This window comes from Archocentrus centrarchus, chromosome 4 (assembly GCF_007364275.1).
Source record: "Archocentrus centrarchus isolate MPI-CPG fArcCen1 chromosome 4, fArcCen1, whole genome shotgun sequence".
NCBI classification, from domain to species: Eukaryota; Metazoa; Chordata; class Actinopteri; order Cichliformes; family Cichlidae; genus Archocentrus; species Archocentrus centrarchus.
This window is the reverse complement of record NC_044349.1, coordinates 19,849,684-19,993,862: the sequence shown is the minus strand read 5'-3', so window position 1 is coordinate 19,993,862 and position 144,179 is coordinate 19,849,684. Positions and strand designations below refer to the sequence as shown.

General features: G+C 42.3%; 3 protein-coding genes across 8 annotated transcripts; 2 read left to right on the top strand and 1 right to left on the bottom strand.

The window, feature by feature from the left end:
• Positions 1-45,018: 45,018 nt before the first annotated feature.
• Positions 45,019-47,574, bottom strand: s1pr4 (sphingosine-1-phosphate receptor 4). The gene is given in 4 exon segments (XM_030727685.1): positions 45,019-45,974; positions 45,976-46,035; positions 46,037-46,815; positions 47,525-47,574. Coding segments are annotated over 3 exon segments (1,248 nt in total). The 5' UTR covers positions 46,663-46,815; positions 47,525-47,574; the 3' UTR covers positions 45,019-45,412.
• A 17,654-nt stretch (positions 47,575-65,228) lies between these two features.
• On the top strand, positions 65,229-125,300 carry myo9b (myosin IXB). Of its 6 annotated transcripts, XM_030726967.1 has the most exons (45): positions 65,229-65,704; positions 84,954-85,174; positions 85,315-85,534; positions 85,913-86,422; positions 101,867-101,961; positions 104,877-104,939; positions 106,250-106,349; positions 107,279-107,379; positions 107,726-107,855; positions 107,960-108,049; positions 108,300-108,416; positions 108,654-108,788; positions 109,179-109,300; positions 109,451-109,592; positions 109,717-109,912; positions 110,228-110,303; positions 110,889-110,981; positions 112,419-112,532; positions 113,343-113,382; positions 113,514-113,636; positions 113,725-113,805; positions 114,064-114,174; positions 114,417-114,542; positions 114,678-114,827; positions 114,906-115,060; positions 115,163-116,266; positions 116,443-116,515; positions 116,648-116,763; positions 117,415-117,527; positions 117,688-117,878; positions 117,969-118,076; positions 118,169-118,336; positions 118,419-118,460; positions 118,549-118,660; positions 118,773-118,846; positions 120,114-120,306; positions 120,415-120,543; positions 120,788-120,893; positions 121,061-121,192; positions 121,738-121,861; positions 122,091-122,141; positions 122,923-123,038; positions 123,135-123,274; positions 123,389-123,442; positions 123,728-123,865. In XM_030726967.1, exons 2-44 carry the CDS (start codon positions 85,017-85,019, stop codon positions 123,400-123,402), a joined length of 6,354 nt encoding a protein of 2,117 aa, XP_030582827.1. In that variant the 5' UTR covers positions 65,229-65,704; positions 84,954-85,016; the 3' UTR covers positions 123,403-123,442; positions 123,728-123,865. The 6 variants fall into 6 exon arrangements, with proteins under 6 accessions (XP_030582827.1, XP_030582828.1, XP_030582822.1 ...); XM_030726968.1 differs by lacking the exon at positions 123,389-123,442 and having other exon boundaries at positions 123,135-123,286; positions 123,728-123,864; XM_030726962.1 differs by lacking the exon at positions 123,389-123,442 and having other exon boundaries at positions 65,231-65,704; positions 123,728-125,300.
• Positions 125,301-129,019: 3,719 nt separating this feature from the next.
• On the top strand, positions 129,020-136,110 carry use1 (unconventional SNARE in the ER 1 homolog (S. cerevisiae)). Its single transcript, XM_030727465.1, has 8 exons — positions 129,020-129,118; positions 130,508-130,557; positions 130,821-130,899; positions 131,050-131,202; positions 131,424-131,439; positions 131,566-131,587; positions 131,708-131,870; positions 135,071-136,110. The coding sequence occupies exons 1-8, from the start codon at positions 129,020-129,022 to the stop codon at positions 135,251-135,253; spliced, it is 765 nt and encodes a 254-aa protein (XP_030583325.1). The 3' UTR covers positions 135,254-136,110.
• The last annotated feature ends 8,069 nt before the right edge of the window (positions 136,111-144,179 follow it).

Sequence of the window (144,179 nt, the reverse complement as noted above, 5' to 3'; positions counted from 1 at the left end):
CTTACTATTGCCTTCCTATCAGCTTGAAGCAGTCTGATCATTTTCCTCAGACCTCTGGCATTTTCACCCAGAGGATATTTTCTCCTTTTGGCCCTTTTTCTGTAAACCCTAGAGATGGTTGTGTGGGAAGCTTCCAGTAGATCAGCAGTTTCTGAAATACTCAAACCAACCTGTCTGGCACCAACAACCATGTCACATTCAGAGTCACTTAAACCACTTTTTTTCCTCGTTCTGATGCTCAGTTTGAACTTCAGCAGGTTGTCTTGACCATGTCTACATGCGTAAATGCAGTGAGTTGCTGCCATGTGATTGGCTGATTAGATATTTGTGTTAATGAGCAGTTGAACAGGTGTGCTTAATAAAGAGGCCAGAGAATGTCTTATATCTATGAGCAGGTATCTGCATCTGAATATACAGAATCTGTAGGCATATTTTTAGTACTCTTGCCTTTCTGGTTTCCCACATAGCCTGCTTGTTCCAGTACTGCTGACCAGTCATGCTTTAGCAAACTTTGATTGCATTTAGGTTAACAGTCCCTGAGAAGAGCAGAATTGGATTGCATTTGCTGAAATTTCATGTGCGGTCATCATTTAGCTTGTTATTAGCTTTGTACTTTTTTTTTTATTGCATGCAGAAAGAATGACCGTCAGATGGAACAAGAAATCTTTGCATAGATGTCAGCTAAATACAGAGACTAAATCATCAGGTTGCCAGGTTAGCGCAAAGAATATCGTACGTAGTATAATTTCGAGGTAGGCAATCTGATGAAGGTTAGGTTGAGGGGATTAAAAAGGTATTATTTCCACAAAGATGGGCATTCTGTTTAGATGTGTGTTTGCCATTTCCGTGGGGTTTAAAATTGCCTCACAAAGTTGATTTTTTTGATTTCCATGAAATCTTTCAATTCAACTGTACATCATCATTAACAGCAATAATCTCACATCAGCGTTTACACTTACTATTCCTGTGCAATCTCAGAATGCAGTGTGTCAATGACCATTTTGTCTCAAGGCGAAGCTGTATTTTAAAGTACAATGCCGGGTGATGGTGGTGGTGGTGCTCTCTCCTTATGGCTGAATCCCAGATGAGGATGTGTTGAGGACCTGACAGGAGCCGATTCATCATCCCTCACAGGCCATCCATCACCAGCGGCAGGCAGAGGAGCAGCGCCAGGCTGGGCGTGGGGGGTGGGGGGTGGGGGACCCAGGAATGTCTGTCTGGGGAACGCTCTGCTCCGAGTACCCCACTGGGTGCTCAGTCCAACATGTGCTTCAGTGAGCCTCCTGTAGTGTAAGTGCAGTGATTAGTTCAACCTGTGCAGAATCCACGTGTTGAAGTGATAGATTGGAAAAAAAAGAAAAGAGGCAGAGGTTACAGAAAATCTATTGAAGTCATCACACCAGCAGAAGGTCCTGGTACAATCTGAATCCAGGAAGGACTCAGTCTTTACTTTTTTTCTAAGCTCCCTAACTTTTGATTTAACAAAACGAAAAGAAGTAGAGGCATTGGAAGAGGCCTCAGGTGACCAGTTTCTGTCCAAGAAAGCATCAGTGGCAGGGAGAAGTCTGTTCTTCTATCAGAGAAGAAGCTTTGTTTCATTTATTTGTGTTTTTCTAATATTATCAAACTTTTTATTGTTCCAACATACAAAAAAAAAATTTCTAGAATTTCACTCAAAAAAACTGGACCACAAGCCTCATGGATTGGCTGTTAGTACAATTAACTTCATACACCTGACTCCCTCAAAACCAGCTGATTTATTTATTTTTTTTGGCAACAGCGGCTTTATTGACAGTAGAGAGTGACAGGAAAGTGGGAGGTGAGATGGAGGGGAAGACACACAGCAAAGAATGACAGGTCGGCACGTAAACTTTTGCTTTTTGCCTCGCAGCATACATGGTCGCCCGCTCTACTACTGAGCCACCCCGGGACCCAGCTGATTATTTTTGTACAGTAAATGAAGCACATTTAGTGAAGCACTGCAAATTTTTACTTTTATACTATGATATATATACTATACTATTTTCGGAGTTAGAGGGCCTCAGAGTACAGTGGGTTGGTTGAAATTGACAGCATTTTTGAGCCCTCACAACTCAAGTCCAGTGACAGCTAAATGAAATTTTAAGGGCTGAAAGACACATTTGAACTCTTTAAAAAAAACTAACAAATCAGAAGCCAGACTTTACAGATCGATGCAGAGTAACAAAAACAAGCATTGTTTCCCTATATGTTTGATCTATGAAAGTGCTTTTTGGGTCAACTTTAAAGATTTGAGTCACCCCATGAGATAGGTGGCTGGTCCAAACAAGTCACACTATATGAAAGCTCTTCTTTTACCAACATTTTAATACCATCTTCCAGTCATTTTTTTACTTGGCTTAATTAGAAATGCTAAAGCTATTGTGCAAAAAAACTGAGCTGATTCTGATCTGGTCAGATAGGAACATTTCTCAGATATGACAAATTTTATATGGAATGATCCTGTCAAGTCACTACATTAAAATGCTACAAAGGTAACAGAGAGGTCTAGTTCGGTGACTCGAATTATCTGAAGTGAGGCAAGCAGAACTCCTAATTCAAAGCAGTCACACTCCTTATAATGCATAACTTTAAGCCTTAATACAATTTATAAAGGCAGATTATATCAACATGTCCCAAAACAGTTTTCACAGGAGGGATGGAGGGAATTAGCTTTAGAGACAAAAAAAATATACATATTTTTTGTACAAGGTTGTAAATACATTTATTTCAGCTGGTCTGCAACCATCTGGCAACCACCAGTCATGAGGGAAAAACCCAAAAGCCTTCTTGTGATTGTTTTGGTCTCTAGTATATTGGCGCAGTCATGGTTTGAATGGAAGTGATGGACTTGAATGCAAACACTGTCCAGCTACTCTCCAAGCTGTAGCAAAACTGTGAAAAGTGTGACACAAACTGGAAATAGAGAGTTTGCTTGCAAAATAAAAGCTGTGCCTCAGCTAAAGCCTGTGTGTTTCAAAAGGCACAACTTTTACTTTGAATGTGAAACATTTCCATTTCCCAAACATGAAGAGCTACAGGGGGCCGTGGCAGTCTGCTAGCAACCAAAGCAATCAGTGGGGACGTTTTTGGTGCAGCACCATCTTTGCAACCAATTTCACCCAGTGACAACCAGCAACCTCCAGAAACCACTGCCAACCTGTCAGAGAATACACGATTTTCCCTAGCAGCTTTTGGTTATATCACATCCAATGTAGCAAACAACTCTTAAGCAACATGTGCCTGATGTCATGTGAGAAACCTCATTCACTTTTGTAGCCAGCCTCAAGTGGCCGTTCTAGGAACTGCATTTTTTTTTTTTTGCATTAATTTTATTTTCCAGTTTCAGAGGTTTCTGCTTGGTCTGAACAGTCCTTCTTATGTATTTATTTAATGGCACCTGAGAATAATATTAACACCAACCTTCTCTTTTTGTGTTTGTTTCGAGCATAAATAGGCGTGGAGGGTCTTCACGTCTTGTGAGAATCAAAACTTGTAGTGTCTGGCATGGAAGCAGCTTTAAGTTTAAAAGCTGGTAGCAATTGTGCATAAATGTTTTTTGTGTGCATGTGTACTGTACATGTGTAGGGTTATTTCTATATGTGTATACAGAATGTTTGGCATACTCTTCCACCACCTGTCTAGCTGTCCACCGTGTCCTCTCCTTTGATGCGGGGCAGTGGTGTGTCATCCAGATGTGGCGGCAGAGGAGCGAAGAGTTCAGTTAGTCCCTGAGGATTTTTTTCACTGAGCCCCTCGTACAGGCAGGGCCGCTGGGAAGAGCCATACAGCTTTTTCTCATCTGTTTCCCTGCTCACTCTTCCCTCCATTCATGACACCTTCCTGTACACCTTTACTTCACACATTAACTACCTGCTACCCCTTTATTTCACCTATTTTCCTGCATCTTTCTAGTCTTTCTCCTTCCCCCTTACTTCTCATCTTTCCGTTGCCCTTTGAGAGGCCTCTTGAGTTCCCAACTGCTACTGATTTCCCACATCTTCAGTTGATATTGTTATCACAAAAAGATCTAGTGTATTGGTTTAAGGGCATAGAAAAGCCTTTGTGATCCACTCCTGTGGTTAATCTGCTTTACTTCACTATCTCTCTGTTCATTTGAAGTTTAATTTTACATGTTTACATCATCATGTTTCTCTTCAATGGGTCTTTTTCATTTTGTAGCAGGCAAAGCACAGGTGTAATTCATAACAACATGCCCAGGGTCCTTCTATCGCTGACTCACTGTCATGGATAAAGTGGGTCACTTGAATTTGACTGAGCCATTGTTATTGTTATTGGTTTCACCTGTGCTTTTCCCCCACCATGACAAATCGTAACGTCTGTTGCTGAAAAGACGACTGAACCAAACAGAAAATGGTCAAAGTAAACAAAGTGTAAGCGATCCATAGCACTGGAGAAGTGAAGGCATTCAAAATGTACACACATATGGCTGCAGAGTCTGTTAAAAACTGAGCTACAGATGACCTTATGCTTGAGAAGTATGGGAAAGAACAGAGTGAGAGGTCTGACAGCGAGCCCTCCGGGCAGCATGCATCACACACAATCCCTCTCTTTAAGGGCTTACAGCAAGAAGTCCCTGAGCTTTAGGGAACACATGTGTCGATTTTGACTCAAAACAGTTATCTAGCATGCCTCTTTCTGTTTGTGCGTGTGTGTTTGTGTTGGCCTCTATTGCAGTTACTTTCACCATATCTGGCTAACAATAGAGTACAGCTGCATAGAGGGTGCTTTAATGGTCAGTGAAGTGATTCTTGCTACAAAGAGGAGTGGCAAACCATCGCCATGCTAGAACCAACCCAAGTACTCTTACCGAGTCTGAAAAATAGCCTTAAGCTTACACACAGAAACATACATCAACTGCAAGGTGTTTAGGAGTAATTTAAATTTGCGAGAGAAGCAAAGATGATCGACACTTTAAAAAAATTTTCATGTGTCGTTTTGTTCACGTGCTGCTGCTGCTGCTCTGTGTGAGGAGGCGAGCTCTGGTTTGGTCTGGAAACAGGATGTGGGCTGGAGAACTGGGCATCTGCCACATGCCATGGAGCCTCTGGAGCTTATTTGCATAGGTTGCATGTGTGTGTGTGTGTGTGTGTGTGTGTGTGTGTGTGTGTGTGTGTGTGTGTGTGTGTGTGTGTGTGTGTGTGTGTGTGTGTGTGTGTTCGGTTTGTAGCTGGGTGTCCACTGAAATCCTCATGTGCATGTTCTCAGTTTTTGCATTTATGCTTGCACATTTTTGGCTCATGCCTCTGTTTAGTGAAACGCTTGTGCATAACAAGTGTGTGCGTATAAATATGTGTCTGTGCATGCAAGCTTTTTTCCCCTCCCACGTTTTTTTGCGTAGGCTTCTTTTCCTGGCACAGCAACCTGCATGGCATCCCGGCTGGCACTGTCTTCAGCCCACCCTGCTGCTGCCTGTCTCCTCTGGTCTTTCATCAGCGTAACCTCTTGATCTTTCCACCCTAACAATGTGTAGTTCAATATCAAAATAGGAAGGCAGGAAAAGGCAGGAGCAACACATAACAAAAGTATTTACCCTAACAAGTGAATAAATCTTGATTTGACTCTTGCATTATTTTCAGAATGTTGCTATAAAAATAATTAAATAGAGCAATATTTGAAGCTCAGTTTAGGTGTCAGTCACAAAACCATCCTTGACCATCCTAAAATTAATATGGAGTTTCTTATTTTTAGATATATCTGCTCTGGCTTGAATCTGCTATTTTATGTAAAGGGCAGTATTAATACTTCTTTGAAAGCAAAATGGTCACATCCAGTATTTAGAGACTTTAAATGTTTGCTTACTGACGTGTACCTTTTGCTCAGTTTTTAGTTAATAAAATAGAAAGCCAGAACTCCAATCAGAGACATTTTGTTTTGTAGCTGTCGGTTTTGCGTAGAATAAATAACTTTTTTCTTTTTTACATCTGTCTGATTTTTGTGACTGGATGGCATGCAAGCTGCCTCCTGGAAAGTACGAGTCAGAAAAGAAGGTCCGAAGGTTACTTGGTGATTCAAAATTGACAATAAGTGTGAATGTAAGCATGAATGGTTGTTTGCCTCTTTGTGTCTTTGTCTTAATCCTGCATGAGCTGTCGAGGGTAATGGATGGATGGATGGATGGATGGAAAAAATGCTCCAAAAGGAACAAACACCACAAATGCACAAGAAGTCCAGTCGAATGACTCAAACTACCTGTGGTTGAAGCTTAACAGACAGCTGTTGGCTACACCAGCCTACAGTATGTGACACCCACCAGTCACTCAGAGTGGTTAGATCCCTAACAATGCATAACTTTAAACCTTTATCTTAATTAATTATTATTAGTATTTTTTTTAAAGCCTGTCATGTCTGGCAGTTTTCACAAATGGAATCATGTTCCAAATGCATTATTGTACCAAACATGTTTGTTTTACAAGATGAGCTCTACAAGTTCTCTATAGGCTACTCTTGTTAACGTTTGTCATTTCTTTTATTTATTCATTCATTTTGATTATTGTCCACAAAATATGACTGTCAGGTCTGACAGGCAGGAAGGAAAGAGTGAGAAGAAGAAGAGAGCGTGAGAGAAAAAAAGGGGGGAAGAAAACAGAATAAATGAGGGGACAGACCTAGTTATACATATATACATATATTCACACACACACACACACACACACACAAGTGTGTTTTGCTATCTTTGTGGGGAATTTCCATTGACTTCCATTCATTTCTACAGCTTAAACCTTACCTTTACCCTTTTCCTAACCCTAACCATCACATACCTAACCCTAACCCTAACCTAAACTCAATTCATACCTTAGCCCTAACTCTGACCCCTGACCCAAAAACAGGGTTTCCCCTTGTGGGGACAAGGTTCCAGTCCCCACAAGGAGCAATTGGTCCCCACAACGTAGTCTATGTCAGGAAAATTGTCCCCACAAGGTATTATAAACATACGCACACACACACACACACACACACACACACACACACACACACACATATATATATATATGTACACACACATACACACACACACACTCGCGCGCACACACACACACATATACACAATCTTGCTGTGTTATGTTTTAGTATATGTGTGTGTGTTTCTCTGTGAAACGTACTCAATAATGAGGGTGATAAGCTGCAAGAACACCCCCCGGGATCTAGAGTTGAACAGGGAAAGACCCACGGGACCTGGGCCATCCACAGCCCACCTGGAGGTCAGGAGACCTGTGGCCACACATCTCAACGATATCCGCACGCACACCCCAGAGGAGGAGCCACACCAAGACATCCGGCCGCACACCCCGGGACCCACAGGCACCCACATTCCAGGGGAGATAGCAACAATCAGTGGGGAGCGGTAGGGAGGGGTAACTCCCGGGTGACATGTCCCACAGGGGCCAAGGCGCAGTAAGCCACAGGTCCAACTGTACACATGCCAAAACACACAGGCCACATACTCATACACACAAACAAACATATATACCAGTCACACACTCATGCACACACACACACACAGACCTTACATGGACATGAAGGAGGGATGGGACATCATGCAGCCCAGTGAGCAGAGCCAAGGGAGTGGCCCTACTCACTGCGGTACTATTCCCCCCCCAGAACCTACATGTGTTGTTTGATTGAGTGGGAGGAGGGGAAGGGTCAGGATACATATCTAATTTATCTAATTTAAATGCATGAACCTATTAAAATTTCACCCATGTGCAGTTGTCACAATATAAGATAAACTTCATTTATCTCAAAGTTGGGAAATTCCTGTCGGGGGAATTAAACTGGTACCAGCCTGGAATCATGTTGAGCATCTAAAGTTGGGCATTTTATAACATAAATGTCTGTGGAGACTGGCTTAATCATGGTGGTTGACCTTTGTTATGAAATATATATAGTGCTGTAGACATTGTGTAAGAGATTAGGGCACTTGCCTCAGAGGTGTGAGTCTCTTCCATAGGTCTAGGTTTGTCACTGTGGAGGCGGAGGCAGGGATCTGTTGGAGACACTTGTTGGTGAAGATCTGTATCCTGTTCTCAAGGTCTGTATCCTCAGATGGTTAAACCACTCAAATTTCCAGCCGAGTCTGTCATCTCTGTACAAGCAAACATCTCTTTAAAGGCATTAAATCCCCACAAAGAAGAATTGAGACCTAACATGGAGTTGGGAGATTGCCACAAATGACATTATAAAAAAAAGCCCTGAGTTTTTCCATGAAAAATGACCTTTGGAAAGCACATATCTTGCTTTAAGTCACATTGGAAAACAAGAAAATTCAATTGCTTGGCACCGTGTCTCTAATGCCCTGATATGCACTAATGTTGGTTCATAGTGCAAAAGGAAAACATTACCATCCAAGTATTTTCTTTCAAAAAAAAAAAAAAGAAAGCAACACCACATCATACAAATAATGTGCAACACTGTGTATATACTGTGACATGGCCATGTGCAACGAAGTGCTGGAAAACCACTCTGCTTGGTATTTTAGTAAATGTTTGGTTTCAGACTACGAAAATGAGAGTCTGATCCCAATCATTCACCCTGCATCTTTGCTTAATCTTGGCTTAGTTTGCTGGAAATTCTGAATGCTTCACAACAGTTTAAACAAACAAATAAGTCCAGTGGGAAATATGAGAAATAGAGACAGACATCAGCACCTTGGCTAGAGTAATGAGCATCCATTTTTGCCTAGAAACGTGGCTTGTTTTATGCAGCGATGTTATCGCCTAATGTAGTCGTGCCATGTCAGCTTTCATCGCATGAAGCTTTTGTCTCAGAAGTCACGATTAATGATAGATAGGAATAAATCGCAGTCAGGCTTTATTTGACTGGTCTTATAAATAATTGCAAATTTTTGCCTTCACCCCAATACATTAGAGATGAATGATATTTTACTTTTTACTTTTTTGAGCCAATGTTTTCTTTCCTCTGAGTATCTGAAGAAAAGCCTGTCAGCAGTTTATCACTGAGACCAGTCCACTGAGCATAGTTGTTGGCTCTTTGAATCTTTGTCCACATGCCCTCTGATTTTTACTGAAGACTGTTTCCAAAGTTGGAAAATCAACCGAGCCAAGACATCTGCAGGCAGGCGTAAGAATGTAGTCATCTTCCTGTACTTGTGGCAGAAATATGTTAACAGAAAAACATCCATCCATCCGTCCACATATTTCTCCAACCATCATCAAAGTTTTCATGTTTCCTAAAAGTAACATCAGAGTGCTGAATTGCTGTTTCACTCGATTAGAGTAAAATAACAACCCAAAAGAAATGAGCCAACATGAACATCCTCTCAGACAGAATGATGAAATTTACAATTACATTTTTAGCTTTCATAGGTTGGTCATTGGTTTTTATTAAAACTGCTAACCGTTTCCAGTACATGAGATGTGCAGCAGTTGATATTTTTAATTACTTGAGAGCTGCAAACAAAGTGATGTATTTTTATGTTGACCTTGTTAGCGACAGCTAATGATTGTCACTCACAGCAGGATTGAGGAACCAAATGCACGTGGAGGCAGACTAAGTAAACCAAAAGTGAGCCTTGAGTTTGGAGGGTAAAAGTCCACAATGCAGAAATGCACAGAAAAGCAAACAGAATCCAGAACTGACTGACTGGAACTTCACAGGGAAGGTCACCAGACTGTCAACAAACAAAGATAGGACTATATATTGAGATATCTGTCTTTGCTCTAGCTGCTAGTATAGTTAATTACTAGCTGATGAAATATCAAAATGGCAATATGCTGTGGCGGTGAAGGACTTACCAGAGTCACTTCCTCATGACACCTCATGGTGGTGCAGGTAAATTAAACCAACTGTGACCAACTTGCAGTACAAGAAAGACTCTCACACTCCCCTGACTAATCACCATAGAGCAATGTATCTGCCTGAATCTGATGTCATTTTAAGTCAACATTCATGTACTGCCAAGTCAATACATTGCTGACATGGAGGTGCATCAAGTGGGGCAGAAAAATATTATAACAGTTCAGCATGTTCCTCCAATTATTGTTCAGGGGTGCCTAAAACAAGTGAGCACTGGTCATTTACAATATCCATGAGGCCCATGGGATAGATTGTGTTTTAATCATGAGTTTGTTTCAATTTCAGACATAAAGAAGAAAAAAAAAGCAACATCTGGGTTAGAAGGTATGTGGTATGAAACAATCACAAAACCTCTGTCAAGAAGACAGGTTCTCTTTGCTTCTCTGGAACACCTTGGTCATGGTTTGGGATCCTGAGACTCAGGTTCTCAGCATCACAGGGTCTCGTCTCTGCTTTTTTGCAGATGATGTGGTTCTGTTGGCTTCACTGAGCGATGACCTCCAGCTTGCACTGGGGTGGTTTGCAGGAGAGTGCAAAGCAACTGAGTTGAGAATTTGCATCGCCAAGTCTGAAGCCATGGTTCTCAGCCAGGAACATGCAACATGCCCACTCCGGGTTGGGAATGAGTTGTTGCCCCAAGTGGAGGAGTTCAAGTATCTCATGGTCTTGTTTACAAGTGAAGGGAGAGTGTAGCGGGAGATTGACAGACAGATTGGAGCAGTGTCAGCAGTTATGCAGGTGCTGTTCCGGTCTGTTGAACGTGAAAGCTTTTGAGTTACCTGTTGATCTACATACCTACCCTCACCTGTGGCCACAGGCTGTGTGTAGTGACAAAGAGAATGAGATGGTGGATAGAAGCAGTTAGAGTGAGTTTCCTCCATAGGCTGGGCTCTCCCTTAGATATAGAGTGAGCAGGGACTCTGAGTTGAGCCACTACGCTTCCGCATCAAAGGGAGCCAGTTTATTTTGGTATCTGACTAAGATGTCTCCTGGATACCTTTGAGTTGATGTGTTTCAGGCAAGTTTCACTAGGAGGAGATCCCAGGGCAGACCCAGGACATGATGGAAGGATTATGTCTCTTGACTGTCTTGGGAATGCCTTGGCATTTCCCCAGAAGAGCCGATGGAGGTGACTGGGGAGAGCAAAGTCTGGTCTGCATAGAACTCCCCTGCAACCTGGATAAGTGGCAGAAAATGGATGGATGGATGGATGGCATTGCTAAAAATACAACCTTTCAGTTGTATCACTTCCTTGATTATTGCAATTGACTGTCCTCCTTGACTGTGCCGTAATAGCTCAGTGGGTTGACATGCCATATGCCATAAGGCTGATGCACAGGCCCAGGTTCATATCTGGCCTGAGGTAGTTCCCTTTGTGTCTTCCTCTTGCTTTTTCTCCCAGTTTTACTGTCTTCTCTCCACTGTCCTTCCCCAGTAAAGGCTAAAAAGCACCAAAAATTACATACAAAAAAACATCAATCTGTGACAGCTTGGGATTGAGAACATTGGTGGGGTGGACTTGAGCAGCTTTATGAACCATAAATCAAACTGTTGGGTGGAGGCAGAAGTCCTAAAACCTGTGCAAAAAAAAACAACAAAAAAAAAAAACCCGGCAATATCTAGAGAGTGAGGTAGAATCTGAGGTAAATAAGAAAATATGTCTTTATGTAAATTGGGGTGACTGTCACAGAACGTTATTTGTTCAGGAGAAACACAATACATCAGTAGCTTCCTCTGCTATTAGCTCAGCACTGAGAAAACTCATCCCCCCAAAAAACTGTGGTGTCTAATTTTGTGCAGTGAAGTGACAGATTGCACTGATAAAGTATGAAATTGTGAGTTAGTGTAGGAAACGAGAGAACATTGCAGAGGCTGTTCTCATCCTCCAAACTGCTGCTGTAAGATATTATCTAACTTCAAAGAGAACACAAGAGTTTAATTAATAAATGTTATGTCTGGACACGTAATACCCTTTGAAATACTGTCTAATCTTTGCTGCTGCCCTCTAATCATTTTAGATTTACACAGGGAGCAGTTGGAGCCACTGGAAGCCGCTTCCAGCTTGGAGGGACATCATTAGTATGTCCTTGCTGCATTTTATACAAAACTTGCTCTTCATAACTTATTCTTAGTGACATTAAATTCTACTTTTTAACAAAGTGGAGCCATTTTATTAAGTCTGACTTTTTGTTCAGCGAGGAGTCTGTGTTTTAAAAACCCTTCAAGCAAGACAGAAGAGTTCTTTTGGACTCACTGTTGTGGGGATAAAAGTCGTGACTTTCTACTTACAAGATCTGCAGGGCCTCCTGTCACTCTGCGGTGTCAGACTGAAAGGCCAAGTCCCAAACTGCTGCATCGTGCCTGCTGATGAAACACTGTCGACCCTCCACTGGCTCAGCTGACAGAGTGATTTACTGGGTTGAACACAAGGATGCCTGGGCTTTAAATTGAGGTAGCTTTTTTTTTTCACATAATTCTAAGTTGCAAAATTGGAGATTAATGGCTTTTAACCTGACTGATTTAGTTACATAAATTTAAGTTTGTTTTAGAGTTGACTATTTGTTAAACCACACCCTCTCAAACAAGGAAGAGTTTTTTCCTGAAGGTTTCCAAAACCAAAAAGAGAAGAGCAGAAATTTATGGATTAGATTTAACAGTATGTGTGTATAGAATATAAGTTGCAATTGTTTATATATAAACTTTCTAGTACAGCTACTTTCAGCTACTTTCTTGTCACAAGGGGTCACCACAGTGGGTGGCTCTGCATGCTTGATTTGGCAGAGGTTCGTGCCAAATGCCTTTCCTGACACAACCTCAAAGGGGATTTGTGTCTTTGGCTGGAATCAAACCAGCAACCTTGCCAAGCAAATGTGTTAATTAAATTTAATTAAATTCAAATTTATATAACACCAAATCACAACAACAGTTGCCTCAAGGCACTTTAAGGTAAGACCAAACAATAATTACAGAGAAAACCCATCAGTCAAAACGACCCCCTAGGAGCAAGCGACAGTGAGAAGGAAAAACTCCCTTTTAACAGGAAGAAACCTCCTGCAGAACCAGGCTCAGGGAGGGGCAGCCATCTGCCGCGACCGGTTGGGCTGAGGGGAGAGAGACAGGACAAAAAAATATACAAATTGACACTGAAAAGAGGTGAGTGAAGAAGAAATGCTCAGTGCATCATGGGAATCCCCCAGCAGCCTAGGCTATTGCACTGTAACTAAAGGAAGGCTTGGGTTACCTGATCCAGTCCTAACTATTATCTTTATTTTTTTTTGTGTGTGTGTAAAAATCCCTAAAGCCAAGTGTGTGTGTGTGTGTGTGTGTGTGTGTGTGTGTGTGTGTGTGTGTGTGTGTGTGTGTGTGTGTGTGTGTGTGTGTGTGTTATTTTTTTATTTAGTCAAGAATTGAAACTCTTTAGATATTAAGAATCTCCTTTGCAAGCGCACCCTGGGCTGAGATAGCTAGCATTAAAAAAAAACATGTTTTTACTTTTCCCATTGCTCGTATACAGCTTCTACTCACAGAGACAGCAAGCAAGAGAGGCTGTTGCCCTGGATAGTGGCCATTGACAATGTAACATCTTTGAACTGCCAGAGTTTAAGCAACTAGCAAGGGCAGCAATGTATAAATGTCTAGTCCACCAGCCACAGACATCCCTAGTTTTATCTTCTTTAGACTTGGACTTGGTTATGTTAAAGCACTTAAATGTACTTGGTTAGGAAATGATTGCGGGTCCTTCACATTAGTAACCTTGGATGTTTAAAAAACCAAAGGAAACCATGTGCATAACTGAGACCTGCCAGCAGCTTTGATAAAACTGCACTATGCACTATAAAACTCCATGAACAAGAACAACATCAGTGATAAAACTGCTGCTTTAAAACACACAATATGAATTCTGACAAACTTAATGTCCAAGACCTACATTATAGCATAAACCAGCTCAAGCTAACATTAGCCTTTGTGAGTTTTAATAACTGATGCCTGTTTTTGAGCTGCTACCAAATGCTCTGTATGACACTGTCTGCTTTCTGGTTTTTGGTCATTTATGACTTGTTTCCTGCCACTTTAAAAAAATTTTTCATGTAACTTTTGGAGGATATTAGCCAGTGAATATCAAGCAGTACACTAAGATGGTGGATGATGAAGCCAGGAGAAAGTGTCAAAAAAAAACCAACAAATTTTCCAGGAATCTCTACTACAGGCTAGCTTTAAATGTAAGGCATTTCCCAATAAACCACCTATAGAATCTTGTACAAAAATAAACATGATTAATAAAGTTTTTATTTATTGATGACAAATAAAAATGCTTGCAGGCTGTTCTTCTATGAAGTCTTAAAGTTATGCATAATTAAGGATATGGTCACTTTATACCCTTAATTATACATATATATATAACAAAAATGCTATACTGTCGCTTCATCTTGCTGAGCATTCAGATTTACTCAAAGACACCTTTGATCAGTTTTTAGTATGTTTTGGTAGCCAGAATTAGCATTTAATTATCAGAGCAACTTATTGAGGTTTTACAGAGATGTGACCACTAACCATGTGATGTGTGACAATCAAGGTGAGAATGTAGGCTCAAGTTAATAAGGCCCGAGTCACATGGGCCTTGCGACTGGGCTGTGACCATCTGACAACCACCGGTCGTGAGAGAAAAATCAGTATTCCCCAACTGGTTGTGAGCGGTTACTGGCACTCTCTGGGAAAATGATTGCTGAAGTCCCAGTCACACAGGCCTACAGACCAGTCAGTGACCCCCTGGCAACCACCTGTCACTAGAGAAAAATGTGTATTCCCCAACCAGCTGGCAACAACTTCCCTGTTATTGCTTTGGTCGTAGTTTGAAAGGAAATGGATACAAACACTGTCCAGCTACTCTCCAAGCTGTAGTGAAACTATGAGCAGTGTGACTCAAAGCAGAAATGGATATGGTTCACCTCACCACTGCAGCCAACAGGTTTCAAAAGGCACAATTTTTATTTTGCAGGAACTTCTCCATTTATGGTTTGCATTACACTTTTTCAAGTTTTCCTACTGCTGGGCTAGTAGTTAGCGAGTATTTTCATATTTTTTAAAAAAGACTACAGGCAACTGTGGCAATCTGCTAGCAACAAAAACAATCACTAGGAGATCTGGTGACTTTGTTTCAGCCAGTGAGAGCCGGCAATGCCCAGGAACCACTGCCAACCAGTTGGGGAATACACATTTTTCCCCAGTTGTTGTATAACATCCAATATGGCAGACAACTCTTGAACAATGTGCGCGTGATGTTACATGGAAAACCTGAATACATGCAATTTCAAACCAACCAACTAACTAAGCAAGCTAGACAACACTAATATTAACTGATAAATCACCAGTTACAGAGGTTACTTGTGTGGCAGCATTTTTGGGAAGGAAAGTATATATTGCTTGAACGCTACTGTCAGCCGCTAGGTGAAATCGGTCCCAAAGAAGTGTTGCACCAAAAATCTCCTGCATGAAAGACAAAATCTTGAAAAAAGTGCAACACAAACAAGAAAAGGAGAATGTTCGAAAAGCTAAAGTTGTGCCTCAGCAGTCAGCACTGCATCCAACACATTTCAAAAAGCACAACTTTCACTTTGAAAGCGAACAGTCTCAGTTTCTGGTTTGAGTTGCACTTTTCACAGCTTCACTACCACTCAGAGAGTAGTTAGTGAGTGTTTGCAGGCAAGTCCGCATCTTCAGCACAAACTACAGGAGACCACAGCAATGTGCTAGCACCAAAGCAATCGCAAGGAGGTTTTTGCCAATGAGTCAGGGAATACGTTGCTCCCTCAGAACCAGCGGTTGCCGGATGGTCACTGACCAGTCTCTAAGCCTAGGAAAAAACCTCAATACCTTATCATTCAAGAATGTTCATGTCCAGCTTCAAAAGAATAAAAATGGGTGGCTTCAAAACAGTAATTCATAAACCAATATTTTGCATTACATCAACAAAAGTGGCATAAAGAACTCACATGTTCACTTTATGGCACATTTAACACTGTAAACCGTATACACGCCATCAAAGCACATCAATTTGCGTAGTTCCATTATTGGCTGGGAAGAACTCATCTTTCCTTTAGAATTTGTGCAAATTTGCTTCTTAATGTTTGTGATCGTAAGTGGTTAAATGTGTTTTCTGCCCGTTGCTGTTTCATTGATTCAACATACTTATCTCTTGCAAAGGAGTATTAGACCATTAGTCCTGTAATAGCAGGGGTAAACATTTGAGACAATCACAAGGCAAACAGAAACACAATCGATGCCTCTCAGCTTCCAGAAATATAATCCTGCACCTGGAGTCCCTCAAAGTACCCAAGCACCTGTGTGGGAAAAAAAAAAGCAACAGAGAGACTGTGTCCCTTTAAGGGATAACTCACAGAGGAAGAAGGAAAAACAGCAAAGAAGGAAGGAGAGGAGGTGTCTGTGCATACGTGTACATGTTAAACTGATAGACACTTGGAAGAGAGACAGAGAGAGAGAGAGAGAGAGAGAGAGAGAGAGAGGAAAGAAAGATAAGCAGAAAGATAAAGAAGGAGAGACACAACATTGCATTAGACACTAAAAGCCATACATCGCTCACTAAAGGCTAATGCAATTGCCACACAATAAGAGCGTCTCAGCGGAGGCTGTAAAAAGAAAAAAAACTAGAGGGGAATGTAAGAGGAGAGGCAAGCAGGGAGTGAGTGAGGGAGGGAGGGAGGGAAGAATGGAGGGAGGGGAGGAAGGAGGAGATCTGGCAGCCCTGCCTCCAGACTCTCATATGGATCTCCTGGGACAATGGTTGAAAGTCTCTCTCTACTGTAACTCCTGACTGTGTGTGTGAGTGGCTGAGTGGCTCGATGCTCTGCTGTGTCTCCAGAGTGATTTATCAGGTTTGCAGGGAGGAGAGACAGAGGGAGAGAGGGGGGAGACAACTCCAATAGCAGGCAGGCAGCAGTTACCAGCCAGCTGGCCGGGTGTTAACTCCACATCTGACCTCTATGGGAACAGAGCGGTCTCCTCTCCTCTCCTGGCAGACTGTGGGAACCAGGGGGGGAAAAGATCTTCATTTCTCACTGCTCCTGGCTTGGCTGTCGAGCTCAGGGAACCGACCCCTGGACAGAGGAGGACATGACAAGACAGGACAGCTTTGGCAGCGACATCTCAGCATGGAGAGCCGGGCTCGGAGGATTTCACCGCCGACCAATTCTTGGACCTGAAATGGCACAGCTGGCACCGTCTGGCTGTCAGTCAGGCAGCAATGCAGTTGTCTAGTCAGTCATTAGCCAGTCAGATGGTTAGTTAGTCAGCCGGTAAATCGGTCAGTGGGGTCCTTCCCAAAGAGTCAACTCTTCCACTTAGTGCATACCCTCATCTGAACTCTGAGGTGACTCAGACTTGCCATGTAGCAAAAGCGGACCTGTGGGCATGGTGAGTGGCAAACACCCCTCTCTGTCTCTCGCATGCTTTTCTCACACACTTCTTTTTCCTTTGAGTCTCTGCCTTCTGTGACTGCAGTGTTCCTTTTCCAAATTATATTAGTTGTGCTCTCTTTTTTGTAATCTTTTTCATCCTTTGGCAGCTGACTTTTCACAAACACAAGACAACACATTTGATCAAAGCAGCTGGTGTGATGTTACAGTGTTTATCCTGGTACAGCTTTGATCTTTCTCATGATAGCTTTTAGTAAGTCTGTATGACAAACAAGTAGTTGGTTTTTCAGCTGGAGATGTCTCACATGGGTGGTTTATTCTGGCTGCTTGTTTGGTTTATATGGAAAAATATCTTCTTTCAGTCGAGGCTGCTTTAAAGCGTAACACTGTGGATTTTGTGATGCTAAATCAATAAAGGTTTTATAAAAGTTGAATAAACCTGAGTTTTATTCTGATCCCTGTGAACAGAAGAACAGATATTTCACACATACCTGCGCACACACACACACACACACACACACACACACACACACACACACACACACACACACACACACACACACGTGCACACACACACACACGTGCACACACCTGCATGACTTCAGGCTGCTGTAACAGCACTTTTTCTCAGCAAACTCATGACTGAGGGGGGGTTTTGTACAATGCCATAATCTCAGCACTATTTGGGAAAGGAGTTTGATTTGATAAACTAACCCTTAAGCCAAGTGCACAGAACATTTTTGGACAAATAGTTCAAATATTTGAACCTGCTCCAAGGCTTTATCTGGGTCTGCTAAATCAGTCAGTTGTTCCCATGTGCAAGAGACACAAGGGCAAGGCTAATGTGCTTAGAGAAGCTGTATAAATGTAGACAGTATTTATATTAAATGCTGCAGCATACATATGTGATATTATCATAACAGGAGTACATGGAGGATTCTTTATGGTTCATCAAAGTAATAAAAAAAGAAATGAATAGAGTTTAATGTGAACAGGTCTCTCACAATGTTAATCAGACCATGAATTAATATCCAACTCTGCAGCTGTAAGCATCTTTTGGCGACTTTTTTTTTTTGTTGTTGTGACTTTGCGCTATCAGTTTTGTTTTTCTCCTGCTCATCTGAGGGTTATAATTGAGTCTCCCAGCTCTCATCAGTCCTCCAGTATAACACCAGCAACTATTTATCCAAAACAACTAAGCAACACAGTGCCATCTGCCCAGCAAGAAATAGGAGAGAATAACCAGTATAAATGAACATCTGGGAGGAAACAAAAACACTTAAAAAATAGAAATCTATGGGAAAATTCTCTCACACCAAATATGGCAGTTGAACGACACATTTCTCACCCCTCCACCCGGTGGGATGATCTGATTTATAAAAACCAAACCTTGGAAATGGATCGAGACAGCTGTGTTGTTGCAAAAGAATTATCTCTTAACGCTCGTATGATTGAAACCCTGTAAGGCACAATCAAGATGCATATGTGTGTGTGTGTGTGTGTGTGTGTGTGTGTGTGTGTGTGTGTGTGGAGGGGGGGGGGGTTCTGTTTGTTTTTTGTTGTTTTTTTCCATGATGATGCCACAGGGTTAAATTAAAAGAACTTAAAGGGGAACCCTGTTGTGCTTATTTACAGTTTGTCATTTCTTAGACACCATTAGAGTCACCTTGCATGATTTCATAATAATTCAAATTTACCTTATTCTGGGCCTCAGTTCCTCCTTCTCAAACACAGCTGGTATAAAAAATAAAATTGCTGCCATGACATCAACCTCTAGTTTCTGAAGCCTTGAGGTTGTTTTCGCCTTTGTCATTTTGGTGTTTTGAAATCAGATGTGATGAGTGAGGGGCGGGTCTGACTGTGAAACCGCACACACATTTGCTAATGATTTGTCAGTCACAAGTTGTAAGGTAATGCACATACCCCAGATAGCCCTCCTTTCTGAAACATAGCAGGCCCAAAATTTACCAAATGGCCTCAGTATGACCCAAAATGAGTGACTGAGCCCTTAAACCCAGCAGGAAAGTTTCAGCAGAGATCAAGCCAGAGAGCTGTTTTCCCATAGACTTTTATAGGCTCTAAAGTATTTTTGCAACCACCCGTATTGCTCCATTCCCAACCTTGGCTTCACTTTTCAGACTCGGAAAATATGCTCATCTTTTATGCAGTCTGTCAACTCAAACAAGGCGTTTTAGCTCCTCTTCCTTTAAGGCCACCCTCATTTTTAAGCCAACTTTCTTCTGATTGACTGCACATCGGAAACCAAAAAATCTGAAAAGCAAAGGGGGTTGGACCTTCTGGCATCACTGCCATAGCTGTGTGACTGAGAAGACCATATTAAAGTTATCCATGTTATAAATATATAAAAGCAGAAATGACTCACAATTATTGGCACTCATTATTTAAAACTTTGGCCATGTTTACTGTGAGCATGAACCATTATACCACCATACATCCTCCTGAGACCTTATGTCCTCTGCAGTGGACATAAGGTAGTGGAATCTGTAGTGAAAGGTGCTTTTTTCCCCCTCAGTTCTCAGATATACTGCTCAAGCTGATCAGATGTGTGATTTAAGCACTCCCTTAATTTTTGACAAGTATGAAAATCAGGAGAAGACACTTGAACTTAAATCAATATTCTGCCAAGTTCTTGCAATCAGGCAAAACAGTAAGAGGCAAAAGTTGTGTGTGTCGTGCTCTCTTTTGAGTCACGTATGACATTGCCAGAGTAAGGACGGAGAAGCTTGAGGGATCAACAGTTTCTGGCAACATTTGAACCATATTTCTATGCTGTATTATTTCAAATATTTTACTAGAAACATTGAGTAAACACGCTCCGATGCACCATCTGGTGGGAGGGAGCAAACACAGACATTGCTCTGAATAACAAATCTTGGCTTAATGCATCCATAACATGAATTAACATTTGTGAAAGTGCTCTGGTGGGATTGACCCAGAGACATTTATTTTATCACGTCAGAGATGATGGTTGAGTCACGGCACTCTGGATTGAGCGATAAAAATGAAGTTATTGTTGTGAATCCTCAAATGGTACAAATATAGCCTCTAGGGCAAAAAATTAAAAATTTATTTTAGGGCAACGCACCCAACTTTTAACCATTTTTTCATGAAAGTTAAACACATACGTGGTTTGTGCATGCCGCTTTCTGTCGCACTGATCATTGTAACTGCTCTTCATTTAGACAGCGGCCTGATCTTGTTAGTTTGTAACTCCCTGCGGATGTTACAAAGGTGGCTGCTTAGTAGCCAGACTTGCCGTTGAGGTCTTAGACAAAAATGCTAACTCAGAAAAGGCCAAACGGTTCATATTCCCTGCTCGAGGCACATGTTGACATGGGCGTTGTCTCCTGAACAATGAACAGATGTTTGTTATTTGGGTTCGGCTGCTAATTTTGTTGTCGTTCGATAAAGTCTGTGTGAGTGGGAACACATGTGTCTGTATGACTGCATGCCTGTGTTGTGTGTGCTTTCCCCTGCAAATGCACTGTGGTGTAATTCCACAGTAGTTTGCTGTGTGTGTGTGTGTGTGTGTGTGTGTGTGTGCGTCCAGTGTGTGCAGCCACACGGCCCTTCTCCTCTCTGATGGTTTTCCTGCACTTTGTGTGTCCGCTGCTTCCCCTTGGATCAACTGCTGAATTTTCAAATGTACAGGACAGCATGGTTTCCCTCAGCTCTTTCAGCCCGGCCACAGAGAATTTCTGTCTGAACCGAGGCAATTACAGCACACATCCAAAGCCATCTTAGCCAGGAACCAAATGAAGGAGCCTTTGATAGGGTCCCGACTGATGCATATTTACATTTTACGACCAACCAAGTAGTAAACAGCTTGCCTTGTTGGCGCTGGAGCGAGACTTTAAATGGAGGCCTGTTCACACACAAACACACATATCGACACACGCACGCATGCTTAAAAGCTTGCGCACAAATTGACAAAGACTTTTCAAAAATATCAATTCAGTCATTTCCTCTTCTGCCAAACGACTTGGTGACGCTGCCAGCTCCATTTGTTTGCCAGTCACTGATTTCATAATCAGGTTTGTTGTGCTACGCCTGGCTGCTGCTTTTTTTTTTTTTTTTTTTTTTTTTTTTTCTTTCAGAGCTGCAGACACAGCAGCAGCAACAGCAGTAGCCTCCGATTGAAGCCATGTGTGGTGGAAAAACAGGCCTCGGTTTGTGGAGAGATCGCATGCTTGGAGTGGGAGGGAGCTTGTCGGTTACAGAGGTCACAATCCGAACACGCCAACTCCTCCTGGCCTTCTCACGCGCCATGCTGACGGATGCATCTCAATAGTCAGTCAGGGCTCGCTCCCAAGCCTCCTTCACAGTCTCATAGGCAGCTAGGTCAGGACTCCTGGCAGGATTTTGTTCTTTTAGCTGTCTAAAACTACAGGGAGACTGTGTCTAGGGTGTGGCGCAAATTTTTTTTTTTAAAAAAGCGAGCGGTTTAGTTGAGAAGACTAAGAGGCTTTATTGGAGTTAGCTTCATTAATTGCAGTGATGATAAATCCCACTGTCCTCAGATGAACCCTGCAGGCTAATGATGCCGTGTCTGCGTTCATCTCCCCTACTGCTGCGTCACCTGGGCACACAAACACAGCCTGCATCATCTCCTCTTCCTCACATCCCACATTATGCCGTATTTTGTGGGTCATTTTTGTCTCAGTTTGCACCAATGCATCCCTCAGGCTTCGGCTCTTCTCAGGTTCTTGCTAAAAGTCTTTCCCTTCTAGTCAAAATGTTATCAGCGCAGCCACAGCTATTAGCTAATAGCTGAAATAGCTACTACTATCAGATTCAGAGAGGCTTTAATGCAGCCGTGCCATTTCCGCTCATGCATTATAATCGATCATGATCCTTTCAGAGCAGAGGTTCAGATCATTTTTTTTTTTTCATTTCTGCTGTGTTCTTATAAGAGGTGGGTGAGCTCCTCTTTAAAGATACATTCATATGCTTTAGTACCAGGTACTTTTTGACATACGATTCCCAAATCTGTTCAGTCGCTGTCCTTTTTTTCTGTTTCTCTTCCAAGAAAAGGTTGATAATGATTGATTTTGCATGAAATTACATCTCTGCCAAATTGCATTAACGCTATGCAAAGTGGATTACTGTGAATGGGACATGTGAAAAAGCTCCTGCTTGATGTCTGCTCCTTTCATCAGTCACATGTGAGGGCTGGTTTATTGAGAATGAGTGATCTAATGAGCTAAATAATGAAGCCCAGACCCAACGAACACTGGTAATGACTTTTTAATGCTCATGGGGGCTTTAGTTACCTACAGACGATAAATTGGTTGAGATGGGGAAGGTGGGGGGCTCATGTTTTATCTGTCAGCTGTGTCCTATATGTAAAAATGGGTTGGAGATTAAGTGTCATGGGCAACGGTCAAAAAGCCAGCTGTTATTGAGAAGGACAGGTTGCTGTACCTGTTGAAAATGGAGCATCTTTCCTTGAAGGCATCCAGGATGTTGCTCTTGTTTGTTCACAAAAAATGACACAGTTTTTCAAAGACTGGGAAAAACCTTTGGCAAAAATTCAAAGCCCGAAGCTTCTTAGCGCAGTGCTGTTGACCAGTTCTTGAATAAAGTATGTGTAAATTTTATCAGATCTGCTATGGGAAGTTACAGAAACTCTCTGAGGCATACTGACACCTTTAAGGCAGATGCATACTTGAAAAGAAGTGTGACATGTCAGATTACAAGAATTTGTTCCAAACAGCGACACTTGAAAGCAGGGTGAAAAGCCCCTTCTTGTTGTGGAAATGCGGAAGCTGCAGTATCATTTAAATATGCAGACAGTGATACGTGTATTTAGGTCAAGTCGCTCCTTGAAGACAATGGCAGTGTTTCACTTGGTTGCTCACATGTGAAGTTGTGTGAAGAAAGAAAAGAACAAAAGGAGTGCTTATGAGAGAAGTTAACGTCCTCAACTCAACTAACCAGTCATTGAGCGAGATTGGTGGGGTTGTCATTTCCTTAAAGTTGCACAAGTTTTAAAAGCAGCTTCACTAATTTAAAAGGGAGTGGTGGTGGTCTTTAGAAGTAATTCAGCCACCCAGTAAGCACTTCAATCAGAGATTATTAGAGACAACATTCAGATCATACTCTGTCCTAAAGAGCATCAATTTTCAGAGGAACCTTGTGCATGAATATATGGCATCAATAAAGGCTTTTTCTAATGCTATTTGTTTATTTGTATAGGGCAGCTATATAACATGAACCATGCCAAACACCGCAGTATTTATAGCTTGAACAGTGGCTGGAATGCCCGTCTGTAGATGGACCTTTAAAGCACATTTCCAACACATATGCAAAGGTTAGTAGGAGACACAATCAGCATATAAGTACATAACTTTGCAGATTGAATAGCACTAGACAAAAACTGTAAGTCCAGAAGCAGCAGATTATTCATGACTGCATCACTGGTCCCACTTAAGTTTAAAATTATCCCATTCAGAACATGTTGCTTAACCGAATAAAGATTTGCACGAAGCTCCCATTGGATGTTCCCCACGTTGTTGAGCTGAGAACTGGGGAAATATGAGGTCACCGAGCACCCGGTAAAGGTGATTATGTAAGCAAGCTTTTAAGAATATGGCAAGAGCAAGTACTTATTGGCTTCCTGTCCAAAATTTTAATTGCTTGGTTGTATACCATTATAAGGTACCTGATTGTTGCAGATGCTGCTTGTGACCATGTAGTTACACAATAAGTGAATCTGACAGCTCGAAGCTATTTGTAGTATGAAATGGCAGACAGTCTAATACAAAGCTGTTCAACTTAATACAAACATCTAGTCAGCCAATCACATAGCAGCAACTCAAGCCAGCTAGGCATATAAACATGGTCAAGATGACCTGCTGAAGTTCAAACTGAGCATGGGGATGAGAGGTGATTTAAGTAACTTTGAATGTAGCATGATTCTTGGTTCCCGACAAGCTGATCTGAGTATTTCAGAAACTGCTGATCTTCTAGGTTTTCCTACATAATCATCTCTAGGGTTTATAGAGAGTGGTCCGAAAAAGAGAAAATATCCCGTGAGCAACAGTTCTCTGGGAGAAAAAAATGCCTTGGACAAGAATAAATGGACTGCTTCTTGCTGATAGGAAGGCAACAGTAACTCAAATAACCTCTCATTACAACCAAGGTATGCAGAAAAACATCTCTGAATGCACAACACAGCCAACCATTAAGCAGATATCCTACAGCAGTAGGAGAACACACTGGGTGCCACTCCTGTCAGCTAAGAACAGTAAACTGAGGCTACAATTCACTTGTTGCTGTTGATTTGAGGCCTTGGTGGCCTCAGAATCTCATCTCTGTTTTTTGCAGATGATGTGGTCCTGTTGGCTTCATCAGGTGGTGGCCTGCAGCTCGCACTGGAGTGGTCCGCAGCTGAGTGTGAAGTGGCAGGTATGAGGAATAGCATCTCTAAGTCTGAGGCCATGGTCCTCAGCAGGAAAAGGGTGGAGTGCCCACTCCGGGTCAGGGATTAGTTACTGCTCCAAGTGGAGGAGTTTAAGTATCTCGGGGCCTTGTTTATGAGTGAGGGGAGCGGGAGATGGACAGACGGATTGGGGCTGTGGCTGCAGTGATGTGGATGCTGCACCGGTCTGTTGTAGTGAAGAGGGAGCTGAGCATAAAAGTGAAGCTGTCAATTTACCCCTCAATCTACGTCCCCACCCTCACCTATGGTCACGAGCTTTGGGTAGTGACCAAAAGAACAAGACTACGGATACAAGCAGTGGAAATGAGCTTCCTCTGAAGGGTGACTGGCCTCTCCATTAGAGATAGGGTGAGGAGTGCAGCCATCTGGGAGGGGCTCAGAGTAGAGCTGCTGCTGCTCCTCCACATTGAGAGGAACCAGCTAAGGTGGTTGAGGCATCTGACTAGGATGCCTCCTGGGCTCATCTTGGGTGAGGTAATCTGGGCATGTCCTACTGGGAGGAGGCCTCGGGGCAGACCTAGGACACACTGGAGAGATTATATCTCTTGGGTGGCCTGGGAACGCGTCAGTGTTCCCCTGGATAAGCTGGAGGAGGTGGCTTGGGAGAGGGAGGTGTGGGTTTCTCTGCTTTGGCTGCTGCCCCTTCAATCCGGCCCTGGATAAGTGGAAGAAGATGGATGGATGGATGGATGGATGGATGGATGGATGCATGGATGGATGGATGCCCACTTACTACCAAACTGAGCATCATTTAAATGCCACAGCCTTCCTGAACCTTTTTGCTGACCATGTCCATCCCTTCATGACCACAGTGTACCCATCTTCTGGTGGATAACGCTTCATGTCACAAAGCACAAATCATGTCAAATTGGTTTCTTGAGCATGAAAATGAGTCTACTGTACTCAAATGGCTTTCACAGTCACCAGATCCCAACCCAATAGTGCACCTTTGAGATGTGGTGGAATCAGAGAGTCACATCAAGGATGTGCAGATGACAAATCTGCAGCAACTGTGTGACACTATCATGTCAATGTGGGCCTAAATCTATAAACAATGTTTCCAGCACCTTGTTGAATCTGTGCCATGAAAAATGAAGGCAGTTCTGAAGGCAAAAGGTCCAACCTAGTACAACCACAGTGTAGTGTAGTAATAAAGTGGCCAATTGTAAGCCAATTGTAATTGTATATGAGTTTGCCTTGCAACCTTAACCCCTCTTACACTGCAAGAAACAGTGACATCCGATGCAGCTTTTTCTCACACATATATTTTCTCACATACTTATTTTTTCTCCTTCTCTTGCTGCTCTCCTTCGCTCTTAACACTGCCTGTGTTTTGTAAGAGAAGGGTGACAGATGACAGTACCACCAATGTGTGAGATGCTGGGTGACGTCAGCTCTGCGTTCAGATGCGAATCTTAGACCTGTGGTCACCACCACCGCATACATCACAACATCTCCTGTGTAAACACTGCCAACCGCATAGAGTAGAGTTACACGACAAAGTGATTTTAGGCAAATGCTTTTAGCCATCTTTGAAAGAAAATGGAAAAGCAGCCAAAGCAAAGAAATTTGGAATTTTATGTCTACATGTTATAGTGACTTTTTTTTTTGCGTGTTATAGAGGCTCTATCTGCTTGATTTCACATTGCTCAACCGCCTCTTGTGCTTATTGTTGCCTCCGCTCTGACTCCTTCAGCCTTTTGCCCAACAAGCAGATCCTCTAAACTGCGTGAACGAGGTCAGTTTGTTCGGCTGAGAGTGCAGACCTTGCGCTTTCTAAATGTGGTGACTTGTTCACACCTTCAGTCTCATGTACAATAAGATGCTCCTTCAGACTGAATTATATTCACACAAACCAGAGACATTACATTAGGCTTACACAATAAATGGCAATGAGAGTCGAATGTAGCGGCTTGAAATGATTATTTGTGAAATTTATTTTTCATCATTATTGCATCAAAGTTCCACGTGCCACCTTCTAATTCACCCCACTTGCCAGAAAAAAATGTCATCCCTTTACACCATTAATTTAAACCTGACTGTAGTCTCACCAGCTATTTTCACAATTCAAGCCTTCACACCCTGCAAACAAACAGTGACTCACATGTGTTAGAGGACATGACCACTCCCTTCATTTACTCACACTCTCACCATTCTCCTCCTTTCTTTCACACACAGTCACATAAATGTGCTCCAACTCATGCATGCAAATGAACACACCAGTGAGGACACACGCGCACGCACACACAGAGAGGCAATCCCTCATTCCACTTTACTGTTCAGTGAAGCACAACTTAATGTTCCACGTCTCACAAGCTCGACAAACATATTTATTCATGATTCCTTAACAGGGAGGGGCAGAGTGTTAACTCTGCTTGACAGGACAGACATATTTCTCTGTCTGGAAGGATTCTACACGCCTTCGTTAGTTGCACAGCTTGTACTCTGGCTCTGCAGGCCCCTTATAAAAATGTGTACAGAGGCCTTTGGGGTCCTGTAATGTCTTTATGCTAGCCATAGGGTCATTTTGAGACTTGTGGCACACATATTTTTAGCCTCTGGTTAGGCTTAGCCACTAAAACAAGTCAGTTAGTGGTAAGAAAAGGTTGAAAAAGAGTGAAGTAATTTAAGAATTTAAGTTCATATTCGCCTCACTTGAACTTTTTTTCCAGTTGAAACTGCTGGAGCCGAAAGAAGGCGCAGTCCCAATGAAGCGAATAAATGTGGTGTGTCCAAATGACCTGTGGGGTCATTATTGCGGGAAAGACTTTCATCATATCTCATATTGAGACTCATATTACATGTACCTACTAGCCCAGTGCATGAATCACAACCGGTAGTATAATCTCAAATCAAACAATGCTGGTTGTCCCCTTATGTAAATAGCGATCGCAGCATTTGGCTGTGGGTGTTTTGCAAAGATTTGCAGCTTGTTGAAGGATTGACTCCACCCCTTCTATAATGAACAGTTTGTCCCCACACATGCAGCAAAACAAACAGTAACCCCATTCTCAGTGCCACACACATTTTAGTTTTTAGTTTTCATTCATAAATGATGGTATGCAAAACACTATGAATTTCTTTTGGGGGTTTTTGGGGGCTTTTTTGGTTTTACCTGTTGCAGGTGGAGTTCAAGTCACTTAGCAGGAATGAGTAAAATATGAGCGTTATAGAAAGCAGCACTTAGTAAGTATAGGCAACTGTAAGTATTTACTTTGCATATAATGCTTATTTTATTTGACTCATAGCTTATTTATTTAGCTATTTCAGAGATGGGTGATGTTAATGTAAGCAACAACTAACTAATGAGTTTGTTTGTGTCTCTTTTGGACTGATCAGCCAGTTTATTTGGTAAGTGTTGGTTAATATGTTACTTTTTTAGCTTTTTTGTCCTCATTACAGTAGTTCTGTTCAGTTGACCCTGATTTAAATAAATAAATAAAGGTTTAAATAAAATCACTTGTCCCTGATTTTATTTAAACCTTTATCTAACCAGGAAAATGAAACACTAGAGATAAAGAATTTCTTTTCATAGGCCACATTAGCCTAGCATGTTATTCTTGTCTTGGGAGACTGTGGTTTGTGTGTTGCTATCATCATTTGACATTTCTCATCTTTGACAAATGACAAAAAAAACGCACCATGTACTCCCGCTCTGTCAGGGATCGGGAAATTTCCAAGAATTTTCTCCCCGAGAAAGTGAATTGGACGGCAACTACTGAGGGTGAGAAGTGTGTACTGTTCCACACTCTGGACCGTTAGGAGTACACCACCCAGGTACTTGCAGTGTGCACTCATAACGGTGCGCAATTTGAGGCACAGCAAGTGTCTTTTATGTACCTGTGTGTGGACTGTGGACTCTTTTTTTAGCTTACCCTTTCAACCACCAGACACTTCAAGAAGTTGCCAAGGCTCTCACCCTTATCCCCACCATCAAACTGAGGTGTGTTTTTTTGTTTTGTTTTTTGTAGAGATTAACGAACAAGACATAACATGTTAATCAGTGAGGCTTAAAAATGGTAAATGCTAAATTTTCCTATCTTTCTGTGAACTCGTTGCTTTCTTTAGCGTGACGTTTAACAATCACGCACGAGGAGTGGCTTCGAGCTTTTCATCCACCTAACAAAGGGAATAAGCACAAGACAGTCGGGTTATATCACTCGTCTGAGCTGGATTAACGTCTTATGATGGAGAAAAGTCTTGATGATTTTGGCTCTAAAATGAAGGGAGAGGAGACGGTGGCAATGTATGAAAAGCTGCTGAGACTCTGCCCCAAGCCCCCCACCACCACCACCACCACCACCGCTGCTCAACAATCCTGTCATTATTTCTTCCCCACCAGGGTGGGCCTGGAATTTTCCCCGAAAAACAGCATAAACAAGAACAACAAAAGATAATAATACACAGTGATGTTATAATTTAGTTAAAAAGACAAAAAAGTTGGAGATTCTTGAGATTGTTTTTTCTGTCTCTCACACAGCAGCACCAACCTAGTTACAGTGGGGGGGGACTCATTTTTCTTTGACCTGAAATCTTTCTGTTTAATTGGAGACAAAACAGAGCCAAGTCACTTTGCTGTAGCTTGTTCTTTTTTTTTTGTTGTTGTTGTTTAAAAAGAGCAGATTTCCTCCTGGTGCCTGTTATCCTGAGCTGACATTTTATAGTGTGTATACTGACTCCAGGAGGACCAAACGGTTTGCATTGCCCTTGCCATTTCAAACAAGCAGTGTTTTATTTTTGCCCTCCAGTTCCTTTAAACAAACTGACCAGGTAGCTGGCTCTGCATGTTCCGACTAGACTCCACATCTGCTCCTTCCTGCTGATCTGTGCAGCAGAAAAGTCTGCAGAGTCATTACTCACGCTCCACAAATGTAATCTTTATTTTTTTCTGTCACAGATAATCTGTAGCATCTGTCATTCCAGGGTTACACAAGTGAAATGAAGTGAATCACAGATTATCAGATCAGTTCAAGCTCTGATATAAAGGTTTCTATTGCCCAAGGTATCTCGAATCTTTCTCCTTTTTTTTTTTTTCTCCTTTCTTTCAGGTCACAGGTGCTTCACAGCTGCTGTGGAAAAAGGCATCTGGAGCCCACGAGGATGTAACCATACAGAGGGCGAGGAAGGGAAGAGAGGTGCAGAGGGGATCAAGCCTCTGCCCCGGCTGTGGTGGGGAGGGTTCCTGGCACCGTGATTTGATGCACAAAGAGAAACAAAAATCACATTGCCAGGGATTTCCACTCCTTCACAGCTCAGCAGGTGACCCACCGCACTGTTGCGTTTTTGTGTAGTCGTCTCGGCTGTTCTGATTGGTTTCAGTTGATTTCTGATGCTGGATGTTGCTATGGAGTCAAAGGAATAAATATTGGTGAGGTTAGATATGGTGATCAAGTCTCAGCAGACTTCTCACAAAGAAGGCTGTGAAGTAGCACGTTTCTGTTTAGAAAGTGTCGAAATGCGTTTAAGGCTGCAGTTAAACGTGCAGCTGTCTGAAATTCAAACTCTTCACAGTTCTCGTCTTTCAGATATGGCAGGAAGTTGATGTAAATGCGCGTGAGAGCCGTACAGCTTTACATGATAGAACAAATTTTTGGAGTTGGCTCACATTTCAGCTCTTGGATTTTAGATTTAAAAACAAGGAAATGATTTCAATGTTTGAACCAAGGGCTCTGATCCTGGCACTGGCAGCACGCTCTGAAACACAAAGGAGAAGCAAACCTCAACATCTGAAGCACTGCAGGCTTTGAAACCAACTTTACCGGTGAGCAGTCACGTAAAGGTCTGCGTGAGTCTCTGGTCCCTCGAAAGCCTGCCACCCACTTGCTAAAGGCACAGAGCTTAGCTAATTGGTGAGCATTGATCCCTGCTATGTGTTGTTCACAGTGGCTAAGTTCAGTGCCTGAGGTGAAATAGTTGATTCGACGTTGGGGATTTGTTCCGGTGAATGGAAAGAACCTGATGATCTTGGATATGAGGAAAGAAGGAGGGAGGAAAGAGGGGGAGATGGTGGGACGCAAGATTAGTTTGGGAAAGAGGGAGGTTGGAAAAAGCAAAGCTAGGTTCTAATGTGGGCTCACCTGTTTCTGTGGACCAAATGCAGTTTGCTTGTGCAATATGGTCCAAAGGTGAGACGAGCTGTTCTGATCTTTGTTTGCCTGCAGCAACAACTGTCTTTTTACTTCTTGCAAGTGGCACGAATCCTTGTGCATGCCAAATATATTTGAAATTGTTTCGGAGAGACTGTGTGACCCAGGTTTAATGCATTCTTTCAAATGCCCCAGATTGCATTCAGGTTAGGAATGTGGTGCTAAATATCAAATGTATCTGGGCACGCCAGTTCACGTCCAACTGAGGTATCTTAGGACGCCAATGCCGGTATTTAATGCTAACTTTCATACACTCCAGTGACCCGTGACTAACCTCCTCCCACAAACAAGTCTCCAAGCTTTTCCTACATTAAACTAGCCAGAATAAAATGAATTGCAGCACATTGCTTGTGTCATCCTTCACTTAATCTTTTTTCAGGCAGATTAATTAGCAAATTAACAACAGTGTGAATTAAGAACCAGAAGCTCTTCTTTCCTGAAATAATGGGGTCTTAAGTGATTACTTTGAGTCACAAATTCTCACACTAGTCGCATGAGTGCAGTGCAAGAGCAGAAATGGCATTGCTGTAGCTTGTGGTTAATTCATCCTAATGTTTGAGATTGTTTCCTTGCTTGGTGTTGCTGTTCTAACACTGCATGCTGAATTCGATATGAGCATTATCTACTGGATGCTTTTTTAAAACAAAAAAACTGCTGTTGTTTCTGGGCTTGGCCTCCCGTGCCTACTGAACTGGTATCAGTGTTGTACCTGAAAACTGGCTCAGTTCAGCAGGAACAGGAGTGGAGCCTACTGACTTGCAACAGCTTAGAGCGACAACTTACTTGTGCAACAAGAGAGCCCAGCCCAGATTCAGAGTTTTGGTTGCCGTGTTAAAGTGATGGCACCCTCCACGGAGCCACGTGATGCTCGCCTCGAGTCAATGGCCCTGACAAAATCCAAACTGGAGGCCTCCAAACTGTCAGACAACAGCACTGAAGCTTGAAGTCTGCATGGGAGTACGTCCTGACTTGGATGACTGTCCTTTTCTCTGCCGAAGTATGAATATTTCATGAGGAGATTTACTTTTTTTTTTTTTTGCCTTATAGGTAGGTTCTCGTGTTCTGAGCTGTTTTCATGAATACTCTTACATCCTAATGAACCCGATCATGTTGTTCTGTTCAGCCTTCATGCTTATTTCTGCATTCTTCCCCTGTCAGGGCCGCAAACACGCCCCTCTATCTTCACCTGTGCCTTCCACTTTCTCTCACCTTTCTCTCACTCAAGGCCAGACTGAGAACAGAGTTCGTTGTGAGGTAATCCCAGTGAAATGTCTGCTATGTCTGTGTAATTGATGTCAACCAGCAGTCCCCATTATTAGCGAATGGGAATGTGTGCAACTTGTAGCCACAAAAGGAAAAAGTGCTTCATCTTGAAAATTTCATATCCAGAGGAAAGTGGAAGCTCATCAGCAAGCATGATGAATTTGCTCTTATCTGGCACCTCCAATGATCCTGGCTGGCACCATAAAATTATATTTCCGTTACTTGAAAATTCTGCAGATAAATGTTCCATTCAGACCTGGAGGAGATTATCCAGTGAAAAGGTTAGAAAGAGGTTTTTTTTTTTTTTTCATGTCAGTGGTGTGATACTGACTTCAGGGCATTGCTTAAGCCAGGTGGTACCACTGACAAGTTGGCTATGATTTGTGCAAGTCTTCAATTGAATGAAATGTTCAATACAAATGGTGCATAAAGTGTATTATTCGAAATGTCAGGGTGTTTCTAATGTTCATTTGATGCATGATTTATTCTGATGTTGCAGGTGTTCCAGTTCAGTACAAACCCATCACTGATTGAATGCAATAAAGTTTAAATGAGCCTGGGAAAGAATTCTAGCATTGTTTTTTTTTTTGTTTTGTTTTTTTTTAATTCAGTGTCAAAAGATAACATCACTTATCCCCAGGAGAAAAGCATGTTGCAGCAGGGAAGAACAAAGATGAAGACAAGACAAAAGCAGCAATCAGAAAAGGAGATAAAGTAAGAAAAGACTGCAATAACAAGGATGAGAATGGATGAAAAGAATAGTTTAAAGGAAGACAATCACAGCTGTTTTGCATCTTTTTAAAACAAGGACAATAAAAATAAATTCACAGTTTTTCAGTCAAAATAGTTTCTGCACTAAGAAAATATATCAGATTGTGAATATGAAAAGATGTCACATAGTCACTGTTATGTAACCCACTGGTTTCAGCTTCTTGTGTCAGCATCCCCTGTCAGTCAAAGCAGGCATTCCACCAATAATGCATGCCTTTAAAACTTTAATAAAGCTTAAAATTGTATGTTGTAAAAAAAAAAAATATATATATATATATATATATATATAGCTGGTCTTGTACTGGGCCCTCTTTTAAAGCCAGTCTCAGCTGGTCATTGGAGGAACTTGCCATTTCAGCATATTATTTTTGTTGTTGCTGGGTCTTAATTTTCCTCCCACTCATTCTTCTTCCTTGTCAAATTGTGGTGCCAGCCTTACCCACAACAAAATTCCACTACCCACAGCTCCCAGAAAGCAACGGGCCAAATGTGACCCACATCTGCTGCTTACTGAAGGGTCGCATTTGGCCCTGATTCGTGGACAGGAGTCAGGCCGAGTCTAGCTGTCTCAAATAAACCACAGCTCCACCTTATGTAGTCCAGATGTCAGGTGTGTGTTGACATTTGAGCCACATCTGTCCCACACAACATTTTCCAGTGCCATAATGGAATAGTGAGTGCCAGAATTCACTCACACGTAGCTGCTAATTCAGGCAGAGGTTCAGATGTGTTATTCTTGTGGTGGATAGTGTAGCTATGAGTCACAAATGATTAAATGCTTGTATAGCTTGTGAATAGTTCCTTAAATAATAAATTCCTTAGGAGTACATTTTAAACCTCACTGTGCTTTAAAAAACTGGAGTTTATTGCCTAAGAAAGGTGGAGATTTGAGACATTTTTGATTTTCTCAGTGGGAAATATAATTCACAGATACGGCAAATGAACATTAAATTTGAGTTTATTCTCTAATCAAGCATTCAAGCTCTTTATTTTCACCATTGTATCACACAAGGTTCAACTTTCTATTTGAGTTAAAGGCTGACCATTTCATGCATCAAAATCCAAAAATATGACAATACGCCATTAAAACACACTCCCACATGAACCCAGCAAGTCTCGGGTACCCAGACCGAAGCCGCCAGCTCTCCTTTTAGTCTCCATAGCAATGTCAATATCCCTTTTATCTTCAGGCCTCAAAGGCTGACCAGATTTCATGATGTGGGTGTCTTATTGAGCCTGATCTACTTTTCTTGCCCCCTTCGCCATTCAATCAGCGTCTGTGTGGTTCTGGCCCACGGCTGTGAGCGTGGCTGGGTAATTTGGTTTAGAGCTGAGCGGGAACATCTGTTCTGCAAAGCTTTAGCTCCTTCCGTTCCTCGGGCCTTATGGAAACAAAAGAGGCCAGCGATCAGTTTGCTGCTGCATAACAGGACCATCAAACCTGCAAGTCGCCACTCTGAGTCCTAGTCCTCACATGAATAATCTCTGAGATGAGAAAGTGAGAGATCTTTGAAATGCAGGGTCCAAATTTGTGAAGTCATGTAGGATTTATTGTTCAGATGACTGTGGCTATGACGATGAATTATGCTTTATTGAGTTCACATGTGCCGTAGACTAAGTGTTTCATTGAGTTAGTCCTCATACTCAGAGCAGGTCTGTTATGTGAACAGGGAACGTGTGCAGTTAAAAACACAAGGGAAACATTTTTCTTTTATTTGGGAAGGATGTCAGTAAAAAAAAAATTGAATACACTTGTGTATGAAAATGGCAACTGCTTTGCAATCAGTGTTTTGGTTGTTACTCAAATAAAACGTAATGTATTACTAATTACTCATTACTTTTCTTAAAAGTAAGTACGTTACTTAATTACTCACCAGAGGAAGAAATTCATTACACTACTTACTTTTGTGTTGCTACATAAAATGACCAGAAACGCACATAACTACCAGTTAATACAAACCTGAGGCTAAAGTTCCACACCAACACAAATGCTTATCCTAACAAGGACATGCGTATGATCTTTCTTTTAATTTTTACATATGAACACAAAGTCGACAACACAAAGACGCGTCAAAGTGATCGCCACAGAAAAACTAGAAAAACTCTGTGGTTGCCTAGTGATTGCATTGAATTTTGCTGTTGGCAACTGATTGCAAGAGGTTATGACAGCCAAGTGATCACCCAGAAGTTGAGCGCACAAAAACCTCAACCTCTGTGTGACCACTTTAGATCACAAGGTGATTGCACAGTCAGCCAGGTGGAAGGCAACCTGTCTTTAAGCAATTGCAGACTGACTTGGACTGACTGCAATCACTCTCAGACAGGTTTACAAATAATCGATGTCTAATTGACAAATTCAGACAGATTGTCAACACGTTTCAATTAATTTCAGTCAGTCCACACTGATGAGTGCAACTCGTCTGCAACGCGTGTCTTTGCAATTTGACTCTGGTTTGCCGACTGTTTGTATTCTGGTTATATTCTTATGCAAAAGCAATGTTGCTGAGCACCTATGTCATTTTTCAGCAACTGCATCACTATTTGTGGAGTATTTGTTCAAATTCATGAGGTTCTAGCAGAACTCCAAATATAAGTATTTAAAATTTTCTGTTTAATGTGAGCCCTGCGACACGCTGTCGACCTGTCCAGGGTGTACCCTACCTCTCGCCCTATGACAGCTGGGATAGGCTCCAGCCCCACCTGCAAACCCCGAAAAGGACAAGCAGAAAAAAATGGATGGATGGATGGAAACTGACTGCAAGTGATCGCAGACCTGGCTCCTGTCTTCAAAGAAACCGTTTCACAGGCAACAAGTTCATTACACATGGTCACAATAATTTTGGTTGTTTGGTTGTGGTTGATTGTTTTCAACCACTGTTTTCCCTAGTGTGACTGCAGCCTGGCAGTCCCATTCTGTAGTCACGGTTCTACAAGCATCTGGGGATGATATACTGGGCTATTTTGCTTTACTGTAAGGAAGCCGAACAAAAAGAAAAATCATGTGCAAGTGGTTTATATTCTGTTCTGTAGGTGACCTCTGACCACGCTGTAGATTTGTTCTACAATGGGGATCCTCTCAAAATCTTCAACTAACTCATCACACACAGACCTTTGTTAAGTTCTCATGGTAAAATGGATTGGGCGCTGTTAAACAATTTTCAGAGTACAGAATTAATGTAAGGTAATATAAGGCTGGGTATTGTCACCCAAACTTAGACTTTACTTGGTTACCTTTAGCAAAAGATTAAGATTAAGATACGTCCTTTCACAGCATTAACCCATGCTTACCTAGTGCTTTAAATGTGATACCACTATTACCACTACATTACTTAACAGAACCTTTGAAACCCTACACTCTTACCAGAGCACTGAGATCTACTAACCAACTGCTATTGAATATTCCTCGATCCAAGCTTAAAAACAGAGGTGATTGAGCCTTTTCAGTGGTGGCTCCTAAGCTCTGGAAAAACTTACCTTTTCACATAAGAGCTGGCCTGTCTCTCAATCATTTTAAAACACTTCTAAAAACCTATTTATTTTCATTTGCTTTGAGGTCTAGTTGAGCTGAGTACCATGGCTTTTATTATGCAAGTTTTATTTACTTTGTTTTATTTTTAGTGTATATTTATTGTTGATTTAGTGTCTGTTCTGTATGGTAACCTGTACAGCACTTTGGTCAACGGAGGCTGTATAAATATGCTATAGAAATAAACTTTGACTTGACTTGATACCAAGGGACCCTTTGCAAGCGTCTATATGACGCGTTGGGAGTGAAACTCGTTTTATTATTGTTATAAACACAGTACCTCACAGCACTGAAGCCAAAGGATGACCTGTTCTGTGTATCTGTGAAGCCACTTTGACATAACAGCAGTATTTGACCCTCTGGGAACGGGAATGACCTGTGCCACCATGTAGCTCAAATCCATGGTTTTGAAATATGTTTGATTGGACATTATTGGATGGAAGACCATGATATGTAGTTCACACGCTCAAATGTAAGCCTTATCATCTAATCAGTATTTGTCTAATTCTGTTGCATTAGAACTAAAATTGTGGCTTTCAGCTTCAGCACAACCTGTTGCATTCACTGGTAATTATCCACTCACAGCATAATAACATGTTAGACTAAAATTGCAAAGATTACCTATTTGACATCAAGTAGGTAGGTTCTGTTTCATGCTTCTAAAAGAGTCTCCTGCAAAGCTCCCCTTAAGGGGGCTCTGTGTCCTCACTTTGGAAACTTTTGGAAACCAAAGCCGAATCATCACCCTTGGAACATCTTGCACAACACAATTAGTTAAGTGGTCACGGTACTCAGCCACAGCACTGCAAGACCAAGAGAGGGGATTAAGAAAAGAGAGTAAACACGCTCACATGTATTCCCAAGGTTGACAACAAAGTCAGTGCAGATGGCCGGCATCCAGCCCTCAAGAAAAAACTGTTGTCTTTGATTCCACTCTTACAATAAATGAAGAAGGAAAAAGGCCTTACATGTGCTTTCATTTTGTTTAAAAATGTTCTTTATTTATTTAAAAAAAAAAAAGTGGTTAATAAGTGACATTGTGTTATCAGTGTGTCTTTCTGCATTCATTTATATCTCATAACCTCTAGCCAGTCTCCTTTGTGTCGAGTCCAGCCATTCAGAGTCTGATAAAGAGGAAACAGCTGGTCTCAGAGCCTCATCCACATGGTCCCATATTGGCATCCGAGTAAATCTCTCAACAATGGCCTTTTCTCTTAGTTGTTTTGTTGTGATACAGCGGAAAATGCAGAATTAAGACAACAAGCAGTGCATTCCCCTTTAATGGGGAAGCAACTGAACACAATTTCTTGGTTAGGGTTTTTTTTTTTTTTTGATCTTCCTTGTTCCTCTTCATCTGCTTTCTTTCTGCTGCGTGTCTTCATTTTATATTTATTGCATGGATGAACTACAGCAGAGCTTTTTTTTGTACGTGTTGATGCAGAACTGCAGAGATATGATTTAAAAAAAAAAAAAAAAAAGCACAATATCACTATAAAATCCAAAGTGTTCCTGGATTTTCAGAAGAGAATTCCTCAGCCAGGCGTAGTCAACTGGAACCAACATGTGAGGATAAAGAGGGTTGTATGCAAATGTTTGATTTTTCCATCCGGACATGCAAAGAATACGCCCGTCTTCTTTGTTCTCCTTGTTGACATGCCCAAAGGAAAATGGCAAGCGCACTGATTGATTGGGTGTAATTTTAACTCCGACACTGGATATTTGCACAGCCATTATTGATGTCTGCTGAATGGGACATTGTAAGTGAAATACTAAATAAATGGGATGTTTATCTCAACAGGGACGAGTTGATCGCTGTTGGAGAGAGCTTGGTGGGTTAAATAAAGTTTCCTGATGCTGCCCGTTTATGAAATCACCCTCTGTGTGAGTGAAGAAGACCAGATACTGACTGCCTCAATGTATGTCTGCCTGTTACTGTTGTCAGCTCCGTCATAAGAACGATACAGCTACGAATGTGCTCACATGTATGAGCGCCTGCATGCACAAAATGATATCACACCCTTGCACATGCAAGCAAAATCCTGCATTAAATAAATGCAGGGATAGGTGCTGTGTGCCAGTTTATTAAAGATTTTTCAAATAGCACTCATGTCTGTTACATTAAGTGATGACCCCAGTTTTATATTTATATATGTCTTTGTGATATTTTTAATTGTAAAAATGTTTTCTGAACTTGTCTACTTCTACAAGTTCCACCTTTCTTTACAGCATTGTTTCATTTCATTGAGGTTTGCAGTCATTTGCATTGCTCTCTTCAGGTCCCACCACAGCATTTCAATCTGGCTGAGGTCTGGACTTTGATTGAGCCTTTGCAACCAGCCATTCGGCTGTAGATTTGCTGCTGTGCTTGGGATCACTGTCCTGTTTCATGACCTGATTTTGGCCAAGCTTTAGAGCTCATGGTGGACTCAATGACTGCAAGGCGGCCAGGTCACCCCTCCACCACCGTGCTTTCCGGGAAACCCTTCCAAACAAGCCATACTTGTTCAGTCTTTTTGCAAGGGTGTGCTTAGTTTTTACAGGACTGCATAAAGTCTTGTGAAAACTTTTTAATTGCCTGCTTTTATAACCACACAACCAGAGCAGACAGGCAGGCCACGGACAGTCTTTGCGGCTTTCAGGAATACTATGTTTGTAGTTCATTTACCTAAATATTATCTCCCTTTGTGCTGATTTGTGTGTGGATGAAAAGTTGGTAGCTTTCAGATGCAGGTAGTATACATTCCTTCTAAACCAGCCAAGTATGGCATAAAGATCCAATGGAACTGCAACACAGAAGCCCTTTGTTATCATAAAAATGACTGAAAACCATAATAAATGATATAAAAACATTTTAGAATATCAATCATAGATAAAGGAAATCGTACAGGTATGATAAACCCAAATAGAGCCATTAAAAAAAAGCTCCTCTATAATGTATAATGGGGTCATAAATGGTCCCACTCTCATTTTAGTGCAGTATGTGCAATACTTCCAGTGCTTTAGCCACTGTCTTTTGTCCCAAAATGGTTCACAGTTTACTAGTCAGCTTTATGGATTAAACTGCTCTGATGTGAGTACAGAAGCGGGAAACAATGCTCAGCTGAACGCAAACGATTTTTGGTGTATAAATCGAATGCCAGGTTGCTGATTATGCAAATGTGTTAAAGTAACAAAGCAATGAGACAGTTAGACTGTCTCCAACCGGATTATCTATAATTTTCTGATGTGCTTTCCCCTCCACTTTCAGCCAGAAGGAAACAGAACAAGATTTCGTGGGTGTGTGCATGACAACATATCAGCACAACAGGAATGATAATCTCTGAAAAGTGACTCAGTGCATTCCTGTAATTTCAGACATTTAATTACATTAGGTGAGGACCCCCCCCCCTCCCCCAACCCTCCCCCTGACCAGTGCATTATTTGTTTTTATTTGTCTTATGTGAGTGCAGTCTTCATACAATGTTGCTGTCTGGACTGAAGAATCAAACCGTGATGGTTTTTCTCTGATCGCTGTCTTTTATTCATATCTGTGAAGTCAAATGATCATTTCCTGTACTTTTGAAAGTGCTGCTACAAGTTTTACCATTTCAGTCTGAAATAGTTTGTGATCAGTCTTTCCAGGGTGATATAACAGCCCCAGACACACTTCTGGAAATATCTGTGTCCTAACAACATTTCATTTAGTTTTTTCTTCAGTCTCAGAGCAGATGATTTCAGTGGTTGAAAGGCACGAAACTGTGCCGAGTCTATATTGAAATGCATCCTGAAGTTTGAACTGTTGATTGGGGTGAAAGGAGGCAGAAAATTGACCTGGTCTTCATCTGATCACTTCCTCAAAGCTTCTGAAAGCACCATCATGTTTTAAATCCCAAACAAATGTAGCAGGTTCTTTCAGCATTTGATGGGAGGGGCATTTACTGTAAGAAGACAGGGAGAAATCGCTCTCAGACACTGTAGAATTTTAAGCTCAACTTTGGCTCAATGTACAGCTTGAGTTACACCTTAACTGGATGAATACTGAGGGCACACTCACCAGCCACTCTATTAGGTGCGCCTTGCTTGTATCTGAGTACAATGAACTCACTGTCATGTTCAAAAAACCAGTCTGAGATGATTTGAGCTTTGTGACATGGTGCGTTATCCTGCTGGAAGCAGCCATCAGAACATAGTAAACTGTGGTCAGCAACAATACTCAGGTCAGCTGTGGTATTTAAATGATGATCAGTTGATACTAATGGGCCCAAAATGTGCCAAGAAAATATCCTACACATCATTACACCACCACTAGCAGCCTGAAGTGTTCATACAAAGAGGGATGCATTCATGCTTTCATGTTATTTACTCCAAATTCTGACCCTATCATCTGAATGTTGCAGCAAAAATTGAGACTCATCAGATGAGGCAACATTTTTCTAATCTTTTATTGTCCAATTCTGGTGAGCCTGTGTTAAGTGTAGTCTCAGTTTCCTGCTCTTAGCTGACAGGAGTGGCACCCAGTGTGGTCTTCTGCTGCTGCTGTAGTCCATCTGCTTCAAGGTTTGTGTATTGAGAGATGCTCTTCTGCATACCTCGAGTGGTTATTTGAGTTATTGTTGCCTTCCTATCAGCTCAAAGCAGTCTCGCTGTGTTCTTTAACCTATTATGTTTAGCATACTGTTTTAGTCATTTTTCACCAGAGAACTGCCTCTCTCTGTATATTTATTCTTTTTTCGGACCATCCTCTGTAAACTCTACAGATGATTGTGTTGGAAATCCTAGTAGATCAGCAGCAACTACTCAGACCAGCCCGTCTGGCACCAACAGTCACGCCATGTTCAAAGTAATTTTCAATCACTCTCTTCCCGTTTTGGATGCTTGGTTTGAACTTCAGCAGCCTGTCTCGATGATGTCTACAGGCCTAAACGCACTGAGCTTGCTGCCATGTGATGCTGACAAACAGTTGAATAGGTGTACTAAATAAAGTGGCCGGTTAGTGCATGTTGCTTTTTCAGGACTGAAGTCCAAACTTTGTGATGCTGGGACCAAATGAATGAGCTGTGCGTTAATCACATTTGGGCAAAAATATATGAGAGCTCAGTGTTAAGTACACTGATAAAAGAGATGTAGATTAGGTTGCAGATGCAGTTTAAAAATTCATAAAAACATTTCGATTGGGACTGGACTGAATTACAGCCTATATGAAAAAAGTGTTGACATAGTGGAGCATGCTGCATACCTGTTTAAAACCACCCTTGAATTCTTTATGGGTTCCACCTCACTGTTGCAAGATAGGTTTTGGGTGGAGTATCCTTTGATATTAATTTCTGTATGTCAGCAGTGCAGCAAGTACTGCTGTGATGCTATCAGCCACGTATCTCTGTAAGGAAACTAGTAACACTAAAAAGAATGTCAAGAATTAAATAAAGACACAGTTTATACTGTATTGACACAATTATATTGTGTTAAACTGTATTGATGCATAGCTTTTTTTTTTTTTGCTTTTACAAACCCATCCCTAGTGATTTCTCTTTTTTTTTTCCTCCCTCTTCTTGGCTGTTGTTACACTGAATCCTTCTGCACCACATGTGCCACAGAGTTGTCGCAGTGCTGATAGCAACCAATCACAAGCTCCCCCATGTAGCTTTTTTCGCGCCTCACCCGCTGCCTTCCCCTCTCCTCAGACAGTACAATCATTAGCTGTCTGCTGAACCACCTGGAGGCAAAGCCAGCAGGTATTATTGAGGGCATAGCCACGTCTGCACGCACCGTCATTAACCCTCGTACTCATTTAGAACAGTGAAAAGGCCTTTTGTTGTAAGTGGAATGAGAGAGGCAGCAGCGTGGATTGGTGATCAGCCCTGAACATGTTAGATATGATATAACAAATGTCTCTCAGGCTGAGCTAATAAAGCCTGGAATTTGCTGTTGCTTTTTCATCAGGCACCCAGACCTGGAGCCATGCCAGGACCAAGGATGAGGGAGGTTTTATCCCCTACACCTAACAGCAGAGATGCAGGATTCATGAACGGGGGGGGGGGGGGGGGGGGGGGGGGGGGGGGGGGGGGGGGGGGGGGGGGGGGGGGGGGGGGGGGGGGGGGGGGGGGGGGGGGGGGGGGGGGGGGGGGGGGGGGGGGGGGGGTGGGGGGGGGGGGGGGGGGGGGGGGGGGGGGGGGGGGGGGGGGGGGGGGGGGGGGGGGGGGGGGGGGGGGGGGGGGGGGGGGGGGGGGGGGGGGGGGGGGATCACACAAACAGACACACACCACACACACCACACAACTAGCTATAACGTTGTTTGGTCCCCCCCCCCCCCCCCCCAAAAAAAAAGCAGAAGCGAGAACGAGTTTAGAGTATCTGTTCATGTTTATCCTTAAGTTTGTGCACGTGCAAACTAATGCTTGTATGTGTCTGACTACATGCTCAATTTCAAGTAATTTACATCAGATGCCAAAAGAATGATAAATACTGCATGAGTGTGGGTGTGTGTGTGTGTGTGGTGTGCGTGCGTGCATGTGGTTTCTGTACATTAGACTGTGTAGCTTCCTACTATTTTGCCACAGGCACAGTCACTCAGGCTCTGCGTGGGCGGCCACTTCAGGTAAAAGAACGAAAGCAGGATCCTTCCTTCCTCACCTCGACGCTTCATTTCCAGTCAATGCTGACGAGCCCGTGCAGCTTACAGACGTCATGAACGGGAATGCCTGCGTGACAGACTGCCAGAAGAGGGGAACATCTCTGAATTGATTATTGATAAGCAAAAGTCAGGAAATCCTGCCCCCCACCCCTTTTTTTGTGCATGAATTGTTTTTGATATTTTGCAACAAAGCAAGAAGATGACAGTAATTACTGACCAACATAATATCATTATTCCTTGTTATAAAGCAGTAATAAGACTGAAGTTTCAACCAGTATGAAATATTATATGAGGATTTTCTGCCATTTATCCTCTAAAGCCTCATGGGACATGCTTCATTCTTTGAAAATGACTCTGTGCTGATGTGTGTATACTGCTCAGGATTGATGTAAATACTTCAGGTCGTTATTAGACAATAGACAGAAAATCTCAGTATCATGTATGAGCTTTTAAAAAACTATGAGAAAACACACTTCCTGGGGAGCCTAATTGAACTCAGGCTAACTCTGAGGGTATAAGGCTTTATATCCCTCTCAGGTCGACGGGGACATTTTGAAGCATTTAATGTCGCAAAATCTAGCTAGGAAATTCTAGGAAAGGGATTAGCTGTTTGCCATCTTGCCTAATCTCTTTATTACCCCGCCGACACGGGTTTGTGACTATGACTCATTTACCACACAATCTCTTATTCAGTACAACACCAATCTACCTGCAGTCATTTGTAATAATCAGTCATTTCACTGCTTTAAACCATTTCACTTTCTGACTGGTCCACAAAAGCTATAATATTTGAATCTTGTTGTTTTTTTAAATGGGCTTTTTAAATGGTTTTAGTTTCACGTTGCAGGCTGACAGGATAAATGCAATGTTTCGTTTTTGCTCATAAAGCTGTTTTCTCTCTGTTTGTTTGACTCATAACGTGAAGACTGTTGGTGGATCGTTTGCGTGGTAAGTCATTCTCAACCGATCAAACACACCACCCTACAAACGTTTAGCAGAGCATTTAAGTGTTAAAAGCTTAATAAAATAATAACTGAGGATGCTGGTCCTGGTCATTAACTTCAGGAGGGCTTATGATGTAAACGGGCCTTTCTTTTAGGATATACTTCAAATACTTGAGAGAATTAACTGTGGGAACTTCCAAAGCTTTTGAACAGCACACCGCTTTGAGTTTTACAACTAGTGAGAAACTCCTTGTGGCTTTGAGTTATTGCAGGGTTTCTTTTGTGAAACAAATAAAGCACTTCTTGCATGCTCTGTCTTTGCAGAATGGTAGACGACTAGTCCTGATTTGTGAAAATAATTTCCCCAATCTGAGCTCGAGCCAAAACGAGTTGCTCCAATGTGCAGCAGTGGCAGAAATACAGTGTAGTACAGTAGCCTGTATAACTTAAGGGTACATGCTATCTGCTGAACCTTATCTTTCTGTCCTGCCAGACAGTCATAATGAATTTATCAATTAGCCCTGGCTGCGTATGCCCTTGGGGCTGCAGTCCCAGCCCTCACCTCCTCTGCACTGAACTTCTATCAGTCATCCTGTCATTGAAGCAGGAAATGGTGAGCAGGCTGAAAAAGGCCTCTTGAAAATCCTTTACGAAAAGCCTTCAAAACTACAGAAAGAAATGTTACATGTACAGTAATATGTTTACAAACTATGTATGAAACTGAATGAACAAAGATCTTCTTTAAGCAGACTAAAACAATCATTGAAATGTGCTGGAATGTGTATATTTGGTATATTTGGTAAACCTAGAAAACAATGAAGAATTTATATTAAGGTTTGTAATGTACACTTTCAGTCTGTGAAGGTTTAAATCATCTGATCATCTGCAGGAGCGAGTCAAGGCTCTGATGATGTGCCTCCCTCCAGAGGTAAGCAGAGGTACTATACTCACTGAAAACAGCAGGCACTCATGTATAAAGTAAAATAAACTTTATTTATATTTCTTTTAGTCAGGCTTAGTACAAAATACAATACAAATGTACACATATTTTTATTCATATAGATAATACTCTAGAATTCACAAAATATATATGTCTTATGTGCCTAGATCAAAGTTTATATGTACAGTGTAATAACAGATCAGTTCAAATAATGTATAAAATACAGTTATCAAAACGAATGCATTGTTATTCAAAAATTCCCTGCCGGCAGCTTGTGACATTATTGCAATCTAGAAGAATAAATTCATATTCATGAGGATAAAGTGATATTATTTCAGCATGTAATGAGCAGTGCATGTGCATTTGACAAAGCAGTGAACATTCAAACCAAAACTAGGAGGAAACGGTTAGATGTGTATCAGTGCACACAGGTTGGTTTGCCTGGGAGGGGAGCATTGTGGTTTAACCACTTGAAACTGACAGGCAGCTGGTGGTGGTGCTCAGCCTGTATTTTCTGGGTGCCCTGCGAGTCTTGCTTGGGGTTGATGGTGGGGAGGCCACACTCAGGTTCCTGACTTTATTAAAACTGTTCCTCAGACTGTCCCTCCTGCTCTCTGAGGTGCTGTTGGTCTCCTTTGATGTGAATGTATCTGGGTGACAGAGGCCAAGCTTCAGGCAGCAGCAGCACAGCAGCTCAGCAATAGCTTTTCTCATCTCGCTGCTGCCCAGGGCGTAGATGATAGGGTTCAGGCCAGAGTTGAGGACAGCCAGGGCGATACAAAACTTATCATTTAACAGCAGTGCACACTGGCGGGAGACACAGAAGAAATCCACCAGTAACAGCAGGAACAGTGGTCCCCAGCAGACCAGGAAGACGCCAACAATGGTGATAACAGTTTTCAGCAGAGCTAAGGAACGCTTGCGACTGCGCTGCGGACCTAGCTGAGTACTCTTGTGCACGTGGCAGTAGATGGCACCATAGAGCACGCCAATAGACAGAAGGATGAGGAAGAAGATAATGAGAAAAAAAGATGTAAGTCTTGGAGTAGAGAGGAAGCAGGGTGGAACATTCATCCAGGCTACACACAGTTCCAACCCAACAAGGGGAGAAAGCCAATCACCAATGCCAAACCCCAGCAAAGTGCTACCAAGCCATAGATTCGATAGTAGGACTTCGTAGTTGACTTCTGGGGAAGAGGCTTCATCATGGTGGTGTAACGCTCCACAGCAATAAGCAGCAAGCTGAATATGGAAGCTGCCAGGGATACAAACAGCATGCCCTCTCTGAAAAGCCACAGAGCAGGGGTTAGGCGAAATGTCTGGCTGCCAGACATGCAGATGTTCACCAGGTAAGCAGCACCGGTGAGGAGATCACTGAGTGTGATGTTGGCAATGCAAACATATACCCAACGACGGCTGTGACGGATGCGGGAGATGACGGCCACCAGCACCAGGAGATTCTCCAGGATGATGAAAATGCTGAAGAAGAGGAAAACAGCCACTGAGACACTGATCTGGTTCTGGGTGGTTGAGATGGTCCTGTTCTGCAGACGGCCAGTGTGGTTGTAATGCCGCAGGATCACATGGTTGACACCACTTGCTGCGTTGATGGCATTTGAAATGGTGGTGTTGCTTGGGTAAGTGGGTAAGTTGTACAAGTGGGGGCAGGAGGAAGGAGACGTGAGGGAGGACAGGTCATTCATGATGTACATGTAAAATGAGCTGGTCTGATGAAGGCTGGAGGTGAGAACAGGCTGGACCGAGCTGGTACGAGCTGCACGGCAATTAGTGTGAAACTCCTGTGAGTGAACAGGCTATCGGCACACTCTAACCACTGGAGCTCGCTGCCTGTGAGCAACAAACACCTGAGAATAAAAAACAAAACAAAACGAAGAAACAATGGTGATTTCTGTCTGAAAAATCAAAGCCAGAAATGAAATTTCTCTCACTCTCAGTACTGCACTCTGTGCCACTTCATTGCAAAGTTTCCGTCAGTTTAAAAGGCATCATTTAAATGCCTAACTCATGGGCCACAATCTCCACCTAGCTGCGGTTAACACAGGATGAGTGAGCAGCGAGGGCATTTAAATCACCACATGAAGGAAAAACATGTTTGTTTTTTTTTTCTTTCTTTTTTTTTTTTGTTACCAAGAATGCAAAGCAATGATTGCTTAAAATTCCCATGCTGCAAAGTTAACTAAATTACTGCACTATAAGTAAGTAATTGCCAAACAGCAAAAACCTAAGTAACTTTTTTTTCTTTTCTTGTCACTGATGAAAACCTATTAAGTGAAATGAGTCAAAAATATATTTTAATAAAATGCAGCTTGTTGCTTCATGCTAAAATTGTATGAAATCAAATCTGAGTGAAAAAATATATTTCACAGTATTTTGCACTAAGTTTTATGCTTCTAACAAAAGATTTGATTAATTAATTGGAATGCAATTGGAAATTCTGTGTAAATGTTATGGATCTGTATTCTTTTTTTTTCCTATTAAATATAAATTTGATTTGATTTGAATTTCACGTAATTACAGAGCTGCAGTGAGGTGAATGTGCAGTGGCGTGCTTACCTCTGGCTGCTGCTGGTGATGCTGAGTGTATGGTAGTTCAGCTGCTGTAGCTGACTAAAGATTTTGTACATTTCACCAGGGGAAGTAAGCCAAAAAGGGTACACACCCAAAACACACACACACACACAGACACACACACACACACACACACACACACACACACACACACACACACACACACACACACACACACACACACAACACACACACATTCACACATGCATAACAGAGAGGTTGCACATCACTCTTTAAAGACACAAAACTAAGCTGACAATCTCAATCTCCTGCAATTAATTTTTTCCTTCTCTATTAAGGTCCTCTTGTTTATCCCAGGACATCACAAAGATTTTAATATTACTGCATATCAAATGATATTGCTCAAGCTGTCTATGATAGCTAATACGGGAATAGACTCTTTCAAAACTCGTGGCCACACCAGATGTAAACCAGTTGTAAATGTTGTTGCAAAACATGAGCCAATATTTTTAAGGATATGTGGTAAGACTCTCACTTGCACTTAGAAGACTTGGCATTTTGCCCTAGCCATTATTTACACATTTAGACCAGATTCTCTCTCTTTTTTTTCAATATTTCTATGAAAATACAAGAGAAAAACAGGAACTCCCAATCAGATGGAAGGTGCCACTCCCTGCGATAGAAAGGTTTCATACTGTGTATCTTCTCTCACAGCTGTGGCTGTTGGCTTGGTAACCGACCACATTCACATGTTCACACTTTGCTACTACACATGACACCTTTGGCTTCAGCAAACCCCCCGCCATGCGCCAGTGGGGCCCCAACCCATGCCATGTGGCAGGCAGAAAAATGTACTGTCATAAACAATACTGATATAAGAGGCATCCAACAAGAACCAGAAAGCAAAGCCAGACCCCAAATTAAGGAAACCAGATTTCAAATATGAGCAAAACCAGAGCTCATGGCTGAACATAGAGTAACGTTTTCAAAGAACTGTTATTATATATTTAAAGCTTTCAGTTAAGTAGCGTAATTGTATTCCTGCACTATAATTATCATTTATCAAATGCTTGAAAAAAATGTCAGATGTAACCACAACACGAAAACAATTACAATCATACCAGTCCCAGTTATTTTTATAAGCAATATCCCTTTTCATTCTTGCAGTCTTTTATGGCCGTATGAATTATTCATTCTGGTTTGCACGCTGTCCTTAACCAACAGCAAGACATGGTTGCCCATGCAAATGCAAAAAGAAGGCACAGAATCACTTGACCTACATTGTGTGTAGCATTACGAAGTATGAGATCTATATACACCTCCCCAGGAAACTAACACAACTTCTCCTTTTTATTCTTGAGATGCAAGAAAGGAAAAGCAGACGTACATCACGGTTGATAGAGGATATGAATTACTCTATAGATCTAAAGGTGGTGGCGAGACTGTTATAGTGAATAAACTGAGGAAAAAGAAAAACACCCGGAAAATACACAACAAGCTACAACATCCTGAAGTGTCAACAACACCCATGACTGTTGAAAACGCCCTTACTCTGAAAATATAACTTGAAAATGTGCTGTAACCACAATGTGCATATTTGACCACAAGTGCATGAGTGTGGCTTTTTTCTTCTCCACCAATAAGCGGGGCTAGCTCCAAAGGTTTAAACTTAAACAAAACTATGCCGTCACACTAGTGATCTTATTGTTTGCCCAGTGACATCCAACAAATTACTGCTAAGCATCTTTTAAATGTGTGTATACTGCTCAGGATTGCAAGGGGCTTGTGCCTATCCCAGTGTGGCAGTGGGGTGACACGGAACACATGCATACTAAGTTGCAGGTCTGCAGGCTGAGAGGAAAAACCCATAACAGCATGCAAACTAAAGTTAAGGTCCACTTGGGTTACGTGGGGTTTGAATATCAGTGAAAATGCATGAACACGGAGGAAAGTACGTAACATTGAGGAAAGTAAGTTCCCACATTGCTACAATACCATACGCATGAAACAATGTTCACCGCCGGCTCTTTGTTTACGGATTCAGACTTCCTCTTCTTTTTTGTGAGAATACATTTGATGCGTGAATACTCATGCCTTAAAAAACACTGTGCAGCATTAGGAAATACACATGTGAGAAGTCCTTACGGCCCTTTTTTATAGTGCGCATCAACGGCCATTGTTTTTTTAAAGTTTGAAGTTGACGCCAATGTGGCAATGTGGGTGTGATCCACTTTTTTTTTTCTTTTTTCTTGTTGTTTTTTCTTGTTGAGGAAGATAAAACACACGAGAAAATTGCTGTTACGCCATTTTTTTCTCAGATTTTCACATCAGATTATTGACTGTTTTCGCCACAGCCAATGTCGCTGACATCAAATAAGCCTTTGATGAGTGACGTGAGCGACTGAAAACACCTGCATTTTCTTCACTGATGGTGTAATCAGATAAGAAACACTCTTAAGAGTAAAGTAACACATCAGCAACGATAAATAAGGTGAAGAAGTGCTCCCAAGGAAGAATTTGGTGTGCAGGTTTAAGCTGTGCAATGCAGTGTTTCAGTTTCATATAATTCAAAGTTCTTTAGTCATTTAAAGCCAGTAGAAAACTCTTTTATACAGTCATCGCGTGAGAGCAGACAAGCTTGTCCACAACACAGATCGTACGAAAGATGTTTCTCTAACCAGTGGCTGATGTCACCCTCTAGTCTGAGAACACCTGTTACGAAACCTCAAGCTGAACGCTTTTGCCGTCAACATCTTGGTATTTCTAAACTGGACCTGATGAGAAATTAGCACATCTGACTATGAGATCAATGATGACACTGCACGCTCACTGGCTAATGACTTGTAATCAAAGTTTACAATATCGGGGGTGGGGTGTCTCATAGATGCCTATACAACCAGAAATCTTTTTCTCTTTGCAACCCTGCTGACCATTAAAAAGAATGCAGGTTTAAAGAGTCATCCACACAGGAAGAGATTTGCAGTACCTGGGCGACAGAGACCAGAGTAAGTTAATGAAATTTGGCGAGTTCGACACCAGGAGAAAATAACCACAGTGATGCCCCGAATGAAGCTGATAGACAGTCTGAAAGGTGGGTGCTGCTAACCCTTTGGTTTCTGAAGCCCCATTCTGAGCTCAAGTTTTAAAAAAAATGGACGAGGAGGAGTGGAACTGACTCATTTACTTTATATTTATGTTTTGCTAGGAAAATTAGAAATAAGTGCTATGATTTATTGAAATACGTACAAACACATATGAAAATACAGTATATTAAGCAAGTCAATATTTGGTATGACCACATTTATTCTTCAATACAGTCCGAAGACTGAAGACAGTCTATTGTGCGTTTTTCTATCCAGGCATGCTTTTACTGTATTGACGATGTATTTGCTCCAAACCATGACAGAGGCGCCACTTGTCATGGCGTGTGTGTGGCAGGCAGAATTGGACCCCAGGATGCAGACTCACAAAACAGGATTTATTGGAAAATAACAGAATACAAAACAAACCTATACTGGGAAGGAGCTAAACCAAAACCTGAGGAGGAGCAGGGAGACACACAGCGAGGGACCACTGAAGACGACGCGACAAGAAACAGATGAACACTGAGGGCTTAAATACACAGCAGGTAATCAGGGCAAGAGGAAACAGCAGGGAGCAACAGGTGAAGCAAATGAAACTAATAACAGGGGATAGCAAAACTAGACACAAAGCACAGGGAACACAAGACCGTCAAAATAATACAGGAAGTGACTAACCAAGGTGCACGCAGACTACATACGGGGAACTGGCACACAGACACGGGGCAGAGACGCAGACTAGTCACAACACTAGGAATAACAACATGAAAACACAGGAGGTCAGGGACAAGACATCAGGACAAAACAGACAAGACCATGGAGCAGGGGAGACAGAGACAAAGGGAACAAGATCATCAAAACACACTGGGAATTAAACAGTCAGGGAAAAAATACTAAAAAAAACAAAACGCTGGGCAGACGGCCCAGGACCATGACACCACTGTGTTTTACAGATGATGGAGACACACACTGTTGTACCGCTCTCCTGGCCTTGCCTGTACATACTGACAACCAAAAATGTCAAATTTGGATTCATCACTCCATTGGACCTGTTGCCACTGATTTTCAGTCTTGTGTCATATGGCTTACCTCAGCCTTTTCCCTCTCTATCCCTTCCTTTAGAATGATTTCTTGACAGCCATCCTTCCACTGAGACATTTCTGATGAGGTTTCAGTGAACAGTAGCTGGATCAACTGAAGAATCAGATTCATTTCTCAGGTCTCAGGTCTTGGCTGGAATTTTTCCTATTTCTTAAGATGACTTTCACATACTGTTCATCTGTTGACACTTCTTCTTTTATCCTCCACTTGTCCAGTTTCCTCAATTTTTTTAAGGACACGCTGCACACCATCTCAAGATATGGAAAATTTTTCAACAAATAGCTCTTTGGGAATCACCTTGTTGGTGCAAAAATACAATTTCATGCCTGTCAAACCATGTTATCGTTGGCATTTTTCATAGATTCAGCTAAAGAAATGGGAACAATTTATGTGTTTTTGTGACAGGCTGCTAATAACAGAGTGTAAAAAAAGCATCCAGTGTCCACAGAAAAACTTTAAAAGACCTTACAGAGTCTGGCGAACTGTTACTCACAAGCACTATAGAAACATTTTAAGAAAGTTTGGCTCCCTGGAAGAGAAATAGACTGCTAAAAATAAATTAAAGCAGGACTTTTTAATCAGAGTATAGCATCAACTCAGTAAAATTTCTGGGATATTGATCTGGTCAGTTAAATAGCAGAGGGGGTTGTTCATCAGTTTCAGCTGTTGTTGTATGGGTGCATTAGAGGGGCATCAATGAGACAACCCCCAAAACAGGAATGGTTTTGCAGTTGGAGGTCACTGATGTTTTTTCCCTCCTCATTTTGTCTGACTGTTTTAAACTACCGGTAGTTTTAGTTTAAAACTAGTTATAGTTTAAAACAGTTAAAGGATGATACCTGGACCCTACAGAGGCTATACAGCTAGTAACTCCTCCAGGATGGCACATCAATATGTGCCATTGCCAGAAGGTTTGCTGTGTCCCCAGCACAGTCTTAAAAGCACGGAGGAGATTCCAGAAGACAGGCAATTACTCCAGGAGAGCTGGACAGGACTGTAGAAGGTCCTTAACCCATCAGCAGGACTGGTATCTACTCCTTTGTGCAAGGAGGAACAGGATGAGCACTGCCAGAGCTACAAAACGACCTCCAGTAGACCACTGATGTGAATATCTCTGCCCAAACAATCAGAAACCGACTTCATGAGGATGGCTGAAGGCCCAATGTTCTCTTGTGGGCCCTGTGCCTACTGGCTGGCACCGTGGAGCCTGATTGGCATTTGCCATATAAAACCATAATTAGCAGGTCCACCATTGGTGCATTGTGCTTTTCACAGATGAGAGCAGGTTCACTCTGAGCACATGTGACAGACGTGAAAGGATCTGGACAAGCTGTGGAGAATGTTATGCTGCCTGTAACATAATTCAGGATGACTGGTTTGGTGGTGGTTCAGTCATGGTCTGGGGAGGCATATCCATGGAGGGACACACAGACCTCTACAGGCCAGGCAACATCATCGTGACTGCCATTAGGTATCGGGATGAAATCCTTGGACCCATTGTCAGACCCTACAGTGGTGCAGCAGGTCTTGGGTTCCTCCTGGTGCGTGACAATGCGCCTCATGTAGCGAGAGTATGCAGTCAGTTCCTGGAGGATGAAGAATTAATACCATTGAGGGGTCTTCACGCTCGCCTGACCTAATCCAATAGAACACCTCTGGAACATTATGTTTCCATTCATCTAGGTTGAATATCCAGGAACTCAGTGATGTCCTGGTACAGATCTGGGAGGAGATCACCCAGGACCATCTGCCATTTTATTAGGAGCTTGCCCCAACATTATCAGGCATGCATACAAGCATGAGGGGCTATACAAACTGTCATGGTCCTGGGCCGGTGGCCCAGTGTTTTGGTTTCTAATTGTGAAGTTCTGTTCTATTTCTAGTTTTGGTTATAGTTTAGTATATGAATCTTAGTTTCTTTGTTTTCTGTTTTGGTTTCTCATGTTCTGTTTTTCCCTATACTCCCGTGTGTGTGTAAGTCATGACCCTCTTGTATTTAGGTTCCCTTTGGTTTAGTTCTGTGTTTCTTAGTGTCTCTCCTTTGTCCCAGGTCTGGTTTAGTTGGTCATGTTCTCACTCCCTTTGTCAGTCTGTTAAGTCAGCATGTTTTTGGTTAGGTCAGTTCCTGTTTTATTTTGACAGTCTTGTGTTCCTTGTGCTTTGTGTTTAGTTTTGCTTCCCCTTTGTCATTAGTTTCATTTGGTTCACCTGTCTTCCCCAGTTGTTTCCACTTGCCCTAATCCCCTTGTGTGTATTTAAGCCCTGAGTCTTCCTTTGTTCATTGTTGCGTCATCGTCATTTTTTCCCCCTAGTGTTCCCCTCCTAGCTGTGTGTTTTGGTTTTTGGTTTCTCCCAGGCTTCTAGTTTGTTTCCTGCCCTGGTGGAGATTTAGAGTTTTGTATTTTTGTATTTTTGAAATAAAGTCTTTTTAGTTTACATCTGCGTCAGTCCTGCACTTGGGTCCTTTCCCTCCGCACACAGCCCTCATCGTGACAGAACGACGCACTACACTATGGACCCAGCGGACTACAGTTTTTTCGAGCCCGACGTGTGTGAGCCGTGGCTCGCTTGTGAAGACGAGTCACGGTTCGTCGGCACGCGCCTAGCCCTGGAGGCCCGGCTGGAGGAGGAAGCCTCGCCGTCGCCGCTCCCCACCTCCGTCGCGAGCTCATGCTTTGTTTCGGCAGCTGCCTGCTGCAACAGCTGCCTATACTCTGCCCGCCATGACGGAGATTAGAGAGGACGGTTATTCTCTCCTCCCACCTCAGTGGAATATGCCGCCTTCGTCATCGGCACCAGCCTGCTCTTCACCCGCTGCGTTCCTGGCACATCAGTGGGAGGAAAAGCCTGCCGCTGCTGCGCTTCCTGTTCATACAGGCAGGAGGAACGCGTGGCTCTCCGCAGCAAAAACCACCATCATCTACCGCCCCTGTTAGTGAAACCACCGGACCAATTTGTGAGTGCCACACATACGGATCTCTCTGATATCGCACCTCATCCGGGATATTTACACACCAGAGGAATTTCAACAGGAATTCACTGACTCTGTATCGGCACTCTGTGCACAATGGTTCGAGCTGCCCGATGAAGGGACTCGGGAAGCAGTGAAGCATATTGTTCACAGACTGGTGTCCGCCCACCCAAGGTTTTTGGATTTCCTACCGGCATTAATAAAGGACTTCGTTGTGGAAATAATCCTCCCTGGTTTCTCACCCTCTTCTGTTTCAGCTCCCTTAGCTCCTGCTCCCTTAGCTTTAGTTTTAGCTCCAGCCCCCTCCGCTCGCCCCTGCCTCCCTTAGCTCCAGCCCCCTCCGCTCGCCCTGCTCCCTTAGCTCCAGCCCCCTCCGCTCGCCCTGCTCCCTTAGCTCCAGCTTCCCCTGCACCCGTACCTGTTCGCGGGTGGGGGCAAGCCACGGACGGGCTGACCTTCTGCACCCGTACCTGTTCCGAGGTGGGGGCAGCCACGGACGGGCTGACCTCTGCACCCGTACCTGTTCCGCGGGTGGGGCAGCCACGGACGGGCTGACCTCTGCCACCCGTACCTGTTCCGCGGGGGGGGCAGCCACGGACGGCTGACCTCTGCACCCGCTACCTGTTCCGCGGGTGGGGCAGCCACGGACGGGGCTGACCTCTGCACCCGTACCTGTTCCGCGGGTGGGGGCAGCCACGGACGGGCTGACCTCTGCACCCGTACCTGTTCCGAGGGTGGGGGCAGCCACGGAGGGCTGACCTCTGCACCCGTACCTGTTCCGCGGGTGGGGGCAGCCACGGACGGGCTGACCTCTGCACCCGTACCTGTTCCGCGGGTGGGGGCAGCCACGGACGGGCTGACCTCTGCACCCGGTCCTGTTCCTCGGGTGGGGGCAGCCACGGACGGGCTGACCTCTGCACCCGTTCCTGTTCCTCGGGTGGGGGCAGCTAGGTCCAAGCCTTTGTATCAGTTTTCAGCGTTAGCTGCAGCAGCAGGGACTCAGTCAGCCTCTGTGGCTCTCCCTCTATCCCAGTCAGCTGTAGCTCCAGCCTCCGCTCTATCCCAGTCAGCTGTAGCTCCAGCCTCCGCTCTCCCCAGCTCTCAGTCAGCCCCTGTGGCTCTGCCTCGCACTCAGTCCCAGCCCCTTTGGTCCCAGCTCCCTCAGCCTCAGTCCCAGCCCCTTTGGTCCCAGCTCCCTCAGCCTCAGTCCCAGTCCCTTTGGTCCCAGCTCCCTCAGCCTCAGTCCCAGTCCCTTTGGTCCCAGCTCCCTCAGCCTCAGTCCCAGTCCCTTTGGTCCCAGCTCCCTCAGCCTCAGTCCCAGTTCCTTTAGCGCCCTCAGCTCCCTCAGCCTCAGTCCCAGTTCCTTTAGCGCCCTCAGCTCCCTCAGCCTCAGTCCCAGTTCCTTTAGCGCCCTCAGCTCCCTCAGCCTCAGTCCCAGTTCCTTTAGCGCCCTCAGCTCCCTCAGCATCAGTCCCAGTTCCTTTAGCGCCCTCAGCTCCCTCAGCATCAGTCCCAGTTCCTTTAGCGCCCTCAGCTCCCTCAGCATCAGTCCAGTTCCTTTAGCGCCCTCAGCTCCCTCAGCATCAGTCCCAGTCCCTTTAGCGCCCTCAGCTCCCTCAGCATCAGTCCCAGTCCCTTTAGCGCCCTCAGCTCCCTCAGCATCAGTCCCAGTCCCTTTAGCGCCCTCAGCTCCCTCAGCATCAGTCCCCAGTCCCTTTAGCGCCCTCAGCTCCCTCAGCATCAGTCCCAGTCCCTTTAGCGCCCTCAGCTCCCTCAGCATCAGTCCCAGTCCCTTTAGCGCCCTCAGCTCCCTCAGCATCAGTCCCAGTCCCTTTTAGCGCCCTCAGCTCCCTAGCATAGTCCGTCCCTTAGCGCCCTCAAGCTCCCTCAGCATAGTCCCGTCCCTTTAGCGCCCTCAGCTCCACTTCCCTAGCTTCGGTCCCTTCAGCGCCCTCAGCTCCACTTCCCTTAGCTTCGGTCCCTTCAGTTTTGGTTCCTTTAGTCCCCTCACTCCCTCCTATCACCTCAGCTCCTTCCCCTTCGGTCCCTTTGGTCACTCCCTTAGCTCCCTCCTCTGTTCCGCCTCAGCCTGCACCTGCACTTCATCTGTCTTCACCACCACCATCAGACTCCACCCGAACAATCCCCAAAGCAGCCCCAGCCGTCGGAGGAGACGACTGCGCACCCTGCGAAGCAAGCCCCAGCCTGCGCCACAGCCCGAGTGTCCGGAGGGTCCCGTTCAGCCAGAGCCTGCGCTGGAGGGTCCCGCTCAGCCCGAGCGTCCGGAGAGTCCTGAGGGTCCTGCGCCAGAGCCCGTGCGTCCCGCTCAGTCCGAGCGTCCGGAGGGTTCCGCTCAGCCCGAGCGCCCTGAGCCAGAGGGTCCTGCGCCAGAGCCTGTGCGTGCTGCTCAGCCAGAACCCGTGCTGGAAAGTCACGCTCTGTCCGAGCCTCCTGTCCTGTCTCGCCGCCGCCGCTGGGAGCGCGGCCGGGCCTCCTGTCCTGTCTCGCCGCCGCCGCTGGGAGCGCGGCCGGCCTCCTGTCCTGTCTCACCGCCGCCGCTGGGAGCGCGGCCGGCCTCCTGTTCGGCAGCATGGCTCTTCGAGTTTCCTGGCTCCTTTAAGTTCCCTGGCTCTTCTAGTGTTTCTGAGTCTTTCAAGTGTCTGGAGCCTTTTGAGTACCTTGAGCCTGCTCGCCTTCGTCTCGTCGCCGCCGCTGGGAGCGCGGTCGGCCTCCAGACTTGTGTTTTCTTTTGTTTGGACTTTTTTCCAGCCGTGTGCTGCCGCCTTCTGTTTCGTTCCTGGTTGTTTTTTGGACATTGTTGCTCCTTGGGATTTTGTTTTTGTTTTTGTCTCGAGCCCTCCATCCTGGTCCCCCGCCGCCCGCCCTGGTCTGGCTTTTTGTTTTTGGGTTTTGGGCCTTGAGGGGGGGGGTACTGTCATGGTCCTGGGCCGGTGGCCAGTGTTTTGGTTTCTAATTGTGAAGTTCTGTTCTATTTCTAGTTTGGTTATAGTTTAGTATATGAATCTTAGTTTCTTTGTTTTCTGTTTTGGTTTCTCATGTTCTGTTTTTCCCTATACTCCCGTGTGTGTGTGTGTAAGTCATGACCCTCTTGTATTTAGGTTCCCTTTGGTTTAGTTCTGTGTTTCTTAGTGTCTCTCCTTTGTCCCAGGGTCTGGTTTAGTTTGGTCATGTTCTCACTCCCTTTGTCAGTCTGTTAAGTCAGCATGTTTTTGGTTAGGTCAGTTCCTGTTTTATTTTGACAGTCTTGTGTTCCTTGTGCTTTGTGTTTTAGTTTTGCTTCCCCTTTGTCATTAGTTTCATTTGGTTCACCTGTCTTCCCCAGTTGTTTCCACTTGCCCTAATCCCTTGTGTGTATTTAAGCCCTGAGTCTTCCTTTGTTCATTGTTGCGTCATCGTCATTTTTTCCCCCTAGTGTTCCCCTCCTAGCTGTGTGTTTTGGTTTTTGGTTTCTCCCAGGCTTCTAGTTTGTTCCTGCCTGGTGGAGATTTAGAGTTTTGTATTTTTTGTATTTTGAAATAAAGTCGTTTTTTAGTTTACATCTGCGTCAGTCCTGCACTTGGGTCCTTTCCCTCCGCACACAGCCCCTCATCGTGACAGAACGACGCAACCACTATGGACCCAGCGGACTACAGTTTTTTCGAGCCCGACGTGTGTGAGCCGTGGCTCGCTTGTGAAGACGAGTCACGGTTCGTCGGCACGCGCCTCGCCCTGGGAGGGCCCGGCTGGAGGAGGAAGCCTCGCCGTCGCCGCTCCCCACCTCCGTCGCGAGCTCATGCTTTGTTTCGGCAGCTGCCTGCTGCAACAGCTGCCTATACTCTGCCCGCATGACGGAGATTAGAGAGGACGGTTATTTCTCCTCCCCACCTCAGTGGAATATGCCGCCTTCGTCATCGGCACCAGCCTGCTCTTCACCCGCTGCGTTCCTGGCACATCAGTGGGAGGAAAAGCCTGCCGCTGCTGCGCTTCCTGTTCATACAGGCAGGAGGAAGCGTGGCTCTCCGCAGCAAAAACCACCATCATCTACCGCCCCTGTTAGTGAAACCACCGGACAATTTGTGAGTGCCACACATACGGATCTCTCTGATAATCGCACCTCATCCGGGATTATTTACACACCAGAGGAATTTCAACAGGAATTCACTGACTCTGTATCGGCACTCTGTGCACAATGGTTCGAGCTGCCCGATGAAGGGACTCGGGAGCAGTGAAGCATATTGTTCACAGACTGGTGTCCGCCCACCCAAGGTTTTTGGATTCCTACCGGCATTAATAAAGGACTTCGTTGTTGGAAATAATCCTCCCTGGTTTCTCACCCTCTTCTGTTCAGCTCCCTTAGCTCCTGCTCCCTTAGCTTTAGTTTTAGCTCCAGCCCCCTCCGCACGCCCTGCTCCCTTAGCTCCAGCCCCCTCCGCTCGCCCTGCTCCCTTAGCTCCAGCCCCCTCCGCTCGCCCTGCCTCCCTTAGCTCCAGCCCCCTCCGCTCGCCCTGCTCCTTAGCTCCAGCTTCCCCTGCACCCGTACCTGTTCCGCGGGTGGGGGCAGCCACGGACGGGCTGACCTCTGCACCCGTACCTGTTCCGCGGGTGGGGCAGCCACGGACGGGCTGACCTCTGCACCCCGTACCTGTTCCGGGGTGGGGGCAGCCACGGACGGGGCTGACCTCTGCACCCGTACCGTTCCGCGGGTGGGGCAGCCACGGAGGGCTGACCTCTGCACCCGTACCTGTTCCGGGGTGGGGCAGCCACGGACGGGTGACCTCTGCACCCGTACCTGTTCCGCGGGTGGGGGCAGCCACGGACGGGCTGACCTCTGCACCCGTACCTGTTCCGCGGGTGGGGGCAGCCACGGACGGGCTGACCTCTGCAACCCGTACCTGTTCCAGCGGGTGGGGGAGCCACGGACGGGCTGACCCTCTGTCACCCGCTACCTGTTCCGCGGTGGGGGGCAGCCACGGACGGGCTGACCTCATGCACCCGATTCCTGTTCCTCGGGTGGGGGCAGCCACGGACGGGCTGACCTCTGCACCCGTTCCTGTTCCTCGGGTGGGGGCAGCTAGGTCCAAGCCTTTGTATCAGTTTTCAGCGTAGCTGCAGCAGCAGGGACTCAGTCAGCCTCTGTGGCTCTCCCTCTATCCCAGTCAGCTGTAGCTCCAGGCTCCGCTCTATCCCAGTCAGCTGTAGCTCCAGCCTCCGCTCTCCCCAGCTCTCAGTCAGCCCCTGTGGCTCTGCCTCGCACTCAGTCCCAGCCCCTTTGGTCCCAGCTCCCTCAGCCTCAGTCCCAGCCCCTTGGTCCCAGCTCCATCAGCCTCAGTCCCAGTCCCTTTGGTCCAGCTCCTCAGCCTCAGTCCCAGTCCTTTGGTCCCAGCTCCCTCAGCCTCAGTCCCAGTCCCTTTGGTCCCAGCTCCCTCAGCCTCAGTCCCAGTTCCTTTTAGCGTAGCGCCCTCAGCTCCCTCAGCCCTCAGTCCCAGTTCCTTTAGCGCCCTCAGCTCCCTCAGCCTCAGTCCCAGTTCCTTTAGCGCCCTCAGCTCCCTCAGCCTCAGTCCCAGTTCCTTTTAGCGCCCTCAGCTCCCTCAGCCTCAGTCCCAGTTCCTTTAGCGCCCTCAGCTCCCTCAGCATCAGTCCCAGTTCCTTTAGCGCCCTCAGCTCCCTCAGCATCAGTCCCAGTTCCTTTAGCGCCCTCAGCTCCCTCAGCATCAGTCCAGTCCCTTTAGCGCCCTCAGCTCCCTCAGCATCAGTCCCAGTCCCTTTAGCGCCCTCAGCTCCCTCAGCATCAGGTCCCAGTCCCTTTAGCGCCCTCAGCTCCCTCAGCATCAGTCCCAGTCCCTTTAGCGCCCTCAGCTCCCTCAGCATCAGTCCCAGTCCCTTTAGCGCCCTCAGCTCCCTCAGCATCAGTCCCAGTCCCTTTAGCGCCCTCAGCTCCCTCAGCATCAGTCCCAGTCCTTTAGCGCCCTCAGCTCCACTCCCTTAGCTTCGGTCCCTTCAGCGCCCTCAGCTCCACTTCCTTAGCTTCGGTCCCTTCAGTTTTTTTGTATTTTTGAAATAAAGTCATTTTTAGTTTACATCTGCGTCAGTCCTGCACTTGGGTCCTTTCCCTCCGCACACAGCCCCTCATCGTGACACAAACTACTGAGTACCATTTTGAGTTGCTGCAGTAAAATTTCAACAAAATGGACTAGTCTACTGATCATTTCTTCACTTTGATTTTCAGGGTGTCTTTAAATTCAGCCCTCTGTAGTTTGATCATTTTTCACTTCCATCAAACGATGTGGCTACTTTTCATTCCTAACACATTACCCAGCCCAGACCAGTATAGATGTCCAGCATATTTTTTTTCCCATTGAGGTCCGATGTGTTTTCAAGTGTTCCTTTATTTTTATTTATTTATTTTTTGAGCAGTGTATTACATACAGTTTCTTGACTCATTGTTAAACTGTAAAAAAATTCATTAGTAGAGCATTTTTAAGCATTTAGGGGAATTACCTGCTTTCTTTTGTTGGTGATTGCCAGATGTTCACTAACACAACTCTAGACCTAATGTGATGTCACCTTCTAAAAATATAAAACTGTTTGGTAAAAGAATAACTGAAACCAATAGAATGGGCTCTAAAGAAAGTGATTGCAATTAGAAACAGTTTGCTTGAAAAACAGCTTGATGGTGGCACTAGACCCCCAGAGCCTGAAGGAGAAAAAAGTGAGTGTAATGACTCATGGCAGAGAGATTATTGGTCACAATATAGAGGCTTTATGAAGGTGACACCAACTTCTGTAGCAACAGATGTTGCACAAGGTAGGTCTAAATCTCTAAGGTGAAAATGACTACCAAGTTGTGTTGAGAGAGCAACATCTGGTGGCTGTAAAACAGTCTTACAGTTATTTTCAGCTAAAAATTAAAAAAAAAAAATCAATGAAATCACGGGACTGTATTGAAGACTGTCTCCACCACTGAGAAAAAGCTTTGTTTTTAAAAAAAAAAAAAAAAAAAAAATTATTTGCCATCTGTGAGTCAAAATTTCAGGTTACTATCTCAAGTTTTTTGACTTACTAACTCAAACTCTGAGAAAATAACTCCAAATTGAGAAAATAACTTGAAATTTTGAGTTACTAATTTGAAATGTTGATAACCCAAAATTTTGACTTTTCAGTGGCAGAAACAAGCTTCCATAGGACTGCCTTCAGGAAACTGTAGTTAGTTTAGCCATGGATGGCAGACCTAACTTAGGTGAATTTTAACTCAGTTTCACATCTGTATATTTTGGAACAGTGGTTTCATATTGAACTAAGCACACTTTCTGTCACACTGTGGGAAGGCCCCTTTTATTCCCCCACAAACCACCATGCTTTGAAAAAAATCAAGTAAATCAAAGAAACAACAAAAACAAAAAAACAATAGAGCTATGCTAAATATATTCCCCATAAAACCAAAGATAGTGGTTTGCATCTGAGATTTTTATCAGAAGCAGTTGTAAAATTGTAAAAGCAATTATGAACACATCAGAATCTAAAGGTGAATACCAAAAAAGGCGCATCGCAACAAGTTTTTTCCAGGTTCAAAATGGGCCTTTGGGACAGTGACATGATTGCTCAAAACAGGGAAGTGCATTTTCCTTTTATTTGTGGTCATTTAATTAAAGAAATATGTATTTTGCTTTTTTGTGGGCATTTTTGTTATAAACCTGGTGATTTTCCTCTGGGAGAAGTCCAAAAACTATTTCGGGGCAATCAGGAAAATCCCTGCACTAATAGTATAAATAAGTATGAAGTATCCAGCAAGTAAGCTACAGTAATTAGAGTTACTGTAAAATGTGTTTTATTGTCCCTCCTGCCAGGAAGAAGGAAGCAGAACAGGGTGTACACAAAAGGTTAATCTAGTACAAATAAAAAACTAGACTATGCATTTTCTGTAGAAACTGCTGCTGTTGGATTTGGTCTGCTGCTTTGTCTGATGTGGGTTGGGGTTTAAAATCTGCCCTTTTCAAAAATATGTCTTCCATTAAAAGACATTTATGTTTCCTCTTAGCTAGTGTCCCGTCCTTGTTGCCATAATCTGCTGTGCGGACTGTTGATTACTTTTAGCAGACCCAAAGGCAAGACACACGAGACAGGAATCAAACTCAAAGTGACTTTTTAATGCAGTGAGTCCAGAGAATAAACAACAAAAAAAATACAAAAACATCTAAGGAACAAAGACAGGGAATCCAAATACCAGAAATCACTAGGAACGCAAATTCAGGAAACACTGAGAACCCAGAACTACATGAAAGACAGGACAAAGGAACACTGAGACAGAGGTAATGAGGGAAGAAGAAACAGGTGGGGAACACAGCTGAAAACAGTTAACATAATGAGACAGGGGGATATTAAACTCAACGCAAGACAGAAAACAAGAGCTACCAAAATAAAACAGGAAGTAAGACACAACTAAACAGAGGAAAGAGATGAACTTGGCACAGGAAGGACAGGAGCAGGGGAACACTGAAAGACAAAAGACTAATAGAGACATGATGGAGGAACAGAATGGAAAAGCAAAGGCAACTAACTGAATCCAACCTTCAAAGTAATCAGTAGCTGAAACTAACAAGAACTGAAGACTCAACGTAAAGAGGAATAAAATGAAGCTTAATATGGAAACCATAAAGAGCATCAAGACAACAAGCAAGACGTCTAAACTTCTAAATACAAGAATGGATGGCTAGCTGCAATCGGTTTTTGGCAGTGTGGCTTTTATATGTCTTTTATTTATCCAGGTAAAAAGATTAAAAATGTGTTTTTCAAGAGAACTCAAAAGGGCAGCACGAACTGCAACAAATATAACATCACAGTTCTACAGAGTTATTTTAAGTGGCCAAAAAGGACTGAATTGGTACAGTAACTGAGAGTCAAAGGGATACTTGGGAAACAGGTCATTCCCATATGTCAGATATAACCCCTTAATAAATCCTGTTGAGTACAACCTGTTTACCAATATAAGCAAAGATATTACACATGAAAAACACAAATAAACACTGAAACAGTGAGATGACATATTAAAGAAGAAGGGACTTCATCCATTTGTGTGCTCACACCATGGGCAAACCAAAGGTAAGTTTTCCAATCTTTTCTGATGAGATTGAGTGTGTCACTCTAACCAGTGCAACCCCATTACCCAGATTACCAAAAGATGACAAATGAATTTCCAGTTTCCCTCCTTTATTTACAGTGCCGTGGAAAAGCATTTACCTACTTCGTGATTTTTTTTTTTTTTTGCATATTTGTCACATTTACATGTTTTAGGTTATCAAACTAATTTTAATATTAGACAAAGATAACCTGAATAATTAAAAAATGTAGTTTTTAAAGGTTGATCTCATTTATTAAGGGACAAAAAGCTATCCAAACCCACCTGGCTCTATGTTAAAAAGTAACTGCCCCCTAAACCTAATAACACCCTTGGCAGTAGAAACTGCAATCAAGCATTTGCAGTAGCTGGCAATGAGTCTTTCATGTTGCTGTGGAGGAATTTTGGTCCACTCTTCTCTACAGAATCATTTAAATTCAGCCACATTGGAGGGTTTTCAAACACAAATGGCCTGTTTAAGGTCATCCCAAAGCATCTCAATCTGATTTAAGTCCAGACTTTAGCTAGGCCACTCCAACCCTACATTTTCTTCTGGTTTTGCCGTTCAGAGGTGGACTTACTGGTGTGTTTCGGATCATTGTCATGCTGCATAATGTGAGTGTGCTTGAGCTTCAGGACACAAACTGATGGCTGGACATTCTCCTTCAGGAGTTTCTGTTAGAGAGTAGAATTCATGGTTCCATCTATTATGGCAAGTCATCCATTCCTGAAGCAGCAAACAAGTCCCAGACCATCACACTACCACCACCATGCTTGACTGTATGATGTAAGATTAGCTCGAATTAAAAGCCAGAGAGAAGAAATGGGTCTTGAGCGAAGACTTAAATGTAGAAACAGTCCGAGCAGTTCTAATATGAAATGGTAAGGCATTCCAGAGGCTCGGTGCAATAACTGAAAGAGCTCGGTCACCTCTATTTTTAAGTCTAGATCTAGGAATTTTTAGGATCACCTGATTGGCAGACCTCAATGGTCTGATGGGAGTATGAACATAAATAAGATCACACAAATACAGAGGGGCCAGCCTGTTTAAAATCTTAAAAACAATCAATAAAATCTTAAAATTGACAGGAAGCCAATGAAGTGAAGCTAAAACTGGAGTAATATGCTCAGTCTTTGCCACCTGATGGTGGCAAAATAAAAAATCTTGAACGTTAAAACAAAGCGCAGCTGTTATTTGATCTTTACTTTAATAACTCTGCTGCTTATTTAGCTCATATGAGCTGACAGATTTCTGCCGCCTCCTACTGAGGTGTGTGTGTGTGGGGGGGCGAAACCGAGAGCCTTTGTGCACTGTGATCTCCTGTGATCTCCTTTATTGGCCAAGGTATGCTATATACCTTGGCCAATAAAGTTTGATTCTGATTCTGATTCTTTGTGTGCCGCTCTGTAGCACCACCGCTTGAATCCAGCCGGGGGCGCTGCTCTCTAACAAACGTCTCCGAGCAACAGGGTGCCTTTATTGTATAGAATCTGGTGTGTGCGCCGTTTTCCTCAACTTTTTTTTTTCACAGGCTGTCGCTGCTGTTATTTAGGCACAGAGAAAGGAAGTAGCGGCAGGCTAGCTGGTTAGCCGGTCTGAAATCACACCGTCTGTTAGGAAAGAGGAATTTTTTTATCCCCAGAAACGACTCTTCGCTGTTTAAGTAGTCTGCGCTTTTTGTTCCTCTCTCGGTTCATTTCAGGTTCTTTTCGCCTCGGATCGAAACATTCAGAGTGATTCAGCTGTGAGCTTTGTCTGTTTGCCACTTTACCGTTTGTAGCCTGCTAGGGATAAACCAGCCTTATTTTCACCAGAGGAGAAAGCAGAGGGGGCAAAGGCAGAATTGCGACGTGATTATCATTTTTTTTTTCAGCAGTTGGTTGAATCGCGGTGGCATTTGAGGATTATACCAGGACAATGAGAAAAACAGACGGCAAAGGTACGTGAAAGAAAGCTTTGTACTAGCTTCTTCTTTTCTTCTTTTTTTTTAACGAAAAACTTTCAGTAACAAAGCCATATATTAGCCTAAGTGTTTTTACTTTACTTGTTGTGGCTATGTGATTTTATTTTTACGGTTACCGGGCACTACATTGACGGAACTGTTAATAGGAAGTTCATGTGAAGCGGCTCAGAACGTTAACCCTTTAACCGTTCCCGGTTCAAACCCCCAGTCTAAGACGAACTATAAGGCAACTTTGACAGTTGTCCCGACTGGCTGCGATAATAGGTGATAGCATCATGTCAGTGACACACAGTGGTGTAGCTGCATCCGTTGTGTGACTTCACTGAGAAATGTGGGCAGACTTGTTGAGTGTACGCAGGCCTGGTGCATGGGTGACTAACCTTTCTGTCAGTGAGCTGTTGTCTTCTCACTCTAGAAATGTCCCACCACTTTTGGTTTTGTTGACATAAATCCGGCCAGAATTATACATAAACTATTGTTTATGTGGCGCATAAGGACATCGTAGGTGCAGCAGTTTACTGAAACATGTCCAAGCATAAATGGAAATAAAGCAAAAATACAGTCTGGACAATTCTAACGCCCTTAAAAGTCAATATTTGTTGTGATCACCTTTATTCTTCAACACAGCCTGATCTCTCTTAGAGAAGCTTTCTTTTAATTTCTTTCAGGAATAGTTTTCCAGGCTTCTTGAAGGACATTCAAAGCTCTTCTTTGGATGTTGACTTTTTTTTATTCTGTTCTGTCAAGGTGATCTTTCAATAATTTTCAGGTCTGAGGTCTGGGGAGGCCAGTCTTTGACTGATAGTGTTCCATTGTGTGCTTTTTTTCTATCCAGGTATGCTTTTACTGCATTGGCAGTGTGTTTGGGATCATTGTCATGTTGAAAAATGAAGCCATTTCCAGTTAGATGCTTCTGGATGGTATTGCATGGTGGATCAAAATCTGATGGTACTTTTCTGCGTTTGTAATTCTGTCAATTTTGATAAGATCTCCACCACCACTGGCTGAAATGCAGCTCCAAACCATGAGAGAGCCTCCACCGTGCTTTACACATGGCTGCAGACACTGCTGTACCCCTCTCCTGACCTCCTCTGTACATACTGACAACAGTTTGAACCCAACATGTCAAATTTGGATTCATCACTCGATGAGACCTGTTGCCTCTGATTTTCAGTCCAGTTCTGGTGTACCTCAGTGTTACTGCCCCATTTCCCTTCCTTAAGTTGCAAGAGTAGACATGACACTGGGTCATCTCTTGAGTTAAGTACCTCTTTTATGCTTTAGTGATTCATAAGCTTCATAACTCTTAACTTACTGCAAGGCTTAGTAATATCACTAGTGATAGCCCCTACATACTTTTCCCACCTCTCATTTGCATCTGCCTTGGCAAGCTACTGTCAGCTCATCAGTTTAAAGGAAATTCATATTAGCACTACCGGGTTGACATTTAAATAGAGGATTCCCAGTATTGCTTAGATGTAGGTATGCCAAAAATGTATGCACAACTGCATATAAAACAATTCTTCAGGTTTAATTTGCAATCCCTGGCTCTGTGAGGACTGTTACAGTTTCAGTGGTGGGGAAAAAAGGAATCACAGAGCAATATTTAAATTACATGTACGACTCTCTCCCTGTTTCCATTTCTCATTTACTGAATTGTGGCTTAAGTAGAAAGTCCTTTTCTGCAATTTTGTATTCACACTTCCCTCTGACAAACTGGCAGTCACATGTGGAGGAAAGGGTTGAAATAAGGGGACAGACCAGAAAGTGGAAAATTATAGCAGTCACCTGTCAGCTGGTTTAGAGATTTACAACTTCACGTTGTTACCTTGTGACCCTGCATTATTGAGGTGGGTGGGGGAATAACTTGACTGGAGTCTTTCACAGTGGTTTCATTGCATGTGTTTCATGAGCATGGATGTCACATTTTTCACATTGTCTTTAGTAAAAGATTTACTATAGAAATATTAACATTGTTGCTGTCCAGTTTCTATGACAAATTTGAAAGTGGTCCCAATGGTGCTTTTGTAATTTTAATACAATAATGTTAATATTTTAATTAACTGGGTTCAGTTTACAAACATAACTGTAGCAATTTCTTAATATATTTAATTATCATATTTATTATGTATCCTGATTATTGAGATAAATTTCTATCAAATGTATAGTTTGTGTTAGAACCTCAGGGTGTTAAATCTTTATATTTGAATATTATTTTAACCTAGAAGGAATCATGAAGTTCACCAGGAACGCACTTTTCTCCAGTGAATTCTCAGAGAACAGATCCAACATCCAGGGGACCAGTACTTGTTTGTGTTCCTCTACATCACAGACATTAAATTGATATGATATTGATTGTTGCGTGGGCTCAAAAATGCTGACAAAATGGCCTTTATGTACTTGGATGGCCCGTAACTCAAACTGTTTTATAGTAAAACGGTAATAATGTGCATGGCTGTTTATTGTGCAAAACAAATCAACCAACGGCGAGTGCTCCAGGTGAGAAATATCTTATTCCAAAAATATTTTATTCCATGCCCAATTATTCAAGCCCAATTAATTCTGTTGAAACACTGTTTGTAACATAAATAAGCCAGCTAAAAGTGTTGACCGCATTCTCCAGCTATATATGACTGACACAAGAGAAGTGTGATGCTATTGTGGGTGTGTGCAGCACCCACAGCCCTGACGATACGGGACCTGCTGACCACACAGTGGTTCCAATTAAACATCAGGATATCCTGTATATCCATTATGCCCATCTGTCGCATGCGAAATTAAATTGGTGCCCCAATTCTCCAGAGAAAGCTTAAAGATTTGATTTGCATTTATTAAAAATACTTCCGCTTTTATAGTTATCTATAGAAAATGGGATTAATTATTCAAACGTGAACACATCATGCTGTCTAAGCTCACACGTATGGCACCAAAAAGGATATCAGTCATGCTCTTCCCCACTTTACAAATACCCACTAACTTAAATGATTAGAAACGAGCAAACCTTTAATATTATACGGATCCTATTTTGTCCCATACCGCCTTAAAATGCATCTAAACACTCGGGCAGCCCACAGAATGGCTCTCTGCCATCTTTGAAAAGAAAAGAGCCATATGGCCCCCACTAATGGTTTGTACTCTGCAAGCCCCACTGCAGATTTGACAGTGGTTTGGAGATGGGGGAGGGGACGGAAAACCAGTTACATCTCCAGATCAGCCTTCAGTTTTAATTGTCTAAACAGCCTGGTGAACGTAACTGTTTTAAAATTGTAATAAGAAGAAAATTGCCTCTCTGTAGCTGAGCTGCTATCTGTCAGAGGGGACTCGAGGAGAGCCACCGTTTGTACATATATTTTCAGTGACTAAATGCCCCCTCATGTGCTACTAAATGTTTCTGTTTGTTTGTTTTGGTCATAGGTGTGTTTTTAAATTCATAAAGCTGTTGCTTTTAACTTGAAAGCCATTGCCCTGTTTATTTTAGATGTATGTAAAATGTAGGGCTGTAGCTGATTAGGATCATTAAACTAAATGACATTACAGGAACTTTTTGTTGTTTCCTAATGCTGCACTTATCAAGCAAGCTGCTCGCTGTGGTGACACCACAGCCAGTAAGTTGTTTTTCAAGTTTAATGGTGATGAAGAGACATGTGTAGAATGCAAATGAAAATGTGCTGGTGTATTTTTACACAGATGTGATGTAAAATTACTTTACTTCTGGTTAGCTAGATACTGATGACTTAAGAGGTGTGAGGGCTTGCACTCAGCTAAAGCAGCAAAGAAGGTTGCCAACATGTTTGTGTAGTATATCTTATCTGTACTGTTTTGTTTTTTATGGTCACGTGTTGGGTGGGCAGTTTCTAAAAGTGAATTATTCAGAAACTGTTTGGTTTCCCATACTATTCATGATTAGAGTGGGAAATTAGGTTAAAATGGCAGCTGCGGCCGCTGCACTTTTACATTTTGTGATCATGTATAACTATGCAGAATTTTCAAGGCTGGCTGACTTTGTTTTGAGATAAAATAGAAAACGCAGGGATAAAAATAACCTTGTACACTTGAGTCCCTCTGTGTTGGAGTGTCCGTGTCCTCCTTTTGAAAAAGTTTTCTGACAGATTTAGGTCTCCGACAGAACGAGGACAGGGGAACAGGTTGAGCTATAGCTTGCTGCTGCAGCACAGTGCTTCCTAGCAAGTCATTTTGCACCATCCGTTGTATGTACAGCTGTTGCACTGGCATATATATGCTACCTGTGGAATGACAGACACCTGCAGTCCTATGACACTGCAGAGCAGCCTCAGTAGGTGGAATGGATCAGCGGTCTAGAAGCAAATGCAGCACACTTTTTATCACTAGAACATTGCTATATATTCACACATATTCTCCACGTGGTGGACAAACTTAAATTGTGCCGAAAGTATTGCAGATTCATTTTGAAATAACAAATGCATATAAACGGGGGGGGGGGGGGGGGGGGGGGGGGGGGGGGACTCTTTAGAGTTGTAATGAAACTCGTTTTCTGTCAAATAAGCTCACAGAATCACTCCCTGTAGTGTATGTGGTGATCATGCCTATGTTGTGTGTAGTCTGAGCCAGGAGAAACCGCATAGCCTCGATTCTCCAAAATGTTAGAAAATGAATGCTGATCACGCTGCAGTAAGCTTTGTACTACATGAGGTGTAGTCAAGGCTCATTGCTAAGGGCTTGGCCAAAAGAGCACAACATGTAGAGGCCTGCGTTTGCATTTTGACATCAGGAAAATGTCAATAGCACACTTACAATCCTGCTGAAGAGCATGGGCTAGCTTCTGATGCTTTGCCACAAAGGGTGGGCTCAGGTGGTCTTATAACGTCAGTGCAGAAGAATCAAAGATGACATACCAATCAGTTGATTCGATGGGTAAAACTTTTTAATTCCCATCAGCGTTACTTTTTCACTTGAAGTTAAGCAAACTGGGTGCATGGACATTCAGGAAGGGATGAACGAAAAGAAAGAGGCCAGAAAGAAGAAACGAGACACCAGTGTGCACCCATGTGTTTGTGCTTTTGTGTATATAGTTTGTCAGCGCTTCGTTCAGGCTTTTCTGTGGCAAACATCAGGGAGGATAAAAGGACCTGCTTTCTTCAGAATCTGTTAGCTAAAATTTGGAGTATGCAGTTACGGTTTTGTTGAGACTGAACTAGGGAACCGAGTGAACAAGTTAGTTTATGTAAGTAGATGAGGAGAGGCAAAACGAGGGAGAGTGGTGAAGTATTTCAATTGCAAAAACTCTCCTAGTCTGCTCTTTCAATGTGGTAAGCTCAATTTATGGGCTTTATAAATAGACCCAGCTCTAATGATAGGGTATAAGTGAGGAAAAGGCAGACTGATGGTTTATGGATGGCCTACTTACAGTGCATTTGTTTGCTGTGCCTCATTCTTCGCTCAGTCATCACTGCAGCTGTCAAACACATCAGGTCCAGATGACAAGCCTGATTTTGAATATTATGATTATAATGAATCTGTGAGTTTATATTCTGAGTATAGGCTCAGTAATAAGCTGTTGGGTTTTATCCAAAATATGTAAATCAGTAATTTCCCCTAGCAAAAGTGAAAATTGGTTTAAAAACAGCTCAAGCACAGTGAGTTCATATGGCACTTAGGTTAAAATCAACATGCTACATCGTGATTGTCGGTCATTGTTACTCAGCAGTGTTTACGTTCAGAAATGGTAACGAAAAAGCAGTGTTTGCATCACCATGGCAACCATGAAAACAAGCTTTGAAAGCAGCAGAAAGCTTTTAACTCAAACTGTTATCTCTATCTTAACTAACCAAGCAGTATTTAATCTTAATTACTGACATTTTTTTAAGTTAATAACTTGATGAAAAATAATGCAAATAAAGTTTAAAAATCTGTGGCTTCTGTTGTGAGCGGCAAAATGATTCACACCACCACCAAACTGTCCACGCTCCAAATATGGACTTTTCCACCCGTTTATAAGTAGAAAAAATTAATTCAGTGTCTGACAACACAAATCAATAGATTAGAGGTCATGATTATTTCACAAGCTGCTATGAGACTGTTGTTACATTAACCAGCTTTTTTCAAACTCTGATTTCCAGTCTGACATGTCTGGTTGGAGTCTTTCTGTCACTCCTTCCTGTGTAGGAGTTTACTGTCTGTCTGTTTGCAGACACAGACTGACTGGTTGGCTGTGGTGAGTGCTGTAACCTCTCCCTCCATCCTCTCTGTAGGCACTGATCCTGTCCCTTGGCTCTGGATAATGGGCAACAGGGACACACCCCGAGGCTTTATTTGCTGTTGCTCTGCACCATAGTGTAAAATGTTGTCAGGCAGGGTTAATAAGAGCCATGCTATGTTGAGTGTATCTGTCTATTTTGCCATCTGTTAAGTAGTGTTAGCCTATGTTTGCAAGGTTAAATCTCACTTTCTACCTGCCTGCTTCTGCTCACCAGCAGGATTACTTTTGTGATAATTTTGACTTAAAAATATTTCAAATATCTTAAAAGCTAGTTCCTGAAAGCATGTTTGCACCTTATCTCACCTGCTGCATTTGTCTCTATCGCCACTGTAGTACTGAAGTCGCATCTGTAGTTTAGCTGTGCTTATATCACCACCATCTGTTGATCAAGAAACATGAGTAAAAATTTTTTTTTTTTTTTTTTTTTTAAATTTACCATAAAGAGCTCACTTTAAACAACTCCACCCCGATCCTCCACCTTCAAAGATGTATTAGGAGAAACTGGGTTGGACTTGTTTACATGTTGGTTGAAGAGTCTGAGGAAATGGATGTTAGCATCATTCGTTACTCACTCCTTCTGGAATGACCTGAGGGGAAAAAGAAAAGGATTATTTCATCCAGGCTGGGCAGTCAAGGTGACAAATCATTCCTGTTCTCTGTGCCAGGGCAGAAAGAAGCCAGTGTGTTACAGAGGACATTGGTAAAGGTGGCACAATGGGAGACCAGTGCTTACAGCTTTCCTCTTGAAGCGCACAGCATTTTTTTTTTCAGTTATTAGGTGTTAATCTAAATTAACTTATGGTGTAAGAAAAAAAAATATATATATATATATATATATTTTTTTTTATAAATATAGTGTTGTTGCCCTGTTTACAGTTTTGAGCATGTGTCAATTTAAACATTGTCATATAAGCTTCCAAATGTGTTTTGAATGTGACATGGCTGGATCTTTGGAAAAAGAAATGCCATATATAAATATATATTATATACATGAACCATGTTTTTGTGAGCATCTGTTTTTTTGTTTTGTGTGTGTGTGTGTGTGTGTGTGTGTGTAGTGGACATATTGGCGCTTTGTTTTTAATGCATGGGCTGAACTGTGTGTCCCATTGTGCTGACTGCAGCTTAGTCTCACCACTGGATGCCTGAAGGACTGTGGAGAGTGACAAGAGAAGTCAAAGAGAAAAACCAAAGACAGAAGAGTGCAGACAAGGGAGGCATAGACGGGGAAAGAGAAGGAAAGAAAGAGACAAGCCAAGGGCAGGAACAGTAGACCTTGGCGATGTGCACGCTATTGGCTGAGCTCCGGTTTGCTCTGTTTGTTTTTGCTCTATTTTTACCTTGCAGTCTGACACTGGTCACTGATGAATGGCTCCATATGTAAGTTACATTTCATCTCACAGAAATCATTCAGTATGTCTGGCTCAGGTGGGAGAGGGGGAGTGTTAAGAGACATGATATGGCCCATTAAGGAGTAAAGACGGGGAGTGGAGAAGAACATGTGCTCTTTGGAAAATAGCTTTAGATGTCTCGTCTCCTTAGTGTAATTTGGGATTCTTATGGTGGTCATAAATTAATGTCATTCTGTGCTTATCTTAGCGTTCATTAAGCTTTTTGGCAATGTTGTGGGTTGGAAAAGTTAAAACAACATGACCCTTGAAGCTGAAACTGATGTCCAAGCTTGTATAAAATGTTGGATGAGTACTATTGGTAGCTGGGGTAGGATTCATGAAAAGGATAAGCGGATGGATGGATGGATGGATGGATGGATGGATGGAGTACTATTGGTAACATTAAGTTGTGTCCAAGTGGCTTAAGCATGTTGTTGATACTCTTTTGAGTCACCTACAATAGGAAAGGCAGAAGCTAAATCTGTTTCTTTTTACCTGCTGTGTCGTTTCTTATGTGATCAGCTTTGAGATCAAGATCATGGTGTTGTTTCCACCTATCTGCCCCCCCCCCCCCCCCCCCCCCCCCCCCCCCCCCCCCCCCCCCGCTAATGAACAAAAGCATGCGTCTGAGTGTGGCATGTGAATTGGTTGTGGGAGTAAGGGATTTTACATATACTTGGTGCAGAGCAATGACTATTCTGGTGTTACAATGGAGTCGTGTGTTTGGGAGGTGTTTTTAGTGCTGGGTAGCCCACATGAGTGAGCGTGTACAACAATCCCCTCTGTCTGCCTCCTTCCTTTCCCTTTGCTTCCTTTTCTCTCCTTCCTGATTTCTGCCTGCAGCTGTCCCACATCTCCAGATGACATACTGTAGGTCTGTATGTCCTTATGATGGTGGTTTATCACGCTAAGGAGGAATGGAGTGTTTCCTGAACTGGAGACCGTCCAGAGCAGCCGCTGTTTAGCCAATATCAAAATACACCTGAATCAAACAAACACAGACCAAATAGGTTTCTATAAACTGGTTGCATGCAGAGGGTGGACAGAATAACATGAACATCAGCTCAGTGCAAACCGCGGAATTTCACACCAGAACCCCCCCCCCAAAAAAAAAACCAAAAAAACATGCTACTAATCACTTCCTATTTTACATGTGGGAAAAGGCCAAATCAAAACTTTTATTTTGAACTCAGGTGAACTTGGGGCTTTCCTAAGTAAATTGCATTAAGTGCTCTAATTGTATAAACCAGTCCATACCATAGAAGACAGGCTAAATTCGTGTAGGTCAGCAGATATTTTCATGAATGATTCTGAATAATCAGATTAGTTATGCTTGTTAAGTGTTATTAATCAGTCATTAAAATGTCAGCAAATGGTGAATAATAATTGTGAAATCCCAAGTTTCATTTGATAAAAATAAAGCTTTTGTTTTGATTTATTTAAATAAATAAATACAAATTTAACAGTAGAAAATTTTTTGGTATTATAATAATAAGTCAAACAATTATCGATTAGGTCCTGACTCACTATTAGTTGTTGAAGATTTTGGCAAAGGTAGAATATATTCAAGGATTCAGTTATATTATGCTGATATTTGTTATTCTGTCCACCCTAATAAATATTTAGATTACTATACCAGTGTCCTTAAAGGTTTCAGTGTTCTGTATTTGTGCACCGCTGACCTAAACTAGTTTATTAGCCTAACATGGCTCTGATGACTGGTCCGGAAAAACCGTCCGGAATAACGTGTCACCACCAGCCAGTGTGGAATCCAACAGCAAACCAATCACACTGAGCAGAGGCTTCTGGGTTGCATTAAGTCAGACATGCAACGACCTCATTGCTCTGGTGTATTCATGTGAACGCTACTGCTGCTTTGAATCTAATGTTTCAGCTCATCACGCTGATTGAAAACATATATTTCTCTACACCGGTTGCTATGCACTGTCCTTTACCTCTAGATGAAAGATCCCTGGGATTTGAAGCTCTGTAGTACAGCCTTCCAAAGCTGGGATACTCTTTGGGTAACATTTGCATGTTTATTTGCATGTAGGACCAAATTTCTGCTGTTGCAACTCAGTCCCAGAGGTTTGATGAAATACAAAACAATCTTGATATTTTTTTTTTTCTACTTCGCTCACTGGGGCTTGCCCTCTGGTCTGACCAACTGGGTTGCAGACTAGTAAAGAGGCATTACGTGTAAATCAAAAACACCTGAATATGGACTTTTTATAGCAAGCAGTGTTTCCTCAAGGTTGTCCACTCTCCTCTAGTGAAACTTTGCATCTGGAGTGAGTTAAACCAGCAGTACCAAATGTCAGGCGGTGGGGGGCAGAGGGGGTGACCAGCGGGGGGGGTCGTTGAATGGGAGGCGTCGGAAGGTGGAGTTAGGGGAAATTCTCTAACAGACAATGATAGGACAGAAAAGATTGAGGGAAAGGGGCACAAGTAAGGGAAGCAGTTATAAACCCAGCAGTGCAGCTCAGGCTGACGGTCAGTGAGACGAGGGGGATGTAGTGTAAGGCTGTACCTTGGGCCTCCTGGATTGCTGAGCTGCTGTGAAATGTACATGAATTAATAGTTTACAAATGTCAGGCTGCCTAAAGCATAAACAGCACAGGAAGCCGTAGAGGAGTGATACAGCCAAGATTTTAGGTTGTTTTTAAATCTCTGTGAGATTTTGGGGTCATACCTTCCTCCGAGGGATGTCAAATGAACAGCTGCCCGCTTCAGTTTGTCAATACATGACTCAGACACATGATATTGGGAGTAGCAGATCAATGTGGTGCACTCAGATGACCATGTTCTAATTGATTAGCACTGTCCATCACAGCTATGGTTATTTAATGACCCAGCCTGCTGGCTAGCTCACATTTATTTATGGTTGGTGAACTGGGCATTCGCTGTTATGTTAAATATTTATTATCACTCTTAGTTGAGTTTAAATTTATGCTCTCTAATAATGCCATTCTGTGCTTTTACTTAGCAGGGAAGAAAACTTTGACCATGAGCATGGGATCTCTATTGAATGAATGGGGTGATATTATCAAGTCAAAGACTGGATCCCTGTGGCTTGTCTCCCCTTTATCCTGTTCTATAGACAGAGGCAGCAGATGCTCCTCGGCTCTGGTTTTATTGTTTGTGGCTGGCCAGCCTGGGAGCTGACTTAAAGACGGGGGGATGAGCTTTTAGTGCCCCTTTTCATCTTTTTCCTTCACTCTCTCCATAATTCTCTCTCTATCTGTGTTTCTTATTCAGCCCAGTTGGTGACTGTTGGATGAGTTAATTCCCTGATTGAGGTTTTTGGTCCCTTTAAACAAAAGGCTGCATCTTTGAATAGACCACATGGCTCTAATAGGAGCCATTCGCAGCCATTTTGGTTGCAACTGCATTTCCTATAGAGCCTCAGCCCTGAGGCTGATTTACCACCACTCAGCAGCAGCAGGAGCAATCTCTGTCTCTCATTCGGAGCGCATCTGTGAACATAAGCCAAAAACCACATACAAAGACAAAAACACATGCACATGCACACAGTTGTACTTCCTTCATTTCTGTCTCAGAGTACAGAGTGCCTTGCTTTGGCAACGAGCCAGCTGCTCTCATCCTCATTAGGTCATGCGGAGAGAGTTTTAGTGGTGATGGATACCTCAGCGGTCCCAGCTCCACTTTCCCTGGGGAGAGGAAAGGAGCTTGTCCTAAAGTGTTGCAGCCAGGCACACAGATGCTCCCTGTAATGGCTGTATGTAGACTTACGAAACGAAAATAATTTGAATTTCATTGTAAAGCAAATTATTACATTCTCCATCAAATCCATCAATACCAAGCACAACTTTTAAAAACTGCAGGGCTTTGTTTAACTTCCTGTCGAGGTTTCAGAATTTTCGTGTTACCAGAATTATAAATGTCAAAAAGAAAGTTGGTTAGGTGCATTCCCCTGTTATTTGTTGATTTGATAAACAATTTTTGAATAAATGACACCACCACCACCCCTCCCCTTTAAAAAAAAAAAAAAAGAAAAAAGATGCTCAAAAATAAAAATATTTTTATTACAATCCAGGTGATTTGACTAGAGGAAGGCCAAAACCTCTTTGGAGCTGCTAAAATTGTATGCATGTTGGGAAAAACCCCGAGAGTACACTTTTTACAGTTTTCAGAAAACTGTAGGAAACATTTTATCTTGCTTTAAAATTCTTCAACAAGTACAAATGTTCCAGCTGTCCATAGGCCTGGTTCCACTGTGAAGCAATAATGTGATTTATGTGATATGATTTTGTGAAAGTCTGATTCTCCTTAAGCATCCCCTCTTACACTGTCACTTGCTCACAGTGAGTCACATCCAGAAATGTCTGCTTTTAACACTCATGATGAGCAGTGTAGCCTTTACTTATAATTTACCGATGACATTTTGTATACACAGTAGGTGTAGTGTGAGCGGCTTGTTAGTTTGCACAAAGTGCTTTTGGGCACAGCACTGAACTGCTGTCACGCATGTTTTGGCAGCACTTAGACACCATACTAACAAGAATCCAAGTAGTCGAGTGTCGTTGATGTTAAAACAGATCTTCCAAAACCAATATAAACATAAACATAAGCATAAACTCTGTCATGAAAGCTAATGGAGACTGCTTTTGGTGTCCAGGCTTACTGCCCCCCCCCCCCCCCCCCTTTTTTTTTTTTTTTTTTTTGGGTGTGTGGGTTACTCCCCTGATAATTTATACCTGTAAAGATAATATTCATCAAAACCAGTGGCAATGTAAGCAACCTGTTGATTCACAGGTTTCCCTGCTTTTGAAAAAAAAACTTGAACGACTGGCTTAAGTTCTAATAACAGACTTCTGGGTCCTCTATCTCCTCTAATGGTCATGTCAGTGATGAGTTAGGTCTATGGTGGGAGCTGCTTGTAGTTCTGACTCATGGGAATCATCAGGCTTCCTCTCATGACGCTGCAGAGGAATGTTGGGAGTCACTACATGTTCAGTCCGCATACACTGGTGACATCATAGCCTCCTTCCTTGTGGATCAGTCTCTCTGTGTACAGAGTGTAAGACATACAGTCACAAAGCTGGGAGCTGTGGAAGAGAGTTAACTATATAGAGTAATAGCTGGACTATAGTATTTAAAGTTCATCGTGCCCACCCTACCCCCAATATGTGTCAGTAAATCATTCACTTATTGTCAGCTCATGTAGACAGCCAGCGGTGTCTGGTCACTAACTGGTTGCTCATATTTCTTTGTTGTAACAATTCTTTTTGGCAGTAAATCTTGCACGATTGGAAAGCCTGTTTATTTCCCCTTAATTGGTGCCTCATTTGTAAGGAAGATGCATTTGTGGGTTGAGCAGCAGAGTTGAGTATGTGGGTTGCACCCATGAAATACTTGACAATTCTGTGCCAATATCAAACCAAGGAGCATAAATGTGTAATATACACAGTACCAGGCAAAAGTTTGGACACATTCACCCATGTCCAAACTTTTGACTGGTACTGTATATGTGTGTGTGTGTGTGTGCGTGCATGCGTGCGTGCGTGCTTGTTGGCCTTTGGCGGTCCATTAGGGATAAAATGTACTGTCTGTAGCACAGAGAAAGAGCAAAACGCTCAAGGCTTTCATTTCCAAGTAGGATTATAAGCACTACAGTAACTCTCCATATAACGGCAAAAAATTATTTTTTTCTCCACATTAATTGGCACTATAGGCATTGCTCCTCCTCCTCTTCCCTCTTCTCTGGGTGGACCTTTTTTATGTTTTCTTTGAATGTGGGTAAAGAGGATAGAGGTGGGAGCTGGGAGGCAGGAGAGTGAGTAAGACCTGGCTGGCTTACTTCACTTTTCCAGTGAGTGTCACACAGATTCCTGTTTGACTGCCAAGACCAGCTTCTGTTATGATTAAGTGCCTGTTTTATTCAGCTATTTTGACTCTGTTCAGTTTGTCAGAGCAGTAATTGACTTCTTCTTTATTGGATCTGGATTGTGTATATCATTGCTCTCTTAAAATTGTACTTGTCAGAAACATGGCATATGAGAAGTACAATATTTAGTATAAACAACATAGCTCAATGAAATATTAACCACACAACTGACTCTAATAGTTCTGCAAGTTGAAAGTTTCTCCCAGTGCATGAATAATGTAATGAGTGTTCAAGGAAAATAAATCTACATTAGAAAGACTCTTGGCTAGCTTTGAGATACTGGAATAACTGCAAAAGGTGGTTTATGAAGTAAATATTCCCCTCAATGTCTGAACCTTTGCACCTGCTACAATTACTGATTAATCCCTTTGTATTTATGTTCCTATGAAAGGAAAGTTACTGGGTTATTAAACATGCACAATACAACTTTGTCCATTTCCAATATGATACTGATACCTTGAGTGTGAGTATCTGCAGATAAACACATACTGATCCTGTTGTTACATGAATGAGCAGTGTTTCTCAGTCTGAGGAAAAGACCTGAAATCTTTCTGTAAGGCAGCAACAGACTCAGCTTAACCATTACTTTTGTAACATCGTAAACCTAAAATGTGGCAAACAAAAACTTCCAAGGGAAAAAAAAATACTCAAATGATAGTTTTTGCTTTTCCTGCACCTTCACATGCACACCAATCCCAGAGCTGACAAGAGACAGCTGAGGTGAAATAATTTAAAACAATTAAACAATGTTATGTTAACATAAGAGTAATAAAAAGCTTTCTGACAAGCATTACTGTACATCAAACCAACATCCTGCTAGCTTCTACTTTATATAATTGCTGCTAATTTGCTCTTAGATTCCTCCGCTGCTACTATAGCTCCTGCTGACACAGATCCCATAAATTGGCATGCTGACATGGCCTTTTGAGTCAGGACTGGTGCATCCCTAGTATTAACCTTTAACATAAGGCGCTGCTTTAATGGCTGTCAGCTTCTTTTCACTTAAAAACAGATCTCTTCCCTTGGGTTCTCAAACTTTTGCATATGAACAAATCAGTTTAGTAACATTTCATTTGTACAGTCGAGTTCATTTACTGCAAGTTCATTTTCTCAGCTGGATAATGCAGGGTTAGGAGAGACCAGGTTGGTGAGCTCGGTGGGGATGAGTGGTACCTGCTTTAAGAAATGACTGATTTAATTTGCAGTGGTAGTTGTTATTAATGCATCCTCCTGCCCACAGTAAGTAGGTAAAATACCCCTCTTTATTCATCTGTAGCTCTCTGCTGTGGGGTCTTCCTGTCAACCCCCTCGTAAGCAGCTAAAGTGCCAGGCTAAGCCTACACAAAGCAGACAACTCAGTCTTATCTGAGGAATGCATGGCACCGTCACCGAGGATCTCCTCTGCAGGGAGGAAGCTGTATTATCTCAAAGCCTCTTTCTCCTTTGATTGTCCCCTGAGACCTTTCTTTTCTATCGCACTCATAGATGTTTACTTTTCTCTCTTGTTTCTCCCACCGCCTGTGTCTACAGTTTTTTTTTTTTTTTCTCTCTGTTACTACCTTTTTTCAGATTTTTTTTTTTCTTTGTGCAGTGCTGCACAAACTGAGCTGAAAATGTTAATGCCTTGCATACAGATACTGTAGCTGTATGCATTCTCTTTTGAGACTAGTTGAGAGAGAAGCTCAGGAGTTATTGAAAGATTTAAACCAGACGGAGCTCATGATGGAGGATAATGGTGATGCTGTCCTTTGTGGTCTCTACAGTTTTGCATGCCTTGGCATTTTACAGGCTTGCATGTTTTTGGGACTGTGGTCAGCAAGGCTGGCAGAGACACAAGCTCATGAGTCTTAAGTTGCTCTCCTTTTCCTCTAATTCTCAACTGTGGCCTAGATAATTACAGACTTAGCTTTACTAAGATGTCTTTGTTGTTGCATTTTTGTATTTTTTCTGTTTATATTATGTGGTGAATTTTTTTATATATATATATATATATATATATATATATATATATATATATATATATATATATATATATATATAATTTTATTATTTTTTTAAACTTAAATGAACAGATAATGCTAATAATAATTTATCATAGAGGCAAAATGAAAACTGTATGTAAACAATTCAAAAGGACCAATTAAGGCTCCATATTTATTGGTTATATACCCCCTAATAAATCAGCTGCTGGCAGACTTTTGTGGTTTGGTTTGCTTGCTAAGTTAATCCAAAGCATTAATTTCTTCAGACGATGCTAATTGTTGGGGGAAGTCTTGTGTATTTATTCTTTCATCAGCAGATGTTCCCACAGTTAAGGAATTGAGGAAAAGATGAAACATTATCTTTGCTATCACTATCGTTACACAACTGGATATTCTTGCACATGATTGAAATGCGATATCATCTTATCTAAGCTAATCGGCTATTTGCAAAATGGCTGCTTAGACTGACTGTGCATTCATGAGATTTCTCCATAACACAGCTGGTTCCAGTATGCCAGGCACCGAAGAGTTTAATTGAAAATAAACTTTATATTGGCGAAATTGAGAACTTGAATTCATAAGCATCTGTCAGTACCTCATTTCCCTAAGCCTGCTTATTGTGGGCATCTCTGCAAGTAAAACTTCAATTTTTTTTAGACTTTAAGCTGTCTTTCTTAAATAGCAGAAATAATAAACTGTCAGCCTTGGTGCTTACAGGACTCAGCCCTGGATCAGTTTACCAAAGCAGCACAGTCTGTCCACCCTGCAGCGATTTAAATTAGGGTCCTGTTTCCCCAAGGGGGGCTCACAGTGTACGCAGCATGCATTACTGATGCACATCCACGCTACATGATCCATCATTAAAGCAAACTTTACCCAGCTGCTGCCTCTGTGATTCACACTCAGTGAGCTGTAGCTCACTGATCTGCATTAAGTTTTGTGACAGACAGTATTAACTTGGATTATATTATTTGGCTGTGACCCAGCTGGATGTTACACTGAATTAGTCCTGAAATACCTCAGCACTACTTCAGTTCTGCTCAAGCTGGTGTTTTATGAATCAGCAATAACAGCCAGACTTTCTGCTGTCTGCCAGTGATGTAAAGCTGGGAAACTCGCTACAGCGACACATCAGTGGTTTCAGTCTAAAGTAAACGTGCAGTAATACAAAGAAGTGTAATTTTACAGTTATTTGAATGCAGTAGTGTTAGTGCCACATGATGATTCTGTAATGATCCTATTGTTCATTAAGTTGGGGTGTGGAAATGGATGTTTTTTTTTTTTTTTTTTTTTTACTGGGGGAGTCACCAGTAGAAAACCTGGGTGGCATCTCATTTGGTCCATAAACTGGAGAAGTGCTTAACTCAGGGGTGGGGCTGAAGTGTTGTCCCATCATATGTCATACAGCTTCACTTCAAGATGCACCTTCAAAGAATACGTTTTCTAGAGAGGGTGAAAATGACAAAACACACAATAAACAGTAGTTATTAAAAGATTTAAAAGCATCTAATATTGTGTTGTCATTTTTCTTAATGGAGTTGTGGCCTAATCTGTGCTCTTTAGATATAGCTTGTCATTATTACCAGCATTAACGTGGTTTAATCTTTCACACCTTACAGTCTCAATACTCTGATCTTCTAATAAGCTAAACAGTCAATTTTCACTGGTTGGTACAGTGGTGACCTAAAATGAGGTTGAGTTCTTTTTTTTTTTTTTTTTTTTTTTTTTTTTTTTTTAAAAAACCCTGGAAACAGTGGATACTGTGAGCTATTAATCAACATTATTATATTGTCTTAACAGTCTAGCTGTTGCCATTAGTTAAGAGTTTTCAGTGTTAACTGCAGTGAATTGTCATCATTGAGAAGTTTGTCCCTTACTGCCAGAGTCTGGGAGCTTCCCCGTGGTGATAAAAGTCAGTAAGGACTGAACAGCTTTCTCAGTGATCTGGAGGTTGTGTGAGGATTGTTTTGTATTGGCACCATGTCAATAATGGAAATTAAGTCATTCCCAGGTAAAGAGATGAGTTGTGGTTGAAAATTGCTTAACTTAATTAGTCCTGTGACCAAGTTGCACACCATACAACTGTACTGTACTTGGTTTTGAGAGTGAATAGTGTGCAGGCATTACCCCATTTGTGGTTTGGCCTAGGTGTTCTCAGCATTTGTCTCTGTTGCTATCAGTAAGCGGAAGGGTTGAATTCCTGTGCAGCATCTGCAGCTGCAACTTTTGGTTTCCCTAGCAAGGCCATGTCATGTAAGTGATGTGATAATATTGTGCATCTGATGGCTCAACAGATGCATCTTTTGTCTTGTTAAAATAGAAGTACTTGACCTACTTACATGACTGAAGTGTATTAGTAGACAGCTGAAAAGACCACAAACTTGGAGGTGCTTTCTTTCAGTCAAATATAATAGGTCAATATATTGTGATTATTATTTTTATATATTACATATCAAACAGTTACATTTACTTGTAAAGGGCTCTCTTCTAGGCTAATCAGACACACCAGCATGATACTCAGAGTGAAATTAAGTGAGTGAAATGCCACAGATGAAATTTGATATTGAAAATAAACTATTTCATTGTGTTTTAAAATGCTTGATGCATTGTTTAGACTTACAAGGCTAAAATGATTTATACTGGAAAGCATTCACAATCTGGGATTAAATGATTTTTCACACAGACTCTGAGCAATGTCAGCAGTGTTTATTTATTTACTTTTTTTTTTTATTTTTTTATTTACATATAATACACAGGAGGAGATGGCCTGTTTAAGGCACTTTCTCACTAGAGGAAATTGTAGTGAGAACCAAAAGTTGACACACTCCTCTGTTCAGTGTTCAGGAGGCAAACAAGATACCTGGTCTCAGATGCACACACACACACACACACACACACACACACACACACACACACACACACACACACACACACACTATACTTGGGTGGATGCCTTATTTATATTACCATCCGCTCAAGTACATTTTATGATTTATTTTTTCCTTGTCCGTCCAAGTCAAAGAATTACTATTACTGCTGGATGATTCCCTTGTGCTTAACTTCAAAGGTCAGGCGCTGCTAACCAGCTATTTGTGGTCATTCCTGTCTCATGGTCGCCTGCAAGTAGGCTGGTCAGATCACTGATGTCACAGTCAACAGTTCCATTTAGCTGTCTTCAGTCTCTTGTCCCACAGTCTGAAAGACTCCAACTTCACTGTCCTGTTGTCTTGGATTGGCTCTGGCAGTGGTAGTCCTTGCTCTGCTCTGGAGGTCCACTGAGAGCTGGAGGGCCACTAACCAAAACCTGTAACAGGTGCAGAGCTGGTACTGCTGCGCTGAGTTCACTGATGCAGCAGAGAGGAACAAGGAATAACGTTAACTATAACTCAAGGCATCCATGAGATGGAGAGGAAACCAATCATTGCTCTCATACATACTGTCATAAAGCTCATTTATTAATTCTTTCATTTTAAAGTGTGGCTCTGCCTCTTTTTATGCACGCACACACTTATGCCCACAATCATGCCCTACTTCCACAAATGCAGTCTAATTCTGTGGGAAATGCAGTACTGTCTTCTTTAGGATTTACTCTGGTGTTTATCTGATCAGTAATTGCAGTGAGTTGGTTGCTGCTTTCACAAATGCTGCAAGGATCTCAGGGAACATGAAAATATCTGTTATTGATCAGTCAATCTGTCGTCTTCAGGTGCTGCGTGGTGAGAGCGAAGCAGTGGGTGCGGCATGCTGAGGCCACACCCCCTGGCTCAGAATGAGTGTCAGAGATGGCGCTGCCAACATGGCAACGAATGCAGGTGGTGGAGGCGGTGGTGGCGGGCTAGCTAGCCCTACTGATCAAGATGGCCGCTCATACCTGCTCCAGATCTATCCAAGGTTGGCTGCCTATCCCTCCACCTGCTGCAACCTTAGGTGAGTGTCCCATCTGCACCTGGAAAATATAAATTTAGCATCAGCAGTTTAGTTAGTAGCTTAATTTATTTTTATAGGCAGAAAAGATATTATAACATTTCAAAGATTCAACTTATCTTTATCTGCTTTACTTTTATCAGAGTGCAGAAGGATGCAACGGCAGCTTCGGTGATTTCGGACGCTGCTACAGCACTGGGGCTGGACCCTAGCCGCCTGTATGTGCTGGCAGAGGTGAAGGAATGTGGCGGGGAAGAGTGGGTACTGGAGGCTGGAGACCTACCAGTACAGAGGTTTCTGCTGTGGCCTCGAAAAGCCCAGGAGCAACACCCCCAGAACTTTGGCTTTTACTTCTTACTACAGGTAGAGTTGGCAGCACACCACACTTTATAATTGGGTTCAGTGAATGTGGACTATTGCAGTCTACTTACTTTCTGCTCTCTCTTCCTTCTTTTGCCATTTTTAGTGAGAAAGAAAAAGTTGTTAAAACCTTAGATAGTAGTTTGCAGGCTGATTATGGAAAATGTAACAGAAAAGGCGAGAAAATCTTCAACTATCGTTTTCCAGCACATGCAACAGCAGCATGTGTGAGATGAGTGCTATTTGGCCCTGCCCATGATGATTTTGGCCAGTTTTTAGGAATGCAAACAGGCCAGAATATTTTTAAACTGCCTCAAGAAGTCATTGTGTCAGGTTCAGCAGTAGACAGCTAATACACATTTTCTTTTTTATTTGATCCAGGAGAGGAATCGCGATGGCTCAATCCGTTATGTCCACCTCCCAACCTTGTCCAAGGAACAAGAGGCACAGCGGCTTGCTGCCAGGGGTTTCCTTCCCCGTCCCCAGGATGATTTTGCAGACCTCTGCAACCTCCCCGTCCTCAATGAGGACAGTATATTAAACAACTTGCGCACACGGTTTTACAAGAAAAAGATCTACACCTATGCAGGCAGCATCCTCATCGCCATCAACCCCTTTAAGTTCCTGCCTATCTACAACCCTAAGTATGTCAAGATGTACGAGAACCACCAGCTGGGCAAACTGGAGCCTCATATTTTTGCTATCGCAGATGTGGCCTACTATGCTATGCTCAGGAAGAAGGTCAACCAATGCATTGTCATCTCTGGGGAAAGTGGCTCAGGCAAGACCCAGAGTACTAACTTCCTGATCCACTGTCTGACTGCCCTCAGCCAGAAGGGCTATGCCAGTGGGGTAGAGAGGACCATTCTGGGGGCTGGACCTGTTCTAGAGGTAAGATGCTAACATGTGAGACAGCTGGGATGAAATTTTCTTTCTACCTGTGTCTACTTCATTGGACACTTTATTTGAAGCCCAGCTCACCTAATGTGGATTAGTCTAACCTCCTGTGCCTTAAACTATAGCTGATCCAGTTGGAGGGAACATAACTGTATATTTAAAAAAAACAAAAAAAAAACGAGATACATAAACCCACTGTTGCAGCTGTTTTGATTTGAGTTGGGCCTCTTGGCCTTTGCCATTGATTGATTTTATTTTTTTAAACTGAACATGAAGAAGAAAGGGTGGGTCAGACTGAGGCCCTGATTACAGTCTTCACACCCAAACTGTAGCACAATCACAGGTTGCCACGACCCTTTTTATCTATTTTAGGACCATAATTTACAAAATGAACATCAGAAGAAGACATTGAAGAAGACTTAAAATTAGTTCTCTAGACTATAAACTCATTATGAAAATGTCTACTGAGGTAATAAATCAAGTAAGAATTATGTCAGTTTGTGGAAGAATGCAGGATAAAGGCACTCCTACATTGACTTGACTTTTCAGAGTGCCATATTTATTTACTGTATTGGTTTCAGTCAGGTGTAAAACGCTTTGCGCTCTTGATTTAGTCACATCAAGCGGTGAGAGTGCTTCCTCAAAAGTGACTCATGATTTTTGCTTAGGCATACAAAAGCACAGACAGAAGATGCAAAACTGCAAGGAGCTATATTTGGAGCTAATTTTACAGGTTTATAGGGCTCTAGTTATGAATGGTGACAGCATCTGATCCCATGCTGAACTGAGGAAATCTATTTTCAGGCTGCTGCGTGGGCTAAGCGGACACACACTGTTATTGTACAGTATAAATGCCTGTGACATAAAGAAAGAAGCATGTGAAGAAAGACGAAATGAAAAAAGGAAAAGGAAGTGGCTTTATTAACACATATTGCTTCATGTTGCCTTTGAAAATGCTGTGGGAAGCTAGGCAAGATAAAGGGCTTTTATTGGTGTCATTTCATTTAGAACTGTTGCTCACCAGATGATATGATTTTGCTGCTGTTTCGGTCAGGTGACTCTGCTCATCTTCCTGCTTTCTGCTCTGAGAAATTAGATATGTGTACTGACTCGCTCTACAACCACTGACAGGAGAGACTGAACAAAAACTATAACCAAATTGAAACATAACACTTGGTGTAAGTAATTGATTTTGGTAGCTGGTGGGTAATTACAAATAATAAGTTATGTAAACTGAAAAAATGGATTTTCCATAATATAAGAAACAGTACGGAGGCATGGCTCTGGTCTGGGTAACTGTTTTCTGATGCACAGGAAAGGCTGGTGCTAATCAGATGAAACACACAACATGAATGCACATATTTACTCACTTGTGTACTCAAAAATGCACACGTTGAGTTTGCTGGCAGTCCAGCTTTAAATATTCAATTTTTAAAATTTTTTTTTTAGGCATTTAGGAAGATGCTGTTTAGGCTCATCATTTAATGAGGGCTGTCAGGCTACTGAGGCTGTCCTTTTTGCCACAGGCAGTTAAAAAAAAAAAACCCTGGCAACTCTGTGTTTAACAAAACAATCACATGCAAGTATGTGCGTAAAAGTAGACAACTGTTGGCTTTTACATTGTTTCAACAAAAAGTGGTCGCAGCATGAAGCGTGAGCTGCTGCACAGTATTGCCTTTGTTTGAGTTTAATCCCCGAGCTACGTGGCAAAGAACAGTTGACTTCATTTTGTTTATTTTTTTTCATCGCTGTAATGAGAAACGGGGTCGCCTCCACTTTCACATATGGAAGAATTTACCTCTGGTCAGACCTCAAGCAGCATTATTATTGTCAAGTCATTTTCAACATTCACATCACTCTGCTTCTCTCGTAATCTCTTCTAAGCAATCGTGTGCTGTGAGTGTTGTCTTGCATTGTATTTTGTAGAAGATTAACTCAACTTAGAGTATTTTCCACCGTGTGCAGTGTTAAACTGCCCTGCAGCTTTGACTGCTGAATTAACTATAATGCTGTGTGCAGATGATAATAGATAAAAACCTTCTGATTGTGAGTATATTTCATACTGGAAAGTCCTCAATCTCTGACAAAAAGCAAAAATCCCAGTACTTGTTTGATAGCTTTCTCAGAGTGGGGAAGTGATTACTCTCGGTCTCGATTTGGAAGTAAATCTCAACATATTTTTCAGTTTTAATGTTGCAGAAATGGGGCTAAAAATAGACCTCTAGTCAGAAAAGCTGTATGTGGAATGTGGTTTATTCAGAATACAAAATGGTGCTGAAAAGGGAACCATCCCCCCTGATCTGTGAAAGTAAATGCATTAGAACATGTATTACTTGGAAACAGAACTACATTAAACAGAAATTTAACAAGAACTGGCCACAAGCTGTTGGTTTAATGGCAGAAATAAACAGTCTGCAGTAACTTGCAGGCACAGTGTTATCATCTATCATCTGTCATGTCTCTGTTGCCACCAGACCCCCTGACGTAGTACCCAAGCCCTTATTCACAGAACTGCTGCTGCTTTCAGATGCATTTCAGATGAATAGTGCAGCATTGGTCCCTTGATGTGTGTCAGTCTGTTAGAGTCTTTGGTTCTGGATGGCAGATTGAGGCAAGAAGGGGGGAGGCTATGGAGTTTTTTTTTTTCCTTTCTTTTTTTTTTTTTTTTTTTTTTCCCTCTCCATCAGCAGAGTTCTGGTCCCTCTGGCAAACACAGTACCTCTCTGCCGCTTACTCCCAGAATGCATTGGATGCGTGTTAGCTCAGTCCAGAGCTGTGGTTGCAGGGCTAGACAGGGAGACGAGTTTGGCCTTTGCTGGCCTGGTCAGCAGAGGAAATGGTGATTAGATTGGATTGCATCTGGGACCAGACACGCAATCCTCCTGGATATTGAACAACTGTGCATTTCCTCTTGGCATCATTACAGCATCTAAACATGGGTTTTACTTTGTGGAAATTTGAGTGGAGGCTAGTGCTTTGACAGTTTTTCCCCAGTTTTAACCTGTTGAGAGGTCCTCCTCCTCTATGTGAAAAGATTTTGTTTTGAAAACACTTGCAGATTTTTGCAGCATGCTCATCAGATGGCTGACATCAAACAAATTTTACTTTTGTAGGAATTTCCTATCATAACACAAATACACAAATGTAGTGTGAACCATTTGGAATTACCAGGATTTCTGCATTAATTACTGATTTAAATGTCTTCCATCTATCCATCCATCCATCCATCTTCATCCGCTTATCCTTTTTAGGATTGCAAAGCCTATTTCAGCTGTCATGGGGTAAGAGGGAGGATGCAAGGCTAACAGAGAGATAGACAAGCTTTCACACTTACATTTATACCAGCAGCCAATTTAGAATCACCAGTTAACCCAACATGCATGTCTCTTGACTGTGGGTGGAAGTCTGAGTACCAGGCACAAGGCAAATATGTAGTCCAGGCTGAATTGTCGAAGTGACCTCTGCACCAACAACTTCTCCAAAATCTACTTGGAATTATTTGTTCCAATTAAGAACATGAGATTGATGCGTGGGTTGAATTGGTGCTACTTTGTGTAAATAAAATTAAGGCATGGATGACATGCTGCAACAGCTTTCAAAGGATCTTAGAAAAAGTATTATAGCAATGCATGAAGCTAGAACAGGCTATAGAAACATTTCTGTAGAAAATGCAGTAAACTTGTACGTGGGTGACCTGCAAAGATCATTTTTTTTTCCCCGTTTGATTTTGTTTTTTTTTTTTTGTTTGTTTTGTTTTGTTTTGTTTTTGTTTTTTAAATCTGAAACGGGTTTAAAAAAGGGGAAAAAAATGAACCCAAGAGTAGCAGCACCTGCAAAAATACCTGCAGCTTGCAGAAAAACTTGTTCCTTTGACCACTATGGAAAAAAATCTGGTGTCAGGACACCACAAAGGAGACCACTGTGGAACAACTCAGGTTGAGTGAGATGCCCACCTAGATGTCCCACATTACTTCTGTGGCAATTTTCTTTGGGCAGATAAGGCAAAAGTTTAACTGACATATGTTCAGTGCTGTGTCTGGAGGGGGGGTTACTGCACACCGACATGAAAACCTCATCGCAACTGTGAAGCACAGTGGAGGAAGCATCGTGGTTTGTTACCTCATGCTTTCCTCCTTCAGGGCCTGGAGACTTTGCAGTTGTTCAAGCAAAAATTATTTTAAAATTATATTGCAAAATGTTACAGGAGAATGGCAGTGCAGCAGTCTATACCTGAAGCTTAGGGGTGGTTGGATGATTCACCAAGATAGTGACCCAAAGCACAGGAGTATATCAGAAAGATAATATTTGACAAAGAAGGGATGTTAGGGAATGGCCCAGTCAAAGTCCTAACCTTAACCCGATTTAGACCCATGACCCATAGATGGCTGTTCATCCCAGAATTATTCATAACTGAAACTGTCTTGTAGTTAGGAATCTAGCATTCCTCCTCTTTGTTGTGCAAGTTACATAAGCAACTGCAGAAAATGCAGTTTCTAATAAGGGAGGTTCTACTAGTTACCTTTCCAGTCTGCACTATGAGTGATTACTCAGCATCTTTAGTTTAGTCAGTTTGTGTTGTCTATAATGGTGAGTTAGACATTCATAAGTAATCAGTGCAGAAATTCTGGTAATTTGAAGGTTCACAGACTTTTCTTATAACTGGTTTCTACCTCTTGTGGTTCCTTCCCTGCTAGTTCCACTCTAGACATTATTAGAAGATTGTATACTATTTTTAGAAATGTTACTCAAAGGGAGGAATTTTACAAAAGGTTTTTATTTGGTTCTTTTTTTTTTTTTGTGGAAGCTGATCAGGTTACAGCAGTGGAAAGTGTGTGTCTGTGTGTGTGTTCTGAACACGTGTGTATTGTCGAGCTATAGGGGATGTCTAAAGGTCTGAGCCACATTTTGAGGAGGTGAGATCATCATTTGTGCTGCTGGATTCAGGCTGTGTACTGTTGCTGGCAGATTGAATGCCCACAACCTGAAACCATCTGAAAAACTGCTGTCCTACTTTAGTGCCTCCCTTTTTTTTTTTTTTTTTTTTCTTTCTATATGTCATTCTATTCTTTAATTTTTCACTTCTCTGCCCTGAAAATAATGGCCATAAAGAATAGATTCCCTTTAATAGTTTCAGTAGTCTGTACAAATGAAGGCTTCTAGCTGCAGAAAAGCTCAATAACTCAGTACTTCCACTTGTGAACTGGTTCAACTGGTTGATCCTCTTACGTGGTTCTTTTGGCTTCTCTGTTTTCTTTAGCCAGACTTTAAAGCCATTTTTTTTTTTCTTATTGTTACCAAGGCCTGTCTCTGTTTAAGCAAGCTGGCGTAGAGAAATATGTGTTTCAAAGCTATGGTTAAGATTACGCTTATAGTCTTGAAAGGTTGAAATATGCAGCTCTAGACTTTAGAACAGACAAAATGTTCATAGGATCTCTTCCTTTGCCCTTGAAGCATATTTCTATTTTATTCTGGTGCAAATTATGCGTACTAGAAAGAGAACTGAAGTCTTTTCAGTTATTCAAAAAAAGTGATGATATAGGCTGTTTTTAGTCCATTACAGCACTATGCTGAATAGCTTTCAGTTCAGGAACACAAGTGTATAACCAGTTAAGCAGCTTGCTCAGGATAAAAACATGATTTAGTCTATCAAGGTGCTTCAAATGGACGTACAGTATGGCAAAGAAGGAAAGCTGTTCTTGCCAGGCATCTCTGTGCATACCTTAGTTTTTTTTTGTGCGTGATGAAAAGCTCCTGATGTGAGGTATAATGGAACTCCTTATTTGTGAGTTGGATTAGTTGGTGAGTAGAAATCATGTGCTGTAACAGGCATACAGTGCTTAACAAATGTATTAGACTACAGCTGCCCTAAATTAACATTACTGGTAATTAGCAAAATAACTTTTAGTTTTTGTAATGGGTAATCCACCAGTGTGTGCAAGCTCTTTAATCGAATTGATATTTTTAATGCTAAAATATAATTATTGATGTTATCCATGAATTTTAAGTTTTACATTGCTATATTTTAATTTGGATGCCAAATTACAGTTATTGCATTCCTTAACAGAAAAAATTAGTTTTAGTTATTGAATATGCCTGCTCAAATTTGGGTATATAAAAATATGAATTTTATTTTCCTAATAAATAAAAATATCATTTTTTGATTTAAACAAGTTTTTACAGATTTCTAAAACATTTGGGGGTTTTTTGTCTTTATGACAGGTGGGCCAATAAATTTGTTAAGCACTGTAAATACCAGCAGGGTGTATACTATATAGTTATTATTGTGGGCGATATGATCTGGCACAGCCTCATATCAAAATATAAAGTATGGAATAATTAAGCGAACAGCTGTAGGCTAGGCTAAGTCAAATCAGTAAACTGGACTGCTTGGGCTTTTTTTTGTGGCCTCATTGCCTTTTAGAATCTTTTTAATGCAGTTATCTGGTAAATAATGTGGCTTGCTGTGTGGTTAATTCTACAGCCTATCTAAGAAGTGCATGCATCAGATCAGTTTTTGTGAGTGGAATTCTAGTCTTTATTAGTATGTTGCTAAGCTTTAATTAGCAGATGGGTGAACCTTGCTAACCAAGCTTGCTGACATGAGCTTATAACCTGTCACTGTCTCTTCTAAACATGATCATTTCCAGCTCTAAAATGTGACACACAATCAAGCAAATTAGTTTAGAAATGTACAACAACCCAAATAAAGACGTGTGCATAAATACCTTTTAGTTTCTTTTAGGCCTGTTGGTGAAGTAATATACAGCCTTGTGGCTAAAGCTTAACATCTTAATTAAGCACATATTCCTTTGTAAGATCCCAAGTCTCCTCCACACTCGCTGCTTCAGACAGGAAGTTCCTGTCATCTGGAACCCCCAAACAGGAAGAGGCTACGACATGTGAAGTAACAGCAGCAGTTCTCTCTACTGTTAGCTCAGAGCCTTGAGGGGTGTGGGCAGGCCAGAGTATTGTATTGTAGTTCAGGAAGTACAGAGGAGTAGCAGGCCATACTATCTTCTGATCCATTGTTTATCTGTTGCTTATGGGTAGTTATTCAGGCTGGGTGGCATTGTGTATGAGTCTGGGAAAAGCTGGCATTACTGTGATTAAGTCACTGTGCCAGGCCCGTGACTCAGCTGTCTTATAAACACACACATACACAAGCCTTCCTGTAATCATACTGTTCAACATCTTACTGAAGAGCAGAACATACAGACTGTACACAGCTGACGTAGCAACAGGCTACATGTGCGACTTCAGGGTCTATTCGTGTGCTCTGACCACACCACAAGCTGGGATTTTGATGTGGTCCCCATCTAGACATGGGTGGAGTGGCTTAAAATGTCTCCAATTTGGTAAAATACCAAACCACAAGAGGAGCATAGCTGGTACTTGAAAACTTTATCCTAGCTATTGAAACTTTTTACCTCAAGTGTCTTGTCCTTCTGCTTTAATCTGAACTTTAAACCTGATGAATCATCTTAGCCAACTTCTCCCTGTACCATTGTTTTAGAGGGACTCAAGAAGACTCACTTGGGTCGGAGCAGCAGCCAATGTTTAAATTGGCTTTAGCAACATTATTTTATGTAGACTGCAACACTGAAAAAATTAAAAGGTTATGATTGTAACACAAATGTCAAAGAAAGTCATCAAAAATTGTGCTTATTTCTTTCAAGCTGAATAATGTTTTAAATCTCAAAATACAGAGTTGAAATTCCACGCTTTGGTTTGTATTGTTACATTTTTTTTTTTTTTGGTTCAGTATACCTTGTGTACTTTATTTTTTTCCTTTTTTTTTTTTTTTCCTATTTTATCAGCATCCAGAAATGCAATACATCACCAATAGATAGTCCACCATTTACAATTTTTAAAAAATCAGTTATTCTTAAGGACAGGTCATGAAAAACTGAGAGAATGAGACAGGCAGTTTGGCACCAGGCACATCACTGTGACAGTCTTAGATCAAAGCTAGGTGAGATTTTTCTACAGTAAAAATGGCGCCATAACTGATGTTTTGAAATGTTTTTCATTTTTTTTGACAAAGGTTTAAAATTGTTGGCCTTAAATTCTTGCTAAGACTATAACTAGTTATTCGCTGTCAAATCTTTAGTAGTAAAAAAAAAAAAAACCATTTCTTGATGCTAAAGTCCAGTGTTACTGCCATCTTTTACAACCTATTGTGCATGTTGCGCACACAAAGAATGAACTGACTGAGATGACTTATCAGTTAACTTTGCAGCAGTTCCTATAAAAACTGATCAAAGATGTCTGCTAAAGCTGTGAACCTTAAATTAGAGCAAACAAAAGCAGTTTAACTTCACTATTTTAATGACAACATCATTAACATAAAGTGAAGAATAAGATCAACCAGCACTTGACTTTCCTTTCTTTAAAATTAACACAAACATTTTTTTTTTCTCTCTGTTGTAAAGAGCTCTCCAACAAGCTCTGCCATGGCAGATATTTTTTTTTTGGGAGGGTGATCTCTGATGCTTCTGGCTCTTGTTGAGGATGAATTGGCCACGTGGGCTTCACTGCATACCTGTATTCTACCCTGTAGTATAAAAAGATGTGGAATAGTAGTTTTGAAAATATTAATAGCAATAAAAAAATGGCAACTAAGATACTAAAATTGTTTTCTGCTGGACAGTGGGGAAAAAGAAAAAAAAATAGACACATTGTAAGAATACAAGTATGCTGTGTTTATTTAAAAAAAAAAAAAAAATAGAACAATGGTGGTAAGTTGCATGAAATTCATATACAAAAGTAAAACCGCAATACCTGCTCTTCAGTGTTGATGATCTCTGTGGTGCGATCACTGCAGATTTTCTGAACAGAGGTTTCCTCTGTGTAGGGAATGATCTTAAATCTTGGATTCAGGGCTGTGGCACTGTGCAGATAGGGCTAAAGATGAGGGTGTTTGCATCTGCCTTCCAGGTCTTTAGTGATGGCTGCCGTAATTGTTTGATGTTCTGCAGAGGGATGATCATTGCATCATTCTCAGTCAAGACAGCAGTTTTTTGACGTCCTTGTCCATTGAGGCAGAATAGTGCTTCAGCATGTCATATCTTGTGTTCCATGTGAACAGGTAATTCCAGCATCTCCTGCTTGGTTTTCAGGGCATGAACGGTTGTTGTGCATCGTTGGGGGTAAAAGGAAACAACTTCCTACCTTTTCCCAGGAGTCAGGATACCAGATTTATTGAGACTGCATTAACTGTGTGTGCAAAGCACCCGATCTGTGGCCCCAGTCCAGTTGTCGCATTGCCTGCATTCACCATGTTTTTTGTTTTGTCTGTAGTGACAGGGATTGTGCTGTTGCCCCTCTCCAGTTTTCATTCTGTCACTGTTTCTGTCAATGGTTCAGAGAGATGCTCACTTGTGTGGCTCTCATGAAGTGGTCAGGTCTGTAGAACGGCACTTTTCATCTCCCGCTGTGAAGTAATGTAATGAGCAGCCGCAGTTAGGAAACTTTCAGTGGCCCCAGAGATCCATCCATCAGTAGTAAGGGCTACATATAGTATGTTAGACAGCTCTGACAATAACTCATCACGTCTTTTCATTTGGGAATTACTGTGTTGCTGAAATGTCAGCTGGAGGGGTTATACCATGGCTCGGGTACTTAAATCATATGCTGAAATCCTGCATCCTCCACCATGGCTTATGGCTGCATATCTTTAGCTATGAAACTTCCCAGTGCTTTCGTAGTAGCTTTTGCCCTGTCTGAGTTTTCACTGAAAGGCTGTTTAGAAGCTTCAGAGACTAGAAGTTCCTACATGACTCTCTCTTCCTTGCGCTGCCAGTTGACACACTAGCATGAGCAAGACATATTACATAGTACTTGTACACTCAGATTATCCACATTCATCATTAGCACAAACTCCAAAATGGTCCCACACAGCAGATTGAAACAATGCTGCTGCTGGTGCATCCTCTAACTCTGGGCCTCCTTTGTCTTTACCGCTTGCTTGCCATTGCCACGACTGACCTGGCTGATGCATTTGATGCTTAACCCTAGTTCAGACTAAACGCACCTCACAAGGATCAGAATTGCTGACATTCTTGCACTAAATGAAAACAGAGAAAAAGATGAGTGTGCCAATTCATCCTGTATGGATTGTGATCTGTGCTGTACAGAATGACTCCTGATAACTCTGGTGGTTTGTTCCGCTTGTGGTAGCTGTTCCTGTTTGCAAATTGAGTATATCCAGTATTTTTAGATGCTGTTCCTGAAATATAGATGATTTTGCAGTTTATTGTGAAACTTAAGTTGGGCACAGATGGTTTAGACTTTTTAAGAGTTTAAAAAATGGCTTTTAATCCATTTTTACAGTGGGGAAAAAGTATGTAATTTAGCTTTTAAGTTAGTTCCTGGCAGTTTCTGATTTTCTTTCTAGGTTTTGCTAATAATAGGGATAATCTGTTACACTCAGCCAGTGCATACTGAAGCAATTACTTTTTCTCCCAACCACCACTACGACCTCTTTATTACCACCATGCATCCAACAAAAGTTAGTTTCCACAGTAATTGATTTAATGCTGTGTGGCTGCCATGTGATAATTGCCCTACATTTTAATAACATAGTTTGCCATCTTTTGTGTACAGTTGTTGTAATTATCAATTAATTGGATTATATAATAATAAAAATGACTGCCACAACTTTTGTCAGTCCAAAGTGACAACATTGTTCTTGTTTTTGTCTAATCCAAATATGTTCAGTTTGCTTTAGATAGAATACAGGAATACAGCAAACTGCTGCATAAATGACTGATTCATCTTGTAATCTTTTTACATCATACTATTTAAAGTATCTGCAATATTTCTGTGTTCAGGGCCAGAACATAATTTAGAAATATTTCTGAACTTGAATGAATTCAAGAAATAGCTCAGTACTTGGAGCATTTGCTGTAATTGAATTAAAGCCGTTGATGCCTTTATTGTCCTTCAAAGAGTTTGTTCTTTGTTAACGGTTCAGATGAGTCGAGCTTGCAGGGTTTAAGTGTAGTCAGTGAGGATATATTGGCATCTTGAAGCAAAGCCAAGCATAGAGGAAGAACTGTGTAGTGATGTGTTTGCATTCAATCACTGCCAACAGCATGTGATCTCTCCAAAGCATTTTTCACATTCAGGACAACAAACAGTGATTATTTTGTCACTAAGCTCAGATAGCGGTTTGCCTCAGTGTTATGCCAGTGATGATATAAATTCCTGCTGCTTGGTTTTCCAGTATAACCAGTAATAGCTGAGTGTGTGACACTTTAAAAAAAACAAAAAAAAAAAAACATGACAAATATACTTGTGAGTTTCAACTTTCTGCTTCCACACGAGTAAACATGTCCACCTAGTAGTTTGAGTCATTTCTGCATGAGTGACTGCCGTTGTCCGCTGTGAATGTGGGAACTGGCAGTTGGATTATTTGGAGCCCTTTGTGGGTGTATCTATGCTGTAGTGAGGTGTCAGTGTCAGGGCCTTGGCAGCGCCTGTGGAAACTTTAACCGAAGCTCTTTTGAGCTGCAAAACCTGAAAGGATGCAGCGATGCTTCAGTGTGATTCCAATAAAGCTGGTACCAATACATTTTAAATGATTACGAAAAAAAGTTGTCTTAACTTCCAGTTTTATCATAAGTAAGCATGTTAAAACAATACTTAAAAAAAAAAAAAAAAAAAAAAAAAAGAGGAAATACAACAACTTTCAGGGCAGTGAAGTCAAACAACCTGTTTTTTTTTTTTTTTTTTTAATATCCAGTCTTATACACAGTCAAACTTTCCCTTCAGTTTTTTGTTTTTGTTCATGTTTATCTAAGTTTTTACTACATTTTATGTTTAAGCTGTTTTTAAATTCTGTAATTTACACTTTCTCATGTCTGTCCCATTTGTTGAGACAACTCATAGACTGCACAGTTAAAGATACTCCCCTGTTTGCTTTGTAAGGAGAAGTAAGTCTGTGTGTGTGTGTCTGTGTGTGTGTCTGTGTGTGAGGGAGGGAGGGAGGAGGTTGTCTAAATAGGGATGTGAACCTTCAGACTAGTAGGTCTGGCTCTGATAAAGTGGAAATGTACTGGGAGTGTGATATCAGTGAACCCGGCTCACTACAGGTATAAATCAGTAAGAAATCTGCGTTGTATTGTGATATGGTCTTCATAGCTACACCTGCAACATGTGTGTACAGTAGCATTTTACACACCTCTGCAACACTTTTATATGCAACACTGCTGTTTTTATCAGTCAGTTAAAATGACAGCCTTGTTGTTCAGACAAACCAAAGAAACCGGCTGCTCTTGTTTGGTGTCGGTTATTGGATTGAAAGATTGAAGTCCGAAGAAACAAGACATATTCACAATTTAACAATTTATTCATTTAAAAAACAGGGGCCTTAGAAGCATGCAGAAGAACCATACACAGCCACAACAGCCTGGCACCTCCTCCTCATGCTAGTCATCAGCTTGGTCACACACTGCTGTGGGATGGCATCCCATTCTTCAACCAGTTTTGTAGCCAATGTGGTTGTGTTGGTCACTCTGGCATGAACAGCACGCCCAAGCTGATCCCGCAAGTGTTCAATAGGGTTGAGGTCAGGACTGCAGGCAGGCCATTCCATCTTCTCCACTCCCAAAGTCTGGTGATAGTCTCTGTTATGGGGGGGTGAGCATTTCATCTTGGAGGATAGAGTTCAGTCCCAGACTGGTTGCAGAATCTTATCTCTATCTCTCTGCATTGAGATTGCTCCCTGATGGTCAGCACCTGGAGTACCAGAAGCTCTAAACAAGAGTCAGCAGCAGAGTAAGCTGTTTGGCATTGGCAGAGAACATTTGGCAAGTTTTTCATGGGTGCAACCCACATACTCAACTCTGCTGCTCAACCCCAAAATGCATTTTCCTTACAAGTGTGACACCAAGAGGAAGGAGAAATAAACAGGCTTTCCAACAGTGTAAGATTGTTGGCATTGTTATAATGAAGAAATAATTTAACAAAAATGTCCTTACTTTTTGTGATATGTTTAAATTAAGTTTAATTTCACTCGTAACCGGGACATAGATCACAGCCCCCCCCCCCCAAAAATCTGCTTAAAATGTTTACCCATTTTGTCCCAAAGGGTTTTTCCATCTCAGCTTATCAAATTCAAAAGAAACTTCCCACCTGCACTTCTTCAGTAGGAATTATGTAAAATTTCCAGTCACTACTGTCATTAGTTTTCTCAAGAAAAAAAAATCCTTTAAGCATGAAGGTTGGGGGGGGGGGTTATAAATGTTTTTCAAGGGACAATTTTAAAATTACCATATCCAGAAAACCAATTAAGCTAGGTCCTTGAGATTTTATTTAAGGTAACTATCTGGTACTATGGCTCTATGAAGCTCAAGTTAACAAGCTAACAAATATTTGGATGTTCAGTCTCTGACAGCAGATTTGGAGGCCTGTAGAAACCACAAGATGGATATTTAAAGAAATAAAGAAACATAATCAATATTAAGACAAGCCTGAAACATTTTAAATGGTCTGAAAGCTCTCTGTATGCAGTGTATGTGCTCACAATCGTTCCCTTTCCCCCAGTTTCGCCTTTTCTGCCTCTCTCGTTTTTCTTCTTCCATAAACTTATTGAGTGCAAACTGTGTTGCGTAAGAGTGCCTATTAGGCTTCGTCTTTCCTTGGACAACATGCAGCAAAACGGCTGCTCTATTTCCTCATACCTGCTGTGCTTCAAGCCAATCAATCTGCTGAAGGGCATGTTTGAATGCGAATGATGCTGTGACATGTTTAGAATTCCCTCCATAGTGCAGCATCCTGGGTCCTGCAGAAATTTCCCAGGGTTTTGCACCCTGCAAGGATTCAGAGCAGTGAAGGATTCAGAGCAGTGCTGGACACAGTGAGCAGCAGTGAGACGCTTTCGGTTCCAGAGCACATTTACTGACCCTCATACAGGAAACAGAAGAAATGGCATTTTACTCTGTAAAAATAGAACATGCCGGGGAAAACATTTTAAAAAGTTAAATAAAAGGGAATTTTATTTTTAATTTGCATAGTACACACAGTTTCAGCATGCTAGAACTGTGTGTGCAGAAAATAGAGAGCCCAGTGAGTGGGTGGGTAGAGACCCAGGGTGAGCAAGTCCAGAGCTGCATACAATTCTAGTCAAACACACACACCACAACTGAAAATCTTTCGTCATCCATCAGCAAGTAACAACTCTTGCCTCACTTCCCTCGAGGCAATTTTAAAATTACATTTGGAGTTTTTTGTTTTGTTTTAGTTTTTCACTAAAATGATTAAAATTTGTGCAAGAGTATACTCTTAAAGTGCAAAAAAAAGGACAGTTTGTACTTGTGTAGAAGAAAGGAAAATGGGTCAACGGTTCATCCTAAGGAATCTCAATCAGGTGTGTGTGTGTGTGTGTGTGTGTGTGTGTGTGTGTGTGTGTGTGTGTGCATGCTTTACTTTAATCATCCCCAGCACCACTGTATCAAATTCATCCTGCAGCTGCTTTAGAAAATACAATGTACTTCCTATTTAACATGCACTGAGTTAACTTCCCCTGTGATGGCTTTGTTTTATGTTTGTGTGTGACCATGTGAGCATCCCATCATGGTGGGAGGGGGGGGGGGGGTGGGGGGTGCTATTCTGTTAATGTATCCATGCAATAGACAGGGCCCCCCTTGGCGGCTGGGGTTCCTGTGCCTCTGGCTGGTTGGAATTAGTGTGAGATCTGGAGCAAAACTCTGCCCCCCCCCCCCCCCCCCCCTTTTTTTTTTTTTTTTTTTTTTTTTTGTCTCTAATGTGACACCGCTATAGAGAGGGGCTACTCCAGGCTCATTTATCATCACTGACCTGTGTGCTTGCTCTCACACACATGCACACACACTCATGCAAGGGAAAGAAGAGAAGGTGCACAAAAAAAGCTATTAAATGAGGAGAGAAAAAGAGAGCTGTATGGGACAAGAGTAAGAAGTGTGGAAATTCAGATCAGTTTCAGATCCTTGCTCAACTCCCACCCACCCCCGTCTATAGGTTCAGCTGCAAAACCAGATTAAAAAGTATTGTGCAGCTTCTTTGTAGTCACTGAGAGGGGTTGTTTTTTTGTTGACTTCAATAAAGGAACTGATAGATATGCTTACTTGAAGGTCCACTCCACTCAAGATTCTGTTCCTGCAAAAGCACCACCATATACGGCTTGAAAGTTACCACAGTTGAGTTAAAAAAAACAAAAAAAACAAAAAAAACAACAACAAGCAGTGAAGTTTTAAAACATTTTTCGGGACATTCGCATGATGTGTTCGGATATGTTTGACTGCAGTTTTTATCCACTTTAATTCTTTCTTTCTTATGTGACCAAAACATTTGGGTTTATGAAGAAGTTTATTAGATCACATGCTCTATGTTCTTGACTTTAATCCTCTTTTTTTCCTTCTCTCTCTCTCCCTCTCTCTCTCCTGTTGTCTCTTTCAGGCCTTTGGGAACGCTAAGACAGCCCACAACAACAACTCCAGCCGCTTTGGTAAATTCATCCAGGTTAATTATCTGGAGAGTGGAGTGGTCAGAGGGTAAGTAACACCAGGTCATGTGTGTGTGTGTGTGTGTGTGTGTGTGTGTGTGTGTGTGTGTGTGTGTGTGTGTGTGTGTGCGTATGTTTATAATACCTTGTGGGGACAATTTTCCTGACATATACTACGTTGTGGGGACCAATTGCTCCTTGTGGGGACTGGAACCTTGTCCCCACAAGGGGAAACCCTGTTTTTGGGTCAGGGGTCAGAGTTAGGGCTAAGGTATGAATTGAGTTTAGGTTAGGGTTAGGGTTAGGTATGTGATGGTTAGGGTTAGGAAAAGGGTAAAGGTAAGGTTTAGGCTGTAGAAATGAATGGAAGTCAATGGAAATTCCCCACAAAGATAGCAAAACACACTTGTGTGTGTGTGTGTGTGTGTGTGTGTGTGTGTGTGTGTGTGTGTGTGTGTGTGTGTGTGTGTGTGTGTGTGTGTGTGTGTGCGCGTGCGCTCAAGTCTTTTTTCAAAAAAATAAAGGAGAACCTTTAAATGAGTGTTTCTATGTTTTGTTTGCTCTCTATAGCACAGTGTCTTCCTCTTTATTCTTTTACAGCAGGTCACTTGTTTCTTATGTTCAGTAAATGGACTGAAACTTTCAACCACCAGCATGTCCTTCCTTTTTCTCAGCAGCCAGACTCTGGTTAGGAGCTGCATCAAAGTCTGGTCAGCTGTGTCACTTCCCCATTTCCTCATCAAGGGAGGGGAACAGATGCTCAATATGTTGTTTTTTTAAAAAAGGCAACATGTCATACTTGAACTGTGGAAGAAACCGCAGGGCTGCAGTGTTCAGGCTAAGAACTGATGAGGTGGAATTTCTAATATGAGTATATAAGAAAAATTCTCCAGTCCTAAAAATAGTGAGTTGAACCATGTTAATGCCTGTGCTGACAGCTGCTCAGTGGGTATCCCCAGCCTGATTATCCCTAATAGCACCAGCTCTCATTGCTCACCCTCAGAAGGCTCTGTAATTTAATCCGAGAAGTCGATTTTAGCAGGCTGAGGCGTTTCTTTGAACCCCCAAAGATAAAGAAATATAGAAAATATTGTATCTACTCAAAGCACATCAGCTAACATATTTTACCACTATTATTCTTTCTAGCATAGATTTCCACTTCTAAACAGTTAAGGACTCAGAAGCCCATCACAGCTCTGTTTTGTAGACTTAACAAAGGCTGCCTGTCTGTCCATCTCCAGTGGCAGCCATTCAGAGACTCAGTGGAGTGGATTAACAAGGAGGAGGCTGCTGTTCAGCGCTGCTCAGCTGTCTGAGCTGACTGAATGACTGACTGACTGACTGGATATTTTTTATGCTCCCTCGCTCTCTGTGTTACTGTGTGGCTAAACCTGCAGTGGAGCCTGAGTGAGATGGAGCACACCCGTGAAAAGGAGATGGTGTGTGAATGACGTCTGAGCATGAACATGAGCATCTCCATCTTACTACTCTGAGCACGGACAGATATGCAGCCAGTATATCTGCAACCTTCTGAGAAGAAGTTCTAGTCAGCTACCATGAGCGGTTCTCAGTTCAGCTTATGAGTAGGGATGGTTATTGATAAGATTTTATTCATACCAATGTCACCATTTACAGATGAGATTTGCTGATCAGTTTTCTGCATGAAAGAAGAGAAAACCACATCTTTTTAACTCTCAGTAGCGAGCATTGCATTCTGTGCCAATGCTCCATCGCAGTGTGTTTAAAGTCACTGTTTTGCAATGCGTGGCGGTCAAAAAAAAGAAACAAAATAATTCAGGCCTTGATAAAAGGAAGTGGATTAATTTAAAAAAAAAATATGGAAGCAACTGTCAGTTTCCATCCTAATGTTTGGGGAGCTGCTACCTTCATGTTGCCTTTGAGGACCTTTCAGATTCTTTTGCCATGTGTTGTATTGTTTGGGCACCCCCTAAAAATCTATTTACCAACATAACTTGTATCTTACGAGATTGTTTTCCAGCACCGGCCCTTTTTATCAGAACGATTCCTGTGTTGGACTGAATTTGAGACGTTGAAAACTTTAAAGAGTTTGACTGTTTAAGGGGCTTTTGTCCCCAGCATGTCTGGGTATATTCAAAGATGTTTCAGAAATCTTTGACAAGAGTCGGCGGCCCTCCTGAGATGCTTCTAACAGGTTCAAGAGGGATTTTTCATACTGACGTCAATATGTGAGGGCAGCTTAATCAGAATTCCTGTCAGTTGCTCAGAGACTGTGCCCTCAAAAACATCAAACACTCGCAAACTTGCGAACAACAAACTTGCTTGTCATAATAATGATAGATAGCATTTTGTGGGTGTTTTTGTGGTCATGATGTGTATAACTGATTCAACCCCAAAGTCACAGAGAATGTAAATTAGCATTTTAACTTGTGTTTATCTGTAGTTGAAGCTGCAGTTTTAGCAGCAACTATGTTTCTCACAGCACAGCTCTATTCTTAGTGTGTCAGGAGAACTGGCGTCAGTGTTGTTTTTGCTTGGCTATAGAAAAACCAACTTTGACTTATAAAATCTGATTTAGAAAACTTTATGTCCTTGGCCTGGTGTAGTGGGTAAATAACGCTGCGTATCTCACGACTGCAGTGAAAACATAACTCTGCTCTGCAGTCTCCTCTGTCTCGTTGTGCTATACAATAAAATAAGTGAATTCCAAAGCTGTCTGTGGTTGGTATGTTGCTATGTGGTGTGTGATGACATACATCCGACCATATCTGAGGGCTTTGTTCACTCTTTGATTGTTCTGACCATCTGCCCTCACTTCCCCTGCTCCTCCCCTCGTTCTTTATTAACAGCCCGCTTTCACACATGACCTGCAAAACGCACACTAACACACACACACACACGGACAGAGCTGGGTGACCTTTTATTGTCAAATGATTCATCCCCCCCCCACCCACCCCCCAAACTGACTTTTTCTCCATCTTGCAGGGCAGTGGTGGAGAAGTACCTCCTGGAGAAGTCTCGTCTGGTCTCCAGAGAGAAGAATGAGAGGTGAGGAGAGACGGGGCTGGGGTCTTGACCTCTCAACGCTACAGCCTTCATGGGGCCTTCTGTATAAACATGTGGGCTGTCTCCCAGGAGCCTTTGATAGTTGGATATGAAGTTCAGCTTTAGATCTTGCATGTTTTTAATTACAGATAATACGCTTAATATAAAACAAATTTTGACCAATTCTATTTTTGAGTTGAGAATGATTCACTGCTATACAAAGAAAAAAATCAACTTCCTGTACTTTCCTGACTTCTGAGTCGACTTGACTCTTTGTCCACGTCATACTAGCCTTTGTTGCTCACTGTGCCATTCCCTACTAACTAGACATTAGTCTGTTGCTACTTATGACTAATATGCGAAGAAATATTTGTCTTTGGTAATTGAGAAATGCAGTCAGAGCGACCAAATCTTGCTTTGTCATTTCATTTTTCTGTGTGATATACAACAGTGATGAATGAGTCAAAGGACGAGGCTGACTATCATGAAAGCAATAGATAAAGCTGACATTAATTCAGAAGACAATCTGTACAACACAGATATAAAATATAAAAGATGAGATTTGTGTGTGTGTGTGTGTGTGTGTGTGTATAATACACAGACAGCTTTTTTAATACATAAGTCTTAATAAAATAGCACTCTAAAATCACAGTATAAGACTTCACAGCTCAGCTGAAGCAGCTGATGTTTTGTATTTAAAAAAAAAAAGAACTACTGTAGCTGTTTTGAGTGGGAAGAAGATTATATATTCAGTAGTTTCCTGTCTAGGTTTTTCCCACCTAGTTTTGGAAAATCTGTTCACCTGCCACTGCCGAGTGCGTCTCTGTAACCCTCCTTCTGCTGCCCACGCTGTGTGCTATTAATCACATAGCTTGCAGTTGCTGTTGACAGTGCATCCTGCCTGTCTAGCCAGGCAGCGAGTCTGTTGGGTGATGTTATTGTTTCTTAGTGATAAGTGTGGAAACTCATTACTCCCATGCCCTCGTACAACAAAGCTCGGTCACATATCTACCTGCTCACTGAAAGCACAAGTGGAAAACTGATATAAACCTCACTGAGCTCTAGACATTGGCTTCTTTCTATTAGCTTTATACAGAGTGTTGACTCTGTTTATCACTGCAATTACCTCCCAATTGTGGCCATAAACATGTTGATCTATTGATGGCAAGCAATGGATGCCCACTGAGACTTCATTAATTTAGAGAAGCGTTTTTACTGGTGGACTTTGTTTTAACAAATATGAAGAGAACTTTTTTCCAGTAATAACTTGGTGTTAAATAAAGCATGTGAACATGTTGTTTTTGTTTTTCCAGGAACTACCACGTGTTTTACTACCTGCTGCTGGGTGCTTCAGAGGAAGAAAGAAAGGAATTTAAATTGCTGCCGCCTGAAGACTATTTCTACCTCAAGCAGGTAAGCATTGCCCTGCTGCCCTTTTTTTTTTTTTTTTTTTTTTTTCTTTTCCCCTCTCAAAGATTAGTTTGCTTCGACCGCCAGCATGTGCTTGAGCTACAGCTGAGCTTTAGTTAAAATGAAATTGTCCCTTTTTGAATTTGATCATTTTTAAAGCACTTAGCTACCTGGACTATTTTAGTGTTTTACATCTTACACTTCAAAGCATGCTTAAACATGCTTATAGATTATTTTTCTCCCAAGTTCTTCCTATTAACTTCTTCAATACAACACAATATGGTATAAATGTAATGAAAATGAAAGGTAAAGTATCAGGTAATCATAGAGAGCCCACTGTAGTGTTGTCCCTTCTGGTAAAAGATTTTAATTATTTACAGTTATTATTACTGTTGATAGGCTAATTTATACGTAAAAGGCCGTCACCTTCATTATAAGGTTCAAGTATGTTTTGCAACTCTAAAGACTGCTCAAAAATGGCTCCTTTGATAGTAAAGATTACTGATCACAGGTCTATCTAAATTGTTTTCTCTATTTAATTTATATATCCTCTGTTCAGTCTGTTCAACCCACTTAATAACTTTCCTAATGATTTTTAACCTTTTGTCAAGGATTTGACCCTTTAAAGTAACACTGCAATTCACTTTGAGTGGATGAAGTGAAGCTTGACTACCTTTCACATGTATATTCATGAAGGCAGCCAAGCTTCTGAATAAACTGCAGTACACACTTGGCATACTGCATACATGTGTGCTGCATGTTAATGAACCAGTCTTTGTTCTCTCACTTGTTGTTATTCCCCTCTCTCCTCCGCCTCCTTTTCACATTCTCTGTTGTTCACCTGTTTGTCCATTTTGCGCGTTTTCTTTCAATCTTTCTTTCTTTCTTTTTCTTTTTTTTTACATTCTTACTTACTATCTTGTTCCTTGCAGCAAAATTTTAAGATAGAAGATGAGGAAGATTTGCGTCATGATTTTGAAAGGCTGCAGCAGGCGATGGAGATGGTCGGCTTCCTTCCTGCCACCAAGAAACAGTAAGTAAAGTGAAAGCCTCTGTGTTCCTCCAAGTACAATGTAGAAGCTTTTTTTCCACTCAATCCTGTAAACAAAAGTTATTTTAGTCTGGGCATTGAGTCACATTACCAACCACAGATTACAACAAAGATACTTTTCAGAGCCCGACAGTCTCTGCATTTAATGAGCCAATCAACCAGTTTATTAGAGACAGTGTGCAGTTACAGCCCTGTACAATGCCTCTATTGAGCTTACAACTCGTTGACCATAAAGGGCCGATCAGGCTGCAGAAACAGCACCACACGTGTCATATGACTGTATTGTTTTTGTTGTTTCTAATCTGTCATTTTTATGATTGTGTTGCAGGATCTTTTCTGTGCTCTCTGCCATCTTGTACCTTGGCAACGTGACCTACACGAAGAAGGCAACAGGCCGAGAAGAAGGCTTGGATGTAGGACCACCAGAAGTCCTGGCAACCCTCTCTGACCTGCTAAAGGTAACTTTTGTGTGTGTTTGTGACTCCATGCTTCATTTTGTCTGGTTAGTTGTACGTTCGTATGTGTGTGTCTGTCACTGTTAATCTGCTGGTGTCACACTCAGGTTAAAGAGGAGCTGCTGGTTGAGGCGCTGACAAAGAGGAAGACGGTGACTGTCAACGACAAGCTGATCCTCCCCTACAGACACTCTGAGGTAAACATCAGAACATCTCTGCAGTCTCTCATTAGTCTAATAGTACCCAGCTGCTACTTCCTCCTTATTTCTTTCTGCTTCTTCCTCTTTATTCATGCTTTGGATTTCTTCTTCCTGTTGGTGTGTAATGTTCAGTGTAGCTGGGTTTCTTTTCAGTGTATTGTATTATATTTTCATTTTAAACCACACCATGAAGCTGCCTCTAATGCTCTGTGCATTGCCCCCTCTTTTTTTTTTCTTTTCTGATCAGGCTATTACCGCAAGGGATTCTATGGCCAAATCTCTGTACAGCGCCTTATTTGACTGGATTGTTCTGCGCATCAATCACGCACTGCTCAACAAGAAAGACATGGAGGAATCTGTTCCAGTAAGACACGCATTTTAGAGAAATACCGAAACAAAGAACCACACACACACACACACACACACACACACACACACACACACACACACACACACACACACACACACACACACACACACACACACACCTTGAAAAGTGTAAAACCATGAAAAGTTTCAGCTACAAGTGAATGAGCTTCACTTTGGTTGTTATGCACCTTCCTTCCTGCTCCTTACTGGTGTTCACGGCTCTGTCTTTCAGTGCTTATCCATCGGTGTGCTGGACATTTTTGGCTTTGAGGACTTTGAGACCAACAGCTTCGAGCAGTTTTGCATCAACTATGCAAATGAGCAGCTGCAGTATTACTTCAACCATCACATCTTCAATCTGGAACAGGTGAGCGGTTTGCATTAAATCTGTCGAAAGGTTTGCCTCGAGCACTTCAAACGCATGATTCTCTGTTCCACGTTTATAATAATGAATACGAGGAAGATGACTCATCCAAACATTTCCTGGTCTCTGCAGAGGAAACCTATCATGTGGGAGTTCATACTAGTTTATAAATCAAGTTATTGTAATAATATTGAGTTATTTAGTCAAACATAACTCTGCAAACATACACTGACGCAATTCAAAATTAAAAGAACACTGCATCTTTTCTGGATGTTTTCTTTTTAAGACTAGTAGACTAAACAATTTGAGTTAAAAGAACAGCATTAACGTGGTCCAACCTTGACGGCAAATCGCCAACGAGCTGATGAAACTGTTTTGCCCTGAAACATCCAGGAGGAGTACCAAGCAGAGGGAATCACCTGGCACAACATAGACTACATAGACAATGTGGGCTGCATCCATCTCATCAGCAAGAAGCCCACTGGCTTGCTCTACCTCCTGGATGAAGAGAGCAAGTAAGAGCAGTTGTAGATGGTTCATTTTAATTTATGTTGTGTTTACTGCACAAGTTGTCAGTTTATTCAAATGCCCCCCCCCCCCCCCCCGCCCTTTTTTTTTTAATCTATGCTCCTCCCATCATCCCTTTTTCTGTGTCTGTGCTCCAGCTTTCCTCATGCCACAGATGAGACCTTATTAGCCAAATTCAAGCAGCAGCACCAGTGCAATAAATACTTTGTACCCACACCAGTCATGGAGCCCGCTTTCGTCATTCAACACTTTGCTGGGAAAGTAAAATATCACATCAAGGTAAGGAGTAAAGACCACGAACGCAATATGTGACATCACAACAGCTACTTTCATCATTCCATTTAACCTTTGTTTTAGTTTGGAGGTTTGTGGGGTCACTCCTAACTGTCTGTCACCTCACCAGGATTTCCGGGAGAAGAACACAGACCACATGCGCCCGGACATTGTAGCACTGTTACGAAGCAGCGACAGAGCATATGTGCGGCAGCTCATAGGCATGGATCCGGTGGCCATGTTTCGATGGGGCATCCTGAGAGCTACGATCAGGGGCCTGGCTGCTTTCAATGAGGCTGGTCGCGCCTGGGCAGCTAAAACTGCAGGTACATTATTAGTTTGATCCCATCCTGCTTTCAATATTATCTCATAAGTTCTGTAACATAGAAGTACTACAGAGACTGAGAATTTGAGGTTTTAGATGATTTTGAAATTTTCTCTACAGTCCTCATTCCTCCAGACTATGTTGGTGCTTGGTGTGGAAGCCTTTGTATTTGCCTTGAACACAGAAATTTAAAAAAATAGTCATGTGACTCTGATAAGGCTTTTTTTTTCCCTCCCAGAAACATATCATCAAAACGCTCCTGCTTGATAATAATGTGTCTTAACTTTTTTTTTTTTTTGTTTTTTTTTTGTGTCAGGTGTTGTCCGTCCAGTCACCAGAACTCCTTTAGGAGAGCTTCAGCGGTCCAATGCACCAATAGAAAGAATGTACAAGTAAGTAATGTCCATAATTCAGTATGAAACTCGTCTCACTTTCTAAGTGTTGTGTTTGGTTTGGTTTTCTAACTTACAGGTCTGTTTCCTCTGGAGGAAATCTGTCTGCCTCACTACCTGTGGGCGTGGCAGTGGATTGTCAGTTCTGTTTACTTTACAGTTAATAACGGTGTTACTTTTCATTGTCATAGAACATAGACTGACTATTTTAAATGGGATTAACATAATATTCCCCCTTCATGAAGCTGCCACTTTTCCTCCCTTTACACACACATTTCAGCGCAGCACGTTTCCTGTTTAATGCTTCTTGTTGAAGGTGAAAGATTTGTAGAACTTCTGGACCTCCACATTTACCCGGTGGTACTGGGTGACTTAAAGAAGGACAATTTCAGACACCTGAAATCTGCTCAGCTTTGTTACTGTGTTTTGTTTGAACTGAGTCCTAAACACAGACAGACACACATCTTTCAGCATCACCATTCAAGAACAAATCTTCCTTCACCTTATCTCAGTCACCCATATCCTCTCCACCTTTTTGGTGACCCAAGTGTGTGCGGTTCTCTCCTCTCCATTTCCCCTCCACAGACGAGCTTCTATGCTCGATTTCTACTTTGATCACTCAGAGGAGCGCCCTCTAGAGGCCTTTGAAGACATCTTTGCTAGCTATGACAGTAAGAAGTAAGTGAATTTGCTGGTCAGGGGAAAGGCATGAGAACACGAGGCCAAGCAGGAAGGAAATGTGTTTTATTTTGGATAAAAGGTTTTGGTTTGTGCCATTTTTCTGAGTTTGCTCTCATTCAAAAGCAAAATAACTGTCAGTTTCTACCATGAAGGTTAGTTATGTCACATGTTGAAATGCGTGCTCCCTTAAATACGGAGTCAACTCCTTGAGGAAACTCGGTACAGCAGTATAACAGAGCAGTGCTTTTTCTCTTCCCTTACTGTGACCACCCTTCTTTCTCTGTAGCTGCAATAATCCCCCTTCTTCCTCATTTATTATTCTTGCTATAGGACAGTGTTTGCGTTGGCCTACTCTGATTAGCCACCTGGATTACTTACATCAGCTGTGGAGCCTTGAAAGCGCTCACAAATATTCATACATGTGCCGACACCCCCGCCTAAATGAGCAAAGGCAACTGTGAGAGCTTACTCAGAATGGAACTACACCATAACAGACATTTTTGTTCTGTTGAGACCTCTGCCTCCTGATTGCAGTTCTGAAATGGGGTTTTAAGTACATAGATCCTAACTTAATTGAACTTCCAACCCAATTTTTACCAATATTTAATCGCCCAGTCCTTTCCAGATCTGCAAACAGTGAGGTATAGAGGTTGTATTCACTGTGGCTCATTTATTGCTGCCTGTTCCTTCACTGCCTGATCTCTGTTTTCGTGGTCAGTTGTGGTAAGTATTGGAAAAGTAATGCATGGACTAGCTCTGAGACATGGAAAAGTCCCTGTATACTATTAACCTCACCAGATCTAATGTCCAGTGTAACAACAACCTCTATTAAAGTTCCAGAGGACATCCAAAAACTTCACAAGTAACAACTTACAGTCACAAAACCAATAACAGCCGCAGCATGGAAACAGATGGCCAGCCACACTGAACGTCAACTCAGCTCTGCATGTTAACTACCACAGTGCCAGGCATAAGTGTGTGTGTGAACCAAACCCCTACATGCCCCGATCTCTCTCTCTGTGTCTTTTTCTGCTATTAAAAGGGATATGACAGCATGGTTGGGTGATCTGTGTCTTGTGGCTTCCTTTACATGAACATGAACAGTGGGAGTAAAGGTTTTGTGGGTTATCCTTCACAGATGAGAAAAGTGTGAAAGCTGACATTTCTCTTCAGTGTTTTTGTTTTTGGTTTTTTTTTTCCCATAACTGCGGTGGTATGTGTTTCTCTCAGGTGTCCTAACAGAGATGTTTTGTCACACTCTGCTGTACATCTTTTTCCCCTCCCTCCTTGCCCCTGCTCTTGGTTGGGTTTTTTTTTGTTTTTTGTTTTTTTGTCTTTTTGTTTTGTTTCTTTTCCCCCTTTCTTCTCCTGCTTCCCATCCTCCCCTGTTCCTTCCCTGTTTACGCTGGGTGTGCGTGTGCGCGGTGTGATCAGAGACATGCATGCAGAGATCATCAGCTCCATTAAGAACTTGCAGTTGGATGGTGAAGACCCTCGCAAACTGCTGCAATCCTGGGGTCGCCTCCGGTTCCCGCGACACGTCCTTCAGTGAGTCTGCAGATAGACCTGGCATCAACTCTTCTTCAGATCAGTCCAGTCTGCCTGGCTCAGGCAGAACATGCTCATATTAAACTTTTTTTTTTTTTTTTTCCCCCCTAACCAAAAAAGTAGACCCCACACATTTGGAGCAGCTGTGTTAGACACTTACTTGATATTTCCAGCAATGACTAGTTACAGCGGTCACATTTAAAGGCAATTTTCTAAGGAAAATTATTACAGTCTCATAAAAATATTAAACATGTTCCTACTTTGCCATTGCATATTATATTATTAGCTCTGGTATGTAGATATTATTGAGTTTTCTTGAAGGCTAAGGCTGAAATGCCATGAATACTTTTGTTTGCTGGTGCATGAACTTCAAGACTGTTGGCATGCAAGGTCTTTCAGAGCATCTTGTGAAATAATGGCCCAGCAGCCTTGCAGCATGTTAGAATTTACAGCAGAAGCAACAGAGAGAATTTGAACATAAGTTTAGATGTTTTGATACAGTGATGAAAGAGAGAGCCTTTGTGAGCCTCTGCTGGGCTAATTATTGCTTATTGTTACATCCCACCTCCTGCAGCACACATCCTCTTCTTCGCTCTGTCATCTTTCCCTTGTCACTCATCCAAGCCTTGCTTCTCCCCGATCATCTGATCCAGGTGCCAGTCTAATGTTCATCACTGACTGACTGCGCATGAAGAAGTCACCCATCCATACTAACCTGGCCTTCATGTACATCATCTGCTTCCTCATTAAGTCCTCAGGCCTTCAGCACTTTTGTCCCTCAAACTCATGTCTGTCTTCCCTTTTTTTCAGGAAAAACAAGATGATCAAACAAAGACAGCCCATCCCAAAGGTAGACCTGAATAAATACAGAAACCTCCAAGTATTAAAGAGAGATAAACACAAGACTGTTATTCTTTATGTTGAATTATGAAGATTGCAAGCAAAAGAATTTCTTTTTTTTTTCATTTAACTGCTCTGCAGAATCTGCTGGATTCTCAATCTCTAAAGGTCATCGTGAGCCTGACTTTGCACGATCGCACTACCAAGTCTCTGCTCCACCTGCACAAGAAGAAAAAACCTCCCAGCATCAGTGCCCAGTTCCAGGTACCATCAGCTGATGTTATGAACATTATACTTACAAACAATCCTTTTCCTGAAGGTTCAAGAAATCTTTTTGTTTTGTTTTCTTTAGACGTCTCTGACCAAGCTCTTAGAGACTCTGAACAGAGCAGAGCCTTTCTTCATCCGGTGTATCCGCTCCAATGCTGAGAAGGTAAACGTCATTGAAATGTGATTTGTTTTGTTATTGTAAAATCCTAACGTTTCCTTTTTGTTTAAGGGCATTGAAAGAGTAAATACTTAGTTTGACATTTCACAGATCTCTGTAATCTGTATCTTAGTGGTTTTATGAAACAGGACTCGTAACACAATTCTCATTTTGCCAGTGATGACAGTTGTGCAAATGGTGATCATGGATATTTGAATGGTAAGATTATAGCCAAAGATGCTTTATGTGCAACTGTGTGAGCAGAGGGAGATGCATCTGGATGAAGCCTTGGTGGTGCAGCAGCTGCGATACACAGGAATGCTGGAAACCGTTCGTATCAGGAGGTCAGGCTACGGAGCCAAGTACACATTCCAGGTACTGCATGTGTGCTCCTTCCTTAGGAAAATCTATGCAAAATTCACCCAAGGCACTGAGTTAATGTTTTGATGTTGATATGATGGTCTGCATCAGTGCACACATGAAAAGTGGAAATATAAATTGTAATTGCTGTATTGATTTTATTTATTTTTTTAATGTATTAATAAATATTCCATATATTCTTTCAGAAAGAATCCACTGATTTTATGTGTGTTACCTTTCTTGTCTTGTTCCTGCAGGAGTTCATGGAACAATTCAGAGTTTTGCTGCCAAAGAATGCTTCTGCCTCTAAAGAGGACATCTCAGCTCTGCTCGAGAAGAAGATGGGCCTGAACCCCACGACTTACCAGATAGGCAAAACTAAGGTGCAACCCATTAAGCTCATATAAACTCTTGCCACTGTGCATGAATCTTATGCTTTGGCTCATCTTACAAACCCCCCCCCTTTTTTTTTTTAATCTGTATATGTGATGCCATTCTGGTGCATCCTGTCTTTTCAGGTATTCTTGAAAGAGCTGGAGCGACAGCAGCTGCAGGATGTGCTGCACAAGGACGTCATGCGCAAGATCATCTTCCTTCAGCGCCGGGTCAGAGCTCACCTGCAGAGGAGAGAGTTTCTAGAAATGAGACGGGCAGCCATCTCGATCCAGGTAAGCACCAACCCATTTTCAAAATCTAAGAGATGATTAAATAATGGTCCTGATTGTTTTCCACATCCTCTCTTTTAGCGTTCATGGCGCAGGTACCGCAGAGAAAGACGACAGGCAGCCACTCTGATCCAGGCAGTGTGGAGAGGGCACAAACAGAGATCAGAGTACGCCAGGCAAAGAAGGGGTGCTACAAAAATCCAAGCCCTGGTCAGAGGACACTCAGCACGCAGAAGGTAAAAAAAAAAAAAACCACACACACACACACACTCTCATCAGGCTTCCCTGGATAGTTGGCTTTGAAAGTATGGCATCATATTGTGTGTTGTGCATTTCAGATGCCACTCCATACGTGAGGAAAAACGGAAGAAAGAGGAGGAAGAAGAAGCTCGCAGGAGGGCAGAAGAAGAAAGGAGGAGGAGGGAAGAGGAGGAAGAGGCTAGAAGAAAAGAGGCAGAAGAGGAAAGACTAAGGATGGAAGAAGCAGCAAGGAGAAGGGCAGAAGAGGCAGCCAGGAGAGCAGAAGAAGAGGAGCAAAGACTGGCAAGAGAACCTCAAACAAGAGAGGACTCAGATATAGAGCTGGTCACTGAGGAGATGCTGGACAAAAACCTCCCTGTCCAGAGGTTAGAGGAGGAAAAGGAGGAAGAAGAGACGAGACGACAGGGGGGTGAAGAGGTTAATAAAAGTTTGCATTCAGAGGAGGAACAGGGCAAAGAGGAAGAACTAGAGAATGAGGGAATGTTTATGGAAACTTCTGGTACCCAAGCTGAGGCTGGACCCCAGCTGTATAAGAAAGGGGACGAGGATTTGGAGAACCAAACACTAGAAGAGCTAGAGTCAAAATCTGATCTGCCCTCTAATGCACTTACACTCGCATCTCCAGCTGAGGGGGAGGATAAAGAGGCTAGCACTACCTCCACATCTTCAGATGCTGAACAAAAGCGAGTACAACCTTCAGCTATTAACAGAGGCCAGTCAACCAGGAGTCAGGAGAAGCGAGAGCAGAGGAGACGAAGAGGGCTGGAACACAGCCGCAGAGAGTCTGAACGAGCTGCCTCCGCTTCATCCATCACCAAGGATCCAAAATCCACACAGACGAGCAAAAACCAGGAGACGTCAAAGCTAAAAGAGCGGTCGGACAGCAAGGAGCTGGACCAGTACACCTTTGTGACCTGGAAAGGGAAGGAAGACAAGGGAGGGAAGGAGGAGGCAAAAAGTTCTCCTCCCTCTGCTGGTCCTGTTCGTCCATCTACATTAACCCTGCAGCTCACTCATTCCAATGGCCTAGGCGAGAGTGCCGGAACGGTAACTCTGCAGCGTCGGCCTGGAGCAATAAAGGAGAAGCCAGAGAAGTGGAAGGGGAGGAGCAGTAATGGAGAACTCTCTGAGAGCACCAACCCTCTTCCACCTCAAAGCAGAGGAGAAAGGACCAAAAAGCTGTATGTCTTCTGTTATAATCTCATTCTCAGATCATGTTAAAGTCTGCTGACTCTGTATATTTCACTTCCAGACAGTAGCTACTTTACATTTTCTTAATTGGTCCTCAGTTCAACTTTTCTTAAAGTGATTTGTATCACCTCAGTATTGCTCTATTTTTTTATTTTTTTTTTCCCAGGAATGAAACATCCTCATCGATTGATAGCTTGTCTCCAGGTTCTGAAGCCGCAGGTCCCATTTGCACCAAAGAGGTATTTTCAGTGTTTATTCAATTTAAAGTAATCTTTATAGACAAACGTTTGGTGCTTTGTTAAAATCTGTACTGCCGATATTGTTTAAGATATGCTGTGTATACCTCGTAAATGATGATCTCTGCTCAACAGCTTTCCCCAGCTGAACGTTCTGGTGATATCTCAAAGGGAGGCTCCATGAGAAAGAGACAGCCGGAGCCTTCTGGTTACCAAGATTCACCCCACTTCATCCCATCCACACCAGAGAGGTACCGCACAGTTAGACTGGCGTGCAAACACGTGCTCTAGTTGCCTTTTGAGTGTATTTTTGAGGAAGTATTTTATTACTTACAAAGAAAAGAAAAGAAACAGCTGAGGTAAATGAGAACACAGTATGATGTCTCCAGTCATGAGTGTGTGTGTATATAACATGAGTAAAATGTACATTTTGTAGTGTAAATGCACTGCAAGCAAAGACAAGCTTTCACAGTGAATCATTTTCACTTTCATCCTAGCCTTTTTTTTTTTTTTATATCTGCTTGCATCAGATTTATGGAAAAACTATTGGCCTACTGTGCTCAGCTCCTAATGTGATGTGGCATCTTCAGAGCCAGAAAACTAAATTTACTTTGAGTGGATTTATATGCCAGAAATCACTTGGGACATGAAGTGGATTTTCTTTCTTGTTGTACTGTTTGTTGCATTGAGCGTGTTGACAGAGTGTGAATATATGGACTGGATACTGTAGTTATTACAGTTTTTATACTTTGATTACAAACACCAAACAGGTCAGAAAGATCGAGGAGGCGTTGTAAACCTGAAAGTTTGAAAAACTTTTCTCTGCATCCATTATAAAGAGTCAAGGCTCTTCGAAGTGTGTGATTATTCTTAAGAGCTTTGTGTGTCTCTGTGTCTCGTAGGCCTAGCGGTTTCTTCAGCAAAATTTTGAAAAAGCGCAAAGAGGCCCAGACTCCAGACAATGGAGAGCTGACCTTTGCTCAAACCCTCAATGAGAAGCAAACCACATCGGAAGGTAAACTGTACAAAAAGATCCTCTGGCCTTAACCACTCATGCTATTTGCTTTGTGAGAAAAGCTGTGCGGGATCACAGTGATGAGAGAAAAGCTCTGCTCTGTACATGCTGTACATTCTGCATTTAGATGATTGTGTCATGACAACGTTCACTCTTCCAGCACCATCATCCGGACACCCACCTCGGTCTCATTCCCAGTCCAGTGACCGTGCTGGTAAACCTTTAGGCAAAAATCCCAGCATTAAAATCAGTCGTGCCACGCGGGTCTCTGAACAGTGGAACGCCTCGCTGGATCGAGAAATCACTAACGCCAATGAGCTGCGGCACCTTGATGAGTTTTTGGGCAACCAGGTGAGCGAAAGGCGACAAAATGTAGACTTGGTGTAAATCAGATTTCTTACAACAAAGGGATGTTTCTGAAAGGGTTTTATTCCTCTGTAGGTGAATGATTTCCGCTCCAGGGGCAAGACACTGTCAGAGACAGAAAACATCTTTGTCACAGCCACCATGCAGTTCAGAGAGAATATCAAAGCCATGTATTCTCTCCCAGTAAGTCTCTATACCGGCATCAAAGCAGACTGATCAAAGTTCATCCTCACCATCCTCTTGTCTTCCTCATTTTCTCTCCTGTCCCCTAACAGAAACCCACCATTGGCTACAAAGGTCTAATGTCAGGCTACCAGAACAAAGTGATGCACCTGGCAGGGAGCAAAAAGGAAGAAGTCCAACTAGTGGTGAATCTGTTCCAGTCAGTGCTGGATGGCTTCATCAGAGGAGAGATGAAGAAGGAGGAGGCTGATCCTATGAAGGTAAAACACTTGAATCGTTCAGTCTAGTTGCTCCAAATATGAAAAACAGTATCTTTACACTGGTTTTCTGTCTATATTTCAGCCTGCCAAAGCTAGAAAGAAGAGGAGGAAAAAAGACAAAAATGTAAGTATACAGCTTCTGAAATTCTTTGTTTTGGGGGGGTTTTTGGCCACAGTGATTTTTGTTTTTAATTAAGTGGCTGTCTTCTTAGGTGGACAGTCCTCTGGATCACATTTTCAGCAACTATCAGGTCAACATTATGCAGTCATGTGACCAGTGTAGTTCTTACATCTGGGGCATGGAGAAAGCCTACATGTGCAGCAGTGAGTTCTCACCCAGACCAATGTTGTCAACACAACATGCAGTAAAAGATTGAGGTTCCTGCATTAACCGTCAGTTTTTCCATTTGTCTCTTTTTTTAATCTTGTCTTACAGACTGTAAAATGGTGTGCCACAAGAAGTGCATCTGCAAAATAACCACTGACTGCTCCACCTACTGTGCCAAAAAGGTGGGTTTTCATCATAGTCTGTAAGTAAAAGATGGCTGTAGCCACTGGTGTGTGGAAAACCAACATTTGCCCACGTCGGGGGCAAATGTTGATCCGATATGGCAGCAGTAGGTAGCTCTGACTGCACTGCACACTGATATACAGCACATTAGTGCCAAGGTTAGCACTGTCACCTCAAAGAAAGCAGGTGCCATGGTCTACCTAGTGTTTATTGAATTAATAAATCAAGTAAGTAGTTCAGGGCCCCACTATACCCGCTGCATTTGTTGCTTTGCATGCTGTCAGTCATGTCAACACAAAACCACAACCATTTATGCTCGCCATTACCGCACAGGTAGCTGCTGCGGTATTCTCCTGAATGATAGGTGTGGCCATTCAGACAAAACCTCAGCACTGATATAGGAGGAGGAGTCAAAACCGTAAGCAACAAAATTGCCGAGTTTCTTTTTTTTTTTTTTTTTTTTTTTTTTTTTCCTCAGAGTTTTTTCTACAAAGTCTGTAAAGTCTGTGAGTTTCTGAGCTACTCTACTGATATATGATTAAAACTGCGCTAAAAATCGACTAGATACTCGTGTCTTCAGCCCAGCTGCAGCAGTAGCGGTATAACCGGCCAGGTTACAAAAGTAAAGAGGTGCGTTACCAGCAGAAACGTCGGCTTGCGACAGCAGATGTGACGTCAACTTAGACGCTCGCTCACATTCACCAGGCACCAAACGGCGGGTATAAAAAAGGCCCTAATTTTCTTCTCCAGCAGCGTTTGTAAGCATCAGCATTGCCCTCTACTGGTCATTGGAGAGAATACATGCTTAAGGCACTTCACCATTAACGTTATCTTTAGTATACAGTCTGTGTTTAGCATTTTCTAAAATATAGACCTGGATTGGTGATGTGTTTATAAAGCACTGTGTAAAAGATTGACTTTGTGCAACACAGAGAAAGTTTTGTTTTAATCTAGCCATTGTGACAAAATATTTTCTAATCAACAAGGGTTTTCTTTCACTGTTTGTAAAAAGCTCTTAAGTTCACACTTATACCATGACAGTAGTGGATACCTATTTATCTGAGGTCATGGACAAACTTATAGTATTTTTAAAAATAATGGAATTAGCCCTTCAGGAGGCAGATCCCTCCATATGTTCAAGTATAATATTTGGGAACCTATTTATATATAATAATGTAGTAAACATATTTGTAGTCAACAATGTGTGGTTTGGATCCTGTGGATAGATTGCTGAGTTCTGACTGCTGCTCTCTGGTGAATCCACAGAATGACGACGAGTTCACGGGGCAGCACTTCGGGGTGCGCGTGTGTCACCTGGTCAGTGATAAGAATCCAGTACCGATGGTGCTGGAGATGATGCTGGAGCACGTGGAGATGCACGGCCTGTACACGGAGGGCATCTATCGCAAATCAGGCTCTGCCAACAGAATTAAAGAGCTTCACCAGAGACTAGATACAGGTCAGACCTGGTTTATGTGGCGTTAACATGTAACTTAGTTTCTTCTCTCTGTAACTGATCAAAATTATGACATTGAGCTTATGATACATTATTTTATTTTTTGTTTAGACCCCCACTTGGCCTGCCTTGAAGACTATCCCATCCACACAGTGACAGGTTTGGTGAAGCAGTGGTTGAGAGAGCTGCCAGATCCGCTCATGACCTTTACACATTACACCGACTTTCTGCATGCAGTGGGTGAGGAAGACATTTCCCACTGGAGGGAATTTTGTGCTTGTTTTTCTTTTTAGTTTTGTTTTTTTCTTTATTTTCTTTATATTTGCGGTTTTAGAGCACAAGCTTAAATTTTCCATTTATGGTGAAAATTGTTTATTGGTCTTGATTAAAGATGAAATGGTGGTATTTTCCACAATATTGTGGACTACAAGTGTTCAAAGGACAGTGTGAGAACTGATTTATTTTTGCTTTTTCTGCATGTTAGACCTCCCAGAGAAGCAGGAGCAGCTTCATGCCATCTATAAAGTGCTGGAGGAGCTCCCTATAGCAAACTACAACACATTGGAGAGACTGGTCTTCCACCTCGTCAGGTAGGGATCCTTGATTATTTGATTCCTCTCATAAAATCTATTCACTTCTAGTATTGCAAACATTAGATGGCTTGGCTCCTTATCTCTTCTTCTTCTTTTTTTTTACATATACATTCAGTTAAACAACAATATGATCTTTTTATATTACATTTCTGATGCTCCTGCAGGGTGTGCAAAGAAGAGGCTCACAACCGCATGTCTCCTAACTCATTGGCCATTGTGTTTGCACCATGTATTCTGCGCTGCCCAGACAGCGAAGACCCGTTGCTCAGCATGAAAGATGTTGCCAAGACAACTGTGTAAGACCCACCATGAAATCTCATAAATACAATATGAGAATTTCATATTGTATTCATATTGTATTGTATTGTATTCATATCTCAAAAATGATAGAGGACATTGACCATATTTCATATTTAATTATTTAAATTCAGTTTTATTTATATAGCACAGATTCACAACAGTTGCCTCAAGGCACTTTATATTGTAAGGTAAAGACCTACAATATTAGAAAGAAACCCCAACAGTCATGCAACCCCCTACAAGTAAGCACTTGGCGACAGTGGGAAGGAAAAACTCCCTTTTAACAGGAAGAAAACTCCCAGCAGAGCCAGGCTCAGGGAGGGGCAGCCATCTGCTGCAGTGGGGATGAGTGGAAAAAGAAGAGAGCAGACAGGACAAAAGGCACCAATGGGGAGGAAAAGTGTAACTTGACTAGTTGTGGGAGGCTCATAACACAGAGGCTGTAGTTCTGGTATATTTTTGTTTCTATCAAATAGATAACACATACTAATAGCACGTGTGCCCATGCTGGTTATGGTCCTTATCCCTCTCTTCTTTGCAGGTGTGTGGAGATGCTCATCAACGAGCAGATCCGACGCTACAATGAGAAGATGGAGGAGATCGAGCAGCTGGAGTATGCCGAAGCTCTAGCCGTTAACCAGCTGAAACTCAAGAGGAAGAACACGGTGAGGAACAGAGCGAAGCTTCTCTCTGGGTCACTCGTTTGTCCATTTAGCGTGGCCTTGATACCAAATTACATCAGCATTAAAAAGTTGGATGGAGGTCAAATAATGACTGCTTATGCTGTAATAAACATGATGAGTCAGTAAGACTGTCCTACACGACCCCAGTGTCCGAGTCTGATATTCTTAGCTTACGTGGGTAACATGTCCAATGTTCCTTGTCTCTCTTTAGCACTACTGGCATTTACCGCTCAGGTTAACAGCTCCTTACAAAGGAGTGGTGGTATGTATCATCGTTTTCTCCTGGTAGAGTCGAGCTTGTAGTTGTAGTTTGTTGTAGGTTTGCCATGTCAAAGTGCCTGTGCATGGCATGTTAGATGTGGGTAAAACTTTGGCTGTTATGTGCGTGTTTGGGGTTTTTTTGTTTTTTTGAGACCCCCCCCCTTCCCGGTTGTCTCTCCCTAATCTCTCCTTACTGTTTATTCTTCCATACTAACTGGGAGTAGACTGCATGTTTCTGATAGCTGGTTTATGCCCTGCTTGTGATGTGAGAAGACAACGTGGTTCTAGGTTTGTCTCATAATCCCACTGTTTGAAAGACTATTAACTAACAACAGTGTGACTTACAAAGCTTGATGGTAATGCAGTTTTCTTTGCAGCAGTCTGTTTCACTCACATGAATTGATTCAACCTTTAATGGGAAGAAGACCACAAAGTTCTGAAAGTCATGCTATTTACAGAGTAGTCGGGCCTTTTTTGTATTACAGTGATGTCTAACTTGAAGCACATCACCTTTGCAGCACAAATACTTTAGGGGAAAGAGTAAAAATGTACAATATTTGAATTTACTTCGTTGCTGTAAGAATTCATATGCAGGTGCATGAAAATCTCACCATCCACCCTGCCTTTCTCTTGACCTCACTAACACCTTTTGGTTCAGTTTCAGATTTGGGTTAAATTCATACGTATTGCGTCCATTTTTCTTTTATTGTTAAAAACTCCATCATAATCACCTGACGGGCATTTCCAGATTGAGTGAATGTGTGATCCTCTGTCTTATGTAGATGCATGAGAAGGTCAGTACTGATTTGAGTGTGGTCCCTGAGAACGAGCCTCTGGACTCGGACACAGAGGCTGAGAAGAACCTGGTGGAACGGATCAAATCCATCAAACAGGAGAAGTAAGCTTGAGCTCTTATCGTTGCTTTATTCGCCATTATGTAATGTCCTTATTCTCCTAAAATATCTGCTTTTTCTCTTCATCTGTCCCTTTTCAGAGAAGATCTGGCCTGTCGACTGCCAGAGATGGAGCAGCTTGGTTCAGACCAGGAGAATTTGGACTCCGAAGCCTCGCTAAGCTCTGAGAGCCTCTTGGACGAGCAGCAGCGCTCTTCTGCCCACAGCTCAGACCCTGAAGGTCAGTAGTAAGGTACAGTCTGGACTTTCCTACCTATTTCTTTCAGTCATCTGTGGGTTTCTGACCAGACCACGGGGCCACTGGGTCGGGCCCTTCCTGTCTTTTGTGGCACAGGTCTGGACCAGTGATGGTGAAGTGAGTGGTGACGTCTGCTCTGTAGCAAAGCAGGTTGGAAGAACAGCAACCGTGTTTTTGTGTGTTTGTGTGCATGTCGATGCATGTGTATGAATTAATGCATGCTCAAATTTCATCCAAAGTTGATTCACTGAACATTTGGCACCACATCAAATCAGATGTTTGTAATTGTAACTCACTAGATGTATTTTTTTTTTTTCTTAGATGATAACATGGTTGCATGATCTTCCATTTGCCTTTACTCTTGCAGCACTGCTGTGTCTTTTGATTAAAATATGTTTACCTCCCTCATTTGTCCTCTATCCTCCTCTGTTCCAGGACGAGGTGGCCATCAGCTAAGAACCAAACCACTTTGTGCTACCAGACCTTCAGATCTAGCCCAGCGGCCTAAAGTCCCTGGTGGATGCATCTCTCTGCCAAACCTCACTCCTGCTAGCTCCACCTCTTCTCTGTCCAGCTGCACTTCTTCAACCTCTGAATCCTCCAGCGCCTCCTTCAGGCATCTGTTTCAACGCCGCAACCCTATCATCCCAAACACAATTAAACTCCCCCTGGGAGTCCGCCCCCAGTCAGCAGCCTTGAGTCCAGCTCAGATTTGTAATCCTCCAGGAAATCAAGGACCTGCCTACTCGGTCAAGAGACGAGAGCACCCCGGCCGCCGCAAAGACAGCACCCAGTCCCTTTACCTCGACGGCTCAGAGCGCGACTTGTTGTTGCAATTTTCTTCCTGTTCTTTTTCAGCCGCTTCTTCCTCTTCTTCCATTTCCACGGTTGCACCCTCTCCTCAGCTCCAGCACCTCAAGACAGAAGTCGCAAATGCCCAGAGACGATTTTCTGACCCAGACATCCCATACATGGACGATGATGTCTGAGCAGGGAGGAACAGAAACGACTGGAGTAGTGAAGAGGATTAAGGGCAGCAATCTGCAAACAGAGAGCGCTCGCAGAGGATGGAACTTTATTTGTGTATGAACGGAAACGAGAGGACGTGATGAAGCGTGCAGCTCCTGCAGTGACGAACTCAAGTCACAAAATGCAGCTTCTGCTATCTGAGGCAAGGCAATGCAAACGTGTCGTCAACCTATGACAGCAAAAATGACTGGACCAGATGTTGCCAAGCACCTTTTCGGTCTTTTTAATATATTGTCCATACTGTCAGTGAAGTCAGTTGGACCAGAGGCTGTTTTTTCCCCTGTAGCCTCATGATGATTTTTCTTTTTTTTTTTTTTTTAAATTGTGCTAATTCAAAAAATATTGCAGATTTCAGTCGCACTTTTCATTTCTTAGTTCTCCCAGTGAGCAAAATATGCTCTCTGAAATGTTAGGTAGTGCCTTGATATTGTACATTGACTTGATAAAGAAGCTCATTCTCATGTCATGATGATGGAACAGTGCTCGTAGAGGGAGGGAGGGAGGGTTGTGTTTATTGTTCAAAACAAGGACCTAAACCTGCACATTGTGACTATTGCACACACAAAAAAAAAACCAACCTCTGTTTGCCTTCATCTTTTACCTGCCGCACAACACTCCGGATAGGAAGTCATTGCATTCACATAGCAAAGGGAATGGGAGCAGCACACGCCACTTTCTCCGCTGAAACGACAAAAAAACACAAACCCAACCATGATCCAACAGCCATGCCGCAATGTACCCCTGAACTTCCCCTCCTCTAAAATCACTCAGCCCCACGATGAGAAACATCTCCTGAAGCTCAGCTTCGTATGAAACCTAATACTAATGTTCCTCTGACTGATGTTCTGATGTTCGCTAGTTCGTTTGGATTATGAGGAAGATGTTCTGATGTGTAATAGAGCGTGTATGGTGTCTGCGACTGAACGAGCTGTAATGGTTGCTAGTATTAACATGAAAATACAGTACATGATGCTTGTAACATCCCCTGCTGTGTGTTTCTATCACGTACGATTAGAACTTTTTACACTGGAAACAGAAGATGGCAGTAATCACAAGTTATTAAAACTTCAGGAAATTTATGAACTCTCCAGAAATTAGTCTGCTCCAAAACAAGGTTAACAGATTGACTTTAGCCTATGCAGATAAAATCTAGTAACATGAAGCTAGAAAAACTGTACAGAAATTCAAAATTCATTGACCATACACTTACAGCCACGTTATTACCATGTTGGACCCCCTTTTGTGTTCAGAACTGCCTTAATTCTTCATGGCACAGATGCAGATCCATATTGACATGATAGCATTACACAGTTGCTGCATCATACGTGACGCAAATCTCCCGTTCCACCACATCCCAAAGGTGCTCTGTCGGACTGAGATCTGGTGGCTGTGGCTCAGGATGTAGAGCAGGTCATCTCTACATCTAATCAGAAGGTTGGTGGTACGATCCCTGGCTGCTCCAGTCTACATGCCACAGTATCCTTGGGCAAGATACTGAACCCATTGTGTTCATCAAAGTGTGATTGTGTGTTATAGAAAGCACTTGCATGTAGAAAGTGTTTGTGAATGGTTGAATGAGACATGCTTTTTAAAGCATGTTGAGTACTCCTGTAGAGAAGAAATGTGCTGTATAAGAAGCGGTCCATTTACCATGACAAATTCTGACCCTACCATCTAAATGCTGCAGCAGAAATCGAGACTTTTTTCAAATCTTCTATTGTCCACTTTTGGTGATCCTGTGTGAATTGTAGCCTCAATTTCCTGTTTTTAGCTGACAGGAGTGGGGCCCAGTGTGGTCTTCTGCTGTTGTAGCCGATCTACTTCAAGGTTCAACGTGTCTTCTGCACACCTTGGTTGTAACTAACAGTTATTGGAGTCACTGTTACCTTCCTATTAACTTGAAGCAGTCTGGCCATTCTCCTCTGATCTCTGGCATCAACATTCGGACCATTCTCTGTAAACTCTATAGAGATGGTTATGTGGGGAAATCCCAGCAGATTGCAGTCCCTGAAATACTTAAACCAGCTCATCTTGGAACAACAATCATGCCGTGGCCGAAATCCCTTAAATCACCTTTCTTCTGCATTCTGAGGCATTGCCATGTGATAGCTGATTAGATATTTGCACCACCAGCATTTGAACTGATATGCCTAATAAAGTTGCTTTTAGACAGATAACAGAGTAGATGGGATGAAGCTGCTCAGAGTGCATTCCTAAGCAATAATTAAAACAGTCAGTTGCACTTAATCCTCAGATTTTAACAGGTTATAACTGCTGCTTCTGTGACACATTGAGCTCTTCCGATGTAAACTGCAACTGTTTAATTTCTGCACAGTCCTCACTTTACCTTTTTAATTTTGTGGGTGTTTTGTGTGCAGGGGAGTAAATGCACCTTTTGGCACCTTTAGCACACAAGAGCTCCACAGTTCAGGAGCTGCTGCCATAATGCAAGATCAGTTTTTGTTGTGATATGAGTCATTTGCTTAAACTTTATGAAGCTCCACCAGAGCCACAGAGGAAATGACACCAGTGTGAGTTTTAACACTGTCATGCAAGTATCCCTTCAAGCGGTTAAATTTATTTTTACTGTTCTTACACCCTGACTTGCGGTCTACATTTTCCTTCCTGGTTGTGGATGATTTCTCACCCTTGCACATCATCCACTCTTAAGCAAATTAAAGGTTATGTAGTTTCAGTTGCCTCCATCCACAGATGCCTCACATTAGGAAAAATGTCCACATAGGTCAAGTGTTACCTTCTTAAATGCAGCTCCAACTTCAGGTGGTGCAGAAGTGTTTGCGCTGCAGATAAGAAACTTGGTGAAAAGAATAGAACTGTCTTCAATCAGTGGTCCACATTGCTAAACCATGATTTTCAAAGAAGATGAAGCCTATGGAAAAGGTAGAAACACTGAGTGCCTTGACTCATCTTTGCTGCGCCACTAAATAAAGTGATGCCAACAGTGTAAAATATGGGCTGTGCTACTATACTGGTTTAAATCCTTGTAATATTTGGTTAAATGTCCCTTAGCAAGTTGCACCTTGACCAGACACTTTTGGTAGCCATCAACAAAATCCTGGTGTAATTCTGGCTGGATATTTGACCACTCTTCTTGGCCGAATTGGTTGAGTTCATTTAAATTGATAAGCAAGAGTTTGGAGGTAGTCCTCCATTATTCCATTCACTTTGTTCAATGTAGCAGTAAAACAGCACCGGCAGCAAAACAGCCCCAGAGCAGGATGCTACCACCGCCATGCCTGAAAGTTGTACAGTCTGCTTAAGGTTTGTGGCAGTGGCGCAGTGGGTAGGCACTCACCTTGCAGCCTGAAGGTTGCAGGTTTGAGCCCCTGTCCCTGCGCTGCATTGTGTCCTTGGGCAAGACACTTAAACCACATTGCCTAACGGTAGCGCCGGTCTCTGGCTGCATGACCGCAGATGCTTGTCTCTGGATGAGTGATCTGGAACCATCATTTCGTTGTGTGCCTTGTGTGCACAATGACAATGAGTTGAATCTAACATCTTAAGTTTGAAAGCCTCACCTTTACTCCTCCGAACTTCTTTCTTTGTCTGTGGTGATTTAAGACTTCTTCCAGACCTTGGCAAATTGATGATACATCCAAATAACTTGTACTTACATACTGTTGTTCGAACTGATGATCTTGGAATCTGCCGTTTTTTAGAAATGGTTCCAAGAGACCTTCCCAACTATTTTAAATCTATGATTCTCCTCAGATCTTCACTTGGACCTCCTTGGACTTTCCCATTGTTCTGAGTATTGGTCAGTCCACTTAGAAACTATCAGTTCTAGTCAATCATGATCAGCAATGAGAAGTTAACCTGCTTTGGCCTTGACAAGTTTAAAAGACCTTGTGGAACCTCCAGCTCCACTTATTGAAAGATTTGAGTGAGTGTGTGTGTATATATACGTTTGACCCTGTGTGAATTAGAGAAAATCCAAAACAAATTCACACTTGTGCACCCAATTTTTGTTTTTTAAAGTCATTAAAGGTCTATGCTGTACAATCATCCCACCCTGGAAAAAGGACAGCTCTAAGAAATCATTAAATGCCTAAAATTACCATGACATTCATGCCCATGATGACTGTATGTAAACTTCTGACCACAACTGTATGTCAAGTTTAGTCTATTATTCATTCACGCTCCTTCACATTCCCCCTTTTGCTCCATGCATCAGTGCTGCTCACTGACACATTTTGGGGCACTGGTGAAACAAAAAATGAAGGAGCTTTTAAGCTGTGTGAATATCATCCACAGCTTAAAAGCAATAAATAAAAGCCAGAAATGTTTATCATCAGCAGATAAAGCTGGGGGCTCTGTGCACTGCTTTTCTATCTTTCCATCTCTTTAGTTTTTAGAGTTTTAGTTTTATAGATACTATACTGTTTTTATTGCAAAACTGTGGTCTCAAAAATAAGTTTGACTGTGAGAAATTAAATAAATAAATGGGTGTGTTTGTTCCAAAAACTGTATAAAATTTATAGATTTTATACTTCTTTTTTTTTTCTGTCGCAGTGTGTTTGGATTTCGATAAGACTTCCGGTTTGGTTTTGGATTTCTGGTTTTTGAATTAAAATTTTAATTGACGACATAAAAAAAGGGCGGACGATGCCCCGCCCATAACGTATCCGCTCTGCTTGACGTCAAACTGCTGCGCCGCTGTGTCGGCGTCAAACCAACATGGCTTCCAGGCTGGAAATCAACTTTGTCCGGTTATTGTCTCGCTGTGAGTCTCTGGCGTCGGAAAAACGGGGAGAGACGGAGTGGAGGCTCGAGAAGGTAACGCAGCACAGCTCGGAGCGGATGTAGCTTTCATGTCGTCGACCTTCGTGCGGACGTTTAGCGTGACTGTTGTTGTGAGCCGTTGTGAGCCACGTCGTCACGCAATCCACTCTGTTTGGTGACAGGAGGCACATTTAAGCTGTGCTTTCCTCTCCAACGCAGGTTACGCAGTTAAATCACGTAGCTGAGCTGAGATATCATAACATCACATCTGAGCGCTTTCTAGTTTAATGGCTACAGTAATAAGTCTGGTACAGTGGTCTTGCTGGATGTTCCCGACAAAAGATGTCCGTATTTTATTTATTTAACTAAACTGTAGTTTCGAGCATTAGAAAGTCAATCGACAGCAACCCATGTCTTCCTCCAGTCGTCCAGCCCTTGCTGCCTTATGTAAAGTTAATCTAGCAGCGAGCTATGAGAAGAGCCGCAGGTTTCTGCTGCTATGTTCCGTACGGGTGGGTGATGCAGCCTCAAACTTCTGTCGCGATATTTCAGGGAAATTTGCGATATTTCTGATGATATAGAATAAATAATGAGTAGCATGGTGATTGCAGCTTGCAGGCAGCAATCACCATGTAAACAAAATGAAGGACCTCTATTCTTCCTGGTCACAAAAGTGAGCTGCTGTCACTGATGACACGCAGCCTACGTCGAAGTGTGACTGTCAGGGACCAGCAGCAGCATCAGAGTGCGATAGTAGTGACAGCAAAAGTAGTCTCGGTAGGGTTTTCCCTGTAAATTCAAAGTAAAAGTATGAGAGAGAAGTAGATAAGTCGTTGCTTATTTTCTAAAAGTGCACGTTGTCCATTGCAGCCTGTGCACAGCTGAAGTTATTTTAGGTGCAATAAACATTACAGATGCTATAAGCAGAAACTACATGAAGATGTGCTGCAAGATCCTCCACTTGATGCTGTTTATTGTCAAAAAGCAGACAGAATTTGCTTTCTTAGGAACTCTCTCTGCATCTTCAGCAGTTATTTCAGCATCACAACCGTTTTGCCCCTTGGCCTTTATGCATTGCCTCAGTGTGCGTCAGCGGAAACTCCGTTAGTGTTCACCTGCAGCTGTGTTTCAGCTGTGGGCTCTCATCAGCCACAGCCATCCTGAGCCAGTCTCAGCTGCCCTTGGTTTTTCTCTCCCATGGCTTCCTTGTGCTGTTTGTTTTTCTAACCCTCTGTAAGAAATTGTGCAATGCTGCTGCTGAACGGCCACGGCAGCTTACTTTGCTATCCATCGACAAGAACCTCATCAATCAAACTCTCTTATTTGGCAGATAGTTTACCTGTTCTCCCAAGATCGCAGAGGATTGTCTTTAAATTATTCAGTATAATCTTACAAGATGTCAGCATGTGACATGTGCCACTGTTTCTGTTTGGTCTCCAACAGTATGTGGGCGCCCTGGAAGAGATGCTGGTGGCTCTGAGGAAAAACCCAAGGTAACGCCACCCTCAACTTTTATGTCTTTATTTATATTTGGTCAGTTTATAGCACATATATTAACGTATTGATGGAAATGACTTTTTATTAAGAGCAAATTTAAAAATCTTCCCGTGTTTAGGGAAACCTTTCACTGGTCACATCAGGAATGTGTGTAATTAACACAGAGGTTTAGACCAAACCTCTGTGTTAATTTGAACAGACCGTTCAAACCAGCTTAATATTAAAAAAAATGTCATTAACTGGTTGTGTCTTCTTCCAGCAAACCAACACCAGAGGTCCTGACTGAATACACAAGAAAAGTAAATTTTCTGAAAGGAATTCTAGAAGCAGAGAAGCTGGTCAGTGGCAGAATGTTGTGGATTTATCGCTTTTATTCACATCATGTACTCAATTTGTTTTGTTTTGGGTTTTTTTTGGTTTGTGTAACACATTAGAAAGTTTTGTCTCTTTGTTTTCTGACTTCCTGTCCCTCCTGCTCTGCTTCACAGTCTTCACCAACTGAAAAAGCTTTAGCTAATCAGTTCCTCGCCCCCGGTCGGACGCCAACAATAGCCAATGAGAGGATGCCTGCCACTAAAACAGTGCACATACAGACAAAGGCCCGGTGTACAGGAGAGATGAGGGACGAGCTGCTCGGCACGGTAGGACACCGCTACAGTGCCGTGCTCTCACACTACTACAAATGTGACCTGCTGTGTAAAGTACAACATTGAGAATTTTGGCCCATTTTCTGGTCTTATTTTGTCAACTTTGATTATACTATAACAATATGGTAGAAAAGTTCAATTAAAAGCTGAGATGAAAACCATAAATGTCCCACAATTTGTTTTAAACTCATAAATGTTCTTTTCTGTCACTGCAGGGGTCATCGGGAAAAGGTACGAAATATTCTGGACTCCAAAGGCCCCTTGAATGTATTAACATTTATATGGAAACCTGGCGTGTTCAGGTAGCAGTGCATTCTTTTAAAAAGGTGATTTTATTCTTTTCTCTCCTCACATTAGATGGAGACTTGAGAAACCGAAGGTAAAATCTTATTACAAATCAAACTTTTCAGAATTATTTCATCTGTTGGACTGTTTGTTGGGACTGTGTGTAAGAGCGTCAGAGCCGCAGGACATAAGAAAAAGTGTTGTCTCTGCACAGATGTCTTCCTCTGGATGAGCGTCAGTCCGCTGCAGAGCTGGACGCCGTCCTGCAGCACCACCACAACCTGCAGGAGAAGCTGGCTGAGGACATGCTCAACCTGGCCCGAAATCTGAAGAACAACACGCTGGCAGCGCAGAACATCATCAAACAAGACAACCAGGTAAATGGACAGGCAACGTCAGAGCTGCTGCCTGGTTAAATATGCAATTATTAGAAGTGTTTGCAGTCATATGTCTCCCTGTCTGATTTCACTACAGTTTCATTTATGTTTAGTATAGGAAGGTAAAGATTCCAACGCTTCTTCAAACTCTGTCCAAAGCAGAGTTTGAGGAAGAGGTCCTAAATGTGGTAGAACAGCTTCGTTTCCTTGAGCTGACACACTTTTAAAAGCTGCTGAAGGAGTTGGTGTTTAAAGCAGACTGAGGATAATCATGTGACTGGATGATGCTTGGCTGTTTAAGTTTTCTGAGAAGACAGAGATGAGATGGGAAAACAGCCCCTGGCAAAAAAAAATAAAAAATAATGAAATCACCACACTTGAAAGATGTTCCTTAATTTTTTAAAAAACTTTTTAAGCAAGTAAATAAATCACAGATTTGACACAAAACTGTTTTTGTTTAGTAGCTGAGCATTCTGGCCCTGTGAAATGTATCTCAATAAATGTAATTACATTACTTTAATTAATGGCAGATTTTGTTTCCAGATCGAGTAAAGGGAAAAAAATATGGAATCACTTTGTAATCTGCATTTCTAAAACAAATACCTGCACAAATCTAAATATACAAAATTAAAATGGACAGTTTGCAGACCAAAACAAGCTGCTGCACCTGGCTGATTTAAAGAAAGCTTGGCCGCAGTAGCAGAGCTGTCAGATGAAACAATGGAACTCCTTCAAGAAGGAAATCCAGTACGGAGCGTGGCAAAAGATGTTTGTTCCCGATCGGCTGTGTCTAAATTCTGGAGCAAGTACAAACAAAATGGGAAGGCTATGAAATGAGAACATATGGGTAGGCGTAATAGAGCAAAGCATCAGGACTGAAAACTCAAAGCACGGCAGCCTTGAAAGGAGAAACTTCACAACAAATGAGAGACAAATGGCAGAAACATGAGTCAGTGTTCATCACAGAGCTGAAACAGGATTTGCATGCAGTGAACAGAAGAAAATAAGTTTACAGCGGACTAAAGAGAAGCAATCATGGACTGTGGATGATTGGAGGAAAGTGATACTCAGTCATGAATTCTGAATGTGCAGTGGCCAATGAGATGATGCTGGAACCTGAAGAAAACAAGCACATTTCCCCACTCATTTATGAACCCGTTGAAGATTTTTGTGTGTGTGTCACAAAGCTGGCTCTCTTTTTACCTGGTTAAATCACCCTGGTAGTTTATACTGTCTGGAGCAGGCCGTGTTAAAGGTTTTTGTGTAAAATCAGCTGAAAACACCACGTTTTTGCTGATTCTTTTATTCACAGCATGCTTTAAGTGAGATACAGATTATCTTCTGGGGGAATATGTTTCATGTAGGCAAGTTGTTAAGCTGATTGAAGCCCAGATGCAAAGTTAAGAGCAGTGCGTAAATGTTTTTATCCTTGACTAATCAGCTGATAAGAATTGCAGCTGCTAGAACAGAAAACTGATCAGTTGCATTTTGCAGGCCATTTATCACCAAAATTTCCTGCTCAGTCAATACAGTTCATTTCACTTTGATCTGCTGACAAACTAAAATGATTTCCACAGCTTCTTTATCAGGCTGTAGGACTGTAACAACATTTCATGTTTAAGTGGATCCAGCTCTGACATGTTTCAGAGGTCTAATATCCAACCTTGGCTAAATTACTTTGCCACCCAGGTGGGACTCACCATCAGCTCTGCCAAGACCAAAGTCATGAGCATAAGCACCAGATGTGAAACGCCAATCATTGTTAGCACCTCTTTATGAGAGGTCAGTGATTTCACTTATCTTGGAAGTGTCATTACTGCAGGCGGTGCAACACAAAAAGACCTGCAAGCAAGACTCGGGAAAGCCAAGGGTACCTTCACCAGATTCAAGTCAATCTGGAAATCCAGTCATTACAGCATAACTACAGAACTCAGACTCTACAACAGCTTTGTTAGGACAGATGGGAATGCTGGAGAGTGACAAAGAGCAACAGGAAAAGCTAAGTACATTTCACAAAGGATGTCTCAGGAGGATCTGCTGCATTTTCTGGCCCATGAACGTCTCCAGCATAGAGCTTTACAGAAGAACCAAAAGCCAGAACGTCACCATGGACATTAAGTCCTGCCGATTGCGATGGCTGGGCCATGACCTCAGAACAGACCCATGACATACCCCCAAGATTGCATTGAAGCAGACAACACCTGGAAAGAGGAAGCAAGGGCGCCCGAAAATTACACAACATCCCGTGTGAACTCAAAGAGATGGGGCTATCGTGGGGCGTGGCCACAACATGCCGACAACAACCACAAGAAGTGGAGAAGTCTCAGTGATCTTATGTCCCACGCAAGTTAATGTGCAGCTCTCGCTTTAGAAATAAACAGCAGCACTGAGAGCGTAGTCTGAATAGATATATTAGCTCAAATTGAAGTGTTTATTTTACCGCTCTGCATCACCAAATTAATGATTTTCTGCAGCAGTAGCTTCCTGCACGTTTGAACAGTGAGCAGATTTGTGCTCGAGGACCTGATGTGCCGTGCAACCAGTCCAAATCTGGGTCTGACTGAAAATACCTGGTAGAACTTGGAAAAACCTGGTCCATGACAAGACTCCGTCCTGCAAAGCTTATGTGTTAACTGCTGTTCAGGAAAGCTGGAACCAGCTTGATGGAGAAAATAGTTTTACATTAGTGAAGTCCACAATAATTTAGGCCATCATGTAAAAAAAACTCAGGAGGTGCAACAGAGTACCTACTGTGATGTCTTTGTTGATGAGTCCATCGTTTTTTTTTTTCCCTTTAATAGCTGTGTAAATATTGAAATTAAATGAATTGAATTCGGTTAGTTTGAGGTGTGTTTCATCTTCAGCTCATCAACAAAAAGGAAAAAAAAGTGAATGAACCTCCTCCAAATATGGTGATTCTATCATTATTGCCAGGTTGTTACCCCCCCCCCCCCCCCCCCCCCCTCCCCCAAAAAAAAAAAAAAACCGTTAAGTACCCCATGCAGTACTTTGAAGTACCTCTAGGGGTATTAGTACCTCCATTTGAGACTTGGAGGATTTTTGTTTTAACAATTTCTGGCCACTAGTGGGCAGTATAGGACAGCTGACCAGCCTCTGAAGCCACATTGTGAATGTGAAACTTCAGTCTGTGAGTGATTGTTCCTTCCAGTGGGCTCGTGATGTCTCTTTCTGCCTCGCAGACTCTGAGCCAGTCCATGCGTCAGGCAGACATGAACTTCGAGAAGCTGAAGACGGAGTCAGAGCGGTTGGAGCAGCACACCAAGAAATCTGTGAACTGGCTCCTGTGGCTGATGCTCATCCTGGTCTCCTTCACCTTTATCAGCATGATCCTCTTCATCAGAATCTTTCCCAGGCTCAGATGATGACTGTGTACATCTTCTGAACTCTTAGTCCCAGCATCCTCCTGTGTTTACAAGAGCAGTAACTACATACAGGCCTCCGTAGATCTACACAGCATGTCTGTATGCGCGATATAGATGAGTAGCTGTCAGTACCAAAACAAATCAGTTTGATGAAGTGACACATTTGCACTTTTTTAAACTGAATTCTTCCTCCAAATTAAAGTTTAAAATGTGGTTCGAAGGGCCGGTATTCTCTCTTTGAACCGGAGCAGAATCGAGGTAAAGAGCTACTCGGAGGGCCTCTGGGAGCAACAGTGAAGTCTTAACGCACGGACGACGGGAACTGAGCCTTAATTATTTTAACCGTCATCAGGTCGGCAACTAGCCAGTCAACACATTTATGCACTTTGTCACTAAGTGAAACTAAAAATGTCAGAGTTGTCTTTTGTAGACCAGTTCTTTCAGACTTGTGCACATTGAAAAGCATTCGTGAACCGTCCACCATAAACTGTAAATCCGACATAGTTTCATTGTTAGATTTAATAAATTGAGTACGGAGTGTGAAATGTGCCATCATTTGCTAATGCTTTACTTTAACTACCCTGTGTAGTGTACTTAATTTGATAAACACTATATAGCGCACTATAATGTGGCTGTAGGCACTTATAAACTGTTATGGTATGTAATTTTAATGTAAGTGTTTATACATCATCCTCTGCAATCCACTTAAGACCAAGGGACGACCTCTGGGTCTGAAAAATGAAGCCAAGTTGGAGGGACCAAAAACTGCAGTTCAAGTGGCCTCCTGAGGCCAGCTCCCACAACGAGTCCTTCCCTGCAGACTCGCATGTTGTAATGCAGTTTTTTTTTTTTTTTTTTTTTTTTTTTTTTTTTTAAATATACCTCATTAGTTTAAACCTTCTTGAGGCTTAAAATTGTGGCGAGGCCACTTAGAGTGGCAGGAGGTGAATGCCAACACAGGCAGCTGCAGCTGTGTGTCTGTGTGAGTGAGAGAGATTCACCTGCAGAACTGACAGATGCAGCTTGCTAGTGTCAGCCTTCTCACATACGGGTGTTTCTGGGTTCAAAAAACAACACGGCGATGACCAGAATCCAAAATAGGTGAGGCTTCACAAACCACGAGGTGATGATTGTGTAGGTTGTGCTTATACTTCTCTTTTTAAAGTAAAGCATTACCAATTGTTTCATGAATGGGGGGGGGATCCAAATTACACAGGAGTTTAAGGGTTGGAACCTGAATAAGTGAGTGCTTTTCTGTGTTGGGTGATGATATTTGTCGTAGATTGGGACGGCTGCTGAACCTGCAGGTGTCGGAGTGAGTTCCTGTTTTCAGTAAACACAAAAAAAAGCTGTAATTTCATTCCTGTTTGAGGGCTCACATGTTGTGCATAGGATCACAAAAACTGATACGAGTGAAAAATAAAATTATTTAATTTCCTTCCTTTGTTGCTGTCATTGTGGGTTCAGTGTGAGTGTGTGTCGCGAGAGCTGTGTATCACCTTTATTATTATTTATTTTTTCCTGATAAATATCAAACATCACCCTGTCATTTTGGAACAACTGATGCAGTGACATCAGATGGCCAGCGTGTGTCAGTCATGAGCTTTCGAGTATCAGCACACAACGGCCTCTGTGACCCTGGTGGCCTGATCGAGCAGCGATTCCTAAAATTAAACCCACCGCTCATTTAGAAGAGCTCTGAGAGTTGAAGTATGGCTGAATTAAAGCAGAAAAAAAGCACAGGAATTGTGTTAATCAGTGCGTTTGTCAGCTTTTGTGGTGTCGGTGCTTTAAGTCTTGAGATTTTCATGCAAACACTGAGGAAGTTTCTAACAGGTTAGTGTGCCTCCTGTGTTGTCGGCCTGACTAATGTTTGAGGTCTGTAAAGCTGAGTAGCTTGTCCAGACTTGCAGCTCTCCCTCCTAGCCCTTCCTCTCTCCCTTCTCCCAGACTGCTGCAGAGACCTGGCCTACTGTGTATTTTAGGATCCCTGGGGGGTATTTTGCCTGCTGGAAGCTAAGGCATGCAGGCCACCAGGAGACCAAATGAGGCCGTGTCTCAGCAGAGGATCGTCATCCCTCAGTTTAATCACAGCTGTTTGCACCTCCATTCTCAGGCCTTCGCTAATGCTCTTGGCTGTGTGATCTGCTCTGTGAGGGTGCAGCTCTGCTTTTGAACTGAGACAGCAGCACATGACTTCATCCCTGGTGCGGTTTCTCATGTTCATTATGGTTTTACCCCATCGGCTGAAAGAGACCGGAGGCTATGTAGGAAACCAAAACGCAGCAGAGTCTGAGATGTGTTAAGTTCCTAGAGTCAGAAAATATCTCCCTGTGACGCCTATTGAGGACACTTTTAACCTCTGACCCAGGAAACCTGAATGAGTTCCTTCCTGAAGTCCTTTCCCACAGGGATGAGCTGAAAATAGTGTTGGACTGCCTGCACTCAGATGTGTTTTGTAAATTTAGCCTAATTCAGTGCCACTTCCTAATAGGGCCCTCATTTTAGGGGCTTAACCAGATATTCTTTCAAAAAACAAACAAACAAGGAAACATAACTGTTACAATTTAGTGTACATGTGCTACCAGCGCATTTACACTAAATCACAGGTTAAGCAGTTTCAGAATTTATTTCAAATTACTCTTTCTAATCAGGGTTGAAAATAAAAAGTGGCAGCCTTTAACAAAGTAATTAAAGCTATAGTAGTGAGTGTTATGGTTGCAGTTCTGGACCGATTTCAACCAAGAATTTTTAGTTTTAAAGTTTTAAAAGCCCAACTCTGTTTTAAACTAGGCTGTAAGGAAACTTCCTTAATTCTTCACGGCACAGATCCATCAAGACGCTGGAAACATTCCTCAGGGATTTTGGTCCACATTGACACGATAGCATCGCTGCAGATTTGTCAGTGGCTGCACATCCATGATGAGACCCTCCCGTTGCACCACATCCCAAAGGTGCTCTTGGATTGAGCTCTGCTGACTGTGGAGGCCATTGGAGTACAGTGAACTCATTGTCATGCTCAAGAAACCAGTTTGACATGAATTGAGCTTTGTGACATGGAGCATTACCCTGCTGGAAGCAACCATCAGAAGATGGTACTCTGTGGTCATAAAGGGATGGACACAGTCAGCAGCAATACTCAGGTAGGCTGTAGGTTTTAAATTATGCTCAGTTCAAGCTCATCTGGCACCAACAACCACGTGGCATTCAAAGTCACTTAAACGTCAGCAGGTCATCTTGACCGTGTCTAAATGTATTGAGTTTCTGCCATGTGATTGGTTCATTAGATATTTGCATTAATGACCAGTGAACACGTGTACCTAATGAAGTATAAAAAAATTATTTCAACAAATATAAAGACTAAACTAGCTCCACCTCCACCAACAAAATCATTAAAATATAGGCTCCAGAGAAATTCAATAATAATAATAATTCTACTCTGGACCATGTTGCTGTCTAATAATGATTTTGACGTTTTGACTCTTTGGGTATATCCTGCTGATTATAACAAAATATATATCTGAGGTTTACTCTGTAATTCATTATTAGTGCAGTCTTGTAAACAAGCATGTAATTAATGGCTTTAATAATGGTGACTACACATTTTACAAGTGCTTCATAAACCTTTACGCCAACAATAACTTCTGAGCTGCTGATTATTAAAACTTTTAAAGCTGCTTGAGTACCAAACAAAAGCTTCGCACCTTTCAAAGGGCTGCTTGATAGTCATGACTCACATCTAGGTTAAGGATGGAATTAGAGGTAGCTGAGAATGCATTGTGTCAGTGAAAGTCCTCGCGGAGACAGCCATACAGATGTGTGTGTGTGTGTGTGTGTGTGTGTGTGTGTGTGTGTGTGTGTGTGTGTGTGTGTGTGGCAGTTTGCTTTTAATTGGTTTGATGCCCCTAAAAGGCAGAGAGCACGGGAACAAATTGTAAAGAGCGGGAGAGCTTCCACTCCGCTCAGCACAGCGCTGCGCCTGTTAAACATCCCAACACTCCAGTCTTTTTAATTTAGTTTTTGGCCGCGGCCTCGGTGAGGATTTTGGGTTGCCTACAGAGATGAAGGAGATTTTTCTTTCATTCTCTCTCTTCTTTTTTTTTTCCATGCACTTCCTTGAAGAGGTTAAGAGGGATTTTTTTTTTCTTTTCTCCCCCCTTCGTCTCCTTCTTCCTGCCAATGCTTTGAATGTGCTGTAATGTTAATGACCTAATGGGAGCGTAGAAAGCTGTACTTATTAAGCTTATAAAGTGACTCACTATCTTGCACACACATACTCCAGCTTCAGTAGTTAAGGCCATGCCTTGCAGCTGCAGAATTTATACATTTTATAGCGCAATCTCCATGAGTCAGTAAACCCCTTGAATGTTTTTATTGATTGTTTTTATGGTTTAATTTTCCAGCTGTTAGCTTTTAGTTAGTTTTTTTTTTTTTATGTATTTCTTAGATCAGACATGAAAAGCCTGTGTCAGTTTTGATGGAGGCTGGTGAACTGTTGAAATATCCAGCTTTACAGCAGAGCACCACAAACAATGACAGTGATACTGCAAGCGCAGGTTGCACCAAACCAAAAGCCTGAATTTGGTGGAAGTGCAGTTTTATAGTACAAATTTTTTTTTTGTTTTTTTGTAGACTGTGTCTTCTGATCTGAGGCGCTCCTGATTACAATCTCTAATCTACGCAGGTGTTGTGGATGTTTCTCTGTTTTCGTTTTGCCGTTACTGTTTCCCTCGGCAGCACCCGTCTCGCTGCATCTCTGTCTGACTGTGCGGTTGTGTTGTGTCTGTGGCTCTTCCTCAGTCTTAACAGCCTAATGAGGGCTCCTCTCAAAGCACACACACACACACACACACACACACACACACACACACACACACACACACACACACACACACACACACACACACACAGCTGTGTTGTGGGTTTAGTAAAGAAAATAAAACATCAAGAAGAACAACTTTCACCTTTCATACCGTGTCTGTGACTTCACGGAATCATATTTTCCACAACCTGAAGCAGACAGAACTGCTCCGCTGGCTTTGCGTTTGGTGTGTTTCTGTGCATGCGCGCATGTATGATGATCGCACCTCAAAGACCCGAGTCATGCATCACTCCCTGCATCCCCCTATTGCCCCTCTGTCACTCGCTGCTCCTTGTCTAGTGTCAACACATGCGCTGAGCCTTCCAGCCTATTTGTCTGGCAGTGCCCAGTGGAAGGAAAAACCTCCCCGCAGGTTTCTGCTCAGCCTTTGATGTAAGGAGCTCAGGTAGTGCTGCTTGCTGCTGAGAGGCTTAAGTTCTTGTTTCTTTGCTCCTTCACCTTATAGTGATTCGGGATCGCCCGGTGGGAGTGCGGCTGCTGGTGTTGCTGGTGGCTTTGAGGCTTGAAGCAGGCAAGACAAGCTTGTTGGTCATAAGATAGCAGAACTGAACCAATATACTTTAATGGGGTACCACCTTAGTTTAGCTTAGCATTAAAAAAAATATTCTCTCATTAATTTAATAGTTCTTTAACCAAACTTTAAAAGCAGTTTTGTTATCTTAACCGAGCTAGCTGTTTCCCAGTTTGTCCAGTCTGTATGCTAAACTAAGCTAACTGGTTGGCTGTGGTAGTGGACCAGAACTTTAACCTCTGGGACAGAAAAAAAACAAGCCAAATGTGCTAAAACTAAACTAAGTCAATCCCCATAAACTCTCCCCACAAAACCTTTTTCTTTCTAGTGCAAATTTCTCCTTTCATAACAACCAAGCAGGGGTGACTGATGTTCACTTTAATGCCTGAAAGCTGGTGTTTAGCTGCTACCAAATTGGTCTTTTAGTGCCAGAAGTTACCGCCTTTGGAAGAGAAGAGAGCAGTTATGGTGTAATGCTGTCAGTTTTGGTTAGCAAGTGGCATTCATTAACTGTTTGGGTGCGCCACAGAGACGCATATCTTCTATTTACTGACAAGTAGCAGACTAAAGAAGCTGAATTTCACTCACCAAAACTGCAGCTTAAATTTCTTGGTCTACCACACAGCAAACCATAATATTTGTCAGATAATTCGAATTAAAAATGCTCCAAAAACCACCAACACCAATCTGCAGAGGGGAGGAATAGCAGATAATATTGGGCTACAATGATGGGGCCTGTTGGTGGTATCACCAGCCAGAAGCATTTCCAGTATTTTTAAAATGTGGTGGTACAGTGGAGACCAAGAACAAGGCACTCGGAACAAACAGGAAATCAGAATATTTGATCTGAATTACAGAGAAAATCCAACAGTCAAAACGACCCCTTATGAGAAAGCATTTGGCGACTGTGGGAAGGAAAAACTCCCTTTTAACAGGAAGAAACCTCTGGCAGAACCAGGCTCAGGGAGGGGCAGCCATCTGCTGCCATCTGCTGGTGTGAGGGGAGGGAGACAGGACAAAAGACATGCTGTAGAAGAGAACCAAAGTGCATCATGGGAACCTGCCAGAAGCCTACGCCTATTGCTGATCCAGCGCTAACTATTAGCTCAATCAGAAAGGAACATTTTAAGCTTAGGACTGGTTCCACAGAAGAGGGGCCTAAAAGCTGAAGGCTCTGCCTCCCATTCTACTCTTAAGTATCCTAAGAACCACAAGTTTGAGAGCAAAGTGCTCTAAAGGGGTGACATAGTACTAGGAGGTCTTTAAGATAAGTTGGGGCCTGATTGTTCAAGACCTTGTATGTAAAAAAAAATGATTTTAAATTCAATTCTAGATTTACAGGGAGCCAGTGAAGAGAAGCCAATATGGGAAAAATATGCTTATTAAGTATCTCAAATTTTGACTTACTTGAAATTTCGAGATGCCTAACTTAAAATTTAAGTTGTAAGTCAAAATTTTGAGATACTAACCTGAAATTCTGAAAAATTAATTAATAAAATAATCAGTGCCAGAAATAAGCTTCCATAGTTTAGACATTTGCCCCAAAAAGCGAAAGGTTACTGGTTTGATTCCAGGAGGAGGCACCAATCCCTTTGGGTTGCGTCAGAAAGGGCATCCGGCCTAAAAAATCAGCCAAATCAAATCCTGAGTTACCCACTGTGCCAACCCCTTCTGAATAAGGGAGCAGCCGCAAGTAGCTGAATAAAAGTTGTATTCTTCAAAATATATCTAAAGTACTTAAAGTAAACATACTTATTATGTAGAATGTCATTTCCCAGAATCACGTTATTTGATAACTTTAGCTGTTAATTATTTTACTTATATATTACTGGGTAACTCGATCTAATTTATCTGAAATTTATCTGAAAAATGATAACTAACTAAAGCTTTAAAATAAATAGTATGGAGTACAGTGTACAGTATTTACATTAAAAATATAGTGGAGTAGAAGCAGAAAGTAAAGCACTCAAGTAAATATATTCAGTTATAGTCCCACTGGTCCTATCCCTGCTGTCATCCAGTGTTGTTGGGCAATGTCATTAACGGTACTACAGTTCAACAGCATGGTGGGGGAGGTAATCATATTTTGGGGAGGCTGTGCCAGCCATGCAAAGTAGCGTAAAGTGGAAGTGTAAGAAAAGTACATGAAAAATAGATTTATTTTTGTTTTCCACCACTTGCTGGCTGCAGCGTTACACAAAACGTATAGCCTGTGTTGACCTGCCTTGTAGAAAAAAGCAGCTATCTCCCAAACTGATGAACTTTTTCCTTCAAATATAGAAGTGAATGCGATAAGAAGTTGCAGGTGGCTCAGATGCAGCTTTGACTTTTTTTTTTTTTTTTTTGGAGTAGACTGAGCCTTGGACTGGGAATTGCTGCTCAGACAGGAAGACGGCCTTGAGGATAAAAATTGTCAAAAGATGCTGTAGATGCCATGAAGAGGGGTAGTAGGAGGCGGCATTTTATGCTGCAGGGTGACCCTAAGGCCTTAGCCCAGACTGGAATGTGTCCTGGGTGTACACCCCAACAATAATGTGCTGCTTAAAAAGGTGTTGGAGCCAGGCACACCTCTTCTGGGCCCCTTCCTTCACTACCCAGGGTCCCAATAAACCACAGTAGGTGCTCCTTCTGATATAAGGAAGCCTCCTCGGGGTACCAGATTAGGCAGATTTCTTTTTTTTTTTCTTTCATCAGTTAGGTCCTCTCGAGGTTCACTGCAGAAAAAGACCGAGTTTGACAGAAAAACGGTAAAACTGATGTCGTTGAGTGGCTGTAAAATACTTTGTTGATAAAAGGACCGAATCCTTGGCTGAGCTGTTATTTGTGAGGATGTTTTCAAGCCAAGGTTTCTTCCAAGGTTAGCACCGTCGTCATTCATCAGACATGGTATGTCAAGGCCAGCCAGACGATCCGTGATTAAATACAAACATGCTACATTTTCACAAAATTCTTCTCCAAGGTTTTCAACAACTTGTTTCTTTCTCAGTGAAGCCTTTGAGAAAATTCAGCTCATACCATGAATGTCATTTCAAATTTGTTCAGTTTCAACGAGCTCTATTTTACAAACCTAAAATATTGTGTTTGGTCATATTCTCGGTTTTTCTATCCATTCTTACATTTGTAAGTGGAGTGGACTGTGCAGCCTTATTCAGGCTATCAAACTCCAGTCGATCCAGAGCAATTCTACAGTGGATGTGTCAGAAGCAAATGTCACAGGTACAGTCATGTGAAAGAGAAAGTACACTCTAATTGAGTTCTAAGGTTTTGTGTATAGGGGCATAATAAAAAAAAAAATCATCTAGTCCGCACCAGGTTCTACATTACCAGGTGAGTACCACGCAAAAGTACTGAGACCCCAACGGCAGGCAAAGCTAACAGGTAAACAATCTTTAATTTAGCAAAGGAAGAGCAGCAGAAGCAGGTGAAAGACACAGATACAGATGGCTTGACCGGGTAACAGGGAGCAGAGGAGGAGAATAAGAGCAACCAAGAAAATTCAGTGATTTGGGAATGCAGGTGAATGTGAATGGCAG

What these genes read in the sequence shown, in the direction of transcription:
- myo9b (XM_030726962.1), top strand. Translation starts at nt 85,017, where the DNA reads ATGAGTGTCAGAGATGGCGCTGCCAACATGGCAACGAATGCAGGTGGT. An exon ending in GGAGAAAGGACCAAAAAGCT is followed by an intron (nt 116,267 to 116,442) that starts GTATGTCTTCTG and finishes TTTTTTTCCCAG; the next exon opens with GAATGAAACATCCTCATCGA. An exon ending in AACTCAAGAGGAAGAACACG is followed by an intron (nt 121,862 to 122,090) that starts GTGAGGAACAGA and finishes GTCTCTCTTTAG; the next exon opens with CACTACTGGCATTTACCGCT.
- use1 (XM_030727465.1), top strand. Translation starts at nt 129,020, where the DNA reads ATGGCTTCCAGGCTGGAAATCAACTTTGTCCGGTTATTGTCTCGCTGT. An exon ending in CGGAGTGGAGGCTCGAGAAG is followed by an intron (nt 129,119 to 130,507) that starts GTAACGCAGCAC and finishes GGTCTCCAACAG; the next exon opens with TATGTGGGCGCCCTGGAAGA. An exon ending in GGAGACTTGAGAAACCGAAG is followed by an intron (nt 131,588 to 131,707) that starts GTAAAATCTTAT and finishes GTCTCTGCACAG; the next exon opens with ATGTCTTCCTCTGGATGAGC.